The 144,179-nt window shown below is 37.9% G+C and overlaps 1 protein-coding gene and 1 long non-coding RNA gene across 2 annotated transcripts; both read right to left on the reverse strand.

Annotated features, from left to right (window-relative positions):
* Nucleotides 1-11,862: 11,862 nt before the first annotated feature.
* COL12A1 (collagen type XII alpha 1 chain) lies at nucleotides 11,863-118,674 on the reverse strand. The gene is made up of 65 exons (XM_063096287.1): nucleotides 118,602-118,674; nucleotides 111,642-111,758; nucleotides 109,635-109,778; nucleotides 109,159-109,218; nucleotides 106,992-107,255; nucleotides 106,652-106,816; nucleotides 105,804-105,977; nucleotides 103,512-103,802; nucleotides 102,717-103,319; nucleotides 101,254-101,526; nucleotides 98,199-98,471; nucleotides 96,279-96,551; nucleotides 85,007-85,279; nucleotides 78,499-78,765; nucleotides 77,913-78,105; nucleotides 76,696-76,817; nucleotides 74,780-74,929; nucleotides 74,586-74,705; nucleotides 74,322-74,486; nucleotides 73,561-73,707; nucleotides 70,548-70,687; nucleotides 69,861-69,990; nucleotides 68,236-68,378; nucleotides 67,793-67,922; nucleotides 65,741-65,877; nucleotides 64,412-64,541; nucleotides 62,478-62,617; nucleotides 62,090-62,222; nucleotides 61,956-61,982; nucleotides 60,865-61,007; nucleotides 58,185-58,314; nucleotides 57,631-57,770; nucleotides 57,092-57,221; nucleotides 55,715-55,857; nucleotides 54,454-54,583; nucleotides 53,671-53,813; nucleotides 51,856-51,985; nucleotides 49,948-50,067; nucleotides 48,658-48,804; nucleotides 47,770-47,886; nucleotides 47,498-47,644; nucleotides 46,880-46,954; nucleotides 45,520-45,659; nucleotides 43,384-43,507; nucleotides 43,068-43,211; nucleotides 41,451-41,615; nucleotides 40,139-40,177; nucleotides 39,899-40,037; nucleotides 37,727-37,869; nucleotides 37,308-37,417; nucleotides 33,347-33,496; nucleotides 31,878-31,955; nucleotides 30,531-30,617; nucleotides 29,067-29,120; nucleotides 27,906-28,001; nucleotides 27,307-27,360; nucleotides 27,013-27,066; nucleotides 23,620-23,673; nucleotides 22,048-22,119; nucleotides 18,580-18,615; nucleotides 18,410-18,476; nucleotides 17,030-17,218; nucleotides 16,002-16,070; nucleotides 14,826-14,996; nucleotides 11,863-12,644 (listed from the first exon to the last, which is right to left on the reverse strand). Exons 1-65 carry the CDS (start codon nucleotides 118,672-118,674, stop codon nucleotides 12,472-12,474), a joined length of 9,360 nt encoding a protein of 3,119 aa, XP_062952357.1. The 3' UTR covers nucleotides 11,863-12,471.
* Nucleotides 118,675-126,356: 7,682 nt separating this feature from the next.
* On the reverse strand, nucleotides 126,357-130,258 carry LOC134378804 (uncharacterized). Its single transcript, XR_010023700.1, has 2 exons — nucleotides 130,145-130,258; nucleotides 126,357-127,846 (listed from the first exon to the last, which is right to left on the reverse strand). It is a non-coding gene; the product is annotated as an uncharacterized LOC134378804 (long non-coding RNA).
* Between the last annotated feature and the right edge of the window lie 13,921 nt (nucleotides 130,259-144,179).

The raw sequence follows: 144,179 nt of genomic DNA on the forward strand, positions 1-144,179 counted from the left end.
TTTCTGTCTAATGGGAACAGGTTGGGTGGCGGATGGGTATTAGAGGTACCTTCCTGGAGCCCCAGAAAGGAACCCCCCCCCCAGACTACAAGAATGTGTAAAAAGAAATCTTGCATCTTTTCAAGATGCGTTTAGCACCCATGGCTACATCTCAGAGCACTTCCAGTTGCCGAGACAGTAAGGGCTGTGGTTTTCAAAGCAGATTTTTTTTATTGCTTTATAGACTTTCAGATTAAGTTGCTTTCCTAAAATTTCATTAATGCATCACAGGAGCTGAAAAAGAAAGGAACGAAGGGGGAAATAGCAATTGAGAGAAAGAGGGGGAAATAAATAAATAAGCAAATGAAACACAGGACATATATTTTCCGGAGTTTCATATACGTAGCTAATTGGTAAATTGCTTCAAGCTTTTGCAGCTCTGATGGTAGAAGGCAAAAACCATACAAATGCCCAGCATAATTTAGAAACCACCAGGTTTGTTTCTTGGCTGCCACTTGCCTTTACTGACTCCCATGTTGGCCTGTCTCCTTTCCACTGTGTGATTCCTTACACCAACATATTTCATTTCTCATGTTCAGAAAGACTTAAAAAAAAAAAAACAACCAAATAGTGTCAGGCTTCTGGTACATCTTCAGCTCCTGTGTATGTCTATGTGCTTCATCTCCTGAGGTTTTAAATTTGATTACTTAGTCTAGGTTGAAGTAATGTGTTTAAGTTCATGTTCTCCTTACTATTACTTAACCTGAGTTTAGCTTCCAGGTTGTTAGAAAATAATTTTAATAAACTGGGGAGTATTTCATAATGATTCAAAGCTTAGGTACTGAGTTAGAGATATCTGAATTTGAATCCCAAATCTGTCATTTACTAGCTCTGTAACCTTGAGCAAATTACTTAATCTCTCTAAACTTCCGTCCCTTCATCCATTTTATAATGGATTATATAAAATAGTAGATTTGTGCTCATAATAATTGCTAAAAAAATGTTTTTGAGCATTTATGTGCCAGGAAGTGATCTAAGTGCTTCTTCTGTATTAAATCACTTAATGCATATCACATGTTTGGCACCATAGTGGCACATGATATTGCACTTAGTAAACATCTGCTATTATTATCAATCAAATTAAATGTTGGCCTCCCATTAAAAATCAGAACTAAGAATCCATCACTTTCTATCACAACAAAAACTAGCTTGTCCTTTATAGAATGTAACCTTCCTACTATTTGTTTTCAGTATGTTGTAATGAAGCCACATTTTACAAGAGATTCAAATTAGTACCATCCTTGACAGTGATAAAAGTCTTTTTCTCCTTTTTGTCCTAGCTCACTTATAATCTTCTCCAAGAAGATTCCCTCCTACCCAATCTTCCACTCTCCTTCACCCACATGCCAGCACGGTTCACTTGCTCCCATGTCTTCTATAATGGCACTTCACATATTATCACATTTGATTTTAATAATTTCATTAATAGGATTTCACTGCAGAATTAGTATATGAATGCCTAGGCATTTTTAGTGCACTGGTGACCAAAGATTTGATGAGAAGTTGGGCCATATTTTTGAGGAAGTTCCTCCCTATCCCCAAGTTCCAGGAAGAGACTTTGGATTTCACATGGAAAGTACTCAGTGGTTATGGCTGCCTGCTCAAAAGAATCAAACCCCCAAACAAGGTTCATGTGAAGCTCCTGTGTCCTAGGATGGCTAAGTGTCCCCCTCGACCAGCCACATGCCACACCTGGTTGACATGTGTTGTTATGTTTCATTCAATTCCGAAAGAATAGAACGTTTTCTGTGGTTGGGGAGATGGCGAAAAGATATTCGTTTTGTTCATAAGCAGGTTATTAAGCTTTAATTTGTTGAAGTGACTTTCTAGATATATATTTTATTCATCTCTAGATCACACTATTTGCACATTGGATACTCTGGAAATCCAAGGAGTGATTCAGTCAATAACCACTTAATAGCCAACCCAATTTGAGGGCACTCTCAAAATACCCAAATAAACAACTGGATTGTGTCCAGTTTGAATAGTAAACATAACTGATACATTGGAGCCATTATCTGAATTAATAGGTCTTTTAAGGTATTCTACAAGTAGCATTGGTACATTCTCTCTCTTCTAACAGTTTGCTGGTATCCCACTCATTATAATCAATAACGAACATTCACATGGAAATAGTCCCTGTACCAAATACAGAAAAAACAATCTGACCCATTTAGGAATTTTCAATAAATTAAAAATCAATTACTATACATTAAGTGCTTATGCATGTATCATCTCTAGTACAACATGGCAATGGAGGTATTATAACCACTTTATATATTAGGAAAGGAAAGCTCCAGAAGAGGTGAGTTACTTTCCCAAAGAAGCTAACAAGTGCAAAGTCTATATACACTTCCAGGTCTTCTTGGCTCCAGAGCCTTGCTTTTCCACTACCGCACTGCCAATCCCCAGGTGGGCTGCTCCCCTAGCATTTTATTCTTAAAATATAACCCTTGGCTCTGCAACCTAAGAACACAAAGTTATTTAACAAAGATATAATTTCAATGGCTTTAAAATTTTTTAGATATCCTTATTAATGAATTCTGATAAAAAAGTAAAAAGAAAACTAAAATTCCCAGAGTTTTCCCTTCCATTTTCCTCCTCTACATTCTTCCATTTGGTTAAGTCAAGGAAAAACATTACATTCCTCTGATGTAAGATGTTGCTAAAACACTGTGCAAAGGTCTTCACCATGATCTGCAAGAGGCATTGAGAAATCCAACTGCTACATTAAGAACAATTTACAGGAGCTATTAGATGGCTAGAGTGGAGAAAGAAAATAGCATTTATTTAGTGACCAGGGTGCTAGACATGTTCACATAATTATCTTCTCTCACTCGATAAGAGTAAAGATAAAGATTATAAACTAAACTGTGAAAGGAGAAACAGGTGCAAAAATGTAAAATAATGGAATGAAAACTGAAGAGAAAATCAGAAAGCTTGAGCTGGGCAGTGAAGGAATAACCCTTTTAGGAGCTGGAATAACTACTGTGGAAGAACTCTTAATGCCTTCTCACAGGATTTGTCTCTAGCTTAAGATTTTAACATGATAAATTTTTTTTTTTTACAAATATTGGCATTAGTCTTCCTACAACTCTAGAGATAAATATGAGGCCAGAGTTTTCAGGACTTGGGAATCAGACAGGTTAAGAAACTTCTTAAGATCACAGTTAGAAAGCATCTGTGCCAAGGTTCAAACCCTGGTCTGAGAGCAAAGTTTATACTCCTAACTATATCATGATTTATAGACAGGCTTATGCCCACACCACTACAGGTAAACAGTAAGGACAGCATAGTGTAGAAGAAAAGAATAGATTAGAAACCTCCTCTCATTTCTAACTGCATAACCTTGAGTTGTAATTTAATTTTCTTGAAACACTTTTATCTCCTTTGTACAATGGGGATAATACTTATGTAAGTGAAGGCACTTTGGACCATGCCAGGCACAAAAAAAGGTTATAAGTCTGTTTTTTGTTTGTTTGTTTGTTTATTTTTATGTAAGTCTGTTTTATTTCCCCTATTTAAAATATACATGGACAATATTTTCTGACTTCACTCAAAGTTCTCTTAATTTCTAACAACGTACTTTGCAACAATTACATGTTGCATTTTGTTCTGAGTATGATCATTAAGAAACTAAGAAGTAAAAGGTTGAAAATAAACAAAATACATTTTATAAGAAAATCTAAAATTACAAGGTGTATGTAGAATTTTTTTAAATGTATAAACTATCTTTGTTAGCTGTGCTCCACTCAAATAAATTGACCTTAATCGACATGTTTCAATGGCATTTGCTTTGAGTATTCTAGAGAGCAGAAATTTAAACAGATAAATATCTCACATCTGCTTTAATTTGGCATCTCTAGAAAATGTTCTGATTAAAGGTATTTCCCATTTGACATGCTTAGTTTATGCTATCTGGATCATTTTAGCTACAGCCAAAAACTCCAATGACTGACAACAGTTTCCACCAGTACCTCTCCCAACAAAACATCAATTTTATAAAAAAAACTCCACTGTCTAACCATCCTGCCAGGGTTGACTCTTTGGGGAGTGGCTTGGGCCAAAGGGCTCATTTCGATGAAAGAAGATAAAACATCTTTTCGTCTCTGTGGCATTTCCTGAACACCTGAGGCTCTTTTCATTAATAACTCAATGAGGCTTTGGAGTAACATCTGTATCTTACTTTCCAGTGACATTCCTTGAAGAACAGAAGGTGAAATTTTTTCTATCGTCTGGCCCCCACTCTTTACCACTTGCATTGCCATGAAGTCACAAATGGAGGATAACACTGCCAAAAGAAGCACAACTGTAGCATAGCCCCAAATAAGTAATAATTAAGTCTTCTCGTCATTAATGTCTCTCAAAGAGGGTAAGACACTCCCAGTGGCATCCTTCCCTCGCTGCAACAAAGTAGATGTGAAGATGTCCAATTACACTTGAATTAGTCAACCTTCCCATGGCATTTTTATGAGTTTCAAATAGAACCTGGTAACTCAGGGAAAAGACGTTATTTCACCTAAAATCATTCATTCAACAAATATTTATTGCACAACACCTAAATGGCAGCACTATGGGGCTGCTGAACACACAAGTGAACACAATAAATATGGTGCCTGACCTCATAGAAACTTGCCATGCAGCAAAGAAGGCAAACATTGACTAAGGGACTGCTAATGTGGTAAAAGGTATCAAAGGGAAAGCAATTTGTATTAATGAACATCACAGGGATCCTGAACTTTGGAAGCAATAGGGAAGGTGTCCCAAAAGAAGTGATATTACATACGGCAGCAAGTAAAGGATGAATAAGGCTTGATCAAGTGACGATATAGAGTATTCCAGGTAAGGGAAACAGCACCTATGGTAGGGCAGGGAGTCCACAATAGTTGGAGAAAATCAATTGAAGACATAAGTGAAGTTTCCTGTCAAAAAATAGGAAAATCCTTAATCCTTGATGGCATATATCTTGATACGGCCTGGACACCTCTAAAAGATTTCAAGGAATACAATGATATGACCAGATTTGCACTCTTAATATTCATTTTGGCTGCTATGCTGTGAGAAAAATGGATCAGAGGGAGGTAAGAGTGGATGGAAAAGGTCAGATAGAAAACTCTTGCATACTCCAGATAAGACAGTGGGGCCTAGGGGGAGAGAATGGCAGTGAGGATACAGAGAGATAAACAGTTGAAAGATGCTTAGGAGATAGGATCAAAAGGAATTAGTGACTGATGAGACATGGGAAGTCAGAGATAGAGGAAAGTCCTGTTAATTTCCAGGTTTGTAGGTTAAGCAATTGAGAGGATGGTTGCACCACTCACAAAGACAAGAAACAATTGCAGAAAAGCTAGTGTGAGGAGGGTGAGGGATTTCACTTTGTTCATAATGAATTTGAAATTCCCGTAAAACATCCAACCTGGAGATGTACCAAGGCAGTTAAATATACATCCTAAAGGCTCAGAAGAAAGAGCTGGGCTATCAGTATAAAGATGATATCCAAAGCTAAAAAGAGAAGTAGTACCAAGTTTCCCATCCTGGCTGATCATATGACTCACATGAAGAATATATTTAAAACATGTATATTCTTGGGCTTCCATCTTCAATATGCTGAACGGTAATTTCTAGATGGTAGTTTGGCTCCTTAGCTGTGTTTTATAATCACCTGGGGAGTTTTAAAAGTCCTTATCATCAGTCCTTACCCCAGTCCAATTAACCAGAATTTATGAAGGTGGGATGCAGAGAAGTGTATTTCTCTGAAGTTCCCGCAGGTGATTCCAGTGTGTAGACAAGGTTGAGAATTACCCATCTAGGGATGTGGCTGGAAATCTATATAATTGTGAAAGCATCCAGATTATACTTGTACAATCATTAGACAGATTTGAGCTTCATGCTTTCAGCTACTCTTCATTCAGGTCTCTGCTCAAAGAAGTATTTCCTGACCACCCTACCTGAACTAGCACACACCCGTGTGGACCCAGCATCCTCAAGCCTCCCGCCTTGCTTTATTTTCCTGCATAGCACTTATCACCCTCTGACTATGTATGCTTTGCCTGTTTATTTATTGTGTTTCCCCTCTAAAAACATGACCCTCATAAGGGAAGAGATTTTGCCTGTGTTTACCTATCATCATAGAACCTCAGTACCATTTAAACAGCACTTAGCAGTCAGCAGTAGTGAAAGGAAGGAATAAAAGGTGATCCAGACTTCAAGGAGATGAGATGCTCTTTTTATTGAAACAGGAGGAAAAGATGAGTGCAGATGCAGGTGGTTTTGCAGCCTGGTATAGAAAGGTAAAGTCTCAGTTTAGCTTCTTATTCTTACATGAAATAACCACTTCCATGAGAAGCGGTATAAAATCTCCTGATCAGGATGAGCTACAGGGTTAGATTTTGAAAATTTTTGAAAATAGTTGAGAGTAGGACTAGTCAAATTACTGAGCAGTGCTGAGAGGCAAGTTGAAATTGGTCATCACAGATTTATAGACATAAAAATCTGCCCCAATGGATGATTTTCTTCAACTGTGCTCAGTATCTAGGTATACTCAATGGAGATTACAAGCAGTTGGGATAATCTGAAATCATGGTTTTGATACCTAGGTGTGAAAGAAGGATAAAGGAACAAAGGAGTTTGGTTTATTTGGGTAACTAGATATTAAATGGGACTTTCCCTTTTGACTCAGAATTGGACAAATGGCTCTAAAGAGGAAAACAACTGTTATATACCATCCACATTCTAAAGAAAGCCATAATGCCCATTCCTGCAGGTCTTCCAAGAACTGGTAGAACTGGCTCTGCCATCCAAACTATCACTCTATAGCCCCCAAGCAGCCTATATTTACAAGGATTGAATCAAGAAGAATCCACTGTAATCACTGTTGTAGGCAGAGAGTTGTGCCTTTTACCTTCCATTGCATAAAGAGTGCTTCAAACCCTCACCCCACAGAGGCACATGAGAGAAGCTCTATGAGAATCACTCAAGAGATTGGGGAGGTGCCTGCAAGAAGGGCATGTTATCCCATGGGTGGATACCTACCACACAGTTAGCTAGCTGACCTCACTTACATGTCTATGTAATTGGATGGGGAAAAATGGATGGGAAACAGCAAGAAAAAGAGAGGGGGCATTCGTGGGAGCAGACTTCTTTCGTTTTGCTTAACAAGAATGTTTGAGTATCCTGTGGTTAAGTGGACACCTAGAACGTAGTCAGACTTGAGCCATCTCAGAATCCCATCTAATAGGAGTTCAGGCAAAGGGAGAGAAACTTAGCAGTAAGTAGTTGTGAAGTATTCCATGGGAGAAAATCTGAGTGGGTTTGGGAGAGGTCATTTTGGAAATAAATGGTTAGTGGACAAGGCCCCGGTGGGTGCCCTGAAAAATATACACAGGCACCCCATGAGAAGAGCAGCATTTTGGCACCTGTTACATAGTAAGCACTGACATCCAACAGAGGACTCTAGGGGCACAGGTTAAATGGAGAACATCTTAACCTCCTCTTTGTTCAGTCCTCTTCTCCCACCTGAATGCTGGAGAAGCTGGAGTGAGAGAGATGACATACCATCTCTGCAATCCAAGTCCCTAAGTCTAAGGACTGGCTTCAAGGTTGAAAGGAAAATGAATACCAAATTGGATTTGAGATTAAAGTGTTCAAGTGGGTTACATTGGACTGAACTGAGTTGAAGTATTAGTGCTTGAAATGATCCAAAAGAAATGAAATCTGCCTGTGGTGTGACAAGGTGTAGAAAAAGAATATTAACAGAACAACAAAGAAAAACAAAATGGTTTTGTACCGCCTGAAGTTAAGGCTGTTCGATATGTCTTGGTATGTTACCAATACATGGAATCCAAGCTGGGTGAGGAAGTGCAGACAAGGAGGGGCTGATGGATGGGAAGAGCACAGAAGGTTCACTGCACTGGGTAGAACAGTTGCAACAGGGGGTTCTTGAGCAGATGAGTTGGAAGCCCAAGAGGAGCACAGTGACTAAATTAGTGATTTCAATGTAGTGGCAGTTGACAATAAATTCAAGCCCAAGTTAATACCTTGGAGAAACTGCGTAGTTGAGGTTGAATAAAGGAAAAAGTTTTTGAAGATAAAAAGGTAAAATAATTGAGGATTTGGGGTTTGTTCATGGACGCTGAAGTCTCCCCCAAAGATGACAGATATTGAGGTGGAAAAATCACTGAGGGCCACATACTAAAGCCTCTACTGAATGGAATGGAGTGACCACCAAGTAAATAGGTCATAGTGATGGAGAGTTAGGTATGAGCCTCCAACAGTGAAGGCTTTTTGTAGAGGAAGGATTATTCATTTGGAAACAGTGCTGAGCAGTGAGGAGGACATGTGTCCTCCCAACAGAGGCTTAAAAGAGTCTCTGTGGTGTCTTCCACATCAAGCCAGCAGGTGCTGGGAATGTTCACTGAAGAGGCTGAGGATTTGGGGGAGTTTGTTAATAATGGAATGGGAATTCCAGATGGTCCAGTGGAAGAATAAGGAACTGACAGAGTGAAGATTTACAAAGAAATCTGTATGCCACTTGAAGAATGTTAAGCAGGGGACTTGACATGGTCAGATTTGCATTTTAGATAAATCACTCTGGCATCTGTATGGAAGACGTTTTTGAGGGGAGTCAAGGGTATGGGAAGGGAGACCATTTAAGGGACTGTTAATTAGAGTCATGACAAGAAATCTCAAGGGTCTGAAATTGAGTAGTAACAACAAGGTGATTAAGAAATATGTAGGAGCTTAATCAGCTTGACTTGACGGATTAGACTAGAGAAGTAAAAGAGTTTATGACTCAAATTTTTAGTCTGAGTAAATTGGTGGTTTGTGGAGACAATAAAGGAAAATCATATTTATGGGAAGATATATTCATATTTAATATTATGTTAAAGTTAAATCCTTGAGTTGATTTCCATTAGTCAATTCCCTTCTTATATAGTAATAGAGTAACTGATTTTAGTTCGGCACATGGCCACTCAGAATAAAAATAACATTTCCCACTTCCCTTGTATGTAGCCAAATGACTAAGTTCTGGCTAAATGTATATATCAATTGTGTTTGCAACTTCCAGGAAGTATCCTTACAAGGAAGCATGTATTCTTCACCCCTTTCTCCTTTCTGCTGGGGTATTTGGACATAATAGTAGAATTCTATTAATCATCTTGAACCATAACCTTAACTTGGTTGTGGAAAACACAAAAAGCAAAGCAGTTAAGATAGATAGAGCCTGAGTTCTTAACTTCTCAAATATGGAAAATAAAGAAATTTCTATTTCTTTAAGCCACTGTTATTTTGTAGCCTTCTGTTATTCACAGCTGAACCTAATCTCAATAAATACTAGATGGGCTAAATTTGAGGTGTCTGTGCAACTTGGAGGAGGGACTTACAGCTGGATATACTGATAGGGAAGTAGGCAAGAGATCAGGGTTGGAGACAGGGAATATAGGTCATTCCCTGGCAGCACGTCCATGTGATTTTTTCCCCCAAAAGCCTTTAGCAGTCTGATCTAAGAGTGAAAAAGTTAAATGTTCACTTAGACATTCACATCTTAAACCATTTTCTAACCACAAGTATAAGGTGATTTAGGGATCAATATTACTTTGCATTTAAAAGATTGCCTTTGAAAGTAAGAGTTGTCATATCAATTCTTTGTATAATTGGCAATCTTTATAAGGCACTCAGACCACATGAGGACAATATAATCAAAACCCCTTTTATTATGAAGAAATTATGACAAAAACGAAACGAAGAATTTTATGTGCCAAATACAGTGCAATGGATAAATGGATAGTAAATGTTTAGAAATAACTACACTGACCTTATTTGTTCAAAAAATAAAATGTAAGTTTGAGCAACTGCACAGGCAGCATAATTCTATAAAGACCCCAAAATGAATGCTCTCACATTTAAGAAAATATAAGTGCAATCTTCTATTAAACTTGCTAAATTGTTAATTCCATCATACAAAATACTCTATAGAAATACACAGAAATTGGGATTGATGTAAAAGCTATTTGTAAATTTTGGAACCTCTTCCACTGTAGACCTCATTAGAAGCCATCTCTTCCCACAGCTATTTCTGGCTACTTTCTTAAAAATAAGAGCCTTAGCTTTAAAATAAATTATACATAATAAATTTCTTAAAATGCTTCCAAAATGAAAGGGCTAGAAAAAATATTTCAAGTTGCTCTGTATTCACCTCAAAGAAAGTCTGAATAAATAAACCAGTCCTACATGTTCGATTTTCTGGGGTTTTATCATGAGCTTTTAAACCCAGACTATCTGGCCTCTTCTATCCTCTCCTCCCCATAGTTTAGTCAGTATGTGCTCAATCAAGAATTACAAAAATAACTTTAACATAGAATTCAGCAAACCTAATTAGAAAAGAAATATACTATGAAAACAAAAATCATACCACGTATCTCAGCTAGTTAATTTTGTGTTTAGCCCCCAGTTAGGATTGCCTTGGTCCCTAGGCCCCTCTCCCAGCACAGACTAGAAGGTAGTCAATCAGTGCATTGTTGTCAAGAATTAAACCCACATCCAGCCCATGAGAGAAAGTGCAATTCTTTTGTGCCTCAAATCCATGTGGCCCTAGGACCCTGCTGGGCCAGCAGCATGAGGACCCACCTTCAGGCTCCTGACAAGGAGGCTCTTCATCAAGAAGCATCAGAAACCCAAACGAATCAGAAACTAATCAAAATAAACTGATAGAACTTTGAAGTTTGAAAGCTCCTACCCAGAGAGTAAGTGTTCGGGGGTGGGAGAAGTATCTAGTGACAAACTAGGTTAAGAACCACAAGGCCTAGAGTCTTGTTCTGACAGTAATTAGCAAAGTCTGTTTCTTCTTATGTAAAACAAAAGAGTTGTTGGGATCGTCTCAGTGGTCTCGTCTGTCTAGCATTAAAACTGTATGTGTTGAGAATCACAGGTGCATGCTATGAGGTTAGCAATATACTTAAAGTCTCCTAAATGTCATGCATTCAGGCATCATCTATTTCTTTTGACCTTGGTCTCCAGGAAGCATTTAGTTCAGATGTTTTGCTCTGTGGAAAACTTTTTATCACTACCCCTTCCTCTTTCACTGATGTTGGTTCTTTCAAACCAATATCTACATTGTTTTCTTTGATTTTTAGAATAGTTTTATTGCATTAGTAAGCAGAAAAGGGAGGTATCGCTAATTGTAAAAATTTCCATTAAGGCATTTTCCTTTTTGCAATTAAATATGCTATTGGGTAAAGTGTGGTATAGGAAAGTGATTAAATGCATGCAAAATCGTGTGGGTTGTTAGAGATTATTTGGTTGTTTGGGGTCTCCTAGGATACCTAGTTGTTTTTCCACCAACACACACATCTACATTCTTAAAAAAGCCTTTGGAAGTTGCTGAGCTTTTTAAGGCTCTCACCACTCTCTTTTTATGACTTCACCATATCATTAAAAATCTAAAGTTATTTAGCATAATTTAATAGTATTAGCAAGATTTGTAACCGTATCCAAGGATATGAACTTGTTTGTTGTAACAACCGCCTGAACAGTCCAAAAGGCCCTTCAAAGAAAAAACATACTATGTCAAATTTTCAGTAGTTTTATTGAAAAATGCCTCTTTTGTTTCAGAAATAAATAATATAAGGCAGTGAAATTCACAATCTGCAGTTAAAATATAAAAGCAGCAATTCTATGTTCATAGTCTTGCAAACATTTTCCAACTGCTTTTGATAACTAAGAAACATTATGTTCTGAAAAAAAAAAAAGTTCATACTAAATATACAACACAAACATGCAATTCCATCTCTGCAGAATAATCTGCAATTTGGCATAAATGTTAGTGTGTCTAAAACAAGGAGGTTTAAGGCAATATGGAACTGTATCCAGTTGATACAATAACTTCAGCTACATGGCTTAAGGTTGTGGTTGTTAAAGGAGATGTATGAGAGCATCCTATGCCCTAATGTACAACAGAAGACAGAAGAGGAAGATAAATAATTGCAATGGAGTTGACATTTCCCTCCTTTTTGGCTTTAGGAGGGCAATTACTTGAATCGTGGCGTAATTGAATTGCAGATAAGTATTGGGAAAGATAAACTGCCCTCTCAAAATATACAGTAGCTCTGGGTTCCAGGACTTCTGCCTAACCTAAGAGTTTCACTGAGGCCGCCCGCTGTGCTAACTAAAGGCACATGGCATGTTCTCTCCTTGCAGCTTTTGTGAACAAAGTATTTTGCAAGCATTTCAAGGGCAAAGGCAAAAATGTCTACAGATTGCGTGCTGCGAGATAGACTTCCTGCAGAAACAATGTTCTCTAGTCAGAAAAAGGGTACTCTCGGATGAAGCAAAGCCGGAAGGAAGAAACATTGCAGAGAAGACGTGCACCGCTCTATCTGACCTGTAAATGAGAATTCCAACACCTCCCCCCAGCCTCGGCGCGCGGTCTCAGGGTCACTGCCCCGAGCCGCGGGGCAGAGCGCGCCGCCAGCGCGCGTGCGGAGGATGCTCCTCGGCAGGCTCGTCGGCGCCGTAGTCCTCGTACTCCGCTGTCCGTTCGGGCTCCACCGGCACGATGAAGGGCTCGCGCTCGGGCAGGTATGCCCCGCCCTCGGGCACGTAGGGCTCTGTCCGATTCAACATTACAGTTATGGCATGATTTTGGAAGACACACACACACACACAGCAAAAACGAAGTCATCACCTAGGTGATGGCACTCCAGTCTTTATCTCATAACTATAAATAGATAAGTTACAACGTTCTGATGACTTGCATTTGCACAGAGAATTTGGTGATGATCAAATAATAAAATGGCACTTAAGAAACAACAACAACAACAAAAAACCTTCGAAGATCCAGCAGTCAATACAATCATTGCACAAATACCTGGGACGGGTCAGAGACTGGGCCAAAGAACTGTAAACGCAGTACCTAGGTAGGATTTTCACAAGTCCCCAAGTAACTTGTTCATGATTTAAAACTCCTCAGTTCAAAGAACTTAGAAAGATGAGGAGGGGAGGGGAGGAAGTTTTATTGGCTCCCAGAAACTGAACTCTGGAGGTGAAAAGCAACTATCACCAGGTAATTTACAGTACGTGACATTTTCTGTGGTTGTCCCTCACACAGACTGAGTTACAGCTGGGGGGGTGAGGAACACCAGTGACTACAGCAAAACAGGAAGAAAAGGTGATTTTAAACTTTGGTTTGAAAATTGTGGTTACAAAATCCAAATAAGAGGACACGTATGACAAAATAATAAAGAGACACAGGCCCTGAATCAGACACATTGCTAACAAGCAAGACATGAGGAGATTCCATCTGGTGTTATTCTGGCAATAGCAAGCAGCAGGCTTTGATGCAGAAGCTTACTGTAGAACTGTTAAGTGATTTTAGTGGACAGGATCACATACAAATCATTTACATGCCACAATTAGTTTATTATTTACATAACACATTTCTTTTTAACCAGGTTAATTGTTTTTCTTAAAATGGCATCATCTCTGCTGGTTAGTAGTTTTATTATGCACCTCTTTCACAGCTGAGGCACCCCATGGCTGTGGGTTTGAACTTTTAAGAAAGAATTTTTTTCTACATTACTACTGAAATGCATCAGGCTAATAAACTGACATCACTGACTGCTTTTCTCTCGTTCAAGTTAGTATAAAGAGTCTCCACCCCCCTTTATGATGTCAACCCAGTTCGTTAACCATATCTGTGGTGAAATTTCCATACAGACTCATTTTCTAATAAGCACGTGCGCAAACATCTCAGAAACAGGATTTTCATGTATTCAAACTGTAAGCAGCACTGGCGACTTAGAAAATTTGTTAGCCGGAACCTGAAACAGGTCAAAGATGATAGTTTTTAAAAGTTGAATTACTATGCAAAAAATATATATACACATCCATCTAAGTATGTAATGGTTAAAGTATATGTATATATCCATATATTTCCAGCTATTCACACATGACATAAGGCAGCAGTAATTTAAATTTATTTGATAAAGTATTAAATTGTAATTCGTGAATAGGTTGCATGAGAAAAATACATTAAGATTCATTATCACTCTTGGTCATATGTAATTATGCACATAAATATATAGATATATAGATATTTAGATATTTAACTACTCATGCACTATCTGCTAGTAGCAAACCATATCAAACAGCAGTATCATTTTTAAAACTTGCAAGATGCTTGAGAGTGCATTAATGAAATGGTCACCGTTGACCACAGCATATCACTCTGGTCCTCACATCCTGCAATGTCAGGCATAAGAAACTTCTGCCATCTATAATTTTCAAACACTAGAATTTCATGAACAACTCTTGAGTCCCAGATTGTATAAGTATTAATTCCACGGACAGAGTGGCACAATGAATTATTTTCAGTTGTCTGTACCAAGTTATCAAATACAAATTAGATTCCCCAAACAATTTTATATATATATTGTCATTCCACAACTGGATTCAATAAATCACTGTTCCCAACCTTTAGTTTAAAAAAAAGAAAAGTCAGTTGGTAGCATTCTTTGAACTCTCAAGAGAAATAAGAAGTTTGTGATGTGATTTGGTAAATGCAAAAGTATGGGAAGGAAGAGAAAATAATTATTTAAATCTTAACAGTAAAATAATGTTTTATGCTTTGGGAGAGAACACTACTATTACATAATCAAAACACAGAACTGAAAGAGTTGATATCTTCAAAAAATCCTCAAATCAACCTTCCTTCAATCCTAGGGAACTTCATTTCCATAAGTGTTTTTTACTTCGGGTGAATTTGGGTTCCTATGACGGCAACAACATACCTGGATAGCCTTGCCCGTTGTATGGGATGCTGGCACACTGGGATGAGTCACAGTATCCAGGAGGACCTGGGGGTCCTCGGATACCTGAGTTTCCAGGACGACCAGGAGGGCCAGGGGGACCTCTTGAACCTGTGGACCCTGGTGAACCTGTTCTGGATTCTCCTTGTGGACCTAGTATGGAGTTAAAACAAATATATTTCCCCTCTTGTTAAATACACCTCCCAAGGCAGTCAACAGTGTTTTAAGTGGAACCTTCACTGCCTCAAGACTAGACTATTCACTAATATATGGTAAGAAAATATTTTCTTAAGAAATCACCAGTATAAACCAAAGTGCTTGGGACTTTCTTACCAGTGACCTATCAGAGGTAATGCTAGAAATCCACTATTTTAACAAATTTATTCAAAGAAAACTGATTTAGCAAGAAGTAAGCCAAACTAAAGATATCATGTGTTCTCTGGTTTGCTCCCATTCTCACAGTGAGAAAGGCACCTGAGTGAAGCAGCTCTATTTTCTATTTGGCCACCACACTGGACCTCCATGAAAATAGGAGTGTCTGCTCCACACCTCCAGACTAGGTGAAGCAACATTATCTCTGCATCAAGTGATAGTTATGGTTAACATAAATGTAAAAATGTCACCATAGAGCTGACCTTGGTGGCAAGGGTCTCACAAACTTTATAATGAAGAAAAAAAAATTCATTTACAACCTAGTAAATGAAATGCATAAAACAATTGGATGATTATTATTTCTTTCCAAAATATCAGGAAAGAAACTATGAATAAAATTTTGTGTGATGGCCCTTTAGTGAGACTATATTTTCTCAATCTTATAACTTAAGACCACCAGAAGAAACAGGAAATGTAACCATTTGTAAGGCTATGGGTCCAACTAAAATAAATAGGAATTCCCCAAAAAAGAAAATAGCACCCATCTGTGTCACTAAAACTCATACTTTCATGTATTATATAGTAAATACCTAATGAACACATTCATTTTTTGAACAAAGGAAACATAAAAATTAGGATGTTATGCAAGTTGCATTTCTTGTTAAGACACATAACATGATGGCATGAATGTCCAAAGATAACAGGGTGAAGTTGTCAATGTCTCAGAGATGGTGTGCACTTTCAGTATTTATACCCTTTAGCCATTTGATGTACTAGCAAACCTACCTGGAGGGCCAGGCAGCCCTCGAGGTCCTGGAGATCCAATACCCCTTTCACCTTTTTCTCCTGGCAAACCTACAGAAGGACAAAAAGAGAAGCACCAGGGGAAAATTACCGGAAATATGTAGATTTCTTCTTAACTGACAATACTTGATTCAAGTAATCCATTTGCTTAGTGAACACAGAATCTAATTTTTCACAGAAATTCACCCTTTAAGCCAAATTCTTTCTAGACATTTGTGTAATTCTAGTTTCATGGCCAAGAAAGAAATCTGGCTACATGTCAAGGGAAAAAATTATTTGAAGGAAACAAACATATCCAATATATTTTTAAAGTAGTAATTAAGAACAGAAATCTTGAATAAATAATTGCAACACATTAAGCAACATCTTAAAGGTATCTTATCTTTAGTAGCCCTATTAGTACAGCATCTAAATCATCAGAATTATAGCAATATCTAAGTTTTCTCTAAAATATTAACTACTCCTTTAACAAAAGTGGGTACCCAGAGTCCAGAAACATCTAGAATCAGATAATCCTATTTTTCTTCCTTTCCTTTAATTGCAGTTATCTACCATGAAATTAAAGTCAAACAAACATACAAGACCAGTGCCAGGCCCTGAATAAAGGAACCAAAAGAATGTGGATCTAAAACTATAGGGTTGCTTAAGTACGTTCAGTTGCTGCTGAACTCTTGCCACAGTCACAGCAATTAATAAGATTTCGTTGCCTGACTTGGTTCACCAAGATATATTTTTTCCCATTAACAACAACAAAAATCAGAAAATAGCATTTTCCTTACTGAGATCCCCTAACAAAAGCATCCAGTTTTCTAAGACATGGATCTCTATGGCCTGTGAGTTGCCTAAAGAGGGAGACAGGTTCACAGACAAACAGCTCTTCTGGGGCTGTCCAAACAAGACTAGTCAAAATAATCTGCCATGTTCAGTCTTCCACATGCTTTCAATCTGACCCAACTCCTACACTTGCAAATTCCTTCCTTCATCTTTATGCAGCAGCCAGAAATGCCCACCTCGTTCACCAGGGGGGCCCTGCATCCCAGGCGTGCCAGGAAAGCCTGGTTGACCCCCAGGCCCTGGTTCTCCTCTGGCTCCTGCGCTGCCAGGGGGACCCGGGGGACCGGGTGGGCCTGGCTGGTTGCGACTGGAGTGGTAATCATTTGGAATCTGATTCAGCATCTGATTGAATCTGTTCATCTGACCTGCAAATAGAAACAAGGCTTGTTAGAAACCCAATAAGGGAGAGATCAGAGGGTAAAACCGTTTTGTCTTCAGTGTCCACTGAAATCCATTCCTCCCCCCTCCAGGAAACATCCTAATTAGAATTCTAAAAATAAAATAAGACATTCCAGTCACCCAATAGAAAATGATCCCTGATAAACAACTGTTTCCACAAAATGCTGACCTGTAAGCCGCAAGCACCACTACAAATATAAAAGAGATGTTAAAGTTTAATGTGGCTCTGAAATAAAGCCTTGAGGTTTGCCAGATGATGTCACTCAAAAGAGAACCTTTTTTAAATTAAGAAATTGTACCATTTTTGTGTGTAGCTAAGGAAATACTAATCAGGTTTTAGTGCAAATTGAAATTACATGCGGGATACATTGAAAACTACAGATTTCTCACGGGTTCAGATCCCTGTAACGGCCAGCCACAAAAAAAAAGAACAACAAACAAACAAACTACAGATTTCTGGGCCTTATCTCCAAAGACAATGATTCACTAGGTTTAGAATGTGGTCCAAAAACTCTCATTTCTAACAAGCAACATTGTTTATTCTAAAGCAAGCTGCTCAGGACCTCGCTTTTAGAAACACTGACTAAGACTTCTCCAAGTAGGAGTCCTGGATTTAAAGCCCACACTCAGTCTGCAGGCACTGAGCTTTATTACTTAATAGGCATCATGGAATAAGAAGAAAGAGTCTGTGAAAAAACTGCAAGGCAAAAAAAAAAAGGTCCCCACCAAAATCAACTTTCTGTGGTCAAATTAATCTTGGTGGACCTTCTTCCTTACAGTCATAGAATAACTTAAAGGTCGTAACTTAAATGATACTATGTCTTAAGTACTTAAGAGGTTTTCTGCTTTCAAATACCCCTGATGAAGCTCATTAAAATTCCTAATATAGAAACTGAAAAGCCCTCTTAAAATAATATTTCGTATCAAAACGAATATAAAGATAACAGTCTATTATTTTACCTTGATTATTTTTTAACTTCATGACAATCTTTAAAATACAATTTGCTTTATCTATTCAGACACAAAATTGACCATGTATAAAAACAGAAGCTCATCAAAAATGAAATAGAAATATATCTGATAGAACTTTAAAACTCTGCCTTTTCCTACAATTAATTAAAAAAACATTCATACTGTAAAAGGAAAAGAAACTTTACCACTTATCAATTGTTCACAGACTTGTCTTGCAACTGCTCGCATCATGTTCTGGGAAGCAATATCTCCCTTGTGAATTAAATCAAAAAGAATCATTAGCAGATTATTTCTATATGTTTAGACTTCAATGTTTAACACACAAAATAAGTGTAAATCAACATGAAATACATACCCTATCACCCTTCTCTCCTTTCAACCCAGATGGACCCTGAAATACAGAAATTTCAGACATTAGGAACAGATAAACATGGACTAAAACAGTGCGTGAACGTACATGATGAAAGAGAACAACATCTGCTTTCTAATCAATTAGCAAAATGACACATTACATTTATATCCATGTTACTCACATTTTGCTTTTCTGTGGAAAAAAAATCTAATCTCTCTCTGTCTCTATCCCTTTCAGAGAAACACATGTCCTCCAAAACAGGGCTCTGATGTGAATTTGATAGTCACAATTGTACGTTATGCACCATGCATACTTTTTACAATGCCATTCACGATATAGGCTTGGAAATGAAATACATATGAAGATTTCTCTTGCACCACCATACTTTGCTTGGTTGGTTAGTTCAGCTGGCTATTGCGGAATGTCTATGAGGTTAATTCCCATTCGGTTCCACTAAGAACCAGTGGGTTTTGTCACCTCCCTAGCTAAATATATATATATATCGATAACTTCTTCCAGTGATTCTTTATGCACTTGGTAGAGAAGGAATCAGTTGTCTCTCTTATTAGATAAATCAATTCAAATGGCTCCGCATCTAAACACAACCACAGAACGTTTGTCTCTACTCTGTCATAAGCCTCTTAATAGTCATGGGAGTTCCTGGAAAGAGTTTTTCTTAAAGTACAGGAAGTTTTTGTCCTTCAGTAATATATTTCCAGGCTGCCAAATGCTATCACAGAAGGAACACCAAACCACTGACAAATCTGATGTTCTGATAATATCCCAAACCAAACCACTTCTTACTATCTCCGTGGAAACCACTATAGTCCAAACCAAGACTTTTGCCTGAACTATTCCAGTACCTTCCTAACTGGCCTCTGCTTCCTGTTTTGCTCCTTTATTCTATTCTCTACATAGACACCAAAATGATATTTTTAAAAGGAAAATTAGATCATGTCACTCTTTTGGCTCTAAGGGCTTCCCATCACACTTAGAATAATTTATCTTAATTAATAGGCATCATGAATTAAGAAGAAAGAGTCTGTGAAAAACAGGGAGGCAAAAAAAAGGTCCCCATCAAAATCAACTTTCTGTAGTCAAATTAATCTTGGTGGACCTTTTTCCTTATGGTCACAAAGTAACTTAAAGGTCATAACTTAAAGAATACAATGTCTTAAGGACTTAAGAAGTTTGTTGCTTTCAGATATACCCTGAAGCTGCATCACCTCTGCCCAGCTATCTCACCTCACCTTTCATCCCTCCCTTCTCCCCTTCACTCCCTTCACTTCGGGTCCCCAGGCCTCTGGCTGTTCCTTTCACATACCAGACTCCTTTCTCACTCAGGGCTTTCATTCATGCTGTGCCCAGTTGCCTAGAACCCTCTTCGGACAGATCAAACAGCTCACTCCCTCACTTCATTCCAATGTCACCTCCTCAGAGGGGTTCCTTGACTACTGTATTTAAAATAGCTACCTTACCACCATCACAATCATCCTCTAACTGCTTACCTGTTTTTTGTTTCTTCATATCACTCATCATCACTGGAAACTATATTATATACTTACATCATTTTTGTCTGTATCCTCCTCTAGAATTTCTAGGCAACAAGGCAGGGACTTTTATTTACTGTTGTATCGCTGACCCCAGAACACTACCTAGCACATTATAGGCACTAGATAAATACGTGCTGATTAAATGAACAAAATATTCCAGGAGCAGTCCCTTCAAACATCCACTATACAACACAAGGTATTGTAAGTTAGCAAGAAGATATCAACTGGTTATAATAGCTAATGACATAAGCTAACGGTGATTGAGCCAAGCTCTCTGCTAAAACTTACATACACCAATTTGCTAATTGGGGTTTTAGAAATTAAAGGAAGTTAAGATGAAATAGAGAAGAATAGGAGAGGAAATTTGGCACCTGAGAAGGATGAAGAAAATGAAGGGGAAAAAAGGGAGGAGAAGATGAGATCCAAATAAATGTATCCTCAGTTATAATTATCATAAGAAAAACTGGACTTTGGCTGTCCCTTTGCCAAAAGTATTAGATTTTTGTGAAAAAACAGATATTAATGAATTTGGAGGGTTTTATTGCAAATTGCAGGGATTTTTAAAAAATATTTACTGCTATTTTGACATTCTGATGTGTTTTTTAATTTACCGCCACTCTGAGATTGTCCTATTGTACATGATTTGTAGAAATTAACTTTATTGCCAGTATTTGGAGATTACATTTCAAGTAAAAGCAATGAACGTTTCTTTTCGGTGTCTAGCTGTAGCTATCAATTACATCAGTAATATTCTTATATAAGACACTACTGAGATCAGAGTAAAACGAAATGGAATTATGAATGGGTAGAAAAGTTCCATGTACTTTTAACTGCTCTTGCAAAGTTTCTGCCATAATTCATTGAGTAAAAGAGAGTAATCAAGTCATGTGCTAGAGCACCGCAGATTACAAAGCAGATCAGAAGTCCTTCCACCTTTATGCTGCTGACTTCATTTCATGTAAACATGGAAAGCAGGCCATGTTACCTAAATATTCCAACTTAAGTTTGTCAGACATTAGAAAAACCTTTTAAACTTGAGTTTATGCAATTTGAACAATACTTAAGAAAAGAGATGTTCTGTCCAGAGAACAGCCTGATAAATTAGTGTCACTGCTAATGGTTGCACATAATTACCTTTAAGATAAATTTTTGTATTTCAAAATGCTATTCAGACCAAAAAAAGCTGCTTGAAATAAATTCACAATTTATGCAAACAAATAAGGAAAAGCTTATAAAGAACATGAAGCCCAACAGTCATTACAAATACTTGTGGTTATTAAAAACTTCAAATTCTGTTTCGGAAATACTAATTTGAAAATACCAGATATGCATAATTCCATCTCATCCATTATTTTAATGGAAACATCTCAGTAAAAGAAAGTTAAACTGGATGTAAATTGGGGCAGGACAGTATGAAAAAAAATAAAATGACCAATTGACATCAATGAATCCTTTTATTTCTGGGGCTAAGCTTCTAGCATCCTCAACTAAAGAGAAGACAACAAATGATGCAGTGGGATAATGCTGCCGAAGCGTTAACATTCGCAAACCAGGGACGGAGGTGCACGCACCGTTATGTGTTTTTCTGTCTTAAGCAGCATACCACTCCTAAATAAAGAGAATCATTTGCTGAGCCAGCTCTGAGTGTTTATACAGTGCAGAAATACGCGTTTTGGCTCAATCCCATTCTCCTTTTAAAGAATCCCAATAACCACAATTTTCATCCCAGAATATTATGACAATCCAGAGAGAAAAATTTTGAACTGGTACCAAGTCATATCCAAGGGTTTAGCATAGTTTCAACAAATGCTGCAAACACATTACAGCAGGGATAATCTAAATATGACAACACCTTGCAGTGCTTATTATTTATGTCCATAGTGAATTGACTAGATAGACATGCAACGTCTCCACTTACAGGTCTGCCATGGTCTCCAGGTTTTCCTGGTTTCCCACTTGGTCCTGTAACTCCAGGAGAGCCTGGGCTTCCCTACAACACAAAGGCCGAGAAAAGGAATGTTATGACAAAGGGAAAATCCACTCTAAAGTAAACTAAGGAAGTGCAGCCAGTTTTAAAAGCTTTTAAAAGAAATAGCACATAATTACACATTCAGGAATAGTAAAAAACAAATTTTAAGATAGCATAAAGGAAAAAATCTTGAAAATTCCAGTTCAAACTTTATGGACTATATATTTCTAAAGCATATTTTGAGGCTGTTGAAAAATACACGTATATATAATCAGTTTCTCAATTTATACACTATGAACCCAATAAATTGGTTACAAAATGAATTTGCCAAAAGCAATTCCTATTTTTTAGTTTATTTCTTTTACAGAACCAGAAAACCCTTCAAAAGACAAGGACTGAAATCTTTGGGTCTGGCCAGTTAACTTTGTTGGTTAGAGCAAGGTGTTGTAACACCAAGGTCAGGGGTTTGGACCCTTATACAAGCCTCTGCCAAAAAACAAAAACAAAAAGAAATGTTTGGCGTGGGAAGAATTAAGAAGGTGGCTGGTTTTGTGCTAAGTTGGGCACCGTGGTGGCAGTCTTCCCTTGTCTTCTGGAAATTGCACTCTCAGCTTAGAAATTCATTTTTTCCTTTGGCACACTTTCCACATGTTCATTCTTTTCTATCATATCAGCACTCTTCTCCCCACCAAAACCACAAGAATTTCTCTGTGTTGCTTTTAATACAGCTTCCAGACATTTTAGCCATATATTTAAGTAGAGTATTTATGCCTAATAGCCAATGCATCATGTTCTAAAGCCTAATATTTCTTTAAAGTGGAATCATCAGATTTTGTAAACAATTCTTTACTCCATCAGTTACACAAACTTTAAGCTCTGAAGTAAATACTTAAAATGAAAGCTTACTCTGCATTTAACCCCCCCTTGCCTGAGAACATATGTATTAAATATAAATAATAAAAGTATTTTAACATATGCTCTCAAGTTTTCATATCCTGCCATATAGACATGAAGAGCATCCATCTCCTGAAACAATTTAATTATGTTCTCACCTGGATGCAGGTATAAATGTCAGTTTCAAAATCATTAACTTCAGTATTTTCCCCAAAGATCTTAATGAGAAGACCCTTTGTTTTAGTTGTGGATAAAACTTACTTCCTCAGAATAATCAATAGTTGTTCAGTAATGGATGTCTTTTAAATTCAAATATCAGAGGCCACAGATGCTTAAAATTCGAGAACAGGAAGTAACCACTGAGGTCATAAAACCCAACCACTCAATGTGGGGATGAAGGAACTGAAGCATGGACCAGCTTGTGGCCAAGTTATTAGGGATTTTTTTCTTTTTTCAAATATGATTTGATTAAGCAGAACTCTGCATTTTAACACACCTGTTTTCTCTGACATACCCCACAGCACAGATGGAATGTGCCTCACAGGCAAGTTTCCTGGCTCTTCTCTAGCAAAACGGGGGGAGAGGGTGAGAGTTAGGGGACAACAATGTAACCCACTCAGTTCTTACCGGTGGACCAGGTGGGCCCCTGGGTCCCATTGCACCATCTTTTCCAATGAAGCCCTATTGTAAAAATGAAATTAATTACAGTTTAGGGAGGCAATGAGCAAGTGAAAAGAAAAGATGCTAAACAGGTTGCTAAGCGAGGAGGGGAAAAAGGAGGATTTAGCCCAATTTGCTGTTTGGTAGGTAACCCTTCACTATAAAGACAAACATACCGAAGAAATCTTTTCCATTTAACTTATGCCTTTCATTGAATAATTAATGTCTATGCTTATTCTTTTGTATAGTTGTAAATAAAACCATTTTAAGGACCAAACTAATCTCCAAAGAAAGCAGATTCCTTTCATGAAGAAACCAGTTTTTGCTTCTGCAAGAGTATAAAAAGACTAGAGGAAGACTGCTTTTGTCTACTAAAATGTCAATGTCCACAAATGGCCCAGGAAGGGTCAAAGTGAGGTGGAAGGAATGTTGCTGAGAAAAGCAAGTGGTATCATGGAAGATGAGGGACTGGGGGACCACCTGATCAGAAAACTCCCTAATTTCCTAAGCAAAATGCCAGACAGGTAGGGAAAAAGCAGGCAAAGCGGTCTTAAGTGCCCTCCACTCAAGAGGGAAGAAGACCTCAATCCTCGCAATAAGTAGTGCATTTTTTCAGTAGCCTGTCTCTCCTCATTTTACACAAAGGCCAGAACTGCACCAGTGGTGCTGACTCGGAAGGAGCAGAGCGCATGTCCACGTGGGCTCAGCTCTTTGGCTCATGCACCCGCATTTGTGTTGTTTTATTTTCTCTCTCTGTACAGAGCCAAATAACCTCTGACTGGAATGAGTCATCTTGCTACCCAGTTAGCATTCATTCCAAACAGCAGATCTCTGAAACCCAGCCGAGGATTTCTGACTCAGGTCATTTTTTATGGTTGTTGCATTCCTCTGTCAGAGGAGATTTTTGTCTCATTTTCTGCAAAGTATGAGTGATTGTTCCATCCATATTCTTGGAATCTAGCAAAAACAGCATCATTTGGATCCCTGCCTGCACTAAGTATCCACACTTCTTATTAGTTCATTGATCTTATAATAGAACACGTTTAAATCATTTATTTAAAATTTGTTATAAATAGTCCACCCCCAAAGAAAACTTTTTTCAGAAACTTATAGGGATAAGATTTCAGACTGTTTTTTGGAAGATCTAGACCTGCTTAACAAAAAACAGACCCCAAGTTCATATGCTGTAACATCAACATTACTTCTGAGAGCCTCTTAAGAAGCAAATATGCTCCAGTATTATTGTTTGGACAGTCTGAATGGCATTTCTTCCATCTAAATTTCTCCAACTGCTAACATAGGACACTCTTTTTGTTCATTTTTTTAAGATATGTATCATATGCCTAAGTAATCTTCATTCAGTCAGCATAGGAATTCCTAATCAACCATTTTCTTTTAGAATAGACATATATCTAAATTGGGGTGAGGAGGATTTTATTCTGACGTCCTCAGAAGGGTTACCCATGGAGCTATCTGCAGAATTTGGTTATAATATTTTATTACTCTTCATTTTATTGCTGCAAAGCTGCAGCAATTATTATTACTTCCACCCATATCAGGGTGGCTGAGAAGTCTGGTGGTCATTTCATAGATCCCCATCTAATAGATACCTGTACATGTGGTTCTTGTGCTACTACTAACAGCCCCCAAAGCTGTGCCTCATTTTGAAAATCATCTGTGCTGAAGACAATCCATGCATCCCATTCCTACCCACTCAATGCCAGTATCAAGCCTTCCTTGCTCACCACAGTTCTTGGCCTCAGAAGAAAGCTCTGAGCTCAAATTTCTCTTTTTTCGTTTTTTTCAGGTGAGATCTCCAAACCCAAAGTCTCTCTGACTTTCCAAAATTGTCTATGTCCCACCCTCTCTTCAGCATTAGTGGTAGTTTACTAAGTAGTAGGTAAGTGTGCAAGGCTGTGAAGGAAAGAGAGACAGCATGTCTTGAAAAGTTTCCTTGCCCTCATCCCAGGAGACCTGGGTGGCCTCACCACAAAGTTGGACACAGATTAAAGAGTGGAAAAGCACAGTCCCTCCTAGCCCCTCAATTTTCAGGGATGAAGTGATGGTGGTGAAGACTACTGACCGCCAGTTCAGAAGGGGTATGTTAATGGGAAGTGCACTCAGGACGGGCCGTGTCTCGGCATGAAGCCCACACTGGAGTGCATGTGATGGGCACCATATGGCTTCAGTGGCAGTGGTGCCACGAGTCAGCCCATCCTCATGTCTCAATTGCAATATTTTTGGTTTTGTTTTCTAATTGAAAGACTGACTTGTCCCCTTGCATTCTCAATATTGTCCTTTATTGTAAAATAAGAATTCAAAAAAACTAAAGTGCCAGTTTCAGAAGAATCATAGAATGTATATATATCAGTACCACCTCCAAGCCCCAGATCCCAGAGAACACAGTTTTCTTTCTGACCTCTCTCCCTCTCTCTCTTCCCCAAACTCAAAAGGAGGCATAGGAGCAAATAAAGTTCACTGGCATAACATCCATCATTTGTATTATCTGGGCAAATCTTTGCTCCATCTGAATGGGCCACCTCTCTGCCCAATGGTGTCTTGGAGGAGATAAGATGAACAAATCGATGTGTTTAGTGGCAGCTCTTAGAGCACTGGCCCCCTCAAATCCTGCTGCTATCATATATTTTAACTTGATTGATTAGTCGGAATGCAAACTACTGTCAGACTGTTGTCTGAACCATAAGATGCTGAGAAGAGTCTCTGAGTTCTTCTTATTAAAGCATTCACGGTCTCTTATGGAACTAAATGTTTCCAGAACACTGATGAACAGAGCACAGAGGTCATGTTCACTGTATTTCTCATTTACTTGTCATAGACAAGGCTGGGTTCTCTACACTGCTTTCATCCTAAGTCAAGAGCAAACCTGAAAGCTGCCACAAATGGGCAAAGTCCCTCTTAAGTACCAGCTGTCTACCCCACCATCAAGGCCTAGAAGTGGTATTTGAGTTCTAAAGGTGTACAGAGGATGTCTTGACTTCATAGAAAGTGTCATGGAAGCCAAGGATACCCTCAATTACATAAAAGCTGCCTCATAACAAAAAATCTCTTTCTAATCAACCAAAACTCCCTTTCTGGACTTCTTTATCTGAATTCAATAAAATAAAAAATTTTTCCAAAATTAAAATTTCAAGGACTCCCCTAAAGTCCCACTGCTTTGTATCTTAGACCTTGAGACTGATCTGATTTTGAATGGTCAACTGACATTAGCTTTGCAGCTTTCTACAAGAAAAGCGAACTCACATTTCCAGCCATGCAAACTGGATTGTGGAGGGTTCTTAATTAACGGGCAACAGTGTGATATCATTTCCAACATTATTATAGCTGCCCAAGAAAACTTACTCTATCTCCTGGAGGTCCCATTGGTCCTGGTGGGCCAGGTAATCCTGGGGTTCCCTACACAGAAGGAGACAAATAAAACACAGTAATATACTTCCAAGCACAGGGCCAGGCACATGGTAGATGCTCAGTCAACAAGCAGATACCTGAATTAAACAGCAGAAACTTGAAGACTAAGACCAGGGTATGAAATGGAAATACTGTGAAGCACATATCCAGGCTTCTGCTTTGCTCCTTAACATTGGTTCACCTTTTGAGGCACTACAAAGGCAACTTTTCAAATAACAACCAACTCACTGTTCGGCCTGGAAGTCCTGGCTCTCCAGCATCACCTTTCATCCCTTGGCGGCCCTAGAGTGAACAACGGGAAAACAGTTCGCAGACATTTTACAGAGATTAAGTGAAAAAGGAGGACATGAGTCACTTATGAAATCTTTATCACTTCATAAATCCAGTGCAAGGGTTCAGAGATGAGCACAGAAAGGTATTTTTGAAGGGAGATGAATAAACCATTTTTTGGATTAATGCTCACTTTTTAAACTACAAATGCTACATTATAATTTCCACTTCCAATGTTTTGCAGATAATTTTATATAATTATGGGATAATATAACTATTTTTAAAGAACATAGTTTAATATAAGGGATATATGCATTAATAAGAAAATTTTTTAAAGGTCAAATAAGAAGCAATAATTTTTCTGCACAGTTATATATTATTACATATACTATTTACATATCTGAAATAATCACCATCAAAAGACGTTGCCTCCGTGACTAACCTTGTTGAATTCTCTGAGAAACCACTTGAGTTTGGCAAAAATATAGAAAATGTTCCAGTTAAACTCAATGTTAATCCCCCCACTCTCATTTAATACAGACAGCCTTTGCGCTTACTTGTTCTCCCGGAATAGAGAGTCCATTGGGTCCCTGGGGGCCAGGAGGACCCTGAGGGCCTGGAGGACCTGTATCTCCACGGGGACCAGGGGGCCCCTAAAATACACAAGTGAGAGACAACCGCAAAGGAATGGAATGCTCCTCCAGTGCTAACATTCAGACAGAAACTTGTCTCATAACTGTAACATATCAACCATATAATCTTTGCAAACATTTTAGAAATCTATACATCTATAAAAGTATTATTAATGCCATTCCTCTCTTCCCTTTACTACTTGTTAAAGAGCAATTAGAAAGTACACTGAATTCACAAGAGCACTTAAATTTCCATAAAAGTCCTATTAGAAGTAGATTTTTTTAACTAAAATACATTGAATACAATGTATTTGTATATTTATATTGATAGACTCATAGGAGATCTAAGCTCAAATGAGTTGATTTATTTTAAGCTAGTCCTGATTTCTGTTAGACTTGAGCTTATTTCTGTGACTACAGTATATAAATAAATCAAGCAAGGAATGGACAGATATCCATGGATTAGATGCGCTGTCTAGAGCTCTTTGGCAACTTAAGTGGAAAGGGCACAAACTCGGTGTCAGACCTGGGTTAGCACCACAACCTCTCCCTTTCCTAACTGGGTTAGCTTATCATTAATGATATCATGACCACATTATTAATAACTACACATTATTTTCATAAAATATTCCACTGGGAAACTTGGGTTGTTTTATGGAAGACCAGTGTGGAACTGGCAGAGGCCCAGTGACCCCTAGAGAATGCATAATTGACCACTCAGCATTTTTCTGAGACAAGCAAAAAAAGAGTAGCATCAGAACCTCTCCTGACACTGGGGCTCTGCTCCCAGTGGGGTCAGGTCACCCCATCTGCTTCCCCATGTTCCAACAGAACCCTTAAGGTTCTTCTGTAGACTTCCCATGTGTAATTGCTACACCTGTGAGATGCATTGTATAGATTTTTTTCTTCTGACTAATTTAACCCATCATTTTGACATCCAGAGACAAGATAGAGGTAATTATGTTACCTGAGGCACACTAAACCTGAGCTGACTTGCTCACGGTCACACACACCCTCAGAGGAAATTTGAGCAACCAGACTTCAACATATAGATGAAAATTTAAATGCACTCTAAAACATACTTACAATTGCCCCATTGATACCTCTTTCACCTCTGGGACCTTTAGCACCAGGTCCTCCCTAAAATACACAGGAAGAGCATATTTTAGTGTGAACATAAGGAAAGTAAGAAGAAGTAGATATATTAAAATTGCTTCAAGAAGGAGTGCATTCTCCTGACAATCAGCACTTCTACAGCTACCTGCAAACTATTGAAGTAAATATTTCATGTCATACAATTATATGGGAAAAGAGAATTTCAAAATTCTGTACACTCGTATCTTATTTTTACATTCTGAACTTTTCTTATTAGCAGAATTTGAAGTTCATTTGAAAATGTGAGGTTTATTGGAAAAAACAAACATGACTTGAATATAGTAAAGAGAAAAACGTGTTTTAGAATTATGTGAATTACATTCTTCAGTGAAAATAATATGCAAAAAGAAGAGCATCCTAAATCTCTCAGAATCTTAGAACATGTACTTAAGTAACAGGAATTCAGAGACCACTAAACAAAGAAGAAATAAATATGATAGTGACATCCAATAATGTTACCATACAATCACAGAAAAAAAAAATTCTTAACTTCTCAAAAACATCTTAATTTTACGATTACAAATATAAATCAGGTAAGTCACCAGTACTAAAAAAAATAATTTATGGTAATTCCAATGACATTTTGATTCTGTATATGAGGGGCTGATTTGTAGTTAATCTAAAGTCAATTAACTTTATTTGTTGTGATCCAAGGGTAGCAAAATTTGGTGTTCTGAGAATCCCCAGTTGTTGCTATTTTAATTACTCATTTTCTTAAAAGCCAATAGTGCTTAGAGCTATCATTTCCATTCCTCAAAACTGACCCAGGTCAGATGTTGGGTTGACTAAATCAAGGGGTTCCGCATTGATCAGTGCAATTTTCAATGTTTGCCTAGTATTTTCTTGGTCTCCCCTCCCCCCGTGAACAGATCTGGTCATAATCTTCTCATTCAAGTTATTCTAGATCCCAATACTTTCGCCCAGAGTTTATGATACCAAATATGTTTAATTACCCTTTTTATATGTTATGATATGTCTGCTATATAAGGTGCACATATTTTAGGTTCTAAACAAGTTGTTCCTGGGTTAGCTTCTCAACCATGGCTCTATGCCATATATTCAAGCAGCTTTCAGGAGGTGTAAGGAATTTTCAAAATCATGTAATTATAGATGAAAATCCAGGTTCATATCTAAGAGAAAATCTTTTGAAGACTAGCCAATATCATCATTCCTGCATGGCTGGAGAAATGTGTCAAATACCAGAACTGAATTTTCTTCTTGATTTCCTTCATTTCCAATCTCTAAGTATACTACAAAGATGGTCTACAATTTAGCTTGCTCTATCTCAGAAAACATGGACAGATGGAAACATTTTACAGACTCCATAGTGGTAAACAGATGATAACTCCAAAGATTTCAAACAGAAAACCAGAGGGACTATTTTAGTTTCCTTACTGCAGGGCCTGGAGGTCCCGGAGGTCCAACGCTGTCCTGTGTACATGTGCAAGCATTTGGAAGAGCAGGGCATTTTGCTTCATCTCTCTGAAATTGTGAAAAGAATATTTACCTATGAATTTAGAGGGGGAAAAAACCAACTCCCCATCTCCCACCCCATTTACATACATAAGGAAGTCTGTTTCCCAACTGGAAAAAACAGTGTCTAGTTACCAATACAAACAGTCTTACATTGAAACTTGCTCTGTTCCTTTACATCTTTATTTTATGCTTTATTTTAGGAAATTTCAGTTTACAAGACCAATGGTGGTTTAATACAATCTTCTCTAATCTAGTGTTAGAGAGACACTGTGTATCTGAAATACTGACTCCCATTTTATTCAGAAAAAAATCCAAAATCCTTTCCCTGACTTCCAAGGCCCTACATGGTCTGCAAATCAGCACCCCACCACCCTGCCCGTTTCACTGCCTACTACTCCCCCCCCCTCACTTTCGCTATAGTGCTGCCCCACTGATCTCCTTAATGTTTCTCAGCTATTTAGAGCACACTGTAGCATCAGCATTTCCCACCAGCTGAAATGCTCTCCCTCACTTCATTCAGGACTCTGCTTACACCTCACCTTACCACTGAGGGCCGATCACTAGAAGTCATCAGTAGCCCTTTACCCTGATTTGTTCTTCATCTTAAGATCTTCACTCTATGAGAACGTATATATCTAGGTAATTACTTCTCTCCCACTGTCTTTCACTAGCATACTCATTTTTTACTGCTGTAACCCTAGCAAACAGAATAGTGCCTGGTTCATAATAGGTGCTCAATAAATATCTGTTTAATAAATAATACACATTCATCCTGTGGATGTATGCAGTTCTTTGCTTGCCAGAATTTACAAATATATCACCAACATTCAACTTCTAACTATTTCCACCTACGCAGTACTATGGATGGAAAGCCAGCATCTCAAAAAGAAATATGGTTATTTCTACCATCTAAGAAACCTTAGATATCCAAAAATGTGCTGGTTTATTCTGTAAAATGCTGATATTTTACAAGCAGCAGGAGGGCTTCGCAGTAAGTAGGTTTATGAACACATTGACTCAGCAGGACTTTTGTTAGGCAGAATTTCCAGATATAGTCTGTGCATTCCTAGCTTGCGAGGGACAGGTCACACAGGCACTGGCCTGACCTGTGGTAGCTGATGAGCATGCACGTGTTGTGTGCCCCTTAGCTTCTTCCTGGAGATGCAGCTGCTCAGTGCTGCTTCCTCTCCCAGACAGCCAGCATCACAGGGGATTATTCCTGGAGGACTACTAAAGTCACGACAGGATATATCCTGTTTTACTTACCCTAGAGGGGATATCACAGCATCTGTCTCTACTCGTCCACACTGGGCTGCAGACAATGTCAAAACTCTGGATTTGGAACTGCAAACAACCAACAGCAACATCAGCTAAAGATGCATGAAAAACATTTTATATATTAACGTTTCCTCATTTTAACCTTTGCCAACTTCTCACACAGACTCTCTCCAGAGTACAATGTGATCCTTACTTCATAAGGAAAACTTAAGAATATATGCCTAAGAGAAAGTGACAGTAAAGTGACATGCATATGCGCAGTTCTTACTCCTGATTCAGCATTTTGGCTAAACTGAAATGTTTGAAAGAATTTTGTTTTGCTTTTTAATTAATTTCTGTATTTAAATGAGTTTGAAGACTGCATACATTTAAATCAACTCTTAAATGTCTGTCCTTGTAGAAAAGCAACATTAAAGAAATAATTCCTCATTTATTGTACGATTGATGCTTTTCTTTTCAGAAATTGTTACCTAGGGGCTGACTAGTAATTTTTCTGATGGCCTCAACTATTTCAACATAGCATATACCTTCTTATCTTTCTACAGTTTAAAAATAAAGCACTTTTGAAAAAAAGGAAAAGTTTGTTTAGACAGTCATTCTTTTAAAAACCTGATATAATTATACTATTTAAATATCAAATCCAATATTCTACCAAAAGTTTTAATTTTAATCATATTTATATTAAATTTAAACTAATTGTTTTTATATTGTAGAATAAAAAATTCCCTTATGGATCTAGATGACAATCCTGTCCGTTGGAAGAAAGCTAAATTAAACAAACAATGCCATTTAAAAAATAATAATGGAAGCCAAAAAGGTTAGTTTTGCTTTTAGGACAATATGTTCATTGATTGATTTTTAATATGCACTTAGCCTACCACCGTGAAAACTTTGGATTCAAATTTTTACTACTATATAGCATTGTAAATAGGGTTGGTGTGCTCTTGCCTCATACCTGAGGCAATGAAATGTGCAAGTAATGTAGTCCATTGGCTGCCCTACTACACAGATCCTTCTGAGACAGACAAATGACTCTGCAAGGGAACACAGGCTCTAGTGACAGTCACAGCTAGTGTCCACAAATGCTTCATGTTTTGATTGCACAAATTTGAATTAACAATTATCATCTTTGAAGAGCAAAAAAAGGCACTATTTTAGATTTCACTGGGTATTCTGGCAACTATTTGTGTTGTACTCTCCAATTTGATCCTGTTTCAAGATGACTACATGGTGTGTTCCCCAGTGCCTTAACATCGTATTTCGTTTCTAGTAAAGCACATTATTATGTTCTGTTCATAGCATATTTTCTCAATGTAACTTTTCCAATGTTTCAACCTGACCAAGGAATTTGACAATTTAAAACTCACTGAGAAAAAAATAAATAAAACCACTGAGCTATTTTTCTGCCATTTCAATCTTAACACAAAATAACAAGAAAAATAAAAAATCATACTTACTGTGGCTGATTTCCTCTCCCCTTTAAGTAGTTTTCCAAGAATTTCATAACCATCAGTTGTGATATTTCCAGCTTCCTTGATGTCTTTTTCTATAATTTCATAGCAGTCAATGTAAACCTTAACACTTTTTGAAGTCACTACAATATGAACCTAAAAAGATAATTTGTTCTCATTATAAAATTTCTACCCCCCCAAAAAATAGTTGAATCTGCATATTTCAGATCACAGATTTTTTTCTTAAAAAAGTTTGTTTTAAGCCATTATCATCCCAAGTCAACAGTCTTGAACTAAAAATCTAAGAACCAGAAATGTCATCTGTTAACAATATGAAATTAAACAAGCCACTTAACCTCTGGGTCTCAGTTCCCTTCATCCACAGATACACGCATAATGTTTTATTTTCCCACTGTGTACTCTTACTGAGATGACCAAAGAGGATGCTGTGGATGAAACAACTTTGCAAACTATAAAGCACTGTCCAAGTAGAGGTTAATAAATCATGTCTATATTATTATACTCAGTACAAAGAAGCCTCAGATGTCCTCCACTGATTTTGCTAAATTCAATTTTTAGTGTTTTATTCCCCAGTATAAGCCAAAAGGAACCTGTATACCATATAGATACCTAACACAGTAAAGAATTAGCACATGCCTTCTATAGAGATCAATCTCTGGAAATAAATAGAATTCGGGATTCACTTTTCTTTTCGGAAAGAAGCTTATATTGATTTATTGTCTGTCTGCTACTGAAGACACACAGAATGTTAAGAAATCTATTAGTACAGATAATTCACAAAACACTTGTATTTCAGCAATGTAAAGAATGGTCATGGGTAATCCTTAGCTTTATGGCTATGCTCATCGTTTCCACTTATCACAGCGCAAATATTCAAGCACTTGATGATTAATTTGAGAAGCTTGGCAGCAAGTTAAAAGGAACGGGAATTCCCTTACATTCTCTAAGTCAATAAGCATAAGAACAATTTCTAAAGTTTTATTTTTGAACTAAATATTTTTCCCACATGTAATTGCCACCAAAACATTAGTTTAGTGAATCTAATGATATATATGAATTACATATTGCTTTTATAAAAAAAGTGACACATAGCTTACTAAAAATAAAGTGTAAATGCCCCCAAGGCAATCAACTAATATTGAATTCAAGGGTATTTCCAGTATATTTATTATTTAACAAAACTTAAAACTTTTTTATTGGCTCTTATATGAACAGCCACAGAAACAAATATTTATGAAGCATCTAAACAATCACAGTATCCAGAAAAAATTATTTCGAAATCAAAACTGTTTTAATCTGTATAAAAATGATTCCAAGTGCACTTGTCCTTCAATGCTAACCATCAAGAAGCACATATTAAAAACACATTTTGCTGCAATTTATTCAATATGTTTTATTGCATTTTAAACACAGAGTTACATTTCAGATTGAGCTCTTCATCTTTCATCACTGTCCTAAGTATTTGAGGTGACCAACCTATTTCTCAACTCTCAAACTCTGTTAGTGACAAACCAGTAGAAAGAAATAGGGATCCTCTTGTCACTCATCTCCCTTCCTAGGCTCTGCCATTCCCTAAAACTTTTCCACCTATTCTAGTTCTTTCCCTTATAAAATTCTCACACCTATGTTAACAGTAAAAGGGATGACACAAAAAAAAGCTTTTCAAGGGAATCCACAAGAAGTAAAAACTGTCCTTCCCTAATTAAACCTTTTTAGCTAATCCCCTGTCTCCAAAGGATCCTCTCCCTGTCATTGTCACTAATTTCCTGCTCTGAGTCCTTCTCATTCTCCTCCCATGATTGAAGAACTTCAGTTGATGCATTTCATGGAAAGTGAAAGAAGAATGTTTGAATCCTCAGCTCAGTAAAGAATAGCAGATAGTGACTGACGGTAGTACTTGAATTGATGGGATAAGTAAGAATGGGTGGGATACTTCACACTGGTAATTTGCTAAGAAGCTAGATTTGGACTAAATATTTTCAACACGTATACACACAAAATGTCAACTGTGTAGCAGTAATGGATATGTTAATTAGCTTAATTGTGGAGATCACAATGTATATGTACCTCAAAATACCTCCTCATACATTTAAATATTTACAATTTTTAAATGTCAATGACATCTCAATAAAACATAAACAAAAGAATGGGGTCGAGGAATGGAGGAAGAAAAAGGGCATAGTGAAAAAGAAAAGGAGGAACTAAAGAAAGACAGATTATGGAAAAAAAGGTAGAGAATCTGGAAAGAGAAGACAAAGCTTGTGAGAAGGAGAAAGAAAAGGCATTACATAAAACCCAAGAATTCAAATACTTCTCTGGGAAGGCAAATGGAATGAAGAAAGGAATATCACAAAAATAATTATCTTGACTTGCAATAATTAATGACCATTATTATACACCTCTGAAAAATATTGCCCTTTTTGACTCAAATAAAATGAAGCATTCCATGAAAGTTGGAAATTTAAAAATAACTGTTACTAAATGGTTGGTTGTCAGTTATTTAGTAGATTAGAGTCTCAATATCTGCAGTGAATATGAAAGAAAAAATAAAATAGTTCTTCTCAGCAAGTTATTCAAGTGTAAGTTTAATAGGCATAACATTGAGCCAAAAAAGTTTATAAAAACTTTGCCAGATTCAAAGTCTATTATCTAATAAACAGTTGAAGGGAATAAAATCCACCAAACTGGAATTTGCTTTCCCAGTAAGGCTTTTATTTTACAGTACATCGCCATGAAAATCTGTAAGTTTTTAAGTAGATAGATAGACTATTATACTTAGAGATTTTCACTTTTCCTTTATTGGTTTTTTTCGTTATCACTAATGTGAACATAGAAGCCTCTTTGAGCTCAATGAAGAGAGTCCTCTACCACACTTGTCAAGAATCTGATTCATAAATAAGAAAAACATTCTGAAAAATAACCAAGATTTCTCAGGAAGAGCAATAGCAAGAAATCCTGCTAAGTCCACTCAAGTAGAGGAAGGTTCTTCAATTTTCACTTCAGAGTTAGACTGAACTGGAAATATTTGTCTTTTATGTATGGGGGCTAATCTTTCTGCATGCCATACTGAAGAAGTTTTAGACACTTGTGTAACAACTGGTATTCCTGTTAAGGAAATCCGATGGATGAAGAAATACCATTAGATAAGTCCATTCCTAACCTAGGTCGTTCTTTCCATTTCTAATGCTTCCAACCTCAGTACTCTGTCAACTAATCAAGCCTGACAGAAAAGGTCTACTATGCTCAGGATGCTGACATACAGAAAATTAACTAAAATCACCAAGACAGACAATCCCCTAGAATGCATCTTAGAGCATTTAATAAGATTTTTTTAGAGAACTGACTGCATGCTTAGAGAATTGTATTTTTAGAGAATAAGTGTGTTCATGTAAAAGTTAGTCTTATAAACATTTATCTTAATTATTTTGGTATACATTGATAACTTTTGGACTGGCAAAAATGTTTATTCTACATTTCACTGGCATGTTTATAACTCCTCAATAAACAAGCAAGCAAAAAAGGTTACTATTCTCTATAAAAGAATAATATTATCAATTAAAATATCCACTAAAATTAAAGAAAAACTAAATTTTTTAAACTTTTCAAATTAAATGACATATATGTTCACAATAAAATGGTAAGTAGAAAAAATAGGTGAAAAATATTGTATAAACTGTATGACTCAAATTTTGAAAAGATATAAGCATTGAAAATATATCACTATTAATAGTAGTTATATCTCAGTTAATAGAATTATTATTTTAGATTAAATTTTCTTCTTTGAATTAATCAAATTCTCCAAAATAAGATTTTATTTTTAAAAGACATAGCTATGATTCTACCAATTTAACATGGCATTTGAAATAAATAATAAAAGAAATTAGTTTTAATTTTTAAGTCATTTTCTTTATGCTGGAAATAAGATTCAGATAAATGATGTTTTTACCTTATGAAAACTCCCATAAAATAATGTGTTTATTTCATCTGTGTCAAATGTAACAGTTTGCACCTCGCCTCCTGTATCCTTGTTAAAGAATGATAATGTCTTGCTAGAAGCTGTAATCAACATAAAATTGTTATTAAATCATATGCATGGTATACTTTTTATTGGAAGTATTATAATTCTTGTTGGAGAAATTTCTAAAAAGTGCACTAATTCAAAAATTATTTGTGATTTGTGATTAGTTGTGATAAAATGCAATCAGAATATTTACTGATGTATTACATTTGGAAAAGTTTAAACATAAAAGCATATTTCAAATAAATATACATATTCAGAAGTTTGTTGAAGAAAAAAGACAAGGAAAGAGAAAAACCTAATCAAAACTATGTATGCATGTGCCTTAAAACAAGAAAAATCCTTACGATCAGCAATCACTCCAACTTGTGGTTTGTAGTCTCTGTCTGTGATTTGCCAAATTGCAAAAGGATCACTGGGACTTTCTGGGAGAAGTCTGAACAATAATATAATAGTGTATGAAGGAGGGAGTCCATTTGGGTGTAGGTCTCTGTTGAATAAAACAAAATAAATAAATAGGGATTAGCATCAGAAACAGAAACTATTTAAAATATTTGAACCAGAATCTTATTATGGGTAGTATTAAAGGCTGTTTGTCATAATCTAGCTTCATATTAGAAGTAGAAAAGTTTAGGAAACACATCAAAAGAACAAACACTAAATACCCATTATATAAGTAGCAATAGATTATTTATAATTTGATAAAGTTATAAAAGTCTCGGAAATTTGTCAAATAGTCTTTTATCCCACTGTTAATAACTAACTTTTTCTAGATATATAGAGAGTTGTAAAATAATATAAATTTAGAGTGATAAACATTATAACTATGGATATCATCTAAAGAGAATGAATCTTACTAAATATACCTAATTTTCAATGTCAGGTATGAGACCATAGGTAAAATGGCTTAAGCTTTTAATTTCTCTTTCCCTATTACTGATAGATTTTACACTTCCAAATTCCTCCTCTGAAATCAAATAAATCACATATTCTAGAAGTGCACATATTCCCAAAAAAACAAAACCAATTTTAAATGTTAAGGCCATGTACATGTGTAAATGTTTAGTGATGATAAAGGGATGTGATTTAATTAAAAGGAAATGTTTCTTGGCTCTAAGGCTGTGAGACAAACAAATTCAGTCCCATGTGTCCTGCCAGAGTTCACTCAATCAGTGTTCTGGGGGAATCTCGGAGGCTGAATTGATGGTTTTCTGTCTGAGACCATTTAATAACACTTTCTCTCTGAAAGCAGAAAAAAGGCCTTGATAATCAATTCCTGGACAGAAAAGAAGCTATTCCCCCACAAATTTTGGCAGAAGGCACAGAATTTCTCTTGAGGCTCCATGTACTAGTATTTTTTGGACTATAATGCTATCTTGCTTCTTAAAACATATGCTCTGGGCAAGCTGACATGATGCCTTTTATATGTTCAGGAACTATCTTTATAATATTCCATGTTAAAAACAATTCTCCATATTAACTCATCTCTCACCCAGCCCATTTTTCTTCTTCCTTAGTTAACTAGTGCTTGAGAAAAAAAATAATTAAATGGCATTCACATTTCTTTCCTTTCAGTCAAGGGTTCTGACTCTTGTGAGAACAGCAGGCTGTCATAATGACTTAACACGTAGGAATCATATCTGTAGGTGACTGAAAGAGTTAAGCACTGGTCATTAAGGTTCACTGAAAAAACCTAGAACTTCGAACCAATGTGGTTAACCATAAAAGAGTCGGGAACTTACAATGTGGTCAAACTACAATATGATCTGTGCCTCGTTAAAATAAATTATCTCTGGTTTTAGTCTGAATTTCTCATCAGCTTTCCAAGAGCATTTCAAATTTCAGACTCATTTTCTGACTCTTTCCTAAGTTTCTGATACTTTATTTCTTCTTCTTCTTTTCTCTCCGTAAGTTGCCAAACACATATTTTTAACATAAGAAAAGTTTTCATTTTAATGAATAAGAAATACATATTTTGGTTAGCATGCCCAGGTGCAAACTTTCATGAAGTAGAATAACAACAATTGCTATAGGATTGGCCAATAAAAACGAACTGCCACCTGTCTGCTCATGGACAAGCAAAACCACCACAGCCTTTCATTTTCTAGAGGTCTGAGACTCTAAAAGGACTAGCTGCTCTCATTTTGCACTTATTCCATCCCATCCAAGGGAGAAATATTCAAAATAGTAAATTGCCTTCCTGCTTTAACAGCCTCCCTTAGAAGAAGCATAACTACAACCCTAGCCTTCAATTCAAAAGGGCAAGTAATCCATAATACTGCAGTACTAGGATGAGACTTTTGGGTCTGGGAATAATTAGAGCTGAGTCTTAGTCTCTCATGTAGAAATCACTAGGTAGCCTGATGGAAGACAATTAACCCAACTGTACTTAAGAAAACCAAACTAGGTCAGACATAAGGAGTCATCTGACAATCCTAAAGGATTCTAGGAAGCCAGCAAAGATTCCAAGAACCTCTTGCCATGATAAGAAAAAGAGGACCTCCTGTTGTCACACTTACACCGTAGGCTGATTCACAAAGGCGTTCTTCTGAAGCCTGTAGGATGAGTAGCTGGGGAAGGAACCTGACTCCAAAGAGACTCCTTGTACAGAAGCAAAATTCTTTTCTGTCAGGTTATAAGCTTCAAGCATTTTAAAACCTTTACATCAAAAAAGAAAAGAAAATATTAAAATGAGTACATTTTAATTATTTTATTGCTTAAATCTTAAAATTAATTAGCCCAAGGGTAAAAATGCTTACCTGGTGAGGTGTAGCCATCCAAATAAATAAGCGGACAACCTGCAATGTACAGTGTTCTTTAAGTATGAGTCACCAACACGAAGTACAAACATTATACATGCAGAAAGCAGCAACGTACATATGTCAAGTCATGAAACTGTTCATTCACTTATAAAAAAACTTATCAATTTAATTTGTTATGTTATTTCTTGTAGACTTCCTGTGTATAGGAGAAATTATACTATTAACCCGTGTAACAAATGTTTTCTAAACATCCTCTAGTCCAATTGGAATTTTACAGTGTTCTTAAAAACAATAAAATAGAATTAATGTGTTTAACAGGTTAAAGAATTTCTCTCCCAGGAAATCTTAGATTTATGCAAAGGTAGAAGGAATTTTTTCTCCCCAACCCTCTTCCCTGCCATGCCCTGGAGCCCCGCACTGGCTACCATTCATCGTAGAAGGGAAATGAGCATGCAGTAGTTTTCACCCTGAACCCCCAGAGCTGTGGGTACCAGAGGGCTGCATCCAGACCACCTGGAGTAGAGAACTCTAGCCCCCCTCTCACTTTCACCAATACAGCTTCATTCTGGGCTTCAGCATGAGTTTTCATAGTAAACCACTTTAGTCTGTTTACTCTAACTAGAGTTCTGAGTTTTTAATATAATGTTTGATGGGGGGGGTATGAATATTACTTTTGTAAAGCATAGCCTTGCCTAGGATCAGGGGTCTAGACTAGCCACATAATTGTCTCCATAATCTCATACCCCAAGAATTGGTGCTAATGAATAGGGAAGAGGATAAATTGACTTAAATAAGCAATCTTTGGTCCTTCACTGTAGTTTAAAAGCTGAACTTGAGGTCTTGGTATAAGAAAAATCCAAACCCAAACAAACAAATGGGAACCAACTGAATTTCTATGGAGCACACAACAGTTTTTTCGTTGCTCTCTAGAAGCACGGATGTTGACAAAACGAATACCAATTGATTACTAATAGTGAAAGCCTTCACCTCACAGAAATGCTTCTATATAAGCAATTTTAAGCTGAAGGTTAATTTACCCAAATGTCACAGGCTTTGGGATGGTGGGAAAGGGATATATTAAAATTCTTTATTTCCATACAAGGAATTACATCTTCAAGGCTAAAAATGGACTCTGACATGCACGCATTTAGCATGATCTCAATAGGGACAATGATTCATCAGATTCTCAAGTGGTTTCCCAGGATCTATTTATGCACAGACTTGATCCCATATAGAACAGAGAATTGTCTACTAAGTAATTATTTTTCAAAACAAGTGAGGTTAGGGATCCATATTGACCATGACTTACTTGAGGTGGCAGTTTCACAAACAAATGTAACTAGGTTGTCCTGGATCTTCTCAAAAGATTCAAAGTCATCCACAATGAACACATGCCGTTCACTTGGTTTGCTGGCAATGTTGGCAAGCTCATTGTAGTCAACATCAGCAACACCAACTACAAAGACACTAAACCCTGCAAAGTAGCATTTATAGAATGAATCATATATTCCTTTTCCTATTCTTTATTGTCTGAGTAATTCAAATTAAAATCTTATCAGAAATGATGCTGTATTTTCTTAGTGTATGCAGCAAGTCCTTTTATTTGACATGAACTCTCTTTAATAAGTATGTATGTATTAAAGTACAGGTCTTCCTATTTTCTGGTTTATAAAATTCAATTAATTGTATTTCCTAAAATAAAATCCTAACAATTATAAGAAGGTTTTAACAGCAGAAAGACTTCTTGTGGTGCACATTGCCTTCCACAGATCCACACAGCCCTTACATACATGTGAATTCTGCAGCCATTAATATATTAAGTTTAAGAAGCCAAAAATGGGCTCATTTTAAAATCTGAATTCTTGAAACTGGTTTTCTCAGCCAACTCAGGCTCAAAGGCAGCATTCTGGCCACCTGGAAATGGAATATACAATTTCTACTGGTAATGGACTTCCCTTTACTTAGGTTAATACAAATAGTTTTCACTCCAAAAGCTTAATTTAACATTAACATCAGAAAAAAAGGGCTATATAAGGAATTAGGGATATAATTAGATATAAATAAGAGAACTTGGGAAGCAAGTATTCATAACCTCAACTTAAATCAGCCATGAGCCCAAAATATGCAAAAATCAGCTCAAGGTGATACAAGGTGTAACAGCAATAAATCATAAAAAGGTCAACAAAAAGAATCACCTCTACTGAAAGATGGTATGATTTAGCAGTAATCATGACTCATAATTTTAGCTAAAAAATCATGTATGTGCAGATGACAAGTTCCACATAATGAAATACTTTACAATTTACTACAATAGACCATGCATACCATGGTAATTGCTCTAAAAATATGTCCACCTCAGACCCTGCTTGGGGTGGCAGGGAAGGGGGACTGTTAATGCAAGCCCTGGAAAGACCTAGCTTCATCTCTAATAATCCTAGATAACTAATCCAAAAGGCAGTGTTGCCAGGAGGCTCTTGGGATGTTTGATTGGCAGGCTCTACCCCAGAGATGTCTCCCTGAGACCTCGAGACTTCTTCTTAGCAGTACCTTTCAGAAGTCTGTATTAGGTCTGCATCTGCTGGGATGGATGTGCTAAAGCTAAAGGCTTCCCTATGCCTCTTCTTGCACAGGAACCAGTATCAAAACTCATTTCTGCTGTGGCAGGAAGCCTGCTCTACAATTACCCCACTGTCATTACTTTCTGTAGCCTTCTAGCCCCCGTGGGAAAATTAATTTTCCCCCTGACAGGCTCTGAATCACATCTTATACAAAGAACACACCATGTCATTTTTGAGAAAGGGTGTAGAATACAGAGTAAAACAAGACCAATAAAGTAAGATAAGCAATTTTGGTCTGTTGCAATCATTCCTGAACAATTTAAAACTACTAAAATATTGAGTGCAATCAAATTCATGACTGTGCTTACCTGACTGCTGGATAATCAAAGCCGCCTTCTTGACCTCGTCCTGTGACCGACCATCTGTGACCACAACCAGGACCTTGGGGACATTCTTCCTCATGCCACTCTCCCAGGTCAATACTTTCTCCTTGATAAATGTGAGGGCCTTGCCTACAGAGAGTGGCATGGAACATTTTAGTGTCACCGCAGTGAAAACTATCCAAATGCCATTACCCATGCCCAATTAATGAGAATCTGAATATTAGAATGAGGTGATACACTCAGTCCTACCCTCCCAATGCTTTGGCAAGTGAATGTCTACATATACTCTGATTAACTGTACCTGTTCTTGTGTTTCCTCCTCTGTACCTAATATTCTGGAGGGCCCCAAGGGCCAGGGCCTTGTCGTTGAATGTGTTCAGCTTGAACTCAGACTTGACCTCGTCACTGTACTGCACAAATGAAACCTGAAAGGAAATGTGGTTGGCAGTGAGTGTAACTCATCCCATTTTATACTTCAGTCTTTGAGTGATTCCTCTAGCTGCAGAATAGGGGAAAAAAGTGTCTCAGACCTGACAATATTATAAGGTCTTTATAGCTAATATTGTAACACTGACTGCTCTCATCTCATTAAAGTCTCTAATGTCTAATCTTCAATGAAATTGTCATAAATAATTAAAACACGCTATATTCATTTGGTGCCTTCCCTAGGATATAGGAAGAGATGGGTAAAGCTGGGGAGCAGTGGTTAGAAATGAGAACACACCATCTTGAACTCAAATATTAGCTGAACAGTTGGTTCTCAGCCAACTGCTCCTTCTCACTGACTATATCCATTCTTCACGGTAATGTAAAAATGTTGATAATAATCAGCACTCATCACAAACTCAGTGAAAATTTGATTTAGTGGAAAGAGTACAGACTTCATACTCAGGATTTACTGGGCTCAAATCCTAGCTCTGCCAATTAATAGCTGTGTGACGCTGGGTAAATTCCCTACACCTATGGGCTTTAGTTTTCTTATCAGTAAAATGGAGATAATTATATTTACCTTACAGGGTTGTTTTAAGGACTAGCAATCATGTATACAAAGTAACTGGTACATAGAAGTTAATAAAATATGGGCTGGCCGCTTAGCTAACTCAGGAGAGTATGATCCTGATAACACCAAGGTCAAGTGTTCAGATCTCTTTACTGGCCAGCCACCAAAAAACAACCAAATCCTAATTTCTAAAAGGATAAAAAAATAGCTTGGTTGTTGACACAAAATTATAACTATAATTAGGCTAACTCTTCTTGGATTGAAATGATGTCCACAGGATTATTTGGAGGTTTGAAATGTAGTATATTCCATAAAGTACTATTTCATAAAAGAAGGTATGGTTTGTTTTTGAAATTATTTATGCTTTATTTCAAAATCTCTTATTTTCATAATGCCTCTAAGATGCCACAATGAAGTACAAACTGCCAAAATGAAAAAAAAATGTATTCCAAAAAGAATAGGAAAGAAAAGGAGAAGGGAATTAAAAATACTTACATATGTACAGTTTCTTGCTTTAAGAAGTCAATGATTTAGATAGAAGAGATTCACACAAATAATGACAATATAAAGTGATGCTTGCTGTAATAGCAATATAGACAAAATACTTCAGAAGGATGGAATGTCTAAAGCCATCAGGGAGCCTCTCTAGAAGTGAACAGAATTTGAAGTGGGTCTTCAAGGTTGCAGAATCCAAGAAATAGCTAATAATAGCTTGAATCGGATTCTCAGAGGGGTCTGGGAAGACACCCAAAATAGTTCAGAGCCACTGGGCTTGAGAGTTCGTCAGTTTATGGGTATGTTGGAAGAGGTGGAGGAGATTCTTACTTCACAGGCAGGTCGGGGCTAAATGATGAATTATTCTTTGATGCCTTTCATGAAAATATAAACTTCTCTAAGCTCTTACTCTGATACAAGAAGTAAATTCGGAGTGAATCCACAGCAAGATAATTGGTAGCTATCATTTTTGGAAAACAAAAGAAATATCCTTTGGGTCAATAATGAACATTCTTCTGGTCAAGGTCTTATCTGTAATGTATTGACAGAAGAGGCAGCAGGTTTCACACACCCACTCCTGCCACTATTCTTCACTGATTCTTCTAACTTTACAGGGCATGACAATCATAATGCATTTCATGTCCAGAACTTTGGATGACCTTTTATGAAAATGTATCATTGTTGGAAGTTGTAAACAGGAAGTTAGAATCAGAATTCTCCAACAAAAATATCATCTAGCCAAAGACAAAACTAGAGGAATATTTATTTTTTATTTATTTATCATTTACACCCAATTCTTTCCAAAAATACATGTATTAAGGAAATAGCAAATAGTAAAGGTCAAAACATAGTTTATATTGAAGATTTTCTACTTACAAAAGGAAGTTTAAAAAAAACGGCAAGACATTACAAATTAGTAGCCACTGGTGGGCCGACACTCACCTGAATCCCAGCAGGACTGATTTCGTCAAAGGCACCCACAGTATTGAAGATAAATTTTACAACTTTGTTAAAATTATCATCCCCAATACTCCAAGAGGCATCAGTCAGGAATACAATATCTGCCTTGGCCCCTTTGCATACTGGAAAAAAATCAGAAGAAGCCTCAAATCTGATTAATTCTTCTGTTCAAATGAAATTACGTAATTGAAAAATTTAGTGTAACACTTTGTCATTCAAAGGTTGGTTCAGTAGCAACAGTACTGCCTGGGAACTTGTCAGAAATGTAGAATCTTGGGCACTACCCCAGACCTCCTGAATCAGAATCAGCAATAATATGCCCAGATGACTCATATGCACAATAAATTTGAGAAGCACTCGTCTAACTGACCCTCAATTCCTGCTCTGGAATTACTCCACTTGTTTAGATCTCTTATGCAAAGATATGCTCTTGCCTCTTGGAACTCTTCAAGTAACTTTAAACAACAAATGAAAAGCAACAATGTCCAGGACTGAAGGACAGCCATCAGTGGGTTTAAAGGTTCTACATATAATTATCAAAGATTTGGTGCAAATAAGTTATTTTTTAATTTTAAATTAGGCCACTAGAATCATATATGGGTAGGAAGACAAGAAAATAAATATCTTTAATAATAATCTCCAGACTTGTAACATTCTAGATCCTCCTCCTAAGATGAAAGAAAAACACTTTAAAATCTGAAATGCTTTCTGTTAAATGCCGGAAACACACACACACCAAAAAAATGCTGGAAACACAATGTGGGAAAAGAATAATCCAGGAGTTAATTAGCTTAAACTTAATTTGATAAAGCACTAAAGAATTGCTCCCAAATGACTGAAAGACCAGCCTTAATAGTTCAGTATCTCTTTTTACGAGTTCACTCCAAATGACAATTATGTCTCAAACTTTGATGAATGGAAATGTTTTTAGCTGTAGGTAATCGAGGGCACTTCTCAGGTTAGAAGCCAGGAATTCTGAAGCCAAAGGCCTCTGAGGTTAGGTTGCAGATATAGCCAAAAAGGTACAATGCCTATTGGTACCAGCATCCAGCAGTAAAGAATGCCCACCATGTGACTATGGGCTATGGAAGGTATTCTAGACCTCCAATCTGCAAAATTGAAGAAACAGAGTTTCAGCTGAAGAGCTGGAGTGGTTTGTGATTGATTCTATTCACACCAAAATGTGCCCAGAGAGGGACAGGAAAAAACTACTGGTAATCTTTTCATTCAATCTAAAACCTCTTCAGCAATATAAATCATAAATGTAAATGATGTGCATGCAGCATAAATAAGTCTATAAATTCCTATCAGCTGAATTTATTCCCCACTCAGCAGTACTTACCATCCCGGGCTGGTGGAATGGTGGGGGGGGGAGGAGGTGTGGGTGGCTCCGTAGGGGCTTCTGTTGGTTTTACAGCTAGAATTTAAAAACAGTAATTAGAAAAATACAACATGTGCACATTTCATATCCCAGAAAGTAAATTTTAAGAGCAATATAAACCCTAGATACTAAATCAAGTCTTAGAAAATAAGGCTCCAGCCTCATTGGCATTGACATACTGGGGATTCTATTCTATCCAAATTTGATGTCATTGGTAGTCATTCAACATCAACGACAGCTACAGAAAGTAAAGCAAAGAATTAAAGAGAGAACATAAAGCCTTCACATAGAGTGAAATGAATAAAAGTTACTAATATGGATGCATGTTCGCCCTCTCCCTACTTTAGTTCTCTCCTAAAAGTAGCACCGACTGTGTCACAGGGACAACTTGGCATTGCTGCAGATAAAGGGACAAAGGTCCTGAACCAGCCAAAGACTCCATTTTCAGCAATCCATCATCCCATCATTATTGCTACCCATGGGAAGAAGTGTCTGCATGGGAGTCACTTAAGTCTCCCACACCTAGAGCATTCTATGCGGAAGCCTTATGGAGATTTTCCAGATTACTCAAAAACTTACTGGTATGTTCTTTGACAGGTACACCTGGTCCCTCGAGATTGGGTGTCTGCACAAAAACATTGACACCATAATCAGTGTCTGGTGAAAGGCCAGTGAAGCAGTGACTGGTTTCTGATCCACGCACTGTAATTTCTTGTCCTCTGGTTCCTGATTATGACAACAAGGGAAAAGGCCAGTGTCATCATCAATTATATTTAAAGACATTTTTATATGTCATTTTATACAAAAAATGGCATCTTCTTGACTTTTATTTATTTATTTTACACACATACCATCTTCAGGGCTTAGTTTTAGCCTGTAGGAGGTGGCTGCACGGTGAGGTGACCATCTGACACAGAATGTGTCCCATCCGACCTGGTAAGTTTTCAGATCTGTCACATTTAAATACACTACAAAGTAAAGAAAGAAAGAAATAGATTTACTTGTAATATAAATAAAGGCAAAAAAATCAAAGTATGCTTTTAATCATAAAACAATTTTAAAACTTCCACTGTTTCTGAAAGAAGTAAATGAATAAAATCTTAAGGTTTCCATATAAGAAACAAACATACAAGAATGTGGCACATCCAAAACAGAGCTTCCTTTTTATCTCTGATTTTTAAGGAAAGAGAATTCCACATTGTCCCCTCTCAACACTATGAATGTCGAATATGTCTAAGTCTCATGAAAAAGAATAAAAATGTTTTATGAAAAGGTATCTGCCAAGTCTTTAAACAGTTATCAAAGCCCTGTTAACAATAAAATCTAGCTGTGGGTCAAATCAGTAATCATGATTCAATAATTCAACCAAATTAAATTAGTAAATTTAGGTAATATATATCTTAACATTAAATATCAAGAAAAACTAAATAGCATCACAACTCTAATTCTATAGATCATTCATGGATAAAAAGATAATTTCTATAATTTTTCTTTTAAAATTCAAAATATAATATTTTATGTGAAATGAATGTCATTTCATTATCACATACATATTCTGAATACCAACTATATTACTTATGGATTTAGATAGGTATTTGGTTTAACTGGACACAAAATGGCCTACTTACTTAATGCTGAAGAAACATACATTTGTTGAGAAGAAGTTAAAATTAAAACACGATGACCTGATAATTTGTACTACACTTTTACTTAGAACCATGAAAAGATCCATGACTCACATGTAGTGCCTTGATCTGTCAGGGGGACGCTGAGTCCAGAATCGTACTGGGCATAAACATTCACATCATAGGTGGTGCTGGGGTTGAGATTGTGTAATGTGTATGATGTCATTTCTCCAACAAAGACTTCCATGGGCTCATTGGAACCTTTAATAACAATCACAAAAATACATAGAAATATGCCATCACTAGCATCAAATTTTGCTTAAAATTAAAGATCCAACTTACAGTCAAATGGTAGGATGAATACCATTAATTCCCACAGCTGCTTATGCACTTTCTCACCGTAGCACATGCTATGTTATATGGTGAATTTGAAACTGTAAGCATTATTGGTGAATATAAAACTGTAAGCAGAGACTGAATTCTCCACTCTCTTAGTCTCAAAGCATAGCACAGCACCTAGAATGTAGTAGGTGTATAATCAATGGTTTCTTTAATGAATAAATCAATCACACAATCAACTACACTAGACTCTCTTCAAAGACTTTTTTCTAAGCCCTACTTTGCCAGCACACTGCTTTGCATACAATAGGTGATCAATTAACATTTATTGATCCATTGTAGAGGTGATCTAAGAACTTTTATCATGGACCTTATTCCACATAGTTTGGTTACCGAGGTCCCTGATTACCAGTTCCCCTTCCCCATTAAGTTCTCTTTCCATTTCTTGCCCAGGTTCATGTTGCTTTCTTTTGCCTTCTCTTTTCATTTTTTCCTTCTTCATACCCCTCCTGGGTGCTTGGAAGATGCCCTAGCAAATTTGGTACAAAGAGTATTTTTCTTCCAATTTTGCTAAGCATATAGACAGAACATGGAAACAAAGATAGTGAGTAATTTATCGATTTAAATGAAAATGTCAGTGGGAAGCTGAATGCAAGTCTGTCATGAATAAACTAAAATGCATAAAATCTATGCCCTAAAAGGAACAATACCAGGATATAATGGAAAAAATACAGAAGTTTATATTGATTAAATAGGCATTATTTCACGATCATAACACCACGACATGTCTGAACACAAGCAGCTTTGATTTGTGCAATTTTGTGGACTAGGTCAAACTTTTCATTATGAAATTTAATGGGAGTCTCATCTACACCTATAGTAACAATGGTACTTCAGACTTTTGGCTTAAAATGTTACTTCCAGAAACATTACTTCTGGTGGGAGGGACTTGATGTGATAACTGAAATAGCAGAAGAATCCAATGGCAACGGATGGGAAAGAGAACTCTATCATATGCAAATAACCCTCCAATGCATTTCTATGACGATAAAGTTGCTTCCTTACCCACTGGCTTATATACAATTTTATATCCAAGAACTGGAGAGGGTGAAGGATCCCAGGACACTCTGAATCTTGTGTACCATTCATCAGAGATGTGTATGTTCTGAGGAGGAAGTAGTCCCACTGAAAACAAACATTGGCACACATTACTGAGTTTTCATTGACACAGAGAGAGAGCACAAAAATTTGTAAGTATCAATAGGGCAGCTGTATAGACCCATTTAATAATACCCATAATGTCCTTATCCAGAAAACAATTGAAAGGCATTGAAGGGTTCAACAAAAGCTTAGTGGTTTTCCAAATTCAAACAGCAATTCAAATGGACTCAGGAACTGGTGATTTCCAGAAAAGCCTCTTCAGTAGGAGGCAAGAACCAGAGCTTAGAAGTACAGAAAACAAAAGAGATTTCAGACCATTTTTAGAATGTTATAGATTACAAATTGTTAGAACCAGAAAGCAATTTAGAGACTCTCTAGTCTAAATATTTCATGTCATAAATAAGATATGATTTGCCCAAGACCACACAGCTAGCTAGTGACTAAAACAATGATCTTTCCCTACACCACTCTGTCTGCCACCAATATAACCTAGAGTGAATCTCCCCAAATCCGCAACTTGTAAAATCAATCCTATTTAGGTAGCATGTTAGGTAGTCGTTGAGTCTTATTCACAGCACTACACAAATAACAAATCCAACCTGAAAGACTTTTTCATGAGAGAAACTAGACATGGCCTTGGCCTTTCCTAGAAAATTCAAGATCTAGTAAAGATTTTTTTATATTTTGATAATCACAATATATTGAAATATGCCATTTTCCCCGGAAAAGCACCAAAATACATTCTAAAACGTATGGGAAAGTGAAAGAAGGCAAGCTGTTAAATTAAAATCATTTTGAGTCTCTAGACTGAATCACCATCAATTCAGTCCTGTAGACTCCTGACCCTGAGAGCCTGAGCTGATTCGACTCCAGTCCTGCTTTTCTCTTAGGAGCTTTCAAGTGTTACCTGTCCAAAATTCATAATGTTGTCAAGACCGTTTAATCACAAAGAGTTTGGGCAAGTGTGTGGGGGAAGGAACCTGAAATCATATTACCTAAGTAGATTTCTGCTGAATGAAGTGTAAAAGAGGAATGCCAATACCTACCAGTAACAGAACTCAGTCCTAGAGATCACCCAGCCTTTATGTTAAATCAGTGGCTCTCAGCTTTGGCTACTCATGGGAACATCAGTGGGTCCAGGCCATACCTCAGACCAGGTACATCAGTATCTCTGGTAATGGCTCCCAGGCATAAGCATTTTTTAAAGCTCTTTAATGATTCCAATGAGCAACCAAATTAGAGAATCTTTAAACCATGAGAAATTGCTACCAGCGTAGGTTAGAAAATGGGTCTGAACAGTACTAACTCTTTGTAAATTACTTGGTACAATAAAAAAAAAATTTTTAAGAAAAGCTAAATTCATAACAGAAGATCATGGCTAATCATCTTGCTTCTTTACTTATGACTTATGATGATAAGAGTATTTTTTAATAATCATGACAGAGTACGTTTTGCTGATCCTATATTGACTTAACAGCTATAGCCTTAACTGACACCACACAAACCAAAACATTATTCAGAGAATATATAATAGTTTTCCAAAGAAGAAATAAAACTATCTCCAAAATAAAGTATGCAGTATTTTGTCTCCTTTGTGTTCTCTTAGTGGACCTTTAAAAAAATTTTTTTTTAATTCTGTTCTCATGCCATCACTCTGACAAAATTTACTGTTTAATACAAATGCCAGTGCAATTGTAAGGTGGTATTTGAGATGCGTTGGTAAAAACAAAATTTAAAGATTTTAAAACATAATGAGAAGTAACATTAAAATCTTGACAATGTCAAAGAAAAAAAAAGGTATAAGACACTTACCAGTTCTTCCATTTCCTGTAAGATGGCCACCATCTCCGTCTTCATAAACAGCAATAACAGTAATTTTATATGGAGTATCAGGTTGCAGGGGCTGCAGTATTACATTGTTTCTTCTGCCTGGGACTGTGGTCTATAAGGGAAGTTAAATTATAAATTTATTACCAGCTAGATCTTGACTTCCAGATCAAAAGACAATATTGTTTTATGTATTCCCATAAACTATAATGGTTTCTTCATATTTCTGATGCACAACACTCATGGCAAGACAAATAGTCCACACTCCTCTATGCAGTGTGGGAGAATGGTTTTAGAGTCCGACAGATCTGGGCTCAAATCCCAGATCAGCCACTTAGTCTGTGACTTAGCATCGGTAAAGGAAACTGTAAGGATTAAAGGCAACAATATGTATGTACAACACCTGAGAACATGTTCCTGAGTACTGCAGCAGTCAGTAGGAAGTTTGTCTCCACCGTCTTTCATTGCTACGTGTTACGTTTTCATGTACTCCTTTCAACAAATATCTACCACTGTGGACCAGGCATGGTACTAGCTGCTGAAAATCCACTGGTAAGCAAAAACGGGCTCAGTTTTTGCCCTCAAGAATATTAGTTTGAGTGATGCTTATTAGGTGAAAATAATGAAAAAGAAGGAAGTGGAAAATACATTCAACTACCTCCTCAAAGAGGAAATGAACCAGACATCTCTCAATCTCTCTTCTGAGCCTATGCTTTGTTTCTACAAACAACATGGATCAGTTATGCCAGTGATTCTAGCCTGGAGTCCCATAACTACACACAGTAAGTTCACAGAAAAAATTATATTTTTAATGTTTCCAGAAAGTAATGGGAAATTGCATATTTGTCAGTGGCAAGGCTGAACAAACACTAAATATGAGCTTCTCTGCTTTGGCAAACTAACTATGGTAATACTGTTTATCTCATTTTGATCGGAAACTGTACATGGCAGTTGCATGTGTTTCTTATTAATAAAAGTAGAAGACCTGAATTAAAGCTTACTATATCAAGTTCCAATAGATGAAATATTTCATCACCTGGAGTTCATGGAGGAGGAATGATCTAAAAGGATGTATGTGGTAAAAAGGTTGCAAACCACACATCTACCTCCTTTACAATCAATATTTTGTGTAATTTTCTATAAAACTACCACATCAATTATAATCACTGAACTTCAAATAAAGTGGTAAATTTTTCCCTCCATAACAAATGGCTATGCATAGTGAGGGCTATGAGGAAGCTGCAAGAAACTTGAATCTGGTTCTGGAGAGAAAAAATACGACACTTAAAAGTTTGAAGTCAATAAGAGAGTAAGCATATTCCTAAGCTAAAGTGTGCTGGAAAATGTAAATTTTAGAGAAAAGGGATCATTTAGCACTGGAGCATTTATGGGAGATCTTATAGAGGAATTAGATTTGAAGAAAGGGTAGGATTTGGATAATCACATCATTTGAATCTTAACTTAGACATTCCAGAATAACATGTATCATATTTCACTAAACTTAGTTCCTATGTTGTAATCAGGCAGTTAGAAATATGTAGATGATCACAAGATAAGATGGTTTTTCAATCTATCTTTAGAACAGAAATGAGCCAAAAACATTGCTTCTCTGTGGTGCAGGAGATCAGACTAGGCACATTTGGATGGTCCCAATATCATGTTGAAAAAGTCATATAAAACGTGACTGCCGCACGAGAGTCAAGGACTCTAATCACGGCCTACTTCTGAAGGAAAAGTTTAACTTCACCCTCCAACCAGCTAAGATTATAAAATGTGCCAATAAATGAGTATTAGACTTACGTATTCATCAATTGGATCACCAACGGTGGGAGAATAAATGATCCTGTACTGCTGAACTGGCCCATCAGCATGATCCCAGGCTACAGAGAGGCTATTGGTTGTCTCCCCAAAGACTCGCAGATTTCTTGGTCCACTTCGTGGTACTAAGTAAATAAAATACAGTAAAGTCTGGTGCCTGCCTGCGAGAATTACCCAGATCAGATTAAGGAAGTTGCTTGCGGGTTTCTAACCATTCATTAGGATGTTTACTCCCTTAAGATAAAATACACATCGTCTATAGTTTTCCATGTGAAATCATAAACAGTATAAAGTGTTACATTTCAGAGATATGATTACATGCTGTACTTTCAGCAGCATAGAGCTGGGTTAGAACCTAAATGCAAAGACTGGGAAAGAAAGGGATTGTTTTAACTACTATAATCATCTCTGTTTAACACAACGTAGAGGCCAAGCCCTCATACTTCCAAAGTGCCCATAAGGTGAGAAGACCCACTGCAGAGCAAATGGAAGAAACTCCTCCTGAATTTAGGTCCCAGATGAAGAAAATGACTGAATGAAGTTCACTCAACACAGAGGACAGTCACGGACCCAGAGCTTTAGCTGGAATGCGAGTATGGGGGAACCTGGGCAGAATCACACGCAGAGGCCTACCCCTACCTGCACAAAGGGAGAAAGCTCTCCACACCCTTCACTCACCACCCACCTCCCACCCCTCACTTACTCGGAGAAGCCCTGCCAATCTAGCTACAAGGGAACAGGGTGGAGAAAGGATTTCCGCCTCACGTGTTCGGCCCTGTGCAGGGCTGGGATTCCCCTCTCCATCTGAGTAGAGAGCCACAATGTTCACAGAGTAGGGTGTGTCTGGAATCAGCCGCTCCAGGTGCACCATGCGGGTATTTCCTGGCACCACAATCTGCAGAGGGGGTGGTGTGAAATGTCAAATTCTGCCTGACAACAATCCAAATGCTTACTAGGTCTTTAGTTAGTCAGCGTAACACTATAATAAAAGGCTGAGCCCAGACACGTCAGAAGCCAACTGTGCTTCCCCTTAAGTTCTGCCCAGGCCTCACCATTAGTTGCCATTTCTCCTCAGAAATTCCCTTCCCAAACAAGTCAGTTCATCCTTGACTCTTCAATTATCTCTATTTATGCTTGTTTGGTAGCTTCAATTATCTCTATTTATGTTTGTTTTTTTAAAAATTCTCAAATACAACAGCCAGGGCTCATGGTACTTATCCAAAGAGCATCTTGAGTGTTAATACACACAAATAAAAGAAGGGACTCCCGTGCTAGCGGAAGAGAGATTTGGGGTTGAAATAGAGACTCCATGCATTGGATAAGGCTAAAGCTGTCTGAATATATTCTACCATGCACAGGGACATGAAAATCAATATTCTTACAGAATACATATATTGCTTATTATTTGTTTATCTTTGTTTTTCATCATTGTTTATTTTTGCAAAGACTTACAAGTTAAATTAGTCTATAAGTTTACTTTCCCTTAGGTTTTCTGATACTATTCTTAATGAAATTAGTAATTTCTAATTTCTAAATTATTAATCTTTCAAAACTGAATAATATGAATTGAAGATAGTTTGGGCAATTTGTAAATGCCAGTGAAGGAAAACTTTAAGATATTTTCATAGCAAGACATTTGTACTTTACAACAAAAGCCCATATTTACAAGGTCTAGCAATAATTTGCATTTATTACTGGGGTTTTTTTTTTTACCTCATATAGCTAATTTGCATTTTCTCAAAATTCTTTTTTTCCCCTAACTATCCTTATAATTAACACATCTGCCTTAATTCATCAAAAATAATCATTTAAGTATCATGCACTGGCATGTTTGTGGTTTGTGTTCTCACAGGCTACAAAACATGACACATACATGTGATTACATTCATCAGCAAATGCAGTTTCCATGACAGGCAGTGCCACGCCAATAATTGGCTTATTGGTCCCAGACAGCAGCCATGGAAGGAGGCATGACAGAATCTACCAAATTCTTTTGCTTGAGCTCTAAGATGACAAAATTACTTACAGATTCTGAGGGTCTTGTGCCAGCCACAGGAGAATACACAATGCGATACTGCTGCACAGGCCCGGGTGCAGGGTCCCAGCGAACATCGAGGCTGTTGGGCGTAGGATTGTACACTTGTACATTCCTTGCCAGTCCTCTCACCACTGAGGAAATAAAAGCCAAAGTCTATTTCTTCAGTCTGTTTATATGAGTGCATGTCAAGCTTTTATCACCTTTCACCATTTACACTCTGCCAACTTCTACTATCTTCTTTAAACTTCTAATTATCTATACACAAAAGCAGATTAAAACTCTCTAGGTCCAAAATAGTCAAAGTTAGCCAACTATGACTTTTGTCTATATGGAAGCAACACTGTTTTCAATGAAACAAGCTAGTAAAAGCAGTAGAAATGAACTGACCATAGAGGGACATGAAACAAGGGGGAAAAAATAGGAAAAGGAGCTTCAGTTTTCCAACACAGGTAAGGAGGAGAGAGAAGAGAAATTTTATAGCACCTCTCTTCTAAGCAAAAACTGGAAAGAACTATGGAGCCTATCTAGTTCAGTCAGCTAGTTTCAGCCATTCATTCTTTTATTCATTCCTTCCTCATTCAACAAACAGCTACTGAACACCTTCTGTGATTAACAGAAAAGACAAAAGGAGGAAGAAATAAGATACACTTAGTTCTCAATTAATTGCCCCAATAGGGACTTAAGAAAACCTACAAATTAAATCCACACACTAGCCCCAAACTCTAGTTTCACCAGTTATATCACCTTTCTAGACCACTAATCTTTCACCAGAGAAGCCATCCCTGCTTCTTTCCTTTAATCTATCAGCAAGTATATTTTTAAACCAAAGAAATATTTATAAGTATGCACAAAAATCCTTAAGCAATACTGCAAAGAATAGTGAAACCACTATAAACTGGTTTCTCAAGACATTAGTGCAAATAAAAGGACACAGATTTTTAACGCCAAAAAGCGCTTCACTGGCGAACCAAAGAAATGCACACTCAAGTAACGCGATGAACAGAGTTCAACAATTCACACTATAAAAGTCAATTACAAAGCACTGCTTCACATGAATTTATAAGGCACAAAGCAAAGCTCAATGATTTTCTGTCAGTGAAAGAGAATAACTGAAATAGCATACTGTTGATTACACACAGTTACAAAACCTGAAATTACCATTTCAAAAGAAGAATGCCATTATAAATTTATTTCATACACCAAAATGTTAACAGGTGGTGGTGTTTGGAAGGTGAACTATGGGTAATTCTAATGTTTTCAATTCTATCATTCTGAATTTTCCTAATTTTCTTAATGGACCTATATGCTTTTATAATGAAAAGCAAAATTTATGATGAAAATTAATTTTTCTGGTTTTTTGCTTACATGTCCTTGCAGTGTCTGATGTGCGTCCCCCATCACCTTCAGTATAAACGGGAACTACTGTAACCGTGTATGGGGTATCTGGCTGCAGATTTCTAAGAATGGCATAATTGGTATTCCCAGGGATCGGTACCTAAAGATTTTAATAAAACATAAAGCATTTGATATGAAAAACTCGTAAAAGAAATAATATTTCAAACAAAATAATACCAACTCAAGACCAAGAAGCAAGTTCTGTAATACCGGGATATAATGATGTGCCCCCATATGAACTGATAGAAAAGGTTGTGAAGACTTCTCTACACTCTTACACTCCCCCTTTAGAACTTTCTGGAATGATCACTTCTTCCCCTGGCTCCAATCCCTCAATGCCCCTATTACTTAGTTTCTAAGCACCAACTACTTACCCTTTGCCAAGTCCTATTAAATGAATATGAACTTCTTCAGCTCTAAAGCAAACTGGTTAACTCTTTTAGTTCCGCTTTTAAATCACTCAGCTACAGTTCAAACAAACTAGCATTTTCAGTACAGGAAATAATTACCAGTTCCTCTGGACCACTAGCTGTTGGTGCATAGAAAAGCTTGTACTGGCGAGGATTTCCCTCTGCATGGTCCCAGCGAACATTCAAAGTGCTTGTAGAAGGGTCATACACTCTCAGGTTCTTCACAGTATTCAGAGGTTCTGAAATGCACAGAATTCACATCACAGTATGATCTTAACAACCAAGCAACACAAAACACAGGTTCATTGATATCTCCCAGGCACCCTACAACATAGCAGGCACCCCACAAATATTTGTTGAAGTAATGAATAAACAACAAAAAAGGTCTGTGTTAATCTGGTACATACATCTCATCTATCTGCAAGACATTTTGGCCTCTGAGCTCTTTTTATCCTAGAAAGTAATAACATTTTTCTCCACAAATAGAGATAGATAATTCCAAGCAAAGATGTTAAAAAACAATTAATGCCTTCTTTTGACTGAATTTTAAAAGTTCAGTAAAACTTTGTGTCACTTGGTGTTTCTGGATAAAGACGTGATTCCATTCCAATGGTAGTTGTTAAAGAAGCTACAGGAACTCTCATTTTACTCACTGGTCTTGCCTCTTCCCGTCATCCGCCCTCCTTCACCATCAGGATACAGGGAGGATACAGTGATCGTGTAAGGAGTGTCAGGCTTCAGTTTCTGCAGGACCACACTGTTCTGCCGTCCTCCTATTGTGGTCTTGAGTAAAACAGGTCTTGATAAGCATTAGCCTTGTTCTCTCCACTTTGCTCATCTGTTAGAAAAAGCTCTTTCTACAGAGGAGCTGTTGTGAAATCCTTGCCAAGTTCTGGACTCATACACCACAGTGAAGGTTAAAAATACAGCTTATGGCATAATTTTAAATGTAAAATATTCACCTCAAATCATAAAAAGGATTCCATGCTTGAAATTAGTGAGCTCAAAAAGACATTTCAACTTGCTAGCCGCCAGCACTATGAAATTTCATCCAAAACAGATTTTACAGAAGTCTTCCCCAAAAAGGCATTAATCTAAGTGAGCTACAAAGGGCCTTTAAGATACCAAAGAATTGCATAATTTTAGAGGTTCCACACCATTCAATAGTATTCTTACTTTTTTACAGATTTTTTTATTTGCTTTAGAGACACATTAAAATGATTCAGCAAAAGATCTAAAGCTCTTGGTGTTTCCCCCCAAACACTGCCTTTCTATCTATCAGCCTTAACTGTGTAAACTACGTGACCAGACCCTTTCCAGGCCACACTCAGGCAGGGGTTGCCAGTTGTCCCCGTGATACCAGCCTTGTCATATGAAGCTTTTCAATTTCCTCCAATTATGGAGTTTGAAGTTTTTTATTCATTGCTTAAAGCCATCTAGCTATCTTGTTGAAAGAAAATTTGTACAATTTGTTAACAGCCTACCGAATTCAGATGTTTATGCCACACTAATTAAAATTGCATGAAAATGGCATGCTGCCCACATGAGGATGGCTGGATATGCTAGTACAGAGCAGATGTTTCCAACTTAGCACCCATCCACTCAAGTAGTCTGTGTTCCAGAGAAAACCTCAGTGAATCACTGTAATCATCCTCAGTATGAGCAAATTGAACTATAGTGGCTAATTTTCATAAATTTAATATTTGAAGTTATGAAAAAAGTATCAATATCAGTACAAGCCATTTTTATAAAAATTTAGTACATAAATCTGCAAGCATCTATATAGAAGCACTAGCCTTATGAGTAAGCAGAGGGGTGTCTACTCCCATCCAACTTTCTAAAATAATTCTAGAATTAGTGATTCATTACTTTGATGAGTTCATGGACTAGCATTAAAATGCAAATACCTCTAAGAATAACAACTTAAGGGATTTGATAGTTTCCAGAGGGTACGTTTTTGAGACTCTTTCTAATGATAACAAACAGCTGAGGGGCAGTAAAAAAGACTCAGGAGAAGCAGTTGGAGCATCAGTATCACCAAGAAAGGAAATGTTAAGGACAAGCTTTGCCTGCTTTATAATTTTACCAAAATCTGACCTGGCACAGAAAAAAAGAAGTTCTATTTCTGAAATTAAAATATTATTCCATCTAATTTGTTTTATATTATTTTTATGTAAAAGTTATTTGACTACAGTTGATATTTAGTTTATTATTAATAATCTATTTAACTAAAATAGACAAATTCTCAGTCCAAATGCATCATACTACCTAAGACGAGCTATGGAAACCGCAAAAGACCAACTCAAAAGTCACACTAGGGATGCGACGTTTTCCAATCCAACTAAGCCTGCTTACCAGGTGGTATCAGAAACCTTGATCACACAACTTTAACTACTGCCAGTCTCCACCTCTGCTAACACCTCTAAACTGGTAAGTGACCATTAGCTTGAGCCCAGCAAGTCAAATAATCAAAGATTAGTAACACATTTCTCTCTAAGGCTATGTAAGGAAATGTTGTAGCCAAAAAAAGCCAGCAGAATTCTGAACCTCACCAAAAGAGGTATTTGAAATAAATCAGAAAGCACACCCCATCTGTGTAGAAATCATGTTTCCTGACCTAGGATAATGTATGCAATTCTAGTCACATACTTTACAAAAGGCAAAGCTGGAGAAAAGCCTAGAGCAGATAAATAAAGTAAGCAAGGTAAATGTGCAAAGGCTCTATTAAATAAGGAAGACTGGGAAGTTAAAGAAGATGAAGGCTGAGTTTACAGTCCCACCATCTTTCTTGGGTACCTCTATTTGGATAATAGAAAAATGACAGATATTATGAATTAGGTGAACAGGCTTCCAGATCTGGAAATAAAAGATCTAGAAGATACTCTATGACATGCAAAAACCAAAAACAAATAAATAAATGAATGAATGAATGAATGAATAAATTATAATAAATAAAAGAAAATAAACTTCATAGGTGAGTTCAGCAAACTTTCAGCACTTGATTAAGTTAGAAAGATGTACTGAAGATCTACATAGACTCAAAAGCTATCTAAGATACCTACATGGATAACTCAGCCCTAATAGATTTTAAAGAAATGTAGATGCATTACAGCACATGCCTGATGCTTTGAAGCTATTATGAAGAGCAACTATCATCTCCCATGAGAACATACAGACAGAGTGCCAGCTAGAGAGTCAGATGATTCCATACAATACAGTAAATCTTGCATCCCTTAAAAAAGTAAGTATGATTACTAAACACTGAGAGTGAAAAGAGTTTGAGGAGGAATGGGTAGAATTTATCCAAGTTACCATTTTTAAAAAATAAATTACCGTTTGTTCATTGCCTTCCCCTGCTGAAGGCTGATAGGTGATTCTGTATTTCTGCACACGACCACTAGCAGGATCCCACTTAACAGTCAAGCTGTTAGATGTTGCATTGTACACTTGGAGGTTTCGTGGGCCACTTTTTGGAGCTGAAAGAAGATTGTTGAAAAACAGAGTAATCACACAGAACAATGCTTCCTCCCAAAATATCTATGGTTCATATGATTCCCACAGAAATCAAAAGAATTGTATTATCTCTAGGTTTAGAATTAAATTTGACCCCATAGTAAAAATGGTCATTAAATTGTAAATGACTCCTTGGTATTAACTGAAGGTTTGTGACCTCCCAAAACTCATACGTTGAAGCCCTAACCTCCAACATGATTGATGGTATTTAGAGACAGGGCCTTTGGGAGGTAATTAGGATTAGATGAGGTCATGAGGGTAGAACCTTCATGGTGGGATTAGTCTTTATAAGCAGAGACAAGAGGGAACTCTCTCTCTCCACCATGTGACAACAGTTAGGAGATGGCTCTTTACAAGCCAGGAAAAGAGCCCTTACCAAGAACTGAAACAGCTGACACCCTGATCTTGGACTTTCCAGCCTCCAGAATTGTGAGAATATAAATTTCTGTTGTTTAAGCCATCCAGTCTGATATTTCATGACCACCCAAGATGACTAACACACTCATTACCAAGTAGTAACAAAGCAAAATTTTTTTAAAAAGGCCTATGTAAAAGAGGCCCCCCATCTGTAATTAACAATAATTCATTGTATACTGTCAAATGGCTAAAAGAGAGGAGCTAAAATGTTCTCATCACAAAGAAATGACAAATTTTTACAATGATGAATTTGCTAACTACCCTGATTTGATCACTACATATTATATACATGTATTGAAATATAACTCTGTACCCCATAACTATGTATAATCAATATATTTCAATTAAATAAAAGTAAATAAGTAAATAAAAGAGGTCCTAGTCAACCCTGAGATTTAAAAACAGGAGGCCTATTCATAATGTATTCTATGGTGTTTTTCATTCATTCATTTATTATTTGTTCATTCAAATAATTCAGCAAGTTAAATTCTTACCTTGGGTTGTTAAGGGTATCAAACGCACTAAAATAAAACAGAATTTGGGGGAACATTACTAATATAGCCGTAGCTCTACTTTTAAAATATTAACTCTAAAATATCAATGTCCTGTTTGAAAGCTGAATACCTACGTGTGCGCTCACTGCCAGTCAGGTCATCGCTTTCTGATTCATCAGGATAGATGGCAGTGACGGAAACTTCATAGAGAGTGTTGGGGTTCAGGTTTTCAAACACCAAAGTATTTTCATCTCCATTTAATATGGTCTTGGAGAAAGAGTACAAAAGCATACCCACACAAAGTTAAGTCTCCACTTATACACCCTCAATGGCATTTTGTTGACATCATTTAGCTAGATGTTCCTCCTGCTTTCATGCATGCCATGAGCTCAAATGTCATTAGTAGGCAAAGATGCTTATCCAGAAACAAAAGTAATACATATTTCAAACAAGTTTCCCTATAATGAAATGGAACACAAAACAAAGAGAGAGGAAGAGAGAGATAAAGAGAGTTAGCATTACCTCCATCTTATCTGAGCTTCCAAAAGGTGCCCAGGTTATTCTGTAGAGAGATATATCTGAAGCTCCATGATCCCAAGTTCCTCTGAAACTCTCTGGTGTTACTTCAGTAATCCTTAGGTTTGTTGGGGCCGGCACAGGTCCTATCATGAGAAAAGGCAGCACTAAGTTTTTGAATGTGAGCTACAAATTTAATATAATAAAACTGCCTTGTTTTATTTTAATGGACATGAAAAAACTGAATATATTGCTTAGAACCAAATAGTTTACCAATTTAATAAAATAAATGTAACACAGAGCTCTGGAAACTGCAAGCACTGTATGGATATTATAAGTTATTATTGACATCCTATTTAAAAAATGATATTTTTAAAGGTACCATTTAGTAATACTCTTCTAACTCAGTGGTTCCTAACCATTTTGTGTCTCAAACTTTTTAAGAATCTAAAGAACAGATTCTGGAAAATAATATCAGAGAGCTCATGGACCTTCTCCATGTATGATCCCAGGGACGTACATGAAGCCAGGATTAAGAGATCCTCCTTCTTACTGAAGAATGTCATAAACTAAGTATGCTGCTATATTACGCATTCAAGATGATGTCCAAGAAAATAGTTATTCGCCTGTTGTTCAGAATTTGTTGTTCTAATACCCCCAAATTAACAGCAGCTTTTTTTCCTGATTCCTTTGCCTCTTTTACTACACCTGTTATGTTTATGCAAAGCTGTCAGTCTATTCATCTGCATCAATTCTCACCTCCAGCCCTGGAAAGAACTGATGCCAAGAAGACAATTGAAATTTCTAAGAGATCTCACATGGTAAGAAAATAGCAGAGTCAAAAAGGAAGAAGTAGATATGCCTGATGTGAATACTAGAAAATTTAATATTACATATGTGGCTTCCATTATATTTGTTTGGAACACTGCTGGCTCCAGACCTAAATTTTTTTTCACCACCATTTGGATTAGGTTATTATGGGCCAAGCATGGGATTAAGTAATCAGGTGCCAGGCACTGGAGATACGAAGTTGAACAAAATAAATGTCTCTGCCTTCATTAGAAGGGAGCAAGGGAAAAGTAGAATAGATAGAAAAAGACCAACAGGCAATAATAATTTAGTTAAATACCATGGAAGTACCATGAGAGGGAGAGAAATTGACATCCCTCAAATCTGGAGCAGAATAGAAGGGAGGGAAAGTCCCGGGCAAGCTGTCCTGTGTCTGTCCTGCCACTCCACTGCAGTGGTCTCCCCTTCCTCTGAAATCTGATTCTATAGCACTGTAGTGTGCCTATAATTAACAACAATTTCTTGTATACTCTCAATTAGCTAGAAGAGAAGATCTCGAATGTTCCCAAGACAAAGAAATGATAAATGTTCGAGGTAATAGGAAAAAAAAAAATCAGTTGCCAGGGTTTCAGGAGAGGAGGGATGGACAGAGGGATGAACAGGTGGAGCAAAGAGGAATTTTTGGGCAGTGAAACTATCATATATGACAGTGTAATGACAAAAACATGAAATTGTGCATTTGGCAAAACCCATAGAATGGTACAACACAAAGAGGAAACCCTAATGTAAAATCAAATTAATAATGATACATACACATTAGATCATAATTGTAACAAATGTGCTACCCTAATATGTTAATAATAGGAGAAACTGTGCGGGTGGGGAGTATGGGAACTATCTGTACTTTCTGCTTAATTTCTCTCTGAACCTAAATTGGCTATGAAGATAAAGTCTATTACTAAGAAAAAGAAATGGTGAAAGATGGAACACTTGGTTACATAGAAAATAAGTGAAAAACAATCTATAAACCTAAGCATTATTAAATAACTGGTAAAAATAGTATTAAAAAATGAAATGACCCAGTGAGTTGAGCTACACATGCATGTAAAATGTTGTTTCCCAATCATGAAAAAAGCAGGAGTATAACTCACGCGTGGTTTCCTGAGCAGACACCGGAGGAGACTCCCCTTCATCATATACTGCAGAAACGCTGACTGTGTATAGGGTTTGTGAGGAGAGGTCTCTGAGGGAGGTGCTGGCTCGTGATCTGTCCACCTCTACCTATAATAATTACAGAGCAGTGGAACTATTTTTACAAGGGGTTTAGTTTTGACATCGCTCTGTTGTTTACCATATCTCACAGCACAAGAGTGTAAGAACTGTAATACGAAAAAAGCAGTGATTGCCAATCTGCAGAAGAATTGACACTAGACACAGTTTAAATGTTTCCAAAGTGGAAAAAAAAATGTTTGTACCAAAGCTGTATCTGACTCGATCGTGTGGCAAATAGTAGCTGCCTATGGTTCAAACAACCTAACCATTTTCACCTGTTTCCTTCGTATCACTGCCCTGATGCTTTTGGAAATGTTCTCATAGGCATTATTCATTTGCTATGCACAAGAACCTTGTAAGACCCACTGGCCATTGTACCCCTTTTGCAATGGAAACCCAGAATTAAAGGAATGTGTGCACACGTACCAATTAGCTTTTGTATAATCCACAAATGACAGCAAAACCAGTAACTGGATGCTTAGGGAAACTATTTCTATGTTCCAAAAATGCCTCTGAGATTTGGGCATTCATACTCCCGCATATATACACAAGTTTTAAACCCATTTGCTGGTGAAGCCCCTTCAGTTTGCTCCCACCCTGAATCAGGTTGTCATGGAAACAGGTCTCCACCCCAACGTCATCTCAAAAATATTCAGTCCCAAAGAGACATTCCTCTAATAACATATTCCTCCTTTCTCTATATCCTGCTGAACTATTATCTTCCTATTATCTGACAAACATCCTTCTTCTTTCCTACATCCTCTTGCTACCTTTTATTTTTAGAAACATTATGACATTTTTTAGTAATTCATAGAATGGAGAGCATCGTATAAGGCATCTAGATAACAAGGAAATACCATTTAGATTCTATAACTATCTACTAAGGGATGATGTTTTAAAGATTAATATCACACAGCAAAACATTTCTAAACTAAATACAAAGCGACTTCAAAAAGTTCATGGAAAAATAGAATTGAAAGATAATTCAAATCATTCCACAAACTTTTTGAAGCCCTCTTGTACTATGAATGCAGTCTGATATATTATTGATTTTCCAAAAGTGCTGAATTAATATCACAAGTTTTCAACACTACACTAACAAAATGACAAGTATTCAAAACATGCTATCATCTGTACTTGATAAAATTCTTTTGTTAAACCTGCTGAGATAACAAATATTTCCTCATCCATTCTAATCTTCAACGTACCTCTTTCACATCCTCTTCCGGTGTTTTGTATCGAACAATATATTTACGCACTTTTCCAGGCACAGGTTCCCAAAAGACGTTCATGGTGCTGTGAGTCACATCTCTGAGTTTCAGATCTTCAGGTCTGGGTAGAGGCACTGGAGAGGCACAAGATACTAGATTCAGATGTGGTTCTCAACCGCAAAGCTCTGAAGTATCCACACAAGCTTTTAAGAAGCTGTTTGGAGAAAACTTAATGGTGTGCAGCAAAATAACTGAAAAAAAATATTAAGATGATAAAAAGTACCATGATTCTACCAGATAGAGCTGAATTCTTCTTAAGAAAGCTTTTTTAAAAATAGAATAAATTTAATTTTTTGTTATAATAATGCTAACTTCTCATTTATATGTTAATCTACTCTATTTAAATAAGCTGTGACTTGCTGTTCACTCATAATAAATCATAATTCATCATTAATGTACAGCTCATGCTTTTTAATCAGATATGTAAATCAGTTAAAATAGAAAGCAAAGTCCATAGAATTATGCTCCCTTAAGAATGTGACAGAAAAACAAATGGTTACGAGAGAGAAGAATGAAGATGGGCCAATATAAAGCATCCATAAGCTTATAAGAAAACACATAGATGCCTAAATAGAAGAAAATCCAAATGATAAATTTTCACCAAGTCAAACAAAACGTTACCTTAAAAAAGGAGGGAAGAGAATTAAAAACGAAAAGATTTTCTCTTGGTATATGAGATATATCTCCTCTCTCTGGCTGCCCATTTGACCATTTTCCTTTGTCTCTCATTTGGACTCTGTACATCTCTCTCCCTGAATCTGTCTCCACTTCCATGTTTTTGCACTTCATCCCTTCAAAGTTTTTGTCTCTCTGCATCTCTCTGTGTCCTCCCTTCCTCCACTGCTGCAGTCCAGTGCCATACCCAAATCCGTGACCACATTTGTCTTTCATCCCACTATGGCTCTTGGGGCTTCTCTCTCAGCATGTCTATCTCCATCCCTGGCTGACTCCCTACTCTTTCCACCTGCCACTATTCCGTTTTCACAAAACCACCAGCTCCAGACAGGGTCTACCACATAAAAGATGACTAATATATATGTATTTGTTGTCAGTGAATTTATGCTAATCTACCTTGCATAGGCTCTTTTACTTCTCTGCCCCATTAGGCTTCTGTCTCCTCAGTTCCTTTCCCCACCTTGAAGTTCCTTCCAACTTCTTAATTTCCTCAGAAATGTGGGCTGAGACTCACGAAATTTAAACCAAGTCATCTATCCCAGCATGTCCACTTCTCCAAGCATGAAACAAAATACCACCTGGGTATGGCAAGGATCCTGAGTACAATCATTGTCACTTTCCAAGAAAAAGCACCTAAATAATTAGCCAAACAAGGCAGAACTACAAAAAAGACTGACCAATACACACATGAGAAATGCAAACCATGAAGGAGTCCATATGCTCTATACTGCTTTGTATTACTTAGTGGTATATTCCCAACACCTAGCACAGAGAGTGGCATATCATAGATGATCAGTAAGTTTTTGGATTGGGTAAATTGATTAATTCATTTAATTTAAACAAAATTATTCACACATGCCATAGAGTTTCTATTTCAACAAGAACTTGGAACATCTAGATCCTAAACCCAATATCTTCATCCAAAACTACACTCACCCAACATTCCCATTCTCATTAATGCTACATACAATTTCATAGATCGAAGACAACACCATCTGTAAGATGCACCATCATTATGTTCTATGCCATGACTGACACCTTGAGAAGAGCAATAGTAAGACACCATTGATTGTAAAATACATCTCAATATCAGGCATTTTAAAGGTGAAAGAAAAAAATGTGCATCCTAGAATCAATTCAAGACACTGCCATAACCCTAGAATTAAGGTATTTATTTTCTAATTTGATTGTCAAAAATAACTCCATAATTTATGCACAAGTTATCAAATTATTGATAGCATCATGTGAAAGAAATTCCAAATGAATGTTATGTTTACAGTAAATAGAAGGGAAGGAAAACTAGCAGTATCTTACAGGTAAATTCCCGAGCGGTGACAGGTTCACTAGTGAGGTCGTGCAGGGCAGCCTGGACCGTGATGGCATACTCAGTGTTGGGCAGGAGGTCAGTCAGCTGCATATCATTCACAGTTGGCCCCACACGCATCTGCATATGGATGTGCCCAACAGAAAGAAGACGTTCAAACCAAACATTTCCACTTACTGGGGATATCCAGTTGAAGCTTTATTTGTAACCATTAGCTTATAACACAGCTTTTACTTTTCATTTACAAGAACTGTATTTCTTTTTTCATGCCAACATTTTCTAAAATCTGTCACAGGCCACAAACCTAATTTCCTATTTTTCTGTTTTGTCTGTAAAGTTATAAATGAGTTCATATGTAATTATATTATAATGGGGACTGTGCAACTATAAAGTCTCAGGAAGACCCAGTGATAAGGAAACAAACCTCTCTCACCTCTTTGGGTTTTGTGGATTCTGTGCCCTTAACAGGTTCATATGACAAGTTGTAGCCGGTAGCTCCTCCCACTGGCTGCCACTGCACGTGCATGGCGGTAGGGCCAACGTCATAAATGTTGAGACTGACTACAGGGACTGGCACTATCCAAACATAAAAGCAGACATCAGTCTAATTCTCTTCATTCCACTTATCTTTTCACCATTGTTTCCTACTTAATTATTGATATTTGTGTATGATAAATAGGGAATGGGTTGCTGTGAGAAATCAATGAGTTAATATAATCTTCTCCCCCTCCCCCCAAAAAAAACATCCAATCTCATTGTTCATTGCACTTCATACTCGGGACTGCATGTTACAACTGTTTCATAGAGGGAAAAGTTTTTAACTTTAGATTGCAAATGGCATTCCAGAGAGTCCATATGGAAGCCAAAATAGATACCAACTTCCTGAGACTTTAATCTCTGTTTCTGGAACATCACTGAGTTGACTATTTTTATTCTTTGATCATGGAACTTCATACATAAGTAACCAACACAGTACTTTATTTCATCTTTCTTCAAAAAAAATACACTTAAAATGAGAGTGCCATATATTAATAACTGGAAATAGGGGATTTATAAGTTTTTGAAGACAGGCCCATGAGGCAAAAAAAGTTACTATCTCTTTTTTACTTAACACCTATATAGCTTTCATTATTTTTTGCTTAAAGACTGAGTTTAAAGTTTTAGAGAATTATCATGTTAATCCTGACAATTACAAAATACATTATTTTCTGCTTCCTATGATCTAATATAAAGGGGTATAATGGAAGAGATAAGGACTTAAGGAACCGAGCAGTAGTGAAGTCAGTTTTTGCCATGGGAAGAGTAATGCTTTTATAAGTGGTTTCCATTCTTTTCTCTGGAGCCCACCCAAGAAGCAAGAAGGTGGCAAAAGTATTCTCAGATGGCCTTGGAAATGCTACCAGGAATAGGAGGGAGGAACATCTCCCCCAAAAGCTCTACTCAAAGTCAAAGCCATTAGAGTTTCTCTAGTAAAGGCCAGGGGTCGGAGATCAGGACAAAAAAGGGGGTGGGTGGGAGATCTCACTGCCAGCAGGGAGATCTGGCCGTCAGCAGAAGTGAAATAAGTCACCTCTGCACAGCTCCTCTTCCTAATCTTAGTCCCACTCCCCACATGGTATCTTTCCTTGTGTCTTCTCCTCAAAAGCTTTGTTCCTCAATAAAATGTCAGCATATAACAACTGAAGAAAGATTTAAAGTATTATGCCCCTGAAAGGTACATCTGCATTTTAGAGATTCTCTTGAAATCAGAAAATCTCAAGACCCTAAGAAGTGAACAATACTATTAAAGGTATTTTTCTTTCTAAATTATAATGGCCCTGATGACCCATTCCACCAGTGCCATCTCATGACAACAGAAGCAACCAGTAAGAGTGGAAAATGACAGAGTATTTATTTATTGAGTACCTGCACAAAGAAGGTACTCAGTAAATATTTGTTAATAAAGGAATGATTTGGAAGGCTGGCAAAAATCCAACTAGACCATCATCTCTTGGAAGACAAAACAATAAGAAACTGTTTTCTTTTTTTTTTTTTTTTTGGTTTTTTTAGTTGACTTACGGGTTTTTTCTGTGCCCTTCAGAGGCTCACTATATTCATCTTCTACCACAGAATACACATTAACAACATACTCAGTTTCAGGCATCAGATCTTTCAGCACTGTGCTAGTTTCCAGTCGACTCACATAAAACTAGGGGAAAAAATAAAAAATGATAATACTTATGTTATAATCAGTTTCCTTTTTCTGCTATACTTATTTAGTTAAGTAGTTAACTACAATGAGTTTAGAAATTATATTTCAATGAGACCATTGTCCTTTAAACTTGGAAACTACCAGATTATAATGAGATCTTGGATAATTCATATAATTTATTCTCGCAGCTGTTGTTTCCTTATTTGTAAAATGAGTGGGTAAAACTAGATCATCTTTAATCTTCTTTGCCAACTCTATGATTCTAGTACAAACTCATGAATAAACCAAGCATCCTGTAATTGAGTTTTAATTAAAAATCATATTGATATTCTGCAATTCTTAGAAACCGTAAGAATTTAAGGAAAGCACTTTCCCTTTAATTAAGCCCAAAGGGAAGTGCTTTCCCAACAATGAATAAAAAGCACCATTTTTGAATCAGTTCTGCCTCTCTCTACATCCCTCTTGCCCCTCATCCAACATTTTTCTCACAGCCATAATGAGGAGGACCCAATCTTTTTATCAGGAACGATGGGGTACAGGTGCTTTCTACTCACTTCTTGACGTTTTCCTCCCGACACCGGGTAGTATTCCACCTTATATCTATCCACACTGTCAGAAGGAGGTGTCCACCTCACTCTAAAAGAACGATGAGTTCGCTCAGAAATAACTAAGTTAGAAGGTGCTTCCAAGTCACCTACACATGGAAATAAAGTGCATACACTTTTTTCATTATTGTAGCAAAATCAGAAATTAGATTGAAACAATACTAGTCTCCATATTCCGAGCTTTTGCACATTTCCTTTCAGATACTAAGTAACGTCAATAAGTCAGTATAGAAACCCATTGCCCACAAGACCTCTCTGAATGGGTAGCCAAGGGGTTTTTCAGCCTCAGAAGATTCTAACCTGAGTTCATTGTCTTTCCTCAAAACTTGATCCTCCACTTCCTTACACCACCACCAGTTTACCAGTCACCTAGAATCAAAACTTCTGAATCTCCTCTCTCTACCCTTGTATATATAATCAATAAACAAGGATTTAGGTCCTGACAACTGAGCTTCTCCATAGTTCCTATCACTATTGGCACCACCAAAGTTCACTATCCTCATTATCATTTTGATTATATATAGTCATGTTTTATTCCCTTGACTAAAAGCTATGCTCTGTGAGGATAGAATTGGTTTCTTATTCATGTTTAGTTCACTTACATGACCTAGTTCTGTAATAAGAGAAACTAACCACTTTCCCACTCAAGAGAGAGTGAAAACAAGTAAGTATTTAAACTTGGGAACATCCTATTGCTTGTGATTGTGCTCTCTGTAAATAGATACAGATGAAACGGCTAATGCATAACAATATCTGCAATAAATATCAATGAAAATAAAAATACTAAGCTCAATATGACTAACAGGCGGATGTTCCAAATAATAGTTCAAAGAGAAAGGAATTAATCCAATGACTCCATGAGCATGGCAAATCATTCTCAAATAAACTCTTTCTACTTTCTTTGTAAGCCAAAACAGGGGAAAGCATTTCCATTCTTAGTATCCTAACCTTTATTATACTTGGATCACAGTCAAGCCTACAAAATTATCAAGCAATTTTACTGCCTGGGAAACTAGAATGAATGCAACTATTACACAGTTGATAAAAAAAAATAAAGGAAAACAGATAAAAGATATTTTCATCCCCACTCAAAATTCTCTCCAACTGAATAAAACTACAACTCTCTCAGCTAATCCAGAGCCAGGAGCCTACAAATTCTGGCTGCCCAGCTGGTCTATTTCTCCAGGGAAAAGGTCAATCTATTGTTCAAAATTCAAAAAAGAAAATCTGCAAAAATTTAGAGAGAGAGACTAAAGAAGGAGCATTCAAAGAAATGCATCCCCAGTACAAAATAGATGAACCATTTTTACCACATTCTTTGTTAAACTTAGTCTAACTTTTCCGAAAAACAGAATAAATTAATGAATGACAGTTTCTACCATAATCTACATGTACTTAAAAGGAATTTTTCTCATATAATAAGAACCATAATTTTTATCATTAATTTTCCAAAAACCTTCAAATTTGGTGCTTACCATATTTGGTCCTATGATTTACACAGATAGTAATCATTCTGCACCACCCTTTGTTACTACAAATCCTGTGCTATAATTTTATTTCTAAATCCTAATTCTTTATCCATAGCTCCTTTTTTAAAGACCCCTAAAAACGTATTTAACCATCTGTGTAGAGGGTTAAAAAGTCCTTGGTTAAATGGCAACAGCCCACAACTAGGGGCAATGGCCCATCTAATCAATTCTAATCACTGTTTAGTGATGGGATTATGTACTTTGATTATTTAATATACTGATTGTTGTTAAAAGATATTGAAAGAATTGCTGTGGGGAAAAATGTGAAAAAATGTTTGCTAAGGGCAAGCTGTTTGGTGGTGGAAACTTTAGAGACAATTATACTTAGATTTAATCATAAGAATGTAACATTTGCTTAAGTCATTTGAGGAGAGGTTATATTTTGGATTAGATAATTATCGCAGTTTGATCAGCTTAGCTTTTCACAAATTGGACTTTGGAATGTTACCTTTGTTAATTTAAATGATGTTACTAGTTTTTATTGTTTAAGCTATACTTAGCCGTAGATAACTTCTGTCATGTTGGCCATGTCTTTGTGTCCTTCTGAAACGACTGAATCAACTGATTTTTCTTGTGAAACTTCCTTGTCTTTACAATAAAAACAGAAGCTAACTTTCAATCGGGGCTGTACCCAGTTTTCTCCTTCCTTTTTGCATCTCCGTTACACAGCAAGAAGTGTAACACATTTAACCCTAACTAACTTAACTTTTCTAGATCTCAGTTTCCTCCCTGGTGAGAAGAGTTATGTAATTTCTAAAAGTCCAAAATCATAATTCTAAAATTGTAACTTCTCTTTATACTTATGGGTTACAAGTGTAAAGTGTCAAACCTGATCATCTACAGTTGAGACAAAGCAAATCAAATGTAAGACCACTTTTCCGCTCCTACTCATATTAGGATATCAAAAACAGATACCAAACTTTAGAATACAGAAGTCTAGGAACAACCATCCAATAGCAGGGTGATAATAATTAAATAGAGTGAAGATGCTTTACAAGAGAGTAGATATACATTAAATAGAAAGCACCTCTCTTTCTCTCTCTTCCCACCCCCCATTTACGTACACATTTGTGAGCATGTGTGTGTGCATGTGCTTGTGTGTGTGGTATGCAGGCACATATAAAACTAAATGTATGCTTAAATAAGCTAGAAGTCATTTTCTAGTTTGGTGCCATACCAAGAAATCAATCAGAAAAAAATCAGAAACTAAAGCCGTGATTCTCAACTGCGGACAGTTTTCACCCCAGCAGACATTTGGCAACATCTAAAGATAGTTTAATTGTCACAGCTCACTGACATCCAGTGGGCGGAGGCCAGAGATGCTGCTAACATCTTATAAGGCACAAACAGTCCCCTCCCCCCACCTAGAAAAAGAATTATCTGGCCCAAAATATCAACAGTGCTGAGGGTGAGAAACCCTGGGCTAACCTTACCTGGACCTTTGACACTGTTACACAAGTTAGTGGTGAGATCATCCACAATCCTGGAGAGTGACTCAAAATCTGCCACATTGTATGCATGGATATCGTCAGGATCAGTGGCAATCATCTTTAACTCGACCTCATCAGCATTTTTAATACCTTGAAAAATGGATATATACAAATTAAAAGCACTTGTCAGAAAAAATTAATGGGACAAAGGCACATGTTTTAGGGTTTTCTTAATTGGTGACTGCTTTAGGCCAAATATAAAGGTTAAATAATTTATTAATTAGAACATATATATTATTTTCCTCAATAACAAAATGATTACTTATCTATAGTTATAAAATAGAAACAAATAATGAATAATATAACCTGAAAGCTATTCTAAATTGCTTTCTTCTAAATGCTTCTAGCACCCATTTTTCACCAAAAAGTGTCTTTTCAGTGTGTGTTCCGGAAAGTAAAATAATGGATATCAAAAACAAACATGGTTCTGTGGAAAACCAAATAGGAATTTTCCTGAATCCTATTAATAGTACATTTTTCTTCTTGGTCCATTACTCTTCTTCTAGGAAACCATGTAGTTTCGTCTCATTACAAGGAAAAAAGAAAATGGATTAACTTCCTGGCACATGATTTTGATAAATTGTGTGACAAGGAAAATTTGTTTGTTTGTTTTTCTCATGCTTTAGATAGTATTTTTAACCACAAAAAATATCCTCAGCACATTTGTTAACCTCAGGGGCATTGCTATCCTTTTTGGAGCTTACCAACAGCAAACAGCTCCACGCCTTCATCTTTGAGTTTCTTTGAAGGTACCTCAACATCATCTTGTGATTTTCCATCGGTAATGAGAACACCAATTTTGCGAGCTCGAGGCCTCATGCCAGCTTGGGTCTTGAAGCTCTGCTGGCGAATGAAATTCAAAGCCATGCCTAGTGGGATTTTTAAAAGAGAATCGGTCACGTCACTACTCAGCCCCCTGCTTTGACCAAAAGCATGAGATGAAAGAGCACCAGACCTTCCCTGCTCACCTGTGAGAGTGTTGCCTCCTTTGTAGGGTAAGTTTGCCACAGCTTGCAGCAAGCTCTTCTTGTCTCTGTGAGCATTTAACTGCCACTCTGTTCTGGGGTCCCCACTATACTGAGCAAGGGCTAAAATAACATCACTAGCATTAGCACATATAAAAGACCATCATGAAATTGTCTTCAATATTGTCAGAACCTACCAATTTGTACTCTTTTGGGGCCAATCTCAAAGACTTCCACAATACGAGAAATGAAACTCCTCACTGTTCTAAAATTTGCCCGGCCGATGCTCCATGATCCATCCACCAGCAACACAATGTCCGCTTCAGCTCTGGTGAGACACTCCATCCCTGACATGGCAATCGTGAGACAGGTCAGTAAGCAGCAAATTGCTGGCAGGGTTACTCCTAGCCACCCCTCTGCCACCCCGAGATGTTCAGTGTTGCCTGTTTCAGTACTGTAGCTCAGCTCAGTGATTTGGAGCCTGAGACAGAAAATGTGCCTCTATGATTTATTAACCTCAATTAGCAGTCACCAGAACCCTCAATTCTTTCAAAGATTATTTCAGTAGCAAATCTTTCCTTCATCTTTGACTGCACTTCCTTCCCACAGTCATAGATTCTGGAGACTTGAACTAAACCATTGTAAATTTGATAGGATCACAAACTCAAGTTGAAATAAATAAGTGAAAATGTATAACTATCTAACTATAAGGCATTAATTATTTTAACAAAATTCCATTGTGATCTAAAGATTAAATATTGCTTTCCTTTGCACTATTTAATGATCATTAGCAGGCAAGTTTAAAATGGACTGATTAAATGTAAACCAGAAAAAGTTTTAGAAAGCCAAAAATATCTTTCAAAATAATTAAGCTCTGAGGTAACTACTACATATAATATGAAGGATCAGACACATGCCTCTTAAAATTAGAACTTTTTGAGGTAAAAATATATTTTTTAAAAACCTGACACACTATTATATTATTTAATTATTAACTATTTAACTTTATCATCCACTATGTATAAAAATCAGGTAAACACAGATGATGATGTCTGCACATTTAAAGAATCAAGAAAGAAGAAAGAAAACTTAGAAAAGTATGCAAACAAATATACAGATTAAGAGCTGTAGAGACAAGCACAAACATTGATACATAGCTAGGGGGCTTTGGAAAGAGAAAATAATCCCAATATCCTCAGTGTACACACTACAAAATAAAAATATAAGCCAGTTAATATCATCATAAGAGAAACAATAAAACATCAATGCAAAACAGCAAGATTTGACACTTTCATTTATTTTATCCACATCCATTTTCTTAAATGCTCTTTTTTGCATGAGCTTTTACTGCTAGCTATAAATTTTCCAATTTCTTGCAATGTTAGAATTTGATCTTTATATTACAAAAAAAAAGTCATTGAAAAAAATTAAGTAATGTTCATCATACTACAAAGAACAAATGAATGTGCCATTCGTGTATTATATGCTACATTAGGATTTAGGATTCCCAAACACTATCCCGAGTACCTAAGCCTTTGCAAGCCTGCTCCTGCTCTGCCCACATCTACTTTTTCTTTTATCAAATGTTGAAAAATATTTAGAAGTAAACTCTGTCTACCACATCCACCTCTAAAAATTTAAAAACTAGCTTCACGTGCATCAAGGCTATAACCGTGCCAAAAGGCAGAAAATCTAAAAGGCTTATGTCATCATTTTGCTTCCCAAGTTTTGGCTTCCCACATATTTTATGTAACCTAATTCTGCTTGCCCAGCCCAAATAAATCATTTCTGCAATTACCTGAACAAAAAAAAACTGCATCTTAGTTGCTAAAATGAGAAAAAATGTACAATATCTACATTTAGTATAAATTTGTCTTTAAATAATGCAGTGCTATACAACTAATGCAATGCTAATTAAAAAAACATAAATATATTATCAAAAGTATGTTTGACTGGATGTTTGAAGAAGTTTTTTTAAGTATGTAAATTATTTAAATAGAATTTAGTGTAAAAATTTTATGGTCTCTTTTCATTGTATGATAACCTAACAGTTCACATTGAAAATAGTTTCATAATGCTAGCTTTCCTAGGGAAATGTAATTCAATTTCTTACCAGAAGATAAAATTGGCATTACAGTTGTGTCAGAAAGGGTTGTCATTTCTTGCCCAACGAGTGGTGAACTTTCTCCTCCATCAAACATTCCAAAAACATTCACTTTATAGGTTGTACCTGCCCTGAAATGTTAAAGCAGATAGTCTGTATGGACCGTTGGCTAAAGTGGTACCATATTTTGCTGTGTTAAAGACATTCATCACGACTTACAAACTTTCACTCAGAGGAATTATAATGTACAACACTGTAAGAGAAGGAAAATAATACCTATCCCATTCTAGCTTATGCTTACCATGTGAGGTATCAAGGGAATCTAGACAGCAATCATTCCAGAGAGAACTAGGGAGTCACAGCACCCGTTGCTGTCTTGCCTTTCTACCAGATGCAGAGTCCCTACCATGCCACTCAGCATGTCAGGGAAAGATCAGGCTCTTTGCTCTTACTGCTTCTAGGCAATGGGCTTTAAGAAAATCATTGAAATGCTATGCCTTGCAAGGTAACACAAGGCACCTACCACAATGCCTGACACACAGTAAGCTCAATAAATTTCATCTTCTCTACTCTGGCAAAAGTAAATAGCGCGCAAGCATTTCTATAGATTTCAATACTATTGAATGAATGGTTGAAAAAACAAACTTTCCAGAAGGCAACACACACTAATCCGTTCTTTTTACTGTAATGAATGTAGGGTGCTATTCAGACTCAGACTTCCTTGTTTTCCACTACAGAGCCTGAAGCTAGACTTTTAATCAGCCCAGCCCTAACCTCTCCTGCCAGCTGGCACCAGGTAAAAAGTCCTGCCTTCTCTCTCCTGTGTGTCACACTGCAGGGGAATTCACACTGGAGCTCTCATCATGAGTCACCTGAGCCCTTCCAGAAGGCACAAGAACCCCATTTCCATACGGCTGGAATTTTGGTGAAATTGTGTAATATGAATGTTGATTTTTAAAAAGCAGATTGTTATTTTTAAAATGCCACTCCTGATTACTTAATAACAAAAATCATTAAAACATTACAAAAAATTCTGCGCAGGCCTAAATTCTGTTGCTACCCTCTGAATCCTAATCTCAACTCTAGCAGCACCAAGCATAAGAAAGCAGCTTCAGCTGATTTTAAATACCCTTCTGGCAAACAGATATATAAGTGATTATTTGTGTAAGACCTACTAATTTACATAAGTTATTCAATCTTTTAACATAAATGTAGTTAACTCCTACCTAAGTTCCTCCAAAACAACTGTGTTGTCATACGGTCCCACCACTAACTCCCCCAGTCTTCCATCATCCTCTGTAGGGTGAAATGTGACTTTATAACCTTTCACTTCCCCCGGGGCAGGTTCCCACGTCACTCGAAAGCTTGACATGGTTGGGTCAGACGTTTTGAGGTTTCTGGGTGACTTAAATCGAGAAGCTGTAAAGACAAAAAGATTTTTAAAATATTATCCATGAAACTAGGATTTAGGGGGTTTTAATTAGCCCCTACAAAAAAGTATAAAAAAGGTTAAGTTTGGTAGCACAAGATATCATGTCCAATAAAAGTCCTGATGACAGGGTGCTACCAAAGTAGAAGTGTAAATAATTCTCACAATTCAGATTAGATTAGTATTAGAGCATTAATATGTAGAATCATTTTACCACGAACTAGATTGGTAAAAATAATGTGCTAATTAGGTATTGTGTCTAATAATTGTAATTTAACTTATTACAGAATCAATTTTAAACATTTACAAATGAAGTAGATATATTCATGTCTTCTTTTAAAACATTACCTACTTCCCCCCACCAAAAAAAGTTATTTTTTTACCTGTTGTTCCTGATCCTTGTCTAAGCTTTCCTTCTCCTGTCTTGTAAATTGGGAGAACTGTGATGTTATATGTGGTCTGTGGCTGAAGTCGCTTTAACACTGTGGAAGTGACTGTGGGTGGCACTTTAGCAACCATTTGTCTCCCTCCACCACGGGGGCGATATACAACTCGGTAATTGATGACTTTTCCCGGTGCTGGTTTCCACGTAACTCTCATTGTGCTTTCTGTTTCTTCATCCACTTTCAAGATTTTAGAATCTTGAGATACTGTAAGGTAAAAGGAAGATTAAAAGGTGTGACATGTTGAAAGAAAATATATATGTCCACCTCCTCGTTTATGAGAAAAGAAACTATCTGAGATTTTTAAAATATGTACACTGTTCTCTTGCTTAGTATTGTAATCTCTCAAAAATTCATGATGGCGTGTGAGCCTAATCTCAGTAAGATGTTTTCTCTTTATCTAGCTAATACTAGAAAATGGAAGTTCATATTGCAGGGATTTCCTATTTGCATTCTAGAGACTTTAGTAAAGAAAACATCCGTTTCCGGAAATGAGGTTTTAGAATTTTTATTATATTTCCATCTGTAAAGAATTCCTCTCATAATAATGCTGTGGGGAACACCAAAAGTCATGAAGGCAGGGTTAGAAATTTTACTTGGGCATTTTCAGAAACAGTTGGAATCCTTGAATGACTAACCAAAGTGACTATGGTTAACACTGTTCTTTGTGATTGCCGCATACATGTAAGATAACAAATAAAAATATCTCACATGCTCTAAAGATAAATGCTGAGTATTTTAGGAAGCATTATATGTAAATAGTGTTTGCTTAATATTTAATCAATATTATCTATTAAATTATCTTTTACTAACATTTCACCACTAATAACTAACAGAAACAGGTCACCAAGCATCCACAGCCAACATGCCTTTTCTTATACATATTAGAGTTTATAAGCAGGATCATTTCATTCAGTTCAATAATATTGGCATTCCAAAGGTCACAAGCATTTTTACAGGCAGAGATTAAGCTGAAAAAAACTTAAAATCTGCAGAGAATCTTTCCCAATTTTAAGAAAAATATATATTTTGTGTTCAACTGGGCAGAAGCCATTTGAAATAACTACAAAACCTGTAAAAAAAAAAAAAAAAAAGCTGGAAAAAAATTGTTTTCAGACATGGGACATCAGTCAGCACAATATAGTGATCCCTGACAGATGAGAAACAAATTAAAGTAGGTTCATGATTGCCCCAGCTTATTGCTTGGAGACAGTTCCAGGCCCCATTACAGAAAGGGGGGATCCAGATGAAGCCTAGTGATCTCCCTTAATTGATAAGATGGTGCTGGGATTCTGGAGCGTCCAAGGCAACTAGAACTTGCTGAACCAAGAACTGGAAAGGAAAGTGCCACAGAAGAAAAGCTACAAAACTATGCCAAAGGTTCCCCTTGAGTCTTCAACCCAGCGTTAATCAGTGCATATGTGTGAGAAAGTTACCCAAAATCAGGGAAAGAACCACCCAAAAGGAGCACAAAGAATAATTCCTGAAGCTCACAAAAGGTCAGAAATGCTTCCACTAGTCCAAAGAGTACACCTTGTAACTCTCTGAACAACATGTAGAGTACTCAGGAAGTTATTGCCTCAATAATGGGGCAACATTAGTCCTAAACAGAGCTTCAGAGCAAGCTTTAGAATGATCAAACTATTTCCAAGAAACTCAACTGTATTTCAGAACAAAGTTTAAGAATATCTATGAGTATAAAAATATCCAGCACCCAACAAAGTAAAATTCCCAATGTCTGGTAACTAATAAAAACTACGAGCCATCCCAAGGAAAAAAACTATGACCTATATTATGGATTGAATAATTGTGTCCCTCCAAAATGCATATGCTGAAGCCTTAACTCCCAGTGTGATGGCATTTCAAGATGAGGCCTTTGGAGAGGTAATTAGGGTTAAATGAGGTCATAACATATTGGTGTCTTTATAAGAGAACACACTAGGGAGAAATCTCTCTCTGTCTCTGTCTCTATCTCTGTCTCTCTCTCTCTTTCTCTCTCTCTCTCTCTCTCTCCCCCCCTCCCTCCCTCCTTTCCTCCCTCCCTCCCTCTCCCTCTCCCTCTCCATGTGCACAGACTGAGGAAAGTGAGCAAAGGTGATCTGAGGACATAGTGAGAAGGTGTAGTGAGAAGGTGGCCATCTGCAAGCCAGGAAGAGAGCCCTCACCAAAAACCAGACCCTGCCAGAACCTTGATCTTGAACTTTCTATTCTCCAGAACTGTGAAAAACTAGCTTTCTGTTGTTTAAGCCATTCAATGGTATTTTGTTATGGCTGCCCAAGCTAACTAAGACAACACATAAGAAGAAGAAAATCCATCAATAGAAATAAATTAGAAGTGACATATATGGCAGAATTAGCAAAAAGGACATTAAAACAGTTATTGTAACTATATTCCATATGTTAATAATGGTAGAAGAAAGATTAAGCATATTAAGTAAAGATACAGAACATACAAAAAAAGACTCAGGTGAAACTTCTAGAAATAATAAATACAACATCTAGGATTAAAAAGGCACAGGATGGTATTCACAGCAGATTAGAAATTGCAGAAAAAATGATTAGTGAACTTGATGACATGATGATAGAAACTATCCAAAATGAAACAAAAGAAAAAATATTGAAAAAATGAACAGAACATCAGTAAGCTGTGATAACTTTAAGCAGACTAACATATATACAACTGGAGTACCTGAAGAGAATGGGGGTATAATAAATAAAATATTTAAAGAAATAATGACCTGTATTTTTTCAAATTCTTTAAAAATTATAAACTCACAGGTCTAAGAAACTCAAAGAGCCCCAATTACAAGAAACATGAAGAAAACTACAACAAAGCACATAAGAATGATAAAATAGGTAAAAAAAAAAAAAAAAAAAAAAAACCAGTATGTAGTTATAAATTATGTTTCTGAGAGATGCAAAAGCATAATTTCAACCAAGAGTAAACTGGTTGCAATTTTCTATTTTAGGGTTTAAAGAAAGTAAGAGAACTCTCAACCAAGTCCATTATTGTCTGAAAATATTAAAATTTATTCAGATTCATCCTTGATTCTCTATTACTATTCCCCATAAACTATGAAAAGAAAAAAAAAAAAAAAATATATATATATATATATATATATATATATATATATCTCCAAACAAAAAATGTAAAGACTTTACCTAGAGCTTTGAAAATATTATGGCAAAGATAGCATATAGAAGAATAATATATTTGGATTGTCATTACCAATTGACACAAGTTTTGAATAAGTTGATGGGGCCTAACACTTTTCTAGAAAGGGTTGTGCTAAAACATGTTTTCTGACCTCTTGTTTCCATCTTAAATTTTTACTTAGTGGAATAAGACATCTCTCTCTTATACAAAATTCTCAGACCAATTTCACACAACTCAGAATTGAGAAAATGGAAATTTAAATCTTATGCATGTTGATCTAAAAAGAAACCTATGTTCCCAAAAGAATGGGATTCCAAACTTTAAGATTTCCAAATTTAAATATGTTAATAACAGCCAAATACTGTATCTTATAACCTTGACATGCTCCAAAGATCTCAACTATATTTCTGCCTTTTTAAATAACTCTCTAAAATAAAGTTAAAATTAAATAAAGTACTACATACCTCATCCTAGTTTCAGTGGGAAACTGGATTTTAGGGAGGGGGATTAAAAAAACCCTTGTTAACTTCTCATCACTAAAAATCAAGATTTTTCAGTTCATTGATATACCTACCAATGCCACATGCTATAAAATGCTTTAACACACTTTTAAATTATTAGTTTTTTTGTGTTTTAGTAACTCTCACAAGATACTTTCAAACACCCACTGTACCACTGCTAAACCAGCTGCCATAAATTAGAGGAGTAATAGAAACTTTCCCCTCTGCTACCTTTCTAGCCCCAATTCATGGTTTTCATTGTATCAACAGTCTGCATACCATGTCCCTGAGTTTTAGGTGAAAGCAATCCTAAAGACATTTCCGAAATGTCTCCTTGAAAATATATATGAAACTTTAAGAACATGACCTATGGATTCTGCTGAGTTATCCACACCTCAGGATTCACCCACCACCTAAATGTCAGATCTCACTCAGATTTCTGAAAGTACTTTCTAAAAAGCTTTACATTCTCCAAAGAGAGCAAATTTAAGCACAACAACAAAATGGTAGTAGAATAAAGAAAGCCTTGTGACTTCTCTCTTATTTACTTAGACATTTGAGCAGTTTTTATATACAGTCGTCCCTCAGCATCCCTGGGGGATTGGTTCCAGGATACCCTTGAATACCAAAAATCTGAGGATGCTCAAGTACCTTATATAAAATGGGGTGTTATTTGCCTATACTGTAACCTAAGCACATCCTCCCATAAACTTTAAATCATCTCTAGATTACTTATAAAACCCAATACAATGTATATGCTATGTAAATAGTTGTAATACTGTATTTTTATTTATATTTTTTATTGTTGTATTGGTTTTTTTAATATATTTTCAATCCATGATTGGTTGAATCACAGACACAGAACCCATGGATACAAAGGGCTGGCTGTACTCTAGAAAATGAATGCTTCATTCCTGCTAGTCTGCTCCTATTCAAAAGAGGCCTTTATGCTCATTAACCAATCAATCAATTAGCCAAGAAATATTAAAAATTTCTTAGATGCTCATCTTCTAAAACACAAAAGTTTATTTACAGCTTCTCCTAACATACATCCCTTGTGGAGATTTTCAATCCCAAATAACTATCTAAAGGCTCAGACTTGGAAAAAGACACAGTGGAAGAGAATTAAAAAATTTAAAAAATTCCTCTAAATATAAATACTTTTATAATTTCTCAGCCACAAGAAGTATATCTTTACTTCTACAAATAAATTTAGCTATATGTGTTATATCTGGCCTAAGTTTTCAATATGGCTTCTCTTTACAAAAAATTAATTTCCACCAGAAATCAGAGAATGAGTTTCGGCCAGTTTCTTAAACTACATCAGCCCGTATATTCTAGATGCAAGATTTCATTTACTACCATGGAAGCAATCATATTAATATCAGAGTAACACGCCTTTTCACATATTTAAATTTCCTATAAGAAGTTTGATTTTTTTTTTCATCTGGTTAATTTAGACACAAATTTAAACTATGGTATAAGAAGTTTGATTTTTTTTTTCATCTGGTTAATTTAGACACAAATTTAAACTTAGACACATCTAACTGAGCTTGCCAGTGATAAAAAGAAAACAAATTCTTCAGACAACTCAGACCAAAAGATTTTAGCTTAAGGACAACTTGAAATCAGGATATTGGACTTAACTGAAATTGCTTATTCTTTCTTCCTTTGCCATAAAAATCACTACATTCCTCTACTTGTTTCTTACAGAAAGAAATACAAGAATGACCCATTCTTCCTCTTTTCCTAAAATCCTCCCAAAACAAAAGGAATAAAGTTTTTTCATATGAATACTTAGAAATGCCCAGTTAACAAATGATTTTTTGTTCTCTTTTGGTTTTATGTGTTTTTTCAATAGGCTTTTTTTAAGAGCAGTTTTAATTCATAGCAAAATTGAGCAGAAGGTATAGAGATTTCCTATGTACACTCCCCCACCCCCATACATGTACAGCCTCCCCTTAACAACATCCCCCACCTAACTGGTACATTTGTAACAATTGCTGAACAAACATTGACACACCATTATCACTCAAATAAATGACTTTTTTAGGAAAGAGAATTAAGAAATCTTGACACATCCTTCACCAACTGAGTGATAATAAATGATGGTAGGTCATTCATAATTATTCACAAGAAAGAACATTTAATGAGACTGAGGTACATCTGAGCCACCAGAACACTGAGTGACCTTTTGATTTTAACCTTACCAAATATAATAGCAACAAAGTAAAGAATCTAGGATCAGTCTTTGGTGTATGATAATCATGGCCTCAATAGACACTCATTGTTTATCAATCATCTCTAAGTGGCTAGGCAATATACTTGGTGCTTTGTACACTGTTAGTTCATTTAATTCTCATGATGACTCTAAGAGACAAGGCTCATTATCTGTATTCTACAGGTTAGGAAATAATGCTCAAAGAAGGCTAAGAAACTTGACCAACGTCATGCAGAAATAAATATGCCTGAATTCTCTGTCTCCATGGCTCCTGATCATTTTACTAGTTGGTTATCTTATCTAGTTGATTATTCTACCAGAACAACAACAACAACAAAAACTAGACCAATATAGGAAGTTGAAAAGAATTCAATATTTCAAAATTTGATGAATTTCTTAGATACTAACCTAATCTGTATTGAAATCACATTCTTTAAAGATTCTAATTCTTCAGTCCTCATTTATCATACAAAGAAAACAATTCGAGCTGTTGAACTGCATGTCACTTGAGCCGATAGCTGTTAGGTAGCACCAACACACACCCAAACACACACTAGTGATGTTACCTACATTCAGTTGTGGCTTCTCCGGTCACAGGTTCTCCTTCCCCACTGCTGTAAGCTGCAAATACTGAAATTTTGTATTTGGTCTCTGGCTGCAGATTTTCTATCATAGTATAAATTGCATCTCCTGGAAGATTTTTCTCTCCAGCCTCAATGTCATCATAAAGCGATTTCCATGAGACCCTGTAACCACGAACCATTCCTGGAGCAGATGTCCAATAAGCCCCAATTGATGTGTCAGTGATGTCTTTAGTAACTAATTCTCGAGGTGAACCACGTTCTAGAATAGAAATTAAAAGGGAATCATTTCTTAGATGTCTAGTAAATATTTAACTATTTATTATTCATCCTGGTAGGCATCCTGACTTCCTGAACTCAAACTCATCCGGTCTAAAATTGCCCATTTCTTCTTTCTGAACTGTCTCACTTGTTTTGTCAATGGAACAGACTGATACAACAAAACTTCGGAATTATATTTGATTCCTACCTATCAGCCTTCCCCTTATATGCCCAGTCAGACTGTAAGGTCCTTCAGGACAAGGATGGTATCCAAATTTGAAGGAGTACATGCTTTAAAATTTTTTCCAAAGGAAATATTTGTGTCTAAATCTCAAAATTTTATCACATTTGAGAGTCTACCTTATGACATAGCGCATTGTTCACAAAGATCTTTATTTCCTTATCGTGATATTTTCCTCTCTGCTTTAATTTAAATAAGTTCATTTTCAATCTATGACTTACAATAACTGCAACAATCTCATATCACTTGCAAATCTTAATTCTAACAATCATTTTCTGGTTAAACCTTTATTTGCTCATGCAGTTAAAAAAAAGCAGAAGCACAAACTTTCAATTTAGCTTAACCTAAACGAAACTAAAAACTACCAATTCTTTTGGAAAACCTAAAACTGATTAGTCATCAAGATAAAACACACCACTTGTTCTAGCTAATCAAAAACGCCTGCTACTAAATTTTGGCTCTTTCATTCAAAAAAAATACAACCCTAAATGGAAAAATATGGAAACCTCAATTTAATAGGAGGCACAGAACAGATGTCTTCCAATAAAACCCTCATTTTCCATATTTTAAATGTAAGATAAATATACAGGTCACTTTATATTGGCTACCCTTACTAGGGTTTATGCCACAGTATGACATAAATATAAAACAATCTACTTCCCCAGCATACATTTTAACAGTAATTGTCATATATTCATGCAAATGATATACAATGCTCTTACAAAAGTTTTGAAGGCTATTATTTTACTTGAATCAAAAAGTTAAAATAAATACCTTAAAGCTACTCAAAATTAAACAATGAAATTTCAGCACAAAAAATAAAGATAACAATGAATGAAAAAGAAATCTAGGTGGACTAAAACCTATATGTGGTTAAACTTAGAGAGAAAAAATAAATAAGACAGGAGCTGGGCAGCCTACCAGATCCCGAGCCCAAATGGAAAATTCTAACTCCATTATAAATAACTTTAACTGCTGACAGGACATCTCATCTCTGGAAGGAAATTAGTTACATATTTCACTGCAACCAAGAGTACTTATTTTCAAGAACATACTGACTTTTTTCCCTCAGTACTTGAGGCTAATTCTCAATTGAAGGTCTTCTTTCATCACATTTGCTACTTGAATGGCCATATATCTTTACATTTTCTCTACTTGCAGAAATATAAAAGTACAATTTCGTTATTTATATCTTCTGTTTGATTTGGTTGGGTTGGATTTTTTGTTTTGTTTTTTATTTGTTTTGATAATTGATATCTCAACAACAAAAACTTTGAGACCTAAGTTTTAAATGTGCAGCACATTTTCCCTTTGCTTGATATACTCTGTTATTTTCCATATGTACCTTTTCTCCTAAATTTCCTAAATTACAGTCAGAAACAGCTGCTGTGAAATGACCTTACTTGAAAGCAACTGTAAATTTAAAATGAGGTAAATATTGCATTAATGACATTTCGAAAAAGTGTAAGACAAATCAAATTAGCTAGAATGTGCACATTATCTTCCAAATTAACACCGGTAATTTACAAACAATTTCAGCTTCTCCTTTTCTTAAAGATTGTGCTTCTCAGCCTATTTTTCTCCTTACTTTCTACAACACTGATTTCGTTATGCTGTTTATTTCCATGACAACAGACATCAGTCTTAACAAACACAGGCTAATGGTTTCACCGTTAGAAAAATAATAGAAACAGAATTGTGGTTGAAGCAAAAATACATTCACAAAGAAATTCCTCGGCTCAAAACAAAAGAATCACTAGATCACTAGATATATCTCCCCATGGACTTTAATCTCCTATTTTAACACTCTCAAGACCCGTAAAGCTAGAATAAAATCGTAGTAAAATTGCAACAAAAACCTTTCCCAGATTTATCAATGTCCTGAAAACAATCAACAAAAGTACTTTTTAAGATGCAAATGAAATTTAACTAAAAAATATTCCTGAGTTCTAATCAATGGCATGACAACACTAACTTAATTGAACACTGAGTAAGTTCTCAATCACAGAAAAAAAATCCTCTAAAAATTATAGTTTCTGCCTGTGGTGTATAAAGGCACTATTTGTATTCCATGTTGGTGCCAAGGAAATACTGACTCCAAAGAAAGGAGAAAGATATCTCAACCCAGAAGCCAAGATTGAAAAGATAAACTGCTTCATATGGGTTTCTTATATATCAGTCAGTCAGAATATTACTAAATATTAAGTTTATTCTGTTCTCAAACATATTAATAAATTTTTTTCTCAAAAAATGTCAGGAGGGTTGAATATTCTATCTGTTGCATTATACATACCCAAGAATTTTGAGAAGATGATATATTCATAACCAGCAGGTTTTATCAGACCTATAACTCTTCAAGTTTTTAAAAATGGGTTATTGGCTTAGCCTAACACTAGATTACCAAAACATGAAGCAACTGGATTGGCCCCTGTGGCACAGTTGGCAGGATGCAGGCTGGTAAGTGGCCAAGCTGGTCTTGGGGCTAGATGTGTGATGTAGATTGGATGCCCCCACACACACACACACCCCAACCTCATTGAAGCTTAAATCCTCACTATAACTGATGAGGGTGGGAAATCCTATTATAGTAATTCAAAGGTGGGGCCTTGAAGAGGTGATTAGGTTGTAGGATCATGCCGTAATGAATGGATTGAAAATGATGGTCATGGGCATGGTTTTGAGGGCTTTAAAAGAAGAGCATATGAGAGGTTAGTCTTTGTCTGCTCCACCATTTTCTGCCATGTGAGACCCCTGGGTCACTGTTGCCACCACCAAGGCCTTCACCAGATGTGTTCCCTGGACTTTGGACTTCTCAGCCTTTAAAACTGTAGGCAATAAATTTCATTTTCTTACTAATTACCCAGTTCTGTGTATTTTCTCATAAGAAACAGAAACAGACTAATACAGAAAATTGGTACCAGAGAAGTGGGGTGTTGCTTATAACAAATACTGAAAATGAGGAAGCAGCTTCGGAACTGGGTGTTAGGCAAAGGCTGGAGGAGTTTGCAGGACTCAGAAGAAGATAAAAAGTCAAGAGAAAGTTTGGAATGTCTTAGAGACTGGTTATGTGGTGGCAACCAGAATTCTGATAGAACTATGGACTGTAAAGACCATTCAGATGTAAATGAGAAGGGACTTATTGGAAACCAGGGCAAAGATCATCCTTGCTTTTAACTGGCAAGGAACTTGGCTGCGTCGTGTCCACGCCCTAGGACTCTGTGGAAGTTGGAACTTAAGAGCTGTGAACCAGAGTATCTGGCAGAAGAAATTTCTAAGCAGCAAAACATTCAAAAATCTGCATGGCTACTTGTAATAGCCTATGCTGAGTTATGAAGGCAAAGGCATGGCATAAAGCCAAAATTTAAAAGGGAAGCAAAGCATAAAGATTTAGAAAATCTGTACCCTGGCCATGTGGTAGAGGAGCAGAGAGTGATTTTAGGAGAGCAATTCAATGGTATAGCTCAGAGACTGTTTGCTAAGGAGATTAGTACAGAGGAAAGGGATTATCAAGAAAAGGTAAAAAAAGACCTTGAATGCATTTCAGAGATCTCGGAGATCCCATCTTCCATTTCAAGCCTAAAGGTCTAGGGAGACAGAATGGTCTTGAGGAACAGGCCTGAAGTGCCCTCCATGGGCTCACTGCCCAAGGCCACCTTGGGAATCTGCTTCCAGCACCAGTACCCTGGCTGCTTTGGCTGCTCCAGCCTTGGCTAAACTGGCCCCAGCTGTAGCTGGACCCACAGCTTTGGAAATTAAAAGCTGGAAGCCTTGGCTGCATTTATGTGGTGTTAGGTCTGCAGGCTCACAGACTGCAAGAGCTGAGCAGGCTTGGGAGCCTCCATCCCAACTTCAAAGTATGTATGGAAAAGACTGGGCCCAGGAAGAGATCTGTTGCAGGGTCGGATTCACTGTAGAGTTTTCTTTAGAGTGATAACAAGAGGAAATTTGTGGCTGGAGTTACAGCAGAAAAACTCAAACAAGGCCATATCTAATGGAGATGTGAAAGCAGGACCGCCATGGGGGCCCCAGAATTGTGTAGCTACCAGAGTGCAATGCCAGCCTGCAAGAGCTGAAGCATAACCTGAGACCAGGAAAGCCATAGAAGCGGAGCTGCCTGAGGACTTGGGGACCCAACCCCCACACCAGTGTGCAGAGGACGTCAAACATGGAGTCAAGGTAGATGATTCACCAGCTTTGAGATTTAATGCCTGCCCTGCTAGGTCTTGGAGTTGTTTGGCATCTGTTACACCTTTCTTTTGGCCTATTTCTCCCTTTTTGAATGGGAATATGTACCCTATGCTTGAGCCACTGTTATATCTCAGATGTAGATAACTTGTTTCAATTTCACAGATGGGATCTTGAGACTTTGGACTTTGAGTTGAAACAAGTCAAGACTTTGGAGATGAAATAAGTGTACTTGTATGTGAAAATGACATGAGTTTTGGGGGTTCAGAAATGGAATGCTATAGATTGGATGCTACCCCCCAACCTCATTGACGCCTAAATCCTGACTGTATCTGTTGAGGGTGGGAAATCCTATTACAATAATTTAAAGGTGGGGCCTTGAAGAAGTGATTAGGTTGTAGGACCATAAAGAATGGCTTAAAAATGGTGGTCATGGGTGTGGTTCTGAGGGCTTTAAAAGAAGAGCATATGACAGGTTAGTCTCCCTCTGCTCCACTATTTTCTGCCATGTGAGACCCCTGGGTCACTGTCACCATGACCAAGGCCTTCACCAGATGTGTTCCCAGGACTTTGGACTTCCCAGCTTCCAAAACTGTAAGCAATAAATTTTGTTTTCTTTATAAATTACCTAGTTCCAAGCATTTTGTTATAAGAAACAGAAACAAACTAATATAGTATGCAACTGGTTGAGCAGGACACCAGTGGACTATGTCCCTCCAGGGGCCCTGGGGCCCTCAGCAGCAAGGTGACTGGACTGGACTTGATCACATACATAGAATTTCCAAAGAGCCAAAGGCTAGGCTCTGCTCAAATCAATTAAATCAGAATATTGGGTATGCGCTTAAGTACTGATGCTTTCTAAAAATCTTTTAAATCTGCTCTGTGATTATAATTCCTCTGCAATTCTTTATTCTTTTCCCCATGTCTTTCTTTTCTCTTCTTTCTGCTTCTCTTCTCTAAGGTCTAGAGAGACATTTATTTGGAAGGTGTGCTTGGTCAGTGGAGAAAGGAACCCTCCTCACACTTGCTTTCACTTAGAAATGGGAGTCCTTTGAAATACAGACAGTTGTAAAAGTGAAACTGGTCAAAAATCGTTGGATATAGTAATGCTCTATAGAACCGCTTAATGGCTTATATAGCATATGGTTATATTGCCACGCACAATGAATCACCTCTTTAGGTGGCAGAATGGTCTCAAGCCTGATCCTCAGAGAACTGAGTTGATTTAAGCTTCTCGTCATGTCCTTTCCATCCCATAACACACGTGGGATGTTCACCACTCTCCTCCACCCTGTCTCAACAGGACATGGCTCAACACACACCTCTTATTGAAGAGTTGATCACATTTTCATGTGAACGAGGTTCCATCCAAGTGTTACCTAGCCAAGCATTTTGCCTGGTTTAATATATTTGTAGTTTTTGTCCTCAGTCTAATGAACTCCAGGCATCAGTAACTACAGGAAGAGATTATTAGGCTTGTTTTAGTTTAGTTTAATTAGTCAGGTTTGGGCAAGAGTCCCTTTGCAGAGTGTCTAAGAGGGAAGAGGAAACAGAGGGATAAGGAGGTAAAGATGTCAGAAGACTGGTCTGTTGCCCGTCTCCAGGAAAAGATTACACTTCCTCAAAAGAGGAAGATGTAGAAACAGAGGCAGTGAACAGAGACCAGTTCCAGCAGATTTTTTGCTATTTTGTCACTACCCTTCTCTGAGCCTAGATCCACTTCTGCTCTAGGAGCAGCCCTTTACCTTCCAGAGTTCCTCTTCTCCCTCTGTCCCAAGACCTATAAATGTATGTTTTATGGTGCTGGGGTGTGGTCAGGTTTTTTACCTAAGCAACATTGTTTTCAATAATATTTAATGTCATACTACTTGCTTTCTTCTGGACTACATGCCTGTGCTTTCAATGTTACATTTACTTCTGGTAGTAAAATTTCTGGCAATTGTTGCAAACAAATTGTCTTCTGTAATGATAGTACACCTTTATATTTATTCCTTTGATTCTATCTCAATAGTTTTCCCATATATCCTATTCTTCCCATTATAGTACCAGTATAGGTACAAGGAATAACAATGTATCTCTGTCGTAAATTTAAAGGTACAAAATTCTAACAAGTTCTGAAATTTTAGTACTCAGAATTCCTGTTCTGATTATAAAACATATTCACGTATATTCGAAAGGCATTTTTGCCATGTCCACAGCAAGCATTTCTGAGCTGCTGCTGAGGGAAGTCATCTAGACAGGTGCATTTCTTATAATATGAACATCCACAAATGGTTGATTTCTACTCTGCTTTTTTCCACATACCAGGCCAAATAACTAATGCCTCATTTAAGCAACTTTCCTATCTGTTTTTCCATTTGCTTTCTGAAAAGCAAATTATCATCCAATCCAAATATAATTATAACATGAATTAGCCAATGATGATAACTGAAAAATTAATCATCATGAAATGAAACTGTATTTCATCCTATAGATTGTTCCAGCCAGCTTTCACTGAGTTTCACATGCCACTTTCAAAAATAGAAGTTAAATTGAAAATGTAATGTAAACTCTCCTCTAAATCAATTTGTCTTTTCCGTTAGAGCTCAACTCAAAAGTCATCCAACTTTCCACAGCAGAATACAGAAGACCTGCTTCTGGATAACGTTCATATGGAATTACACTTGATTTACAACTAATGAATTAGAACCATCATTCCAAAGGACAAAGTTCACTATTGATAAGTAAATTCAGTTACTTTAAGCAATACATAGTTCTTAAAAACCTCTTAACAATTAAATAATCCTTGAACTTCAAAGCCTGAATGAGCAAAAAAGATTTCTTCCTTAATTGTTACCTCTCCAATTTAATTTAGATTTTTCTCTGATGAGCAATTAATTCTAGAAAAGGAAATAGGAATTACTATTTGGTGATTGTGCTAAAGTTCCCTGGAAACGTCAAAGTTGTAATACCCAGAATGAATGATTTTTCAAATTATGACCCAGCAATAAATCTAGGAAAACACAGAAGCCTTGTTTAGTCGCTCTTGGAGAGGCCCCACGTTACTCAATATCATGCAGAATTCCTGTGATGTGCTAAAAACCTCATTGTAACAAAATGTCAACTGAGTTAGCTTGGTTTGATCTGTAGGAAGCCATTTGTGTCTAGGACATTGGCAGGTTGCTACAGCAACAATGGAAATAAAGGAAATTGAAAAGTCATATTTTCCATAATCAAAAAACAACTCTCAAAAATAAAAAGAACCATATTATTTCCAAACTGAAATTTTCATTCATTTGTGGTAAATCTCTGAATAAAACTGGGCATTATTCATTTAGGGGTTTATAAAAGCAGGTTTTCCTCTCTCTAAGCACTAACAGTGAAAACTAAAGGTTCTATCAAGACTTAAAGTGCATTTACATGTACAGCTGTGTTTTAGTAATTACATTAGTCTATCTATTTTAACAACAACAACAACAGAGAGAAAAACAATGTAAATCAAACCTAATGGTTTGTGCTCAGATTCCTCTGAAGTTTGGATCTGAAATAGTAATAAACTCTGCCTTTGTTATTCTATTGCATACAGTACTATAGCCAACCACGAACTTCCCCAGTGCCAATGCTAATAAATCTCTCTTCCAGCGACAGGGGAATTTTCTGATCACTGGCTGCATTTCAATAAAAGTACCAAGAAATAGATTCAAGTTAGGGATGGTTGTGAACCACACTAAATATTTTTTTAAAAAAAACAACTTTTTTCTTTTGAATTGAAAGTCACAATGCATTCAAGGTGATCTATAAAATTGTCAGCCTACAGAATGCTCTTGCCGGCTGACTCCATACCTCTGGACAGAAGAAACATTCCTTCAAGGTCTGCTCTTACCACCTCCTCTCTCCCGAGAGAAACAAAGATTAGAAAAACAGCAGCCCTCAAAAGCAGTTGCCTGGCTCTGTTTCCGGGCTTTCCACTCCCTGCATTTACCATCATATCCTAATCCTGTATATGGTATGTGGATTTGGCCGAGTTAATATAATAAAATGAAATGGAATAACCAGGGGCAAAAATCCTCTATTATTTTAATTTAGTCACAACTATGCTTTCACATATTTGTCAAGTTTACCACACATAATGCAAGGGGATAAATATGTTAATAAAATCAAGATGACAGTATTTTTGTAATCCTTCACTGCAGTAGAGAGGTTTAGTGTAAATTTAAAAATTTTTTTTTTACAAATTAACTATATTTTCTAGGCAAACTTGCAAATCACCTAGCTTTCCTCCTTCTCAGGAAATGAGAAACAGTAGGTTTTAAAATTTATTTTACTACCGGTGTATCCCCCTTGGAAATAATTTCTGATCAAATACATATGTACGTGTGTGTGTGTACATTCACACGTTCATCCAAGTTGGTAGATTTTTCTATACCACTTGTGTAAAGCTATAAAATTATAAACAATTTATGTATACATATAACCTAGAAAAATCATAGCCCAATAGAATGTGTTTGCTGTAAAATTTTAAAGTACATTTTGCTATATAAGATTTTTAATATATTATTCTTGGCAAAATGCCTTAATTTTTAGAATCAAGAAGATGTTGACTGAGCATGAAGATATTTTTAAAACAAGAAAATACAGTTGGGGGTGGCTGGTTAGCTCAGCTGGTTAGAGTACAGCGTTGATAACACCAAGGTCAAGAGTTTGGATCCCCATACCAGCCAGCCACCAAAAAAAAAAAAAAAAAAAAAAATACAGACAAATATCAGAAGGTTAAAAGGTACAAGCACAAGTAAAACTATTAAATTATTTCCAAGATACTCCTTATAAAGGAGAAATTTTCACAGTTATAAATAATCTACACATATTCTGTAAAAAATAAAAGCTCGAAAGTTTATTCTTTAAAAAAATCCTATGAATAATCTATGCTGAAAGCCTGTGGAAAACATATTAAGAGAACTTCAAAGGGTCAAAAAGAAAGGACAAACTTCCCCAAATTTCTGGATGTTGCTCCAGATATAAAGATCACATGTTTTTCTTGTTTAGATTATGTCTCTGCAGTCAGGGCAATTTCCATTTCTGCCTCTTATTATTTTCAAAACTTACATGTAGTCAGCGAATATCTCTGAAATACTTACTAAAGCTATATTTTTAGATATCAGTTCTATAGTTAATTAATTATTTCCTCTTGATGAATTTTATATACATACAATATTTTGCAGTTTCCCAAGAGTTTCACTTACATTCTCCCATTTGACCTCCACAATATCACTGGGAAGAAGGAGACAGAATGATCATTCCCTCTTTATAGAGGGGTAAACTGAGGCCCAGAAGAGTTAAGGGACTATTTCAATTTTAGTATATGTGCTGCCGAAGCGAGCACCTAAGGGACTATTTCAAGGTCACAGAGCTAAGTAGTGCAACCAGGACTCTTCTGGTTATCTTTACCCTCTGGTATTTAATCTTTTATTTAAATCTTCTAAAAACAGATTTCATGGACTATTGGGATTAAATTCTTAATCACTATTATTTTGATTAGAATATATATATAGATAAATTTTGCTTTTTTAAAAAAATTCTTGACTAAATCTTGAAGTTTCTAATCAGAACTGCCTATTACAACATCTATAATACTCCAAGCTCCTGGATCCATCAAATATGATGGGTATTTTGCCTAATAACACTGTGCTTTAACATCACAAAAGATACTTTGGATTTATCTTCTTCCTATAATCATCTCAAATAACTCACATAAAATACAATGGTAAAGAAAAGAAAAGCCTGATAGCCCATTAGGCCCTCAACCATAGTACTAATCAACATCCTTGTAATCATCCACTAACTTTTTTCAGCATTACAATCCATTCTCATTGTGGTTGAATTAAATGTGTATTTTCTCTCCCTTACACTACTCACTTAATAGTCATGGCAAATTAAACCTAAGCTGCCATTAAATCTCAAAAGATCTTAAATATGAAGCCATCTGACAATTAACTCTAGAGAACGAAGAAACAGCTCCAGTCCTGAGAATGGTTCTTACTAAGAACTGCATTAACTTTGAAGTTCAAACACAGAACTAAATTTTAGAGGTCACTTAGCATAAAAAAGCAGAAACTTGTATTCTCATAATTTTCAAGCTCTTTGAATGTTTTTATATAGTGAATGAAAAGAGCATTTGACTGAAAGTCAGAAAATAGCTCCTATCTGGACGTCGGTGACAGAACCAGCTGCGTGACCTTGGGCAATCCAAACCCTCTTCATCCACTGATGCCTCCCAAGGTCCCCTCCTGCTCAGAATGTTGCGCATCTATTCTCCATTTAACCAACCCATAGCACTATAAATACAATTCCTATAGCCTTATTATGCATCCAGCTCCCCAAGACACTTCTTCCTAACCAAGTTTAATTTTTTCAGTTGCTTACACTCTACATCTCCGAATAACAGGCAGTTTTTCGGTTATTCATTTTTCAATATCAATTCCTTTTAAAAGAAAAGATTGTATATTTCTAGATTTCATTCCCTGAAAACATTCTAAGCTTTCTAAATGCAGAATCTCAAACAAGCTCAGAGATTTTTATAAAATAAGACAGTAATTACCTTCAAGCGTTGTTCCTTCTCCAAGAAGGGCATCTCCGGCCCCAGATGCATACAAGGCTGACACAGACAAGGCATATTGTGTCCCTTCCTTTAATCCCCTCAGCACGATATTGGTTGTATCTCCACTCACAGTGACCTCTTGAGTTTCCCCTCCTGCCACTGGGGTGTACGTGACGAGATACTGTTTCACTTTTCCCGGAGCCCCACTCCAAGATAATTTCATAGTTGATGTTGTAGGGTCAGAAACTCTTAAGTCTCTTGGATTCCCTCTAACTTCATTAAAAAACAACAACAACATCAAAATCCATTATTTAATAAAATAACTTGAAAAACAGATTTTTACTTTACATATGTATGTGCATTATATCGAATTTATATCATGGGTGAGTCAATGGCAATTTTAGCTGTTGATTAGCCAACAAAGTTTAAGGATCTCTAATAAGGCCCTACATGTTAGCAGAAACAAAGAAAAAGACATCAATTTTTTTTCCTATATTTACACGGGTTAAAATCTTTCACATAAAATCGTTCATGTTAGAATCTTTCATGTAAAATACTTTCTCTAAATTTTCCCTAAAAGTGGAACAAAGCACTATAAAATGAGGACATGTTGATTAGTACTACAACGTAGATTTTAATTCCTCTAAGAAATCTTCAGTAAAAACAGCTTAACAGTGTAATGCTATGACCATCTGAAGGTAACAGCCTGGAAATTATGCTGATATGATAAAAATGATAGTGATAAAAATGACAGTCCCTTGGGGGAAAAAAAAGAGAAAAAACAGCCAAAGCGAGACCTAGCGTTGGGTACAACTCCCCAGGGCCTACCCATCCCTTCTCAACTATAATGTCTGTTATTTCACAAACTTTCCTGATAGATTGGTCATGTCATCTCTGAAGGGTCTCAAGGTACTCTACAGTTTCCACTGGGCACACAATGGCCAGCCAGTTTTACTCCAGAAAACAGAAAGATGAAGTTATTGCGTCACTTTATGGTGCCCAGCACAAAGAGCCCTAGATCCTCAGAAAGAAAGAGAAAAAGTGAAGTAATGACTTCCCAAAGAGGAGAGAGGAGGAGGAAAGAAGGTGAGAAAAGACAAGGGTCCCCTGCAGGAAAGCCTAATGAGCTAGACTGCAGAGGGCGGGAAGGAGACAGATACAGGCCAAGCTATAACGAATACTTCTTTAAGTGTTTGAGAAAGGGCAGTAAAGTCCACAAACCCTGAGCTACTATTCAACTTCCTTAACCTCAATTTCCTTGTAAAACTGGGATGATAATAAAAATAACAACTTTATACTGTCTGTAAATGGATTAAATGAGAGCACACTAAAACCCCTTTGCACAGAACCTGACACAAATAGGTGCTCAATAACTGTTCATTTTGCTAATATGTTCTTAGCATTTATTATTACTATTAAGAAACTTTTAAGATGGGAAAGGAAATGAAGATTATGATTGCCTTATTTTTTCTCACTAAAAAATGAAATACATATTAAACATAAATAATTTGCTACAAATATCGGAATCTATCCTGGGAGCCTAACTATCCCTTTTAAATAAAAGCAGGTTCATGTGTAAAAATCTTCCTGAATAAGTAAAATATAATCTATTTCAATGGTGCATAGCAGTTTGATTTTTAATCTTTAGCCATCCCTCAATTTATACTAGAATATTTAATAATATTATTCTTAAAAGAATATTTAGACCATATCATGGCATTAAAGTTCTATTGACACAAATCAATGACGTCATGAATAAGTCAAATATTTGAATAACTCAAGTCTAAAAGGACCATAGTCTAGTATACCCAGAATTTTGCGACAAAAATCTCATGACTTATGCCATCTGAACTGTTGTCCAAATATTCCCCTCTAGTCTAAGATTTTATTGTTATTATATGGTCAGCATAGTTCCTCTACCTTCTTCAGTGGCTGCGTTTCCAGTCAACGGAGTACCAGGTCCTGAGAAATATTCAGGAATTACGGATACTTCATATTTTGTATCTGGAGTCAGGTTCTCCAGCGTTCTCCTCCTCTGATTGGCTGGGGTGGTAACTTCTTTGCTTTCTCCACCAGCAACTGGCCTATATATAATTCGATACCTTAAAACTCTTCCTGGAGCTTGAGTCCAGGTAATTTTAAAACTATCTGTAGTCTCATCTGTCACCTTTAGGTTTCGAGGCGCTCCTTTTACTGAAATAAAAAATACATATGTTCAAACATAAGTTGACTGATTTTATATGAGAAATACAAAAACTAGCTTTTGATCACTAAATTATAGCATTTCTCTAAACAATTTCATGAGGATTTTTTTGACAAACATCCTGGTAACTGCATTCATTTAGCCAAAAACTAACTAGATTCTGAAACAACAAACAAATATTCTACAATATCCGGAAAGAAATTAAGTACAGTTATTTCTTTAATCAAATAAAGACGTATATAACAGTAAACTTTTAAAATCATAAATACTCTGCTAAATGTTAAATTTATATTGCCATAAAATTCAAAACTAAAAACAATTCAATTATTCAAATATAAGTAATTAAGGCTGTCACTCTTACTGTATTTCCTCAGAAAAGTAGGAAAATAATGCCTAAAACCCAGGTCTACCATATTTATCCACCTGACCAAATAGTCTTATCCAGTCAGTCCCACAACTAACTTTTTATCTGTACAGTCATTTAGCTGGGGGAATAACTGGACCATGCATGTGATGGAGCAAGCACATGATAGGTACATAATGAATGCCAGTTGGATCTAAACCTTGAAGTTAAATTGCAGTGTGGTAACACCCACAGACTCAGTCTTAAATGCAATGTTCATTAAGCACAAATAATAACATCATTTGGCTTTGTGTTTTGTAAACATGTTTAAATGACCTATTTGTTCAAGAGGACAAACTGGCCATATGGACAACACATTCAGGAAAGGTGAACTAAAGGTCACCATCCTCTTAGTCCACTTGGTTGAAATCATAGCACAACATGCTGTATATACCCCACAAACAACCAGAAGTTTACTTAAATATTCAACACATCAATAGATTGTTCCCTGTTGTTCCCAGGAGAAAGGAGATGTATCTCTCTAGAAAAGAAAGAAATGGTAGTTGGCTGACTTGTACCCATGCTTCATTTCATATGGCAAAGAAAAAGACTAAATTAATCAGAATGAGTGAAGCAGGTAAACTGATGGGTTTGAATACTGAAGCTTAAAAGATATGTAATTTTGAGCCTCGGATTACCCAGCAGTAAACATGACTACTTATAGGATTATTGAAGTGGTTAAATGAGATAATCCATTGAAAACATTTAGCATAGTGCCTGACGCATAGCAGGAGCTCAATAATTGTTAGCTTAATGGAGGTATTGATCAGAAAATTTCTTATTGACTAAAGAAAGTTTAAATCCCAGACTTCACTACAGACAGAATTGGAAAGGCATTACCAAATTCTATTGTAGCAGCCCAATGGTCAAAAACGAGAATCTATATGAACATAGTGGCCTCTACTCAAAAACCTTAGATTTAAATTTCTTCTTGAGACATACTTCCCATTCACATCGTAAAGTGCTGAAGAAAAAGGGCCAGGCTCATCAAGCAGCAGTATGGGCATTACAGATAATTATCAGAAAATCAGAAATATCCAAGTATGGACTTCTAGGTTATACAATCACAAAAATCATAAGATAAAAAGATGCCTCTGGTCATTTGGTTTATTTGCTGGCCTTCAGGCAGAAATAAACCTAAACATGCACAAAAGAAAAATGTCAATCTTATTTTTAAAGCGTTTCAGAAAAGAAAGATTGTCTAGCTTTAATCAGTTACGTATGCCAGTGTGCACCACCACTATTAGCAAATCCTTCTTTGTAACTACTTCTACCTTAAATTCCTCACAATGTCCTTTCAGCTTCTTTCCCTCCTATCCCCAGTCAAAATAGAGAAGAACAATGGACATCTCTTGTAATCTTCACTGTGTTTATGTTAAAGAGTAACTGCCTTGTTTTAATCTTCTCCTAACCAGGTTAAATTGGTGCCCTTTAAATGTCAAATGTATTGAATTTTGTCAGAAAATATTCAATTCTATACAGTAAGAAAGCTACATCTAAACAAATACTGCTTAAAATAAACTTGGTAAAGTCTGTACACTCCTGTTCATAGCAGCATTATGCACAGTAGCTAAATGGTAGAAGCACCCCCCAAGTGTCCATACGTGGATGAATAGATAAACAAAAGGTGGTATATACATACAATGGAATATTATTCAGCCTTAAGAAGAAAGGAAGTACTGACACATTCACAACATGGATAAACCTTGAAGACATCATACTAAGTGAAATAAACCAATCACAAAAAAACAAAAACTCTGTGATTTCACTTATATGAGGTACTTCAAGTAATCAAATTCATAGTGACAGAAAGTAGAATGGTGGTTTCCAGGAGCAGGGGAAATGAGGGAATGGGTAATAATTACTTGTTTAATGAGTCCAGAGTTTCAGTTTTGCAAGTTCTCGAGATGGATGGTGGTGCTGGTAGCACAACAAGGTTAATGTACTTAATGCCATTGAAATGTACATTTAAAAGTTGGTCAAACGGTAAATTTTATTTTATGTGTATTTTACCACATTTTTTAAAAAGGAACAAAGAATTTGGTAATATACATTTGCCATCAGCTCCATAAGTAAAGTAAGGAAATTTTAGAGGTATTTAAAATATGACATCCCTGAAATGTGGAACAGAAAAAGATGGAGCAGTATTTCAAAAGTTATCTACATAATTATTAACAGTTCTCTATGTCTGAACCTCAAATCCATCAAAGTAAATCAAGGGATTTTTACTTAAAAGTTTTTGCTCTTTTTAAAAAGATTTACGAATAGCTGTATTTTAAAGATGCCAAATCTTACAAAGGCATTCATAATTCTGAGCTGTACAATAAATTACTAGTTTTTTAAACACACTGGCAAAACCCGCACCACACCTTCTTCGGTGGCCTCTTCTCCGGCTAAGGGAATGCTGAAGCCGTCCTCGTACTCTGCAGTCACATTGACCAAGTAGAGGGTCTCTGGCTTCAGGTTGCTGAGAACAACACTGGTGCTTGATGCTGGCTCCACCACCGTGACCTCTTCATCCCCAGCAGCTTCCTTGTAAGTGATGTGATATGAAAAAACATTTTCTCCAGCAGGAGACCAGTTGGCTTTGAAACTGTAAGAAGTCACCTCAGAAAAACTAAGATTCCTTGGAGGCACATAAGCTATTTTTAAAAAAAAAAAGACATAGTTTAAAAAATTTAAATCTGTAAAGCAAAACTGGATCTAATGACTCCATGTTTCTGAAATAGCTTATGTTCATTTGAGCTAATGATGTTCATTAACACCAATGTACTGAGTAAATCTTTCACTCTTGACCATTGAGAAAAGGCCTCCCACTTACAGCCCTACAAGAAGGTCCTGATCATTTGCCTTGACCATACATAATACTAACTGATGCCATTTAAATGACTAATTAAAATTTAATTTGAATTATGAGGTTCTTTAGGACAAAGCAGTAATAGAATGGACCTGCCCATAATTTGAATATTTAAATAGCACCAGGCCTAAAATAAGCCATCAAAATTTTCCCATTTATCACTAGAACTTGGATATTAACGTGTGATGGTAGGTAGACAGATATTTCAAAGTAATGAAAGGAATTTTTCCTAACAAAAAAATATTTATTAGACTAAGTATTTATTAAACTAAGTCATAGCAAGAGACAATGTTGAACACACACTACATATCCTCAGGGAACATACAATCGAATTGGAGAGACAAGAGAATGCAAAGTTACTAACAACAAAAAAAAGCAGTTCACATGAATGCCGAGTGAGTGAAAGTGACAGTAAGTGCTATGGCACTAGGACAGTTAAGGCATGCTTGATGAAAAGAATGGGACTTTCAACTGAACATTGAAAAACAGAATTTAGACAAATGAAGAAAAGATGAAAGGTAATGCCAGATGTGAAGAATCACGCCCAAAAATAATCTAGCAAAGAGAATGCATAAAAAGAATTCAAAGGTCTGGGACTATGTTCTAGTCATCTTTGATTCAAAGGAACTAACTCAGTGCCCAGCACACAGTAGACACTCTATAAGTGTTTTTTTAATTGAATATAATAAATAGATGTGATAAAGCTGGTTTCTAGACCTGCTTGAAGATCTAGGAGCAGAAGCATCTCATGACTTTTATGGGTAAACAGCTTTCTCAGCAACAAATACATGATCCATACCCAGGAGAAAGTCATATCTCACAACTAAATAAACTAAGCTCAATAGTTTCCAATAACAGAAAATTTACTTTCTCCTGTCTATGAAAAAAAGTTGAAGAAGTGTATTATGTACAACTTTAGAACCAAAAATGCTTTGTTCATGAAGAGATAACTTTTACTCTACAAAGTCTACTGACCTTTCTTCTTTATAGCTGCCAATTCTTGCTCAATTCTAAGGCAGATAGACTGGGTAAGTTCAAAAGATATCCTCTGAAAAGCATCAAAATCTTCCACTGTGAACACATGGGTCTCAGCAGGAGGAGAGGCAATAGCTTCTAATTCTGAGCGAACGGCATCCTTTACACCAACTGCAAAGATTTCAACATCTGAATTCCTTAGTTTTATAGCAGGATCTCTGAAAGCATCTGATGATTTTCCATCAGTAATAAGAATCATGACCTTTGGTACATTGCTTCTTGAACCCTTGCCAGGCACAAATATTTTCTCTCTGACATACGTCATTGCTTTGCCAGTGTTGGTAGATCCTCCTCTGTAGGGGAAGGTGTTTATTGCTTCAAGTATATCTTCAACTTTGGTGAATTTTTTCAAAGAGAATTCAGTATGAGGATCCCGGCTGTACTGGACAAGACTTATCTGAACCCTATTTGGTGAGATGTCAAAACTTTTTACAAGAACTTCCAAAAAGGCTCTAACTTTAACAAAGTTTGCAATCCCAATGCTATAGGAACCATCAACCAAAAACACAATATCAGCTTTTATATCCACGCCACGCGAGCATTCTGTAAAAAAAAAGAAAGTCCATTAAACTCCAACACATATGAATTAATCATTACAATATAGATATCTGGCTTTCTTAGAAAGCATTCTCTTTAAAAGCAAACTATTGCAAGTGGTTTGTTTAAAACTAAGTCCGAACCAGTAGGGCATACTGTCAGGTGGATGTTCCCATATTCCAAAACCATTGGACTCACCCACTTGAACTTTCATTGGTTGAGTCTTCTCCATTATTGAAACAGGTTCACTGGATGTCACTCCCTTCACGGCAGAAACACTGATCTGATATTCTGTGTCTGCTGAGAGGTCACGAATACTGAGTGTGGTCGTCTGAGGCCCCACACTCAGAGCATGGTGTCGGCTTCCTGTGGTCATTGGTGTGAGGAGGACTTTATAGCCAGTCACTGGGCTAGGAGATGGACTCCAGCTTAGCTTAATGTATTTTGACGAGACTTCTGTGGCTATCAAATTTGAAGGAGGCTCAACAACTGAAAAGTAACAGGCAGGCAATGATTAAGAGTAGCGAGAAGCAACCCTACTGAGTAGGTCTTTATGTTTGAGTGTTCAATTCTCCTTATCCAAAGTAATCACGAATACATCAGGAAGTTACCCAACATCCTCCCCACCCCCAATTCCACCTGTTCCTATCAAACCAAAAGTGACTTAATGACTGATTTATAGTCAGATTGGTGAGAAGTTTATGAAAAAAGAAAGTCTTTGGGAGAAATTAATGAGAAGACATCTGATGCCTAATTCTTCTCTGGAACCAAGATTTTTATTCTGATTTTGGTATTTCTCACTTCTTTTACTCCAGGTACCAAAGTAGGCACTCCATAAATATCTGTTAAATCGATGATTCACTCAATTCTTTAGAAAGTTTTTCTCTTTTAATAATATTGTAACAGTAAAACTGTAATCTTGATACTTTATAATATGCCAAGGAAGAGAAAGAATTTAGCAGTTCTTAAATGACAAGTTTTTTTAATGTTAAACAATTTTATTCCCACATATTTCAGAGAAAAAAAGTTCAACTATGTTCATAGTGCCACCGAACAGAAGTGAAAACAATGGTTTATAACATGCATATTGACACGTAAATATCAATAATCTAAAAAATTTTGATAGTCATTCATTTAACAGTTAACATAAAGTATTTTAAGGTGTTTTAGACAAATATTCAAAATTCTAGTTTTCTCAATGGTATCAACTTCCAGAAGATACGGTTCTAATTTTTCATAAATCAAGCAAGGGGTGTGTATAAAAACAGGCAGTTTACTCATCACCTTCTCAAAAAGGTAATAGGATGCAGCACATAAAAATGATGTTTAAGTGAGAAGTAGTAGGAGGGGAAGCATCAGATGTGCCAACCAGAAGTCTGCCCAAACCTTTTGAGTGATGCAGAGAAAGTACAGGGAGCAGGAGTCTCAGGCTAGTCAGGCAAAGGAGAGAAAGGCCCTGAAGAAAAGTGTGCACACCTGTGCTGCAGCAGGGGCTCCCCACACAGGGAGGGTTCCAACAGCAGCAGAACCACCGTTCAGCCTGCCCCTGCATACCCGCAACTGTGTCCTAGTGAGGAATTAGAACTTTTCAAAAGATTGAGTAAAGAGAGGTAATCAGAGGAAAGTGGAGGTGGGGGAGATGGATTTTACAATAATACAGAGCAAAAAAGTCAGACCTTAGGCAGAAAAACAAAGAAAAAAGTTCAGAGCCCATGAAGTAATGAGAAGTTCTGAGACAGAATTAGGGCCAATGAACATTATCAGGGTTTACATGATAGAAGATGTGCTATTTAGAATTTATGTTTAATCACTTGATTCACAAGCTGAGAGGAAAGCAATTGTGGAAAATGTAAAGGCTTAGAATTGTGCCTTTAATGTTCAAAAGGTTGCTATGAAACATCTGAAATGTCCTTTCTTTCTCACACATATTCAGAAGTGATAACCAAAAGAAATGAAAAAAATTTCCAGATGTGGCAGGATCTAATTGACTGAAACATTCTTTAAAATTCTGAAAATATCATGTGGAGTACAATGATGGAAAACCCTTGTTCTTTGCCAGTTGATAAAAACAGTTATTATTGTGTTGAGTTGTAGAATGCTAAAATAAATGTCTCTCCAGCCTGCCAATGTTTAAATCAGAGTATAAGATAATTAAAGCAAGTTATCAGAATAGCATGATTACACACCCTCAATGTGTACAAAAGGTCTTAAAGAAAAGAGCAAATGAAAATTTGTCCCAAAAACTTTTTTAAGAACTTTACAATGATATAAATAATTTTATTGAATGTACCACTGAGGGGGGGAAACAATACAACTGGTATCAACAAGCTGAGTTACTGAATAACAAGAGAAACGGTATAGTTGGAGAATCACCACAGGATATGTTTAAGTAAATACATCTACTTCTAGGATACCTGGAAAGCTATAAATGCTATCAAATAATGGAAAAGACTAACACATGGGGAACACTTCAACCAACAAACCACTCACCTTCTTCTCCACTAACCAATTCACCAAGTTGTTCATCAACACCTGAGCACACCTGGGAGATGATCTCATTCTGAATATCCACAATTGCATCAAAGTTGGCCACATTGAAAACATGGTTTAGTGAAGGTGTGGAGGCAATTAGTTTGAGCTCTTTTGCATCTGCAGCTTTAATGCCTTAAAAACAAAAGGACAAGGATATACTGAAATGGGAAATGTGCTGGCCAACTTGGAGAAGTTCTTTGTTGTCTGTCTTTCACAATGAAGACATTTTCAAATCCTTATTAAGTCATAAGCCAGAATTGTTTTGCTTCATAATGAATGTGCAACTGTTCAGATGACAAAGGCATTTTACAATTTCACATAAAGTGGCCAGCCAAAAAAGAAAAACAAATGGTTAGTAAAATACAGTGGGCTCCCATCCCAACCATGCCTTCATTTGTCTCTGCCATCTGTATAGCTAAATACTTGTTTCTTCCAGAGTTCTGAATGACCTGGAGCCCTCTCAATTCTTCAAGTATAACATAATATAGGAAACAGATAAAAAAATGCTTCATGATAATACAAGGAAGATCTTTACTAGAATCACTGGCCCAGCATTCTTTGAAAAGTAGAGCACTGACAAACAATGTAAACACCACCTCACTTAATGCATGCGCTAAGGGAGTTATATGAAGGAAACAGAAAAGCAGAATTTTTACTCAAAGACAATTTAGCTTAATACTACCCTATACAGTGCAGTAAACACTTCTCACAGCATCCTTCCTTGAGGAATCAATCTTTCATCTTCCTTAGCATTAAGTGTACTGAAGTAGTTCTAAAATGAAAGTAAGTAGCCATACTTAACTTACCCAAAGAGAAAACTTCAACCCCAACATTTCGAAGCTCTCTTGCTGGAATTTCCACTTCGTCCTGAGATTTGCCATCCGTAATAATAATTGCCACTTTAGGAAAACCAACTCTTGCTCCGGCAGATTCCGTGAAAGTATTTTTAACTAAGTAATCAATGGCATCCCCTGAAGGGAAAAAGAAGCATGTTTATTCACTCTGTACTACATAATTCTGCCAAAGTCAAAAACTAAGTGATTCATTTCAAAATCATTTAATATATGATAATCGTGTAATACTTAATTTCTTTCTGAAACAAACATTTCATTTATTTTAAACAAAAACAAAATCTGTAAAACATACCTGTCATTGTGTTGCCACCTTTATACGGGATTTTTTTAATTGCAGCAAGAAGCTCATCCCTTTGGTAGTACTGATTTAAGTTAAATTCAGTCCTGGTATCAGAGCTGTACTGAATAACTCCAACTCTTGTCTTCTCTTCCCCAATATCAAAAGCAGACACAAGAGCAGCAATAAAGTCTAAAATGTACTTGAAATTATTTCTTCCCACACTCCACGAGCCATCCACAAGGAAAACTAAATCAGTCCAGGCACTGACAGAGCATTCTGAAATACATTCGATATATTTTTTAAATGATGCATTATTAAATCAACCCATCATTAAGAAATATAAGCTAACATTGCAAAAATGCTGGCTCCTTAAATCACTCTGTTCATTAAAATTTATTCACCCATTGTTTTTCCCCCACATGCACAAAAGAATATAAAATTTTATTAGCACACATAGAAGCATTTTCAGTGCCTTCATCAACATGCATTTATGGAACTAAATGTCTTTAAATTGCCATATAAGACATTATGCAAGATGAAATAAATAGATATATGACCTCTCTCCAGGAGAATACAATCCAAATATTTATGCTATGAACCTATCTACTTTTATAAACTACATCCTTACTCTTCTTTCCCAGTAAAAAATATATAAAACATCTGGGAGACAAAAAAGAAATGTAAGCCAAGTGTTTTCATTCCTTGGTATTTATCAACAAATAAATACAAAATAATTGCTGAACCATTCAAGCAAATGCAGTTGAGGAAAAAAGCAAATTCTCCTGCATTTTTCAATATAATTGTCTAAAGTTTGCAATAGTGCTAGTCTAGACCGTCAACGGAGTCTAACACAAGTAAAAACAAGCATAAAATGATGCAAACTAGCCAAAATATCTTGTCCTAACTATCAGTACATTTAAATTTGACAACTAAAACCTACTTTTATTAAACAAAGAGGGGAAACAAAAGTAAAAAAAATTACTTGGTATCCTTACATTACTAAAATACAGCAATTGGCTTTTATAACTGAATATAATATCTTTCCTTCTGTCTGTGGTAGGGAGTTAGTTTTCAAGAAAACCTGTATTTGTAAGGCAATACTGAGTGAATTTTCTGAAGATGTTTTTGTCCTTACAGTCAGCTGGTTTATAATATAAAAAGTGTTTGGCTAGGAAGAGGAGAAAAGGGTCCTGGAAAATTTTGCAAGCCAAGTATAAATTGCATGCTTAAATAATTTTTGCACACTATTTAATAGGCCAATTTAAGTCTATTAAAAGTCAATACCTGGCAAAATGCTTTGATTTAAAATAAATATTGATGGTTTGGGAAAAATATTAGCGTTATAACTGTATACTATAAACCTCACTTCAGATTATTAGACATATGAAAGAATGATAAACAGTGATCTGGAGGGAAACTTCCAGATAAAGAGGGCTCTGTGTTTATAATTTTTTAGTGTCATTCTGTGTCATAAATCCACCTTTTACAAGGTGTCAAAATCTGAAATCCAAGAAACCCGTTAAGAGTCCATCTCCATATGTCATACAAAGTGGTATAAGACAAAAGGAGGCTAATAACTGCAAAACTTAGACTAAATAAAACTGCTTTTATCTGACCACAAATGCACCAATTTAACAGAGATGTCTTACAGAGAATCTGGAAAAGGTTACAACTGCCTTCAACTAAGGCCGTGTAAATACCCTGGCACTGAGCATAACATACACATAGACTTAGAAATGTATTTTAATGGCAACTGAATTGCTTCGAACCCTAACTGAGGGCATCTGTCTCGTGCTCGATTGTATTTCTCATATATCCATAAGTACCACCTATTTCTATCACTTTATCTTCAAGAAATTAGTTGAGTCCGGTGGTAAGCTTCGTTTTTTACCTGCTGCCAAAATTTTGCAAGAAAGTTTGGGCACACAAAAATTCAAAACACTTCCATTAAAAAGAATATTTAGTAAATAGAATGAAAAATTGGCTAGAAAGTCATAATTTAGATACTGTAACTGCTTAGTTATACACTACTCTTATTTTCTCTGTGCTCCTTGCAGATAAAGCTTATAGAAATTAATATAGGAATATCATTAATCTATGTATATAATTGGAACATATACCATATACTGTGCTTATGACTTCTACACATCCAGGCAAAAATATTAAGAGAAACACTCACTTTGTATCTCTGTTTTTCCAGGCTTCTTTTCCCCTGGCTTTGTCGGACCACCTGTTTGAACTGAGTCAAAATCTAATTATTACAAAATAAAATGAACCCCAAAAATATTTCCTAAAAAGAGAATAAATGTGTTGCCTTTTGCTATTGTCATTCAAATGTATAGTTCATGCCAGGCTGGTCAGAGAATACTGCCAAATAAGCATCCCCTTGCAAATAAATTACTTTTAGTGAGATTTTAGACAACATTGTTGTCTAGCAAAGTTTAACATTTTTAATACTTTTCATTCATAACATTCCTGCTGCTTCCAGGAATAACTCAGGAATGAATTATTTACATCCACCAATAACTAAGGTCACAGAAAAAATAGCTAATATTGATATAAATTAACTGTATAATAAGAGATTAAATTTGAAGCTGGAAAAATCTTCTGCAAAATAAAAAGTACGGAAATACTTGAATTTATACATGTGCTTACTTGTTAGTTGGCCTATAACTGGAACACTTTCTTCTACTTCATCATATGAAGTTATTGTCACCACATACTCTACTTCAGGTATAAGGTCTGATAATAAAGTTTCAGTGGTACTAGCTGCAAGGGTAAATTCTTTAGTTGGCCCATCTGGAAATATAGAAAGGAAAATATGAATGCAATTAAACATTTTTCATGTATAGCATAACATAATATATTGTAATACCCAGATGTACTCAAAATCTGAAAAATACTTATATATGTACATTTTTTCAGGACATCAAAACATTATTTTTTTCTGTCTTTCAAAACTAAAACTTTGAATTTTAGAAATTCAATAAATACACTGGCATTGCCTTTACCGGTTACAATCATATTCAACACTTTTTTGAGAGCTCAGGATTTTTCTAGATTAAAGGCATACCAGAATATCATACCAAAAAATCCCCCATTGTTTTTGAAGACTAATGGTAGATAAAATTTTCATAGAGATATAAAGCAGAAAATAGTTTAATTTTAAACTATGCCTTAGAGGAGAGCAGAGAGAGAGAAAGAAGTGATGAAAATAAATTCAAGGAAGACAAATGTTATAGGTTAAAATTAACCTCTAGTGGGAAAGAATCTGTGTGGAAGCAATGCATCTTCCACATTCAGATGGTTGCTACCTTAGTGGATAACCACAGTCCTCTGAGTTGGCTTAACTAAGTATCAAACATTTCAAGGTATGGTGTACTGAGTGTTTACTTATGTATTGACAATATATATTTCCTTCTAGATTCTGTTAATTCTCAATCCAATTGGAAAACATGATAGTTTCTAGGGACTAAGTGTCTGTTAATATTTTTAACTGTATTAAATTTTCATCAAAACATAAATAATTAGAAAAGATAACAGGTATAACAGAACCCTGATAAATGTTCTTGTTTTACTTGTGGAACATGCAGAACAAACCAGGACCCCCAGAGTACTTCAAGACATTGAGGCTCTGCTGGGCTGGGTGGTCTCAGTGCCAGTTTTTGAAATGTTGAGATTCCATAATTCCCAACATCTGGAAACTGGATGGACCCTATTTGAACCACTTTCATGCTTTCGAATGAATGAGTTAAATGCAAATATATTTGGGAAGAAAAGATTCAAAGAGAAAAAAATAAACTCTTTACAGGCCCTTTTAAGTTCTCAGATCACAGTTTTAAAAATTTCCCATTCAGATCCCCATACTGGCCAGCACCGCCCCAACCAAAAAACCTGATAAATCAACATTTAAAATCACTGCTATATTTAAAGGCTGTAAGATATGGGAATACAGCTCTAGTGATAAGTTATGTTGGCAGCATCCACCTCTACTCTCTACTGTCCGCTAATCAATACTTCTTCCTACCACTTGACCAGTGTCAGCAGAAATGATTATTTCCCAGTTCCATTTTATGACTAAAAATTAGTCAACGAAGATTGGTTCTCCACACTTGAGCAACATAATTAACACTAAAGATAATGCTTAAGAACAACCAAAACCAGTTTTGTTTTGTTTTGTTTTCCAAGGATGCAGCCTAATATCTACAGAATCCACCTAGCCAAAGTATATTCCTGTCTCCCATCATAGTAGCTCACCATTTTCCCAGATTAACATTTTCTGAGTACTGAAACATGTAGGACACTGGGTAAGGCATAACATAACTCATTTCATCACTTGACACTCTAAATGTTGAAAAGATTAAGTAAATTCAAGAAGAATGCCAAGAAATGAGAAACCTGTTTTATAAAATCAAAGATTATTAGCAATATTCTCATCAGGTTAAAAAAAAAAGGGTCCATTTTTAGCTCAACACCATAAAAATGTAACAATGGGTATTATACTGGAAATCTAGAGAAAATCACCAAATATCTGGTGACACTGACAAAATCCATCAGGCTTTCTAAGTTTTGGCTGCTTTATGATGAAATGGGAAGAGGGAAGGAGATCAGATTATATCATCTTTACATCTCTGTCCTAAAACCTCAACATCTCAAACTTACCTGTTGTAGGGTCCACTGTTATTCTGTAACCCACAATTGGATCAACTGGTCTTGCCCATGACATATGAACAGTATTTTCATCTATAATTTTAAAATTCAAGTCTGAAGGTGGGTCAACTGCAAAAGAGAGAGTTGATATTATTTGCATTTTCCAATGTCACAAAATGGTCAACTTAATTAATAAAGAATTGTGCTCAGCAAAGCTTACTAAAATTGTCTTTGCATAAATTTGTTTCCAACAAATATAAAATATATCTTGTTGGATAAGAATAAAATTAAAAGGTGACAAGATATGACAAAACATCAGAGAGTATACATATTACAAAAGACAGCACAAAACACTTTTGATTCTTGAGTTGCTAGGTCATTCAAGAATGGCCAGCAAAATCAAGCATAATAGAAACATATTTGGATACAAGTACATACAAGTACAATGGAATCACATATAATAACCACATATGCAAACAATTCACATAACAATTAAAGGAATTTCAATACATGCTGAGTGCATTTTGAACAAGCATGCCAAATCACAACCTGCTTACAACCATAGAAGTGAATTTCAAACATTGATATAATACTTTTTTTTCCATAATGTGGAAGAAAATCAATGACGTTTTTAATTCATTCTCTGCATTGTTGCCTTATTATTAATTATTATTTGATAAATCTCAATCTGTGGCAGAGATGAAAAATGTACTTTAATGAAAAAGAGGAATAATGGAAATTTGGTTATGTCTCACAAGGAAATATACATTTAAATGTATATTCATATCCATATGGACAAATGTTCAAAAAAATAATAAAGGATGTTAATAATTTATAAGTATATAAACAGTGATTTTACAGATGTTTATAAAATGAATATTCTGCCTGTTTACACCAACTTGCTGTATGTTTCCAAGGTGTAAACCAACACTGTTATTTCCTTTGCAGCAGGTATACTCCATACTAGAAATAGCATTTTAAATTAAAATGCCAGTATGGTCCTTTACAAAACATGGTTAATTATGAAAAGACAACATCAATGTATATTTATGGACATTTATTTATAGAACTTAAAGAAAACAGTAAAGAAAGATCAGCAATCTGAAGACATGACTGTGCGTAAAAACTTGGAGAAGTCAATGAAAGGAATAACTGAAAATTACAGAAAAGAATAGTTTACATACAAAACTGTACAGCATCATGCATGTGTCAATGAAATGCTGACTTGTTTTTAGTTTCCCACAATGAACGAAAGCCTCCATGTACAATAGTCATTACACAAAGACGTTTCCAAAATATTTTATAATGATATTCTCTCTACAATGTTCATGCCTCATCATGCAGCATTGTACTGACTCACTGTCAGTGCATGGTCGATGCATTAAAAATTATTACTCTTGAAGCAAGTCAACAAAGTAAAATGACTTTCAGCCATACTCTTCTTAAAATGGTTTAGTCAAAGTATTCCTCGTGAGTCAGAATTTTTGCATTTGTTTTGAGAAATTAAAATATCCTTTTGGGTTTTTATACAGGTCAATTGAAATACAGTAGTAGCTTTGAGACATGAGTCATAGAATTTAACTAGGGTTAGGGATTTATGTAATATTAATGGCATGTTTTAATGGAAATAAAACAAATTAAGCAAAGATTTGCTTTAATGAACTACCGCCTCCAACTGTAGGAGATGGCTTCTTATTTTTATTGGATACAGTAGTACTGGAATGAATGTTATTTTGTTACTATCCATACACAGGCAGTGAGATTAGACTATTAATTTACGTGCATAGTTTAATTATTCAGCATTCTTTTGTCCATAATCATATTTTCAAGGTTGAGCTACACGCATCACTTAGTATTACAAACATGCAACAGATGTTAATGGGACAATAGGTATTAAGAATATCATTATAAAATATTGTTCCAATAGCAATGGCTCAGGACAAATTTAATGCAAAGGCAGACACAACTGGCCTGAGCATGCTTTAAAAAAAATCAGTACATGGAAAAACAGTACCACCAACCTTGGAAGGAAATTGACCTGAAGCAGCAGACATTAGGTTAAAACTGCTGAAGGGCAGCAGCTGCCCACCTTGTTGATATCCAAATGACCAGGATTCCAGATAAACTGAAAAATTGACTGTGGGGAAAAGTCTTTAACATTTCAGAAGATTTAAGGTGTTCATAGAAACTCAGATGTGGTACTTGGGAAACAAAATTAGGAAAGAATGGCCGACCAGCATGTGTACAAAAGAGAGCCCACTCTGCTTTTCTTTTTGCTGGTTTTATCACATGTACAACCTTTCAGGCTTGCCATTCCATTTATATATTTGTTTGTCTGTTTCATGTAAAAATGATAAAGCAGGTGTGAGTGTGGGACCCATGTCAACTTAAATCAATGCAAAAATGTACTTTTATTAAAGTTGAAATCTTTCTTTTACATCAAAATAATTCACAACCACCATTGCATCATCCCAGAGTCTAGGTGTTGCCTAAAACAATGCTGATGCCAGACTATTTCAAATAGGAGCTAGCTATATATGGATTAAATTGCAAAGAGCCATGGTTCAATAGAATAAGAATCTGAACCAAGAGAAACAGAACTAAAATTATAAAAAACAACAATCTGATATACAAGGGTACTTCATGAAGTTTATGGAAAAATAAAATTGAAAGATAATATGAATCTTTCTACAAACTTTTTGAAGTACCCTTGTTTATTAATAAAGTCTGAATACTGATAGTAAAGAGACTAAAATTGTATGTATTTGTAACTCTAGTAGTTTAATTTCAATTTATGAATAATGCTTTTTGTTATCAAAATGCTTTGCTATGAAAGCCTTATTCTGATGAGATTTTCATTATATAAATAGGCAGGATTTAGAAAATTTTAGGAATGATCATAATAGCTAACATTTGCTGACTGTCTTCTAGGTGATAGGCAGAGAGTTAGTCACTTTGTACAACTATACTGTCTCTTTTCTTACTTATAACAACCCTGAGGTGGCCTTATTATCTCTGTGATGAGTCAGTGAAATTCAGAAAGGTTAGCACAGCAAACAGGCAGCAACATTTTCATCCCATGGTCTGACTCCAAAGAATAGTTTTCTACTATATTAGATTAAATATAAAAAAGAAGAAGTATTTCAGTCAGAATTTAAATTTAGAAACCAATATTTATATGTAGTTGCCTATTAATATATACATATATATTTTTCTACTCTATGAAAAACCATTATTGGAAGAAAAAATAATGCCTGGTCAATAATAAACATGTGGTACTCAGATATCTCCAATTCAGATATAAATTGAATCTGGTTCATTAACTTTACATGCTTACTCAAGCAATTTTAAAAATAAGGTGTCTGTCTTGATATATAATACAAAGAAAGCTATTTTTTTCTTCATTAGGGCAAATGCCCAACAATTTGCCAGCAGCAGCAGAAATGAGTGAACAGAAGGATAGATGGATAGATGGATGGAAAGATGTAGAAGTGGGAGGAGAAGAGTCTAATAAGTTTTGGTAAGTATATATACTGTGTTAGATAAAGCAAAGCTGAGAATCCACTACTAAAATATTATCTTGAATTAGGCTGATATCTGTCATAGTGACACTGGAAAGGATATTACCTGAATGGTAGAAACTTTTAGAAGTGTGCAAAGTGTGATGAGTTTACTATATTTGACAGGCATCAATTTATGTTTTCCATGCAATGTTAGTATAAATGTAATGATCTTTGGATGACATAGAAATTCATTTCATTTCTGTTTGCAAGATATCAAACATAAAGTTTAAAAGTTAGTATTTCAGACAAGCAATAGATTATTTTGTACATAATGCAAAATGTGTCCTCTCATTAAACTGACTGGGTCAACCAGTTGTCAAGCAAAAAGAAAGCACCGTGTTGCCAAACCAGCATTAAACTTAGACTAGAAGACCTGGGTCTTGTCTGTGCTTTGACTTAAGTAACTGTAACAGGTGACCAAGTTATTCAGTCTCTTTGGGCCTCATTTTCTCATTTGGAAAATGAGACAATTAGAATAGGTAATTTCTAAATTCTCCTGTAATTTGAAATTTCTGTTATACATTAGGCATAAGATTATAGAAATAAATGTTTTCACAAAACTTGTGTAAATCCAAATCCTAGATTAATTAGAAATGTGTCCAATTCTCGGGGAATACAAGCCATTAACCTTAAAATGCAAAGTGTGAAACTATCTAAAGGTTAATTAACATACTATATAATACATGAACCAAAAATAATTCACACATTCTAGACCATAGAGAGCAATGGCCAAGTTATAAGAGTGATTAAGATCATGCTGTTGCTAAAAATAAAAACTGAAGACATAAAAAGGTCATTTTCACCTTTAATTCTATAGGGCAAGATACCATAGTATGAAAAATATAGCTCCTTATACAGTTAGGCAAAAGAAAAGCAACAGGACAAAAATGGTACCAGTAGGAAAAAGGAGAAATGCTAAGAATGAATGCCAAAACATTTTTATTAATATTTTTTAAAAGTATTGGGTTTTCAATCTATAAAAAATTAATAGAAAATGGTGAGAAAATAGTATGAATATAAGAGTACAAGTATCAGGCACGAAAGGGAAAGGAAAGTAACTATGTCTACTTTAGGACTAAGATCAAAATGTCTTAGTACTAAACAGAGTTGCAGGTTGAAGTTTTGAAATGACCCCAACAAAAATACTACAAAAAAATTCTGTTTCCAGCTCATTGTCCCCAGAAGTGCTTTGGCCACAAATTTTGTTAGCCCTTCACAGGCTCCTGGGTCCACTTAGTGGGTAGTTAACACCAGACCTGTGCTGTCCAACATGGGAGCAGCCAGCCATGTATGGCTATCAAGCACTTGAAATGTGGCCAGTCCAAAATAAAATGTGCTGCAAGTATAAAATACACACCCAATTTCAAACACTTTGTACAAAAATGTAAAATACCTTGCTAATAATTTTTATATTGATTTAAATAAAATGTATTATAAAAATTAATTTCTCCTGTTTCTTTTCCCCTTTTTAATGTGACTACCAGAAAATTTTAAGTTACATATGTGCCTTGCTTTTGCAGCTCATTTTATATTTCTATTTGACAGTGCCAAACTAAAGAATAAGGCCAAAAAAATGAATCCTATTAAAATATAATTATTAAATTCTGGCCTAATAAAGTGGGCGACAAGAAAAGACACAGTTTAAGAAAGCAAAAGAGAAAACTGTACCATATGGAAAATAAATACCAATTAAAAAGATAAAATATGAAAAATATAGAAACAAGCAGAAACATAGATAGTAAAATGTTCTTTTTAAGTGAACTTTGCTAACCAGTCATTACCCAATTCAGAATTGATTTTTTCCACTTACATCATTTCCAACATAATTCTTTCCTAAGAATTCTCAAATCTTTCTGATTTTCAAATAACTATTTTCTTAATGAGCAATAAATGGGCCTCTTCAGTGAATTATCTAAAAATATCTTTAGTAGGGCTTCCAAAAGTTCCTCAAGTAAAATTCCTTCCTAACAACGACATAGAAAGGAACATTAAAGGCAACCTCATCTGAATATTACTTCACAGAGGCCACTCTCAAAAGCCTGCACATTCACAAAATATTAATCAGGAAAGAACAGCCAGCAAGTTTGTAACTTTTCTAAACATGTCATACATTTTGGAGACACTCTGCTTTTCCTAATCTTAATTTTTTGTACCTGCAGTCTTCAAGCAGAAAATTAAACACCATAGAAAGTTTTTGAAATCCTCAGCGTTGTCATGACAGCCCAACCGTCTCACAACTTCTAAAAAAGCAAAACTACCCTGGAATTTACACAACTGTCACATGCTGAAGTATGTCTTTTCTCCCTTAACTTCACCAGGGGCCTTTCTTTATTTTAAAAAAAGTAAGAAAAAAAAAATTAAGATGTCTTTTATGACATTACCCCATTTACCTTGCAAAATAATGAAACTAGTTTGTCAGGTCTCCAGTGATAATTGAGGGAACACAGAAGCCCCCATGGGGTTAATATACAGAAATGGCCTGTTCAGTGAATGCCGAGAAATTAAGGCATCAAATGCACACAACAAAAAGAATAAAAGGAGGCTGAAAATCTAACAAAAGCCCTTCGTTTTCTAGAGGGCGGGGCCACACGGATCCTTCTGAGAGCCCCCGACCGCCTCGGCGCGAAGGTCAGACGCGCCGGGCTCTCCACGAGAGGGCCGGGGCAGGACGCCGGAGGTGGTGCCAGGCTCTTCTGGCGCGCGCTCGCTTCCGGGGCTGGGAACCTTGGCCCAGACCCAACCTCTCCGAGCTGGGCTGGTCAGGGCCACGCGCCTCGGAAACCCGCGAACAAGCCAAAGACAGCAGCGACCCTAGTTCACCCGAGTACAACCGTGCCCCCGATCTCTGCTTGCCACCCCTCCCCGGGCGGTCTGGCTGCTGGCTCATCTGCCTGCACCGTTCCACCTAGCCGACCGAGCTCCCCACAAAACACACAGACGCGCAGAGCCGGCGCTGTTGGAGTCTTTTATTTAGTGCTGTCACCAAGGTCGCAACCCCGAGCCAGGTGGTGACCAGCCAAGCGAGCGAGCTCGCGCTGCGGGGCTCCTGGGTACCACCCGGAGGTGTCCTGTTGATAGAGCTGGGTGCAGCCGTCGCCCCCTCCAGGGCAGCTAATCCTCTTGAAAAACGGCAGTGTAGGTGGCAGTGTGGACAGCACACCGCAGAGACAAGTACAAGGAGACCACACAGCACTGTATGAAATGGATTAAGCACGATACGAAAGAGCTGGACCCGAGAGCAGGGAAATGGACAAACTTCAGGAGAAGGGGGCGTTTCTCAGGAGAGAAATCACCGGAGAAAGCACAAAGTGCAAGGAAAACAGAGCAAGCAATAGGGCAAGAAAGATTTGTTTTTCTTTTCTCAAATTCTGCATTGTCGCTTGGGGAGGGAGAAAGAAGAGCCTTTTACCTTCTGCCTCAATAGAAGACAGGAGCAGGGCCGCGCCCAGGGCGGCGAGCGCTGGGGGAAGCCTGGTCCACATGCTTGGCCTGCAAGTTCACAGCCTCATGAAGGGATCTGCGGGAGGAAGCAGTGACCGCATCAGAACCGGGTCTGGGCAGGCCTGGAACCAGGTTAGAACTGGAGCCTGAACCCAGTGCAGAACCCGACCAGATCTGCCTTAATAATCACAAGGCTCAGCCCAGCATATAAAGGGCCTATTGTGGAGCAATGTTAAGTCAAGTTCATCTACAGAAGTTTAATCATGGCACTAAGAGGGAGTTCGAGTTTAAAGAGAGTCCTGTTTTCCTGGAGACTGGCCCTGCTTAGCATCCCTGGTAAAGGCCATACCAGCCCCCACATGACTTCATCCTGCCTGGGTGATGGCTAATTCAGAGGCTGTTTTATCCCTAATTCAACTAAATGTCTCTTCCAGCTGGGGATTTTATTTGGCTGCTTTTTCCTAGCTGCTGAACTCTTTAGGTAACTGTATTTTAGTGGTCTCAGGGTAATTTGGAAAAGTGTAATAAACCTTTTTTACTCTTTTTTCTTCATTTTGTTCTGCCTACAAATATGCAGCTCTTTAAGTTCTGAAATGGATTATACAGAAATATGTGAGGCCCAGCCGAAACCTGACCCTCCTGCTAACTTTGTTTTCACATCTGATAAATCCTTTACCCAAAATGAGGGAAAAACAACTCTAAAATACGTAATAAAAGAGACAGGGCAAATACAAGATGCAAAACACCCTTGTCTGTCTTTGCACTATATTTTTTAATGAAAATTCTCAGTAATAATTAATATTTGCATTTAACTGTTTGTTTATCCTGGAAGATTACAGGTATATATGCTCCAGAGAAGAATATGTTCTGTTCCGATTTTTCCTAATTCTGTAACTGTACTATTAACTCCTTAAAGACAAAGAGGCTTAGTCATCTTTTATGGTTTCTAGCATACAGTAGGTGCTTGATCATTGCCCGCAGAATGGAATCTCCGAAAATGTTCTAAGGTCTAATCCAAAGACAAAAGCTAACAGCAAAGCTGCCAGTGGCAAAACATAAAAAGAGAGTTGATTGTGAGGTACATAAGTTATTGTAAGGCAACAGTCAAGGCCTCAAGAAAAATGGAGGGTGTTGGGGGACTGCGGTGCTTGGGAATCCAAAAAACGAGCCAAAGGTCGAGCCCTCTTTGAGAAAAGAAACTGACGATCTACAACCATGCCTTTCCAAATTATTGGCACATTGCATTAGGGCAGCTCTCCTAGGCCTGAGTGTAAATTGCATTTTAAGTGTCTGATCAGCAGGCGTGCCAAATAGCCCAGAGCTCCTTTTTATGAAGCCAAGGTTAAAATTCTGGCGCTGCTCTAGGGATCCGAAGGCTCTAGCAATGTCTTTCTAATTAACAACTGTTCTGACATTTCTAACCCTCTTCTACATCAGTGAAAAAGAAAGAGGTAAGTCTGGCCCATTGTTCCCATCATTTGGGCTTAACTTTGCTATGATAATTTCCAACTCAGTTGGCAGTCGTGCTCGAGAAAAGTTAAAAGCTGACAATCGACCCACCAAAAAGCTGTGTGCAGATTTTTTTAAAAACAGCTGAACTCGCAACAAAAACCTGAGCAGTGAAAGCACTTTTGTCTGGATCTAGATCGCCACCTATCGGCTACCTGACTCAGAGGCAAGAATGAATTATTTCGCATCAGGGTATCTGAACGCACAGTTCAGCCAGGCTGCCAGGCATTCCATCCGTATATGTTTACAAAAGAAAAAGTTTTCTTTCCTTTTTAGCCAAAACATTTATCTGAATGCTTAGCAACACTTCACTGAGCATCCTCAGACATAAATATTTGAAAGCGGCCGCCCCTACGTGGCAGCGAGGATTCCCTCACTTCACCCTTATGAATGAAAAGAGTCAGTGGGGGGGCGAACCCTAAAGGGGACTCCTCCTTGTCTGCCAACTCTCCCCCTCCCCCCTCCCCCTCTGGAAGAGGTCCTTTTCTTAACTCCCGTGTCAAGCTAAAAAAGAAAATCTCACACACACACACACACACACACACACACACACACACACACACACACACACACACACACACACACACACACACACACACCCCTCTCTGCAGGGCCCCTCCAGATTCCATACGCGTCACCTACCTCTTCTCCTACCCACCGCAACCTTGACATCCAATAGCCAAAGGCGAGCTTAGCGCTCATTCCTTTTTTGCCCCATACGCATTCTTTAGAAGTCTGCATAGTTGAGGTTAAGATGGGGGAGGGGAGGTCCCAGAAAGCCCTGCATGGTCACTGGAGCGTTCTTGAGGATGCCCGATTTGGAGTACCTGTTCCGCGGCCCCGCTCCTGGTCCTCTCTGCGTAAATGGACCGGCCGCCCACGCTCTCTGATCTCTGCAATTTCCAGGATTTGAGGTGGGAACTGCCTCCGAGGTGCCACAGACCCCAAGTTAGGGCCTCACCAAAGCACGCGGGAGGGGTCGGAGAAGGGACTTTCTCAAGCATCTGGGGAAAGTCGGCCAAAATGAGTCCCCTACAGCTGGCCTAACCCACCCTCTCGGATGCTTTGAAAAGCAGAGGAGGAAGGAGCCGGAACACCCGACCAGGAATCTTGTCTCGAGATGCCACACACACCCGCGCAGCCTCGACGAGCTGCAAAGCACTCAGCCGGCCCTCCAAGGAATGCCGCACGGTGCGTGACTAAAATACCTTCCCAGCGCCCCCGCTGCCCGTGCGCACTCGGCCGCGAAGCTACGGCCGCGAGATGATGAGCGGCGGGCGGGGGCCACAGAACCCGGCGTACCCTCATTGACAACGGCAGCATCTACAGATGCAATTCGTCCACAAACAGAAACATTGAACAAGATGCTTTCCGCGCGCACAGCCGCCCCGCACCAGCTTTTAGGAAAAGCAACGTTTCCGTTTCCTTCAAAAATCCAAATGAATAAATCTAAAGCACGTCTCCATTCTTACCACTCCCAACGGTCCTCGGCCGGGATTCCTCACGGCTCCCGGCAAGGTACAGGCTAGTAGCAAGTTTCCCTAGTTATCTCTGGGGCGGATGGGGTGGGGGAAAGGGCGTAGAAGCCAGACCGACCTGAAGTGGCGGTGACAGAGGTAGAGGCGGCGACAGGGGCTTCCCGGCGTCGGAGAAGCTGGCGCTCGGTGTGACCTCCGCGCGCCCCGGCGATCGGCGCTGCGCTCCAGGAGCACCCGGCGGCCACCGGAGTGTGGGTAGTGCCAGGAGGTAGGGCAAGGGGAGCGGAGGAGAAGGAGGATCCCGGGAGGGGCGGCGAGCCCGGGGAACGCGCGGGGCCGCCCGGGACCGCTGCTGCCTGCGCGCGGACGCGTCTGGGCGGCTCGCCTTCGCCGAGTGCTGAGACTCCGCGCCGCGGGCTACTTAATAGAGGGCTGTTCCCAGCTCTCAGTTTACTCGGTTACGAAACGCCTGAGAAGGTGGACGGCTGCCACGGGGTGATGTATGCTCCTCCGGCGGTGAAGGAGGTCTACTTTTGGGAACGTGTGCATACTTCGAGCATTCCTGCGGCGTGAGGTGGCGATCGCCGTAGTAGCAGTGCCCCGCCGGGGGCGGGGATGAGGGAGGGAGCCGAGAGGCGGACAGCCGCAGCCGGGTTCACTGCCAAGGGAAGCCGCGTACGCCTCCGCTTGGGGCGGGCTGGGGAGCTCGGGTTTCCCTATCCCTGCGATTTTCCTTAATGAAAGTATTTTTCTAAACTAAGAGTGGGGGGGGAGGGGTGACTCCTTTTCAGAGCTGCAAGGACGTGTAACCCACTCAGCCCCACTCCATCTTATCCCCACCCCACCCCCCACCCCCATCATCACCACCTCCACCTTCCTCCCCCTCCGTCCTGGGTGCACTTAAAACCGATTTACAGGGTTTCCATTAACTAACTGTCTGTGCACGCGGCGCGCCTTCTGTCTTTTTCAATCTCGGAGCGGCGATTGGAAACCCGGACAGCCGCCCGCGCGGGGCTCAGTGATGGGATGGCTTTCCCAGTCCTGTCTCGCTCCCCTGGTGCTTCGGGACAGGACTGGGAAGCTTAATTTGAGCCCAGAGGGAGGGAGGGGAAAGCTGTGAAACTCAAGGGTCTTCAGAACAGGAAGCCGCTCAGCAACAAGTTCCATTCACGTGTGGAAATTTCTCACACGGGCCGGAGCAAAACCTGGCCCCGGGCGGACGCTTCGCATTGAAGACTCTGCCCTTGAAACCTGCGGGGTCAAAGGGACGACGAGGAATAGATTTGAAACCCAAAGACATCCCTCCACACATACTATTGGAGAGGCCACAGGGAGGACTGATATTCTGCCATGACCGTCTCCTCTTTTTACAGCCCCTGCCCCGGCACCCCACCCCTTGGCCCTGAGCAGGGAGTCTGAGGCTCAGAGTTGCCAAATTGTACAAGGCGCACGGGTGGCAACTTCGGGCCCTCACACAGTGGCATTAGAGAAGCGCTACAGGAGCGGTTCCGCTTACACACGTCTGGGCGCTCAACACAGGCCCTGCGCCTTTTGGCCTCTTGAAGCCTAGGTTACCTCTGCGGGGTTAGGCTGCGGGGACGGGGAGGGGGGTGAGGGGGGACGAAGGGAACGGAGAGGCGGCGTCCGTGCAGCTGACAGCTCGCAACAGTGGAAGCAGAGGTCAGATCTCCAATGTAAACCCCTTTTCTCTGATCTGCGAATTTGACCTTCCTAGGCGTGATAGCCTCCGAGTCGCAGGGCACCCCACCCCCACCCAGGCTGCCTGCAGCGAGAGCCGGCGGAAGCGAGAGAAGACAGGAGGCAGAGAATGGAGAAAAATGGGAATGGCCACCTCTGCACATTCTCCGAGCACACACGGCCCACTCGAAGGCCAGCTGGGCAGCTCGCACAAAGAGCCCACACAGTGCACAGACTTTTTCCACTTCAAACCTTCACAACCCGGACGTCTGACAAACCTCCAGCGCGTGAGCGCGTCCGGGGGATGGATAACCAGAGTCGCACAGCGCAGCGCGCGGTCAGTCAGTCACACAACCCAGTCAGGCTTGCGGCCACATTGTCCCGGTACCAATGAGCCCCTATCTCGAATCCGTGGAGAGCCGACCCCAATACCCTGGCTAGCCCTTCACCCACACCCCCACCCAACACGCACAGTGCGGGGAACCCAGTCCAGGCTCACAGGCGAGCGTGGGCGGGTGGCAGCCGCAAGGACAGAACCGAGAGCAGAGAGGTCCCCCGGGCCGCCGTCCCGGGACCCAGTCTGGCTGCACTGCGCCCGCAAACGCCCTGGTGCGCCCTGCGGCCTGGAACCGCCAGGAAGCCCCCAAACGACACCCCCTGTCTAGAAAAGGAAAAGGAAAACTGCTGCCTTGCACGCCATCGCAGGCTGGCTGGGGGTTGCATTTTACCCAGATGTTTTCTGTGCGTGTGTTTTTCTTTGCGTGCTCTAAAGAAAAATACTTGTGATGGCAGTGTTGGTGACGGGTGAACATGCTGCCCTGGGTGTGGGTTTTCTTGGTTTAAAAAGAGCTCTCTCCTGTTGCTTTGGCTCCGAGCTGCAAGTGCGTCTGTCAGCCCAGGAGTTGAGCAGTCATCCTCCGGGCTGCAAGGGCGGGCGCGGGCTTCCTCCTCCTAAGGCAGGAGGCCGCAGACTGGGTGGAAGAAGCGTCCGCCCCCGAGGGCGACCACACCGCGCTCTCCACCCCCAGAGCAGCGCGCCGAGCACACACGTTGACTGTTCTCTCGACGCATTCTTGCTCACAGAGTTAATGCATTTGAAAATAATTGCTGCCAAACAGTGTAGGTGACACAAACCGCCGCTCGCAAACGTCCTCTCTCCCTCAGAAAAAAAAGACCCCACGCAAAACTTCCAAGTAGGATGAGGGGAGGAGGCAGGAAGGGAGACCCGGTCGGGGAGTACACAGAGACTCATCTCCACAAGCTAATCCGTGCACACTCATTCCCCGGGAACACGAGTCCAATTCAGATGTATCCAAAGGGGCGCCTCACGGCCTCGCAGCATGACGTCTGCATTGCTTGGTCCCCTGGGACCTTTTCCCGAGACTCCCAGTATGGTAAGAGGACAGACACGGGTTAAAAATTTAGAACCCTCTTCCGTCTGCGCTTTGCTTTGTTTGGTGCGTCCAGTTCCTAATGCCCCTTAGAATCCGTTAAAGCTGGCAATATATTGATGGTATTCAGAGACTGAGGCAGAGCTGGTAGGATTTATTGCATTTGGTTGTTTCCTGTGGCTTTTATTCTTCAAACGGTATCCCGGGATCTCCCTCCCTTCCCACTGTCTCTCCCGCTCCCACCTCTTCTCCCTCCGAGTCCTGGGTTCCCGGCGGGTCCGAACTCTCAGATTTCTTGTCCGACAGCACCATCTAGCGGTCATCGCGAACCCTGGCATCGGAGGTCAAAGTTGTAGCACGCAGAGCTGGAGAGTTGCTCACAGTTTTACAAGTCTTGGAGTGAGCAAAAATGTGTCGTTCATCTGTCTGATTCTCAGGACAGACTAAAAGCCCGCAGGATGAGAAAACGAGGGGAGAGGGAGGCATGGACTTTCCGCGAGCCCGTTAATTAGCCTATAGAAGTTCGTGCCCCAAGGCTGTGAGGTTCTGGTCAGTTTTCTTCCAAGAAGGGGTGGACAAGAGAAGAGGTGCTGATTTCAGGAAATTAAGATTACAGCGCCGCCCTTAACTTCTAGAAAAAAGCAAAAGGGGCCTCTTTACTACTTTGTTTGGGGTCAACTTAGCCAGCGTTCCTGGCGACAGGTGAGACAGTTTCTAGTGTTTCCATTATAAGTTCTGGCTGACTTACCTGGTGGGGAGGAAAGGGGGGACCTGGGCTGAACGTGCACTGATTGTCCCGCTCTTAAGCTGCCGTGGGCTGTCTCCAGAGTGGGCTATAAGGGTCTTGGGTGAAGAAAGTCCTCACAAGCCCCCTGAGGTTAAGGTTAAGAGAGGAGGGAGTGCTCCACCTTGTCTGATTCTCAGAGGCAGCAAGGCAGCCTAACCAGCGAGAAACGGAAACAGCCCATCTGAATCCTCTCCCTTCGATCCCTGTGGGCAATTCAAGTCAACACACATTTAATGAGCACCATCTGTGTACCTGTACAGGGCCAAGTTCAGAAAGGCCAATATAAAGATAATTAAGACTAGGCCTTGCCCTCAAAACTGATGAGTTGAGTAAGGCACACAAAGAATAATTATGATTTGCAATGATGAACATGCTAATAATATTGATTTGATCATCACATACTGGACACAAATACTGATAGTCAACTCTCTACCCTATAAATATGTATAAATAAAGAGAAAAAAAACCCTGACAAGTAACACCTGGGACACTTAAGTCAACTTCATAGGGCTCACTTAAATCTCCCAAGTGATTATGCCCACAGAATGCTTTAGCATTAAAAGTGAGAAGCAGCAGACAACCACCTTCCCGGCCCTACCAAAGCTTAGGAATCCTGAGACCAATGCCATCCTTAAAGGAAGGAAGAGGAAACACGTTGCACTCCTTCTGCCTTCTTGGCAGGTTCTGTTTCTTCACAAATGACTTTTTCAATGAAGCCCAAAGACTTTGTACGTAGTTCCCCAGACACCTCACCTGTACTGAGACAACCTCCCCCACCAGAGTGTGAGCAACTTTGGAGCAGAGAACAGAAACTGCTTCATATTTATCTTAATACACAAAGTGGCTACTCAAACCTCATGTGACCTCAAAGAGTTATGATTGCATAGACAACTATAAAGTTTCAAAAAACACTGCACTCACATACAATATCTTCTTGGGATGAACCATTTAGATTTAATAAAAATCAAGTATGTCTGGAAGTTGATGTTTCAGTTAGCTCTGAACTTCTTGAGCAAAGTATAAAAGAAAAAGGAATTAAATCCACTGAAAAGTTAAGAAAGCAGCCTTCTGCCACTTCTTCATTTCCAGAATATTCAACACTGTTTAAGTCACCCTTGCCACCACAGAGGACTTGAAATCTATTATTTTGTAACTATCAAGGTAGTATAAAGTGCAGAATTTCTAGTTGGGCTACTTCAGCAGTCATTACATGTATATAGCCACACACTTTCAGGTTGGAAAATGGGAAAAATCATAGAAACCCATTTTTCTAGATTTGGTCTTGGCTTTTGAATTCACTACCTAGTAGACTGAAATGTAGTAATGATGAAATCGTGTCAAAAGAGGTTACTTTGCTCTCAGTTGGAGCTCCTGTGAAGAGTGAAGTGCAACTGGACCAAGGCTCCATTTTCTAATGCATTATTATATATTTACTAATTAATTCAGCTACATTTATGGAGCACTGACAGTCAGATATTAAAGATAGACCAGATCCCAGACTTTGGAAAGCTCCCAAATCTAATGTGGGATGCACCCTCTCGTGGCGAAGAGGAAAAGGATGACTATTTTCTGATCAGACTCACAGTCTAATCATTTTTATCCTGAGTACTCATTTGCAAATGCTGTTACTCTAGTGTTATGCTATTTTACCTGCCTGTAATCCTGTTTGTGACACCAATTGTCAAGCTCTTTTACTTGCCCATAATCCTGCTGACTGGGCCAACTGTCGAGCTCACAGGCCCCTCAAGCCCGTTGTCCAGACTGGGTCACAAACTCTTCACATGCCAGGCCGGGTCACCAGACCCCTCACACGCACATCTATGAGCTATGTAACCAGCAAACAGGTCCTTGGAAGCTGTAGGTTGGAGAGCATGGCTACATGGAGTGGATGCCTGGGGCAGTAGATGCCAGCCAACTGGTGGCACCATGTGCAGGCACACTAACTCCACCCACATACAACTCATTTACAAAGAATGCACTGCACCACCCCCAACCAGACCTAAGGCAAGGGGGGCTTGATTAAATTATTCCATTTTCCCAACAATCCACCCCTTCAGGGTCCCTTGCCATACAATCTACATGTTCAGAATTTCCCATGATGTTCTCTTAGGGAGGATAAATGACCCTTACATTTACATAACCTATTGTCTGTTCAATATGACTTAAGGCTTGTAGTTCTGTTCTTTTAACTATTAGCCACATATGTCCAGTTAGTAGTCACCACTGGTGTGATTTTCCATGGGAATCTTGTAGTCATACTGATGTGAAGTTCAGTGCATATTCAGTAGATGATCACGCCAACGTATGTATGTACCCAGTTGACTCTGATGCAGTGCCTGCAGCCGGAACACTATGGGCGAAAAGACAGAAGAGTTATTGGTACCAATAGGGGAAATTCTTGCCCCTCTAGTAAGATACATGCCAGTTTGCCATCCTGAGAAAGGATGGTTGCAGGAATAGGTATCTTACCTGGCTTGTGATACCACACTTTATCTGTTAACACTGTCGAATCTGTAGGTTCTACATGTAACAGTATAACGGAACTCATAATTGGCCATAATGATAATATAAGTGTGCCCTTTGGAACAGAGTGCTTATCTGTCTCAGGCCATGTTCGTTTACTTGAGGAGGCCAGGTACTTGTCACCCAAGGTGAAACTTGCAAGCCTTCCTCTAATCCTTTTCCCCAAGGCCCTATTAAACCTACCCAGCATATATGGGGGGCTTTTATTCTCCAAGGCCATTCCCATTGTACTGTCTGTCCCTGTTGCAAACAGGTTGGGGCCAGTAAGAGAATATTTCCATTCTTGCCATATACTGGCTTCAAAATCTTATCTTTAGTAGTGATTTGCAGCTGTATAGGTGCTGCAGCCCTATACAACAGAGCTTCCACTGGAGGGGGTCCACCCTTGCAGGGTCTGTCATTTAGAATCCTGACTGTTGGCCATAATCAGTGTGTCCACCCCTTCAGGGATGGGGGTTGGGCAGATAGCCTTAGTCCCTTTTTTAAAAGACCATTGTACCATTCAATCATTCCCCTGCTTAGGGATGATATGGCACATGTAACTTCCACTGAATGGACAATTGGGAGGCCCACCTCTGAATCCCGTGTCCAGTAAAGTGGGTTCCATTATCACTCTCTATGACTATAGGCCGGCCATACATAGCCGTAAGGCTGTTCAGTGCCTTCACAGTGTTTACCTGGTCTGGGGCCTTACAAGGCCATACAAACAGAAGACCAGTAGCCATGTCAACAGCTGTGAAGATATATCTGAAATTCTCCGACCTTGGCAGTGGTTCGACGAAGTCCACTTGCCATCGAGTCAGGGGCACCCTTCCTTGAGTTATTTGCTCATCTGTATGGGGCACCCGCCAGGGGGGTGGACTCTCTTGAGCACATAGTGGGCAAGCATGACAGGCATTCACTATATCTTCCCATTTTATAGGCAGGGCCCATCTTTGAGCTGCCATCCACATGGTTTTACTGCCAGCACGCTGCATTTGTTGATGTAACCACTGGGCTACATCAGTAGCTGGAGCTCTCTCCAGCCATCTTACCTTAGCCAAGGCATCGGCTTTATCATTTACTGGACTGGCTAAGGGGAAGTGTCCTGTGACATGGAAAAGAGTTACTTCTTTCTCATGCCCCAATTCCCATAACTCTTGCCACATGGCTTGTCCTCACAGGGAACAGTGGCCTACCATCCACCATTGATACTTCCAAGTAGAAATCCAAAGGTTTAAACCTTTGTACACAGTCCAGCAGTCAGTACAGATGGTTAATGGTCCAGGCTCTTTTTTTATCACCATCCCTACTGCTCTCAATTTAGCTCATTGACTGTTTTGCCCTGTGCCGTCTTTATGCCACATGGTATCTGTTAAGGGCTGGACAGCAACCACTCTCCACTATGCTAAAGGTCCCATGCTAGAGCCATTTGTATACCAAGCTTGTTCTGTGATAGGTCGCTGTCCCTCATGGAAAGGTGTAGCCTCCACCTCCATGGGTAATGGTTGTGTCAAAGTTTCCTCCACAACCTGTACTGGGCCTAGCACAGCTTGCAACTCTTTGGACAGAGGACTCATTGACACAGTGCTCCTTTGTGCTCCCCATTTAGACAAAGTGGGAGTCTGAGCTTCACCCATTTTAGGGTTGGTGGCCCACATTCACAGCCAACCTGTTACAGGGTATGTCATCCTTACTAGGACTTTGGCAGTTCCTGTGATATCTTCAGTGGCTATCAAGGCAGAATACACATCTGCTAACTGCTTTTCTATTAGGGTATAATGCACTTCAGCACCCTTCCAGAGCTGAGACCAGAATCCTACCGGTGTGCATAATCGGTACTGTCTCTGCCACTAACCCCATCCTAACCCCTCCTAGGTTATATGTACACCTAACTTAAAAGGCATAGTGGGGTCAGCCACTTGTAAAGCTTGTACTTGCCATATTGCCCTTTTTGTAGCCCAATAAACTTGTTCTTTCTATTCCTCAGTCCAATCCCAGAGGGCTCCTTTCTTTGTCATATGGTGTACAAAAGCTCTCCAATACCCCAAAAGTCCCAAATATGTCTGTTGCTGAGCTACAGTTATGGGTCGAGGGTATGCCTGTATCTTATCTATAATAGCCTCTGGGATGACTCTTGTCTTACCTGACCAGACCACTCCCAGGAATTTGACTGACAGCCCAGTTCCTTGCACTTTGGCTGTGTTCACAGCCCACCCACATTGTTCCAAATGACTTAACAGTGTTGGAGCTGCCTGGGTTAAATCTGCAAGAGAATCAGAGGTTAGTAACACATCATCCATGTAGTGAAACATTGTAAGCGTGCTAGGCCTAGTCCATTTGGATAGGTCCCCAGCCACCAAACCATGACAGATGGTTGGGCTATGCAGATAACCTTGGGGCAATACTTGAAAGGTCCACTGTCTTCCTTCCCAGCTGAAGGTGAACTGATCTTGGCTATCAGCTGAGATTGGAATAGGGAAAGAAGCATTTGCAAGGTCCAGTGCATAATGGTAAGTTCCCAGCTGAGTTGTCAGCTGATCCATCAAGTCATGAACTGAAGGCACAGCTGCATGCAAAGGGGGCACTACTTTGTTCAGTTCTCAATAATCTGCAGTCATTCTCCACATACCATCAGGCTTTTTCACTGGCCATACCAGAGCATTAAATGGGCTATGAGCCAGACGAATAATGCCAGCTTTCTCTAATTCCAATATACTGGCACTTATCTCTGCATGTCCTCCTGGTAGGCGATACTGCTCTACGTTAACTACATGTCTTGGCTTGGGTAACACCTGTGGGTCATGTTTAGTATATCCTTGTAACACAGGTTTTACTGTCCATATTCACAGCTGAAACACTCCAACTGTTGTTTGCAGGTTCAAACCATAAAGTACATCCATACCCAAGATGTATTCAGCTACAGGAGATATATATACAATATATACACAAGGAGGTAATCTTCCTATGCCCAGTGACACAGATTTGATCTCAATAGTATGTCCTCCATAGCCACCTATACAAACCGTGGCCCCTGGAAATTTATCTGGATTGCCATGTATCAGCCTACATTCTGTGCCTGTATCCACCAGTGCCAAAATGCACTGCACATTTGTCCTTGACCAATATATTGCCAATTCAACATGAGGCCTCTGGTCCTCCCCTGCCACCAAAAGACAAGCACCTTGGTCTGCTCCCTAATAGAAATGGAACAGTTCATCTGCCTCCTTGGGAGCAACCAAAAAGTCCTTTAAATCCACTGAGCAGGGCCGACCCCCTGGCGCACTCAGGAGAGTGCGGCACTGGGAGTGCAGCAGCGCTCCTGCCACAGGTTCGGATCCTATATAGGGATGGCTGGTGTGCTCACTGGCTGAGCGCGGTGCAGACGACACCATGCCAAGGGTTGCAATCCCCTTACCGGTCACAAAAAAAAAAAAAAAGAAAAAGAAAAAAATCCACTGAGCATACCTTGCTACCTGTTTCCAGATGTTTAGTAAAATGCTGTTCAGGGTATAATTGCTGCCACAAAACAAACAGGATTGAATTTGGCTGCCAGTCAATATTCTTTTTATCAACCCCTGCTGCAAGCAAGTTAAGTCACATCTGCTTACAGCTAGTCTTGCTTGGTCCCTTTGGGGTAAAATCTCAAGCATTTCTTGGGGGTTTGGTCTTAGCCACCTTTCGGACCCATTTTGCTTGTCTTCTGTCCTCTACTTTACCCAAGCTGACTATCATGGTCATTACCTCATGTATAGGATGACCAATGTATGGGTCCAGTATGGCCATCAGTGACCCAAAGGATGTTGATGGGGCATTTTGCAGCACTATGTCTCTTGTGCTGCCTGTAAAGTTTTCATTGTCCAGGCCATGAGTGTTCAGATTGAACATGGACTGATGCATCCCCAGCTCTCAAATGATTTGGAACAGCTCAGCATACGTTTGCCATTTACTAACAATCTTGGGCAGTTCTCCAGCATTTTCCCACATGGTTCAGGCAGCTGCATTCACCCATTCCATTAAGGAGTGATTACCCTGCCCTTGTGCATATCTGTGGCTATTCTGCAGCTGCTGCCTCAGGGCTGGGTGTATGGTAATGGAGGCCAACTTCTCCATCTCCTCACCAGAGCACATCACACTATCCACCCCTAGGTCCCATAACCACAACAGCCAAGCAGCCAGGGTCTCCCCATGTTTCTGCCTGAACTGTCTCCCCAAGTCAACCAGTTCAACCTGGGTATACGGGACATAGGTGGTGAACAGGTCACCAGTTGTCTGTCTGGTCCCATAGGCTACTCATGCTTCATTTTCTCATGCACAGCAGGTCATGCCTGGAGACACATGATTTTCCCCAACTCAACACTGAGTTGGTTGTCTTCTCTGGTGTGAGAGGCAGGAGTGGCCAGTCACTGCACGCCATCCTCTAGGACATTTATCTGTGCTTCCAACAACTCTGCTTTCTGCCACAAATCACAATCAGTTGGCAGCATAGTGAGCACCAGCCAGGCTGCAGTCAGCAGAAAAGTGGCCACCGGCCACCACAAGCTCAAAACAACCACATTTCCGCCTTCTTCAAAGGGCTTTTGGCTCCTGTACTTGTTCAGAATCCTGTCGCAGACTATGCCAATTGTTGTGCTATTTTACCTGCCCATAATCGTGTTTGTGATGCCAATTGTCAACTCTTTTACTTGCCCATAATCCTACAGACTGGGCCAAATGTTGAGCTAGGGCTGGGTCTGGAGTTCACAGACCCCTCAAGCCCATTGTCCAGACTGGGTCACAAACCCTTCACATGCCAGGCCAGGTCACCAGACTCCTCACACACCAGGCTGAGTCACCAGACCCCTCACATGCAAGTCTATGAGCTAGGTAACTGGCAAACAGATCCTTGGAAGCCGTAGGTCAGAGAGCGTGGCTGCACGGAGTGGAGGCCTTAGGCAGTAGACGCCAGCCAACTGGTGGCACTACGCAGGCATACTAACTCCACCCACACACAACTTGTTTACAAAGAATGCACCGCACTACCCCTAACCAGACCTAAGGTGAGGGGGCCTGATTAAATTATTCTATTTTCCCAACATCTAGTCATAATATTCACTAAGAACTGTGGGAGATTTTTTTTATAAAGTCAACCAGAAGAATACCCATCTGTAGAAACTTTAATGTAATAATGAAGATGAGAAATAAACATGTGAAAGTCAAATATGATTCAAAAAAGGTATGGAGGTAGTGTGTGATTGAAAGCTGAAGGACCAATGTGAAAAATAATTTAGGAGGAAATATATGGGATGGAAGAACAAGATAAATAACATCACAGGAAGCAATCAGCTCAATCCAAGATTCCACAGAAAAAAAAAAATGACCCTGTTTCACCAGAAACCAACGTCAAGAACTATAAAGGGTCTGAGATTTTATCTTATTTGCAAACTAAAAAGCCAAGTTGCCACAGTTTCATGGATGCTAGCAGAACACACAAGAAACCAAAAACAAAGGCCTTTTTGTTCACAGCAATAGCAGTAGCCAGAGTATCATTGTTTACTCAGGTTCCCCAAGCTCCGATTCCCACAGGACAATGCAAAGAGAAACAGGTGACACTTGCAAAAGCAGTAGTTTGCATTACAGAAAGGAATCTGAGCTTGGGATCTTTTATAAGGACAATAGCCTGCCTGGCCTTTGCCCTAGAGGGACATTGTCTTTGTTGTACTGGACAGTAATGCCTGCCCTTTGGGTGTGGAGGGAGAACTTATCTCTTCTTCCAAAACTGTTAGTATACAAACACCCTTGAAGAGATAATCTGCAACAAAGATAGCCTGTGCCTCTGCTCAACAGACATGCAGAAATGTGAGACCCATGGAGAAATGTCTCCCCACAATACTTATTTGTACAGGAGGGAGAAAGAACTGCATGTTGAAGTGGTCCCTGAAGGAAGAAGACTTTATTTTTTGTTTGTTTGTTTTGGGGTTTTTTTGTGTGTGTGTGACCGGTAAGGGGATCAGAACCCTTGGCTTGGTGTCTACCGCACCATGCTCAGCCAGTGAGCGCACCGGCCATCCCTATATAGGATCCAAACCTGCGGCCTCGGCGCTCCCAGCGCCGCACTCTCCCGAGTGAGCCACGGGTTCGGCCCAAGGAGGAAGACTTTAAAGGGTTAGGAGTGAGCATTCCAAGCACAAAGTTCAAAATGAGAAGTTTAAAGAAAAGCAGAGGACAGGAAATATCTCGGCAATAAGTAAAGCAGAGGAGTTTTAGCAAAAAGTTTGTGAATACCACTGAAATAGTAATGGGGCTTGGAAATAGCTGAGAATCTGGAATTTATTTCTCTAAATATAATGATAACTATAATTTATAGAGCACCCATCTGTATTCCATATGCTACACAAAGCATTTTACATATGCCAGTCCACAAAATTTAATTTTTATCTCTGTGCTACAGATAAGGAATTGAAGCTCAGACGAACCAAGTGATTTACTAGTTCGCTTTGGAACCAGGATCTAAATTCACTGCTCTCTTTCTATTGTGTTAAAATGAATGGTTGTTAAGCATAGGAATGATAACAATGATAAAAATCTTGTAAAAAAAAATCTAATCTGGCAACAGATAACTGGCTGAGAAGACAGCCTGCAAGCAAGGAGACTGGAGAAGCGGGTACCAGAGTCCAAGTAAGATGCTGAGGGTCTGTATTGTGATGCTTACAGCAGTAAGAGAAGATGACTGACTTTAGGAAAGGATGGAAAAGTCTTAAGATGATCCAGGAAAGCCAGTGGCTGGAAGAATGATAAATGATTCTATGAGGAAAATTAGGGAAGTGGAGCAGGAGAGCCAGTTTTAGGGGGTCATGATAAAAATGGCTTTAAAAAGTACCTTACATATGATCAAAATCCTTTGATATTTTTTTCCTAATAAAGAAAGTTTATTGGTGACTTTCTATTGTATTAATACAAATAGAATATTATCTCAGATTCAAATAACAAAGTTGTTTTTATGGTTGTTGTTGTTGTTGTTGTTGTTGTTGTTGTTGTTGTTGTTGTTTGAGAAATGTATCCTTTTCTGTTTTTCAGGATTTTGCAAACCATGAAAAACTAAAGAGATACATTTGCACTCTGTGCAACAGGCAGAGTTATTCAAAAGAAAACGATGGCATTGTTAGTCTTTGGCTCTCCAGCAAGTGTGTTCATGGGTGGCTGAATACATAACACTGCATGTGATACAAAAAGCATCTGGGAAATGCTTAAACAATTTTCTCCAACCTCCCCCTGTCTATCTGCTGCCCAAGTGTTGGACTAATCAAGCTGAAAGTACATAAAGTCTTCATTCTTTAAATTAACAAAATCATTTCAAACTCTCACACATGGTCTACTTTTTCAAGGAAAAAAGTATAGTCTTACTTATTGTATTTTGGGGTCTTTCTTGGTAATAATAGCTTTGGAACAAAACCACAAATTGCCCTCAAAAGAAAAGTTCCTGATCTAAGATGCTGAGGAACTTGTATGGCTATGTTCTCAGCAGGGAAGTAGTTAGAAAGCCAAGCATTGTTTCATGTTTATGTTTTTATGAACACTTTTTTGAAATAAAGTCTTGTGCCTTTACTATTTTTATTACAACTTATGAAAATGAAGTTGAAATATCTGGTCTTGCGCTTTCTAGCAGTGCCTAGCACATTCTGATTTTTACACTGGAGCTAAGTTGAGGGTCTCAGCAAACAAATAATAGGTTTTCACAATATGGCTGTTGTGTGGTGTAGAGCTAGGGCTGGGTCTGGAGCTCACAGACCCCTCAAGCCCATTGTCCAGACTGGGTCACAAACCCTTCACACGCAGGCCTACAAGCTAGGTAACCAGAAAAAAGGTCCTTGGAGCCTTGGTTGAAGAAACAGTAGTCTTTATTTCTGCACACACATGTCTAGGAGCTAGGCAGTCCAAAGAGAAACTCAAAACTCAACTGCTACCAGCCAAGTCCAAAGAAAAACTGAGAAGCTGCCTGCAAAGTAAACAGACTCTATTTTTAGATGTGAGTTCTCTGCTGGCCAGCAGTTCAGGGCCACTGCTTCACACAGCTCTGGAATACACAATAGCAACAAAATTAAAAAGATACATTGGTGCACATGTGCCCTATCTCCACCCCCACACACAATTTGTTTACAAAGAATGTGCTGCACCACACCCAACTGGACCTGAGGCGAGGGAGCCTGAGTAAACTACTCTATTTTCCTAACATGTGGGCTCTGTGTTTGTCTCAGTGATATTTCTTCCACCTCTGCCCTACCCACTGCAAGGCCACCATGTGGCTTGTGGTGGCCCTGGCAGTGTAAGCCAATGGGTATCAAGCCAGACTGCAGAAAAGAATTACTAGGAGAAACTTTAAAACTTCTGTATTGATGTCTGAGTGCCACCCTCAGACCAAATAAATCTGATCTCCACAGCGGGGTCTGGGCATCTGTATAATTTTAAAACTGCTTGGGCAATTCTGATGGTAAATGAAAATTGACACACGCTAGTTTAAGTCATGAAGTCCATGCTAAGGTGTGCTGGGAGCTCATCTGCAAGTGGCAGATAAGAAGGACTAACCACCTGTAGGGCTGATCCCCAAATCAATGGTCCAAGTGGGTATTTATATTTAGGTTCAGTCTAGCCAGTAGTAATTAAGGAAATTATGAAGAAACCTACAAACTGAGAGAGAAAGTTGATTGGCCAGGGGCATAGAGATAGTGACGAAGCAGCCAGAGTCAAACCCCTGCCCATCTACTTCCCAAACCTCTACCCTTCCCACTTCCATGAACACTTGAAAGGAATTTGGTTCATTGTTGTCATGGACTTTAAAGTTTAAATCACACAAAAACATTGTACAGTTTCATTTGCCAGAGGACACTCAAGATGGTATTTACTTCTTGTTCTTACTAACATTGATGCTGAAATATATATCCAAAGATGAGAAAATTTTGCTTCATTTCTTCTGATGAATTACGGATAATATTTTTTACTTTATTTATAATGATCAGATTATCTGCATACTTACAAAGAAAGCAATGAAACTGTGTGGTGGGCCTCACCTAATGATGATAGGAATTATCACAGTGATGGGACTGAAAAGGCTCTTCGAACTCCTATAGCCAGCTCCCTCATTTCACATTTACAAAACCTGAGAACCAGAGCAGTTAAGTAGTCTGCTCAACATCATGTCTCTATCACCAGTGCCAGGACTAGAATCCAGGTGCCAGCTGCCTGGTTGGTCTTCTTTCCACTATTCTGGAAACCTTTTTCCTGGACATGTCATTAATTTTCCAAACCATGTTAGAATTCATTGCCTCCTTTGTCTCAAGAATGGGGTTTGAATAGAGCCATGGAAGGCTGTGCCTATCACAACATATTAGCATCTGCAATCTTCTAAAGTTAGAGCAAAACGAAACTTTCTACAATAGGCAGTAACATGTGCAACTAGATATGCACGGCCCACCCAGCACTACCAGGACATCTGCCAGAGCTGCTAAGGAGACTAGATGCTTTGGTGTGATTAGTTCCTGCTTCAGAGTCAGCAAGAGGGGGAGGTAGCTCCAGTGTGCTGTAGGTACGAAGCAGCACCAGACCCATATCCAGATGTTCACTGAGTGCAGGTGATAGGGCAGACCCAGCAACAGTGGACTTGCATCTAATGACAAGCAATGTCTGCTCTCTTCCCAAGCCCACCTTTGGAAATCCATGAGAATATTACTTCACCCACTTTTAATCTCTCCTCCCCTAAGAGTACCTACCCACAACTCACACTCAATTGCAACAGAGGGTTCTACTACTAGTAACAGAATACAGAAATAACAAGGACTAAAAGCCTCATGAAAATCAAGACTTAGGCAGTCCACAGCTGATACAGTTCCCCAAAATCCTCAGATACCCAGGTTCCTTCTATCACACTACTCCACAGATGAGTCCTGTACTTCTAGGTGCCTCCTCATCCAAAATGGCTGCTTCAGCTTAAAACATGACATTTTAGCCAGAGGAAAAAGAAAAGGATAACAAAAGGTGGTGAGAGAGGCTCAAATGGTGGTTTTTGTCATCTTTCGAGGAAGGTTCCCACAGGCTGCTCTTTGACAGCAGTGATTATATCTCACTGGCCAGAACATAGTCACATAGACACATGTAGTTGCAAAACATAGTATATTCTGGCCACCCACATGTCCATCTAAAAACCTGAGGTTCTGTTACTATGGAAGAGGGAGAGAACTGATGATGACTCTACCACTGACAGACAGCAATTCAATGGTAAACATGTGTACCATCCTGTAAAAAGCAAAATGTTTAAATTGCTTTTTGGGAGAACTGATAAAATTCTATTAATTTGGAGTGATTGGGGAAAAGTTATTCTGAAAGATTAAATCTGAGTTATGCAATACAATTAAAGGAGTACAACTTTATCCATTTTAAATACACACTAGAATTCAACCTAATACCAACAAAGGTTGCACAGTAGAGGTACCAATGTGAAGAACTGGTAAAGAATTTTTCCTGATATGCGTATTGAACACTAGCTCAGTTTACATTGCTGATGAATGAATAAATCTCTATAAAGCATTTAGAAACTGTCCAGTCAGTTTGGGCTACAATAACAAAAATACCATAGTCTAGATGGCTGAAACAACAAACATTTGTTTCTCACATCTCTGGAAATCCAAGATCATGTCTGACAGAGTTTGGATGTGTTGCCCCCCAAAGCTCCTATCAAAATCAGATCCCCAATGTGGCCATGTTGAGAGCTGTTTGGGTCACAGGGGTGGATCCCTCATGAACAGATTAACGCCCTCCATAGGTAAGGCATTACCCTGGGTAAGTGCATGAATTCTTGCTCTATTAGTTCCGCAAGAGCTGGTTGTTTAAAGGACCCCAGCACCTCCTCTCTCTCTCTCTCTTTTGCTTTCTCTGGCCATGTAATCTTACACTCGCTGCCTGAACTGCTGCTTTCCGCCATGAGTAGAAGCAGCCTGAGGCCCGTGCCAGATGCAGGTGTCCCAGAATCATGAGCCAGATACACTTCTTTTCTTTATAAATTATCCAATCTCAGGTATTTCTGTTATGATCAACAGAAACAGACTAATACACTGGTGCTGGCAGAGGCAGGTGAGGGAACTCTTCCTGATTTGCAGGTGGCCGTCTTCTTGTATCCTCACATGGCAGAGAGAGGGAGGGAGAAAGAGAAAGAGAGAAAGGAAACAAGCTCTCTTGTGTCTCTTCTAATAAGGGCACTAATCCCATTCAAGAGAGCTCTACCCTCATGATCTCCCAAAGGGCCCATCGCCAAATGCCATCACATCGGGGATTAGGGTTTCAACATATGAATCTGGGGGGACACAAATATTCAACCCATAGCAAGAATATTTTCCCTTTAAGTAAGTAAATGCTTTATGAATTTGGGAGAATTTCTTCATGGATCCCTTTCTTCAGCAAGTAGTTACTGGTCACCTTCTGTGGACTGCTGTGCTCAGCATTTGGTAGCTAAAAAGCAAACTAAGCCAAGCTTTCAAATAGTCCTGCTTACTCCCATCAGGTTTAACAAGTCTTCATTGAAATTTTGACTCATTCCACTCAGTCTGGTGAACCAGTTGCCAAGCATAGAGGAATCTCCTTTGCACTATCATCTTCAGAAATTCTTTAACTCCTAGTCCTCATGCTTAGCAAAATTTTGAGTCTGGCTTTACTTGAAAGCAAAACAATCTTGTGAGCTGGATGGTCGATGGAAACAGCAGGCCCCCAGAGAGCAATGAGGCCATGGAATCCTCACTGATGAAATCACTACATGCACATGTGTTTTCGCCTAGCAAGTCATTTGCTCCATTAACAAATTCATAACAAACTTTATTTTATTTTTCCTACCATAGAAGACATTGAAAGAATTACATGACATCTTTTTTATAAGCAAATCTTTGCTGGAAAGCAAAGAAAGCCAAACAAATACTGTTATAAATAGGAAGTACAGGCTTCCAGGAAAATGTAGGCATTTTAGAAATGGCTAAGACTGAACTACTCTAATGAAAAGATGCTTGTTGCTTATCTTATAGACAATGAATAAGTCACAGGACTCCTGTATCCTCTTAAAAACTGAGAAGGCTCCTTCCAGCTCTTTAAGTTCATGGAAATGTAATTTGAGTACTCTGTGACGTATCACAGAACTTGAGACTAAAGAGCACATCCCGGTCACATCTAAAGCCTCACAATTTTGTTCTCTGGGTCTGAGATGGAGTTCAGTGGAAAGAAATTTATGACAGTGCCACAGATTACCTGCTCTGAAGTGTGTAGGATTTTTTAAGGGGCAGGAAAAGAGATTAAATGAATCTGAGAAATACCATTGATATGGTAGGTGTAGAGTAAAAGTCAAAAGAATGTTAAATGGAAGAAAATTAAAGGGAAAGAAAGCATTAATAAAAACTGACCAAATAACAGAAGACACTCACGAAATATATACCGTATTTAAGAGTACATTTCAAAGCTATGTCCATAATAATTCTTTGATGCAGACGAAGTTAATATTATTTCCTCAGCATCCCAGAATTTTTAAAAATCTGATGTTTAAATAGGAGATTACATGATTTGCTTAAAGCCACATAGTTAGAGAGTAGCACAGCTAACTCTCCAACCCAGATCTGCTGCCACACCTGGCAGACGAGAGAAATGGCTTCTTGTTCCAGTACCCTCCCACACTGGCTCTTGGTCATTTGCTGTGTTTCTTCCTCATCATGACACTGTGCTCTTCCCATCTTTGGCTCCCCACTTAGGGACCCTCTCCAGCCTGCTGTCCCTGAGGTCAGACTCACCACACTCCAAATGGCTCTTCCCACCCAACTCTTAGCTAGGCCTTTGGTCCAGATTAACTCTGAAGAAGTAATCCTATCAGATCAGATTCCTGATGCTTTTTTGTTTGGTTGGTCTGTTTTTGTTTTTTGTTTTGGCAACTGGCAGATAAGGGGATCAAACCCTTGACCTCTGTGTTACCAGTAGCACACTATCCCAAGTTAGCCAACCAGCCAGCCATATTCCTGAGGACTTTGAATTGTAACAAATATTTCCAGAAAATATTACTTGAAAAAAAAAAAAAAAAAAAAGACACTGCAATGAAGGAATTTGAAGTATCACCAACTGAAACAGTATAGGAATTATTTGGGGAGGAATGGATTCTATTCAGCATCTTTCTACTCTGGCACTCAGGGGTTGGCTTTTTAGCTCAGTTGGTTAGAGTACAATTTTATAACACCAAGGTCAAGGGTTCAGATCCACATACTGGCCGGCCACCAGAAAGAAAAAAAAACCCAACAACTAGGCATCAGTATGTCTATTCATTTGTTTTTAAACATTTTTAAAAATAACTTAGTAATACATGACAAATATAAAACCAAAAATCAAGTACAAGTATATTTATGATATTTAAAAGCACTTATGTACTAGAAACTGCATATACTGCTTATAGAAGTGTAAATTAGTATGATCTTTTTAAAAAAGTTTAGCATTTTGTTATAAAGTTAAATACATATCACACAACCCAGAAATCTCAACCTTAAATATAGTCATGTGCTACATAATGACATTTCAGTCAACAACAGACCACATATACGATGATGGTCCCATAAGATTATAATGGAGCTGAAAAACTCCTATTAGTGATGTTGTCGTCATCATAAAGTCATAGCATAATGCATTTAGCACTACACGTTACTTACGTGTTGTGGTGATGCTGGTGTAAACAAACCTACTGCACATCCACTCATATAAAAGTATAGCATATACAATTATGTACAGTAAATAATACTTGAGAATGATAATAAACAACTATGTTACTGGTTTATGTATTTACTATACTGTACTTTTTATTAATTTAGAATGTACTCCTAGGGCTTATTAAAAAAAAAGTAAACTGTAAAACAGCCTCAGGCAGATCCTTCAGGAGGTATTCCAGAAGAAGGCGTTATTATCATAGGAAATGACAGCTCCATGTGTGTCATTGCTCCTGAAGACTTGCCAGTGGGACAAGATGTGGAGGTGGAAGAGCGTGATATTGATGATCCTGACCCTGTACCTGTTTAGGCTAGTATGGATCTTAGTTTTTAACCAAGAAGTTTAAAAAGTAAAGGAAAAATAAATTTTTATATAGAAAAAAGCTTATAGAATAAAGATATAAAGAAAGGAAATATTTTTATACAGCTTTACAATGTGGTTGTGTTTTAAGCTGTGTTATTACAAAAGAGGCAAATGTTTAAAAAATTTTTAAGTAAAACTAAAAACAAAAAAAGCTACAGTGAGCTAAGGTTAAATTATTATCGAAGGAAACAATATTTTTTATAAATTTAGTACAGACTAAGTGTACCGTGTTTATAAAGCCCACGGTAGTGTACAGTAATATCTTAGGCCTCAAACTCACTCACCACTCACTGAGTGACTCACCCAGAGCAACTTCCAGACCTGCAAGCTCCATCTATGGTAAGTGCATCAGCAGTCCAGGGTCCAGCAGTATTTACATTTTTTTTTTTTTTGTCTTTTTGTGACCCGTAAGGGGATCGCAACCCTTGGCTTGGTGTCGTCCGCACCGCGCTCAGCCAGTGAGCGCACCGGCCATTCCTACATAGGATCCGAACCCTCGGCGGGAGCACCGCTGCACTCCCAAGCGCCGCACTCTCCCGAGTGCGCCATGGGGCCTACCTGGCCCCCGGCCCCCTGCCCCCAGCCGTATTTACAAAGCAAGCACGTGATACCAGTGGAAGCACAGAGAATTCCAGCCTTTTGGATAGTATCTTTTGGATGGCAGCTCCCAAAAACAAACGCAGCACTGAAGTTAACCCGTGTAGAAGAAGAAACCCTCAAAAGTTCATTAAAATTAAGAACAATATAGATATTTGTCCTCAATGTGGCCACTTGAAACAAACATCCTTTGCGGCAATTGCTATGAGAAGGTGCGCAAAGAGACTGCAGAAAGCAGGCGACAGGTAGGCAAACAAGAAGGGGGCCCTTTCAAGGCTCCCGCCATACAGACTATGGTGCAGTGCATGGGAGAGACACCATCTGAACAGGATCAGGGAAAAAGGATCATTGAACGAGACAGGAAGCGACCGTCCTGGTCTACCCACAACTGACACCAAAGATGTTTCAACAAGATAACGTCACATTAAAACATTTTGCCTGAAAGAGAGGAAGATTCTTAGTTTCCATGTTGTTGCTATGCTTCTTTTAAAATCATAAATGTAGTTTAAAATATTCTTTATAAATAGTTAGGTTTGTGTGGGATAATTTGAAAAATATACCATGAGCAAACTCTGAAAATGTTTGTTTATGCAAAGTCTCAATGGATTAATATACCTGTTTCTATCACACTATAAGGTTTTAAGTAAACGTAAAATTTCCAGAATAAAAATAAAAGATTTAAAATTCATAGCAAGAAAAAAAAAATTAAGAAAGTGAACTTGGTAGAATAGTGTTATACAAAAGCAACCAGTATTTAATAAAATATTTACAAAATGAGAAAATCTTTTCACAGAGTTGTGTTTTCTTCTAAAATTATTTTTTATTCCATTGAATTCCGTCTCTTTAAGCTTTCCTCAACACTTCTCTGACAGATTGCTTCTCAGTATGCTTAGCTGGGTCTGCCTCTAATAACAGCAACTTTTTGTGTGAGTTTTTTCCTCATTTGCAAAAGTTAAAATTTGCATTCATGTAGATGATAGTGCCAAAACTTTCCAAATAAAAAGTTGTATTTTTATGTTTACTTTTCTAATTATTAATCATTAGTTTATTATAACCAGACAAGTTTTCTAAAAAATTGGCTGCTTTCTTGGTAAAAAAAACAGAATCACACTTGCCTTTTGCAGTTTTTATCCAGTATCCATTGACTACCTTTCCCAAATTTGCATATCAACACATGAAAGAAAATTAGCTTTTATAAAAAAGCCAATTTTAGGTTTTTATAAATTTAGTCTTTTATTTCCAAGAATGCCACTGAAAACTGGGCATTAGAAACTTTTGGCTTTCTGTATATCTTTTGCTGTGAACTGCACTATAAGACATACCATTTTGTTGTATATACTAGTGTTCTATTTTGGTAGATAAGATATTTCCTGCTGGCTGATTTTGCAAGGCCGATCTGAGAAAACTTAGATAAGATTGTTGGCCTGTCATTTATATTTTATTAGAAAGTATTCTGGGAAATTTCCATAGTATTA

This window comes from Cynocephalus volans, chromosome 5 (assembly GCF_027409185.1).
Source record: "Cynocephalus volans isolate mCynVol1 chromosome 5, mCynVol1.pri, whole genome shotgun sequence".
Lineage (NCBI taxonomy): Eukaryota > Metazoa > Chordata > Mammalia > Dermoptera > Cynocephalidae > Cynocephalus > Cynocephalus volans.

Bases quoted from the DNA above. Each gene is read 5' to 3' on its own strand.
- COL12A1 (XM_063096287.1), bottom strand. From the start codon at position 118,674: ATGTGGACCAGGCTTCCCCCAGCGCTCGCCGCCCTGGGCGCGGCCCTG. The intron at 40,178-41,450 runs GTAAGTCATGGT...TGTACATTGCAG, and splicing joins TTGTGAAACTGCCACCTCAA to GTTGTCCGCTTATTTATTTG. The intron at 18,477-18,579 runs GTATGTATTTCA...TTAATTCACAAG, and splicing joins AAGGAGAGAAGGGTGATAGG to GGAGATATTGCTTCCCAGAA.